At 48.8% G+C, this 144,179-nt stretch overlaps 2 protein-coding genes across 2 annotated transcripts in view; both read left to right on the forward strand.

The window, feature by feature from the left end:
- The first annotated feature begins 6,238 nt into the window (after positions 1 to 6,238).
- Positions 6,239 to 99,176, forward strand: TM9SF2 (transmembrane 9 superfamily member 2). The gene is made up of 17 exons (XM_075336696.1): positions 6,239 to 6,438; positions 17,742 to 17,809; positions 19,106 to 19,199; positions 20,634 to 20,761; positions 22,154 to 22,283; positions 30,463 to 30,587; positions 30,923 to 31,034; positions 60,333 to 60,412; positions 69,681 to 69,789; positions 74,811 to 74,943; positions 75,682 to 75,801; positions 83,079 to 83,136; positions 83,759 to 83,918; positions 94,043 to 94,194; positions 95,669 to 95,780; positions 96,210 to 96,381; positions 98,564 to 99,176. The coding sequence occupies exons 1-17, from the start codon at positions 6,313 to 6,315 to the stop codon at positions 98,629 to 98,631; spliced, it is 1,947 nt and encodes a 648-aa protein (XP_075192811.1). The 5' UTR covers positions 6,239 to 6,312; the 3' UTR covers positions 98,632 to 99,176.
- Positions 99,177 to 118,110: 18,934 nt separating this feature from the next.
- The window catches only part of CLYBL (citramalyl-CoA lyase), a 504,570-nt gene continuing 478,501 nt past the window's right edge, over positions 118,111 to 144,179 (forward strand). Inside the window, 1 exon segment of the mRNA XM_075334351.1 lies at positions 118,111 to 118,238. Within this exon segment, the coding sequence (XP_075190466.1) occupies positions 118,195 to 118,238 (44 nt within the window). The 5' untranslated portion in view covers positions 118,111 to 118,194.

Genomic DNA, 144,179 nt, shown 5'->3' on the forward strand with positions numbered 1-144,179 from the left:
GGGTTAAAATTTCCCCTCAAAACATAGCCTATGACGCTCTCGGGGTCCAGAAGTGTGAGTGTACAAAATTTTGTGGCTGTAGTTGCGACGGTGCAGATGCCAATCCCGGACATACACACACACACACATACACACACACATTCAGCTTTATATATTAGATAAAGGATTTTTCGGTGTGTGTTTTTTCACTTTACTTACGAGTTAATCATGAAAGCTGCCTCATAGACGCTGCCATGATTAAGCCTGGACTTAGTGGCGGCGATGCGCTGCCACTAACTCGTTATTACCTGGATTGCCACCGCATCATGGCAATCTGGAAGAGAAGGGGACACTCCGGGACTGCCGCATAATGGATGCGACAGTCCCGGGCAGGGCCGGATTATAGGCGGGGCAGACGGGGCTCCCGCCCAGGGGCCCCCACCACAAGAGCTTCTGAGGGGGCCCCCACCACCATCAGTGTGGGCGCCATTTTATTAACGCCGCAGTGTGCTTCAGGACCGCACTGTACCTTTAAAGAATTTCAATCCCGGCCGTCACTTTTCTGCAGACACGCCCACTGCACGCTGTGTGGGCTGCGTCTGCTAGGATGACGTCACCGCGCACCTGTTGCTGCTTCTAAGTTCCTGCCATAGAGGAGCTCGTGGGAGGACCGGAGGTCTCAGTGGATCCCGGTAAGTATGATGTTATTAATCATGGTGCCGGCCGGGCAGGAGACTGCAGTGAGGAGGGAGCAGGACGCCGCTGATAACTCCAGACCGGATTCCATAGTGTCAGCGGCAGCACTGCCCGATATCAGTGTGAGTTATTGCCGGAGTCTGAACTGCAGCAGATCAGGTCGGGCTGTCAGTACAGGTCGGGCTGTCAGTGCCGGGTCATCGGCTGCAGCCTCATCTCTCCCTTGGAATAACTCACACTGATCTTCAGCAGAGACATCACTACACAGAATCCTGCACTGATCACATCTGAGCCTGCAGCACACATTACACTATATGGCCCATATTACATATAGAATATGTGAGGTCCTGTAGGTCCAGGTGTGATCAGTGCAGGGGATTGTATATCTGTGTACATGGTATATCACATCCAGTGTACAGAGCAGTGTGATATACTGTGTACACACATCAGATGGTATATAATAATGTGTATATTCTATAACATCTGGTGTCTGTATCACAGTAAACCCGGTCAAATGCCGGGGGGGCCCACTCGCGGTGGCAGGAGTGGCGTAGCGCTAGTAAGGGGGGCCCGGTGCCCGCGCTGCCTCCCCCGCCGAGGATCGCGCTTTCAATTGTATCAGCATCGCAGCTGCCGATACAATTGAGAGCAATGATGAGATGGAGCGGCGCACTCTCTCTCATGATTCTCCTCACTGTGTCTGTCGGCATTCTGACAGCTCTGCAGCAGAGCGTGGTGACGTGATCACTGCGCGCCTGCTGAGAGGTCAGAGAAAGCGACAGCAGTGGACGCGCTGAGGAGACCGGAGCAGCGGGGGAACGAGGAGAAGTGAGTATGTACAATCACTGTGGCCAGACGACCATGGGGGTGCATTAAATGATATGGCGGCTGTATACTACATGAGGGTGCCTAATGCTATCTGGTTCTGCACTGTGCTATATATGGACTGTATACTACATGAAGGTGCCTAATGCTATCTGGTTCTGCACTGTGCTATATAGGGGCTGTACACTATATGAGGATGCCTAATGCTATCTGGGTCTGCTTTTTGCTATATACGGGCTGTATACTACGTGAGGATGCCTAATGCTATCTGGCTCTGCACTGTGCTATATAGGGGCTGTGTACTATGTGAAGGTGCTTAATATTATTTGGTCTGCTCTGTGCTATATAGGGGCTGTGTATTATGTGAGGATGCCTAATGCTATCTGGGTCTGCACTGTGCTATATAGGGGCTGTGTACTACATGAGGGTGCCTAATGCTATATGGGTGTGCATTGTACTATATGGGGGGCTGCATAGTGCCATATGGGGGCTGCATAGTGCCATATGGGGGCTGCATAGTGCCATATGGGGGCTGCATAGTGCCATATGGGGGCTGCATAATGCCATATGGGAGCTGCATAATGCCATATGGGGGCTGCATAATGCCATATGGGGGCTGCATAATGCCATATGGGGGCTGCATAGTGCTACATGGGGGCTGCATAATACTATATGGAGGACTATGGGAGCTTCATAACACTATATGGAGGAATATGGGGGCTGCATAATACTATACCCCCAGAGTTGTATGTCCTCTACACCCCAGAGCTGTATATCCCCAGAGCTGCATGTCATCCCCCCACCTCAGAGCTCTTTGTCCCCCCCACCTCAGAGCCACTGCCCCCCTCTAGAGCTGTATGCCCCCCATTGCTATGTACCCCTTTCCTCAGTAATATGGATGTCCCCAGTAATGTGTATGTCCCCAGCCTCTCTTGTGATGTATATACAGCAGTGTTAGTGTTCTCTATGTGCGGCCATGTCTGTTAGTGTCAGCCACCAATCAGCGTGGCACAGACACATGCCCAGGAGGAGTTGGATGGAGACAAGCGGGGAGGTGAATGAGGCTGTTGCCGGCTTCCCAATATTAAAAATTAGATAAAAATATAAAAATTTGTCTGTGTATGCATGTGTGATGCGTATCTATGTGTCATCTATGTATGTCGGTGTGTATGACTGTGTCTAGATTTATGTCTGTTTATATGTGTTTTTGTGAATTTGTCTTTAAATATATACTGTATGTGTACGTATGCCTGTATGTGTATGTACAGTATCTGTGCATGTCTATGTGTGGATGGGGCCCACTGAGACTCTTTCGCCCAGGACCTACAAAAACATGGAGCCGGCCCTGCGTGTACCAGTCATGTATTCTCCTGTACACTGTACAGGGGCGTACCTTTGGGGGGCATGCGGCATATCTGCCCCTGCACAGCAATCAGGGGGGCACCATTGGAAAATGTGAGGCAGCAGTATGGTGGGAGAAAATTGTAAGTGGACAGTATTGAGAAAGAAAAGTGTGAGGGGCATAGAATGGAGACTGGGTAGTGGGGGAGGGGGGATAAGCAGTATAGAGAAGGGGCAGTATGGTGGCCAGTGTGAGGGCACAGTATGGAGGGCACAGTATGCTGAGGAGGGGGAATGTAAGACTGAGGTGCAGTATGGTGACTGGATAGTGAAGGAGGTAGGCAGTATAGAGAAGGGGCAGCATGGTGGCCAGTGTGAGGGCACAGTATGGAGGGCACAGGATGCTGAGAAGGGGGAAAGTGAGACGGAGATACAGTATAGTGACTGGATAATGAAGGAGGTAGGCAGCATAGAGAAAGGGCAGCATGGTGGCCAGTGTGAGGGCACAGTATACTGAGGAGGGGGAATGTGAGACTGAGGTGCAGTATGGTGACTGGATAGTGAAGGAGGTAGGCAGTATAGAGAAGGGGCAGCATGGTGGCCAGTGTGAGGACACAGTATGGAGGTCACAGTATGCTGAGGAGGGGGAATGTGAGACTGAGGTGCAGTATGGTGACTGGATAGTGAAGGAGGTAGGCAGTATAGAGAAGGAGCAGCATGGTGGCCAGTGTGAGGGCACAGTATGGAGGACACAGTATGCTGAGGAGGGGGAATGTGAGACTGAGGTGCAGTATAGTGACTGGATAGTGAAGGAGGTAGGCAGTATAGAGAAGGTGCAGCATGGGGGCCAGTGTGAGGGCACAGTATGGAGGTCACAGTATGCTGAGGAGGGGGAATGTGAGACTGAGGTGCAGTATGGTGACTGGATAGTGAAGGAGGTAGGCAGTATAGAGAAGGAGCAGCATGGTGGCCAGTGTGAGGGCACAGTATGGAGGACACAGTATGCTGAGGAGGGGGAATGTGAGACTGAGGTGCAGTATGGTGACTGGATAGTGAAGGAGGTAGGCAGTATAGAGAAGGGGCAGCATGGTGGCCAGTGTGAGGACACAGTATGGAGGACACAGTATGCTGAGGAGGGGGAATGTGAGACTGAGGTACAGTATAGTGACTGGATAGTGAAGGAGGTAGGCAGTATAGAGAAGGGGCAGCATGGTGGCCAGTGTGAGGACACAGTATGGAGGTCACAGTATGCTGAGGAGGGGGAATGTGAGACTGAGGTGCAGTATGGTGACTGGATAGTGAAGGAGGTAGGCAGTATAGAGAAGGAGCAGCATGGTGGCCAGTGTGAGGGCACAGTATGGAGGACACAGTATGCTGAGGAGGGGGAATGTGAGACTGAGGTGCAGTATAGTGACTGGATAGTGAAGGAGGTAGGCAGTATAGAGAAGGGGCAGCATGGTGGCCAGTGTGAGGGCACAGTATGGAGGACACAGTATGCTGAGGAGGGGGAATGTGAGACTGAGGTGCAGTATGGTGACTGGATAGTGAAGGAGGTAGGCAGTATAGAGAAGGGGCAGCATGGTGGCCAGTGTGAGGACACAGTATGGAGGTCACAGTATGCTGAGGAGGGGGAATGTGAGACTGAGGTGCAGTATGGTGACTGGATAGTGAAGGAGGTAGGCAGTATAGAGAAGGGGCAGTATGGTGGCCAGTGTGAGGGCACAGTATGGAGGTCACAGTATGCTGAGGAGGGGGAATGTGAGACTGAGGTGCAGTATGGTGACTGGATAGTGAAGGAGGTAGGCAGTATAGAGAAGGAGCAGCATGGTGGCCAGTGTGAGGGCACAGTATGGAGGACACAGTATGCTGCGGAGGGGAATGCAAGACTAAGGTGCAGTATAGTGACTGGATAGTGAAGGAGGTAGGCAGTATAGAGAAGGGGCAGCATGGGGGCCAGTGTGAGGGCACAGTATGCTGAGGAGGGGGAATGTGAGACTGAGGTGCAGTATTTATATCTAAATGTTACAGTTCGTGCTCTACTGTTATGGTTAAAATGTTAACGTTATTGGGCCCCCACCAGATTTTCTGCCCAGGGGCCCCCACCAACCTTAATCCGGCCCTGGTCCCGGGGCAGCTGTGGGCTGACATTCTCGGCTGCGGGTGGAGGGGGGCAGTAGCCCTGTCCCTCGCCCTCCCGCAGCCTGAGAATACCGGGCTGCCCCTGTGTGTTTACCTCGGCTGGACGGTAAAAATACGGCGGAGCCCACGCTTTTTTTTTTTTTATATGTACGAACCACCCACTCCCGAATCCAAGACTTCTTCCGAGCTGCACCAAACCTCTGGAACGCTCTACCCCAAGAAGTTAGGACGAATCACAACTTACTCAGCTTCAGACGCACCCTAAAAACGCATCTTTTTAGGGCGGCCTATCACAATCCCTAGCCAAACTAATTTCACCTAATCCCTCCACAACTTCTCAGATAAGTACCCCACGTCAAACTCCATGGCACCCAAATGCATCTCAAGGTCTTGGCCAACTGATCCAGGAAGCCATTATCTATCCCCCATTTTCTTGAGATGGCTGGATTGTCATTGTAAATAAGCACTTGTACCTTGTCCCCCCCTCCCCCATCTCACTGTAGATTGTAAGCTCTTACGAGCAGGGTTGCCTTTTTTTCCCTTTAAATATTGTATTTTCGATAACTGTTATTTGTTTGTATATGATCATCCTGAATTGTAAGGCGCTGCGGAATATGTTGGCGCTATAGAAATAAAGATTATTATTTGATTTGTATGTGTATTCTATATGTCTGTGTCTGTGTGATGTGTGTGTGTTTACTCTTTGCTCCGCTTCCTCTTCTGTCATAATGACATCACTTCCCTGCAAACCGCAGGCAGTGATGAACATTGCCGCAGGTAAACAATGGCTATACCGAGGGTATACCGCACATCATTTGCTACCTGCGGTATACCCGCGGTATTTCGCGATTACATTACAGTGAATGGAGTGAAATACCGCAGGTACCTGCGGAAAAGAAGTGACTTGCACAAGAAATTTTCTCAAGAAATTCTGCAGAAAGAATTTTCTTGAGAAATAAATGCAGTGTGCGCACAGCTATTTTTTTTTACCATAGGTTTTGCTGGGAAATGTCTACAGAAAGGTTAAAAACATTTCTCAAGAAATTTCTGCAGCAAAACCGCGGGTAAAAAACAGTGTGCGCACAGGACCTAATGGCGGAGAAGACCCTGGTGGATCTATCTGCGCTCCACAAGCTCCGTCTCTGGAGCAGCTTCGTTTCCACAGAAACCGGCCTATTGAATAACTTGTCACTCCAACGGACAAGCGCGGTCACGTGACGCCGGACCCGGAAGTGAAGGCGGAGACGTGTGGCTGTAGGCAGTTGTGTGGGAGACGTCAGAGCGGGTGACGTGTCTGGGAAGCAGGAAGCGATTGTGCTGTGACCCTCAGTGATGGCGAGCTCCGCACTGCTGCTTCTCCTGCTGGCGGCCGTCCTCAGGCCCGGGGCTGCCTTCTACCTGCCCGGCCTGGCTCCCGTCAGCTTCTGTGAGCAGGACAAAGAGACGCCGGAGTGTAAGGTGAGCGGCCTCCCTGGTCATGTGACCCCCGGCGGTGCAGGAGCTTGTGCCCCTCTGCTGTATGCGCCGTCCGCCGGTGCCCCCCCTCTGCTGTATGCGCCGTCCGCCGGTGGCCCCCCTGCCGCTGTACGAGCCGTCTGCCGGTGCCCCCCTCTGCTGTATGCGCCGTCTGCCGGTGCCCCCCTCTGCTGTATGCGCCGTCTGCCGGTGCCCCCCTCTGCTGTATGCGCCGTCTGCCGGTGCCCCCCTCTGCTGTATGCGCCGTCTGCCGGTGGCCCCCTCTGCTGTATGCGCCGTCTGCCGGTGGCCCCCCTTCTGCTGTATGCGCTGTCCGCCGGTGGCCCCCCTTCCGCTGTACGAGCCGTCTGCCGGTGCCCCCCCCACCCCTTACGCTGTGTGCGCCGTCTGCCGGTGGTCCCCCCCTTGGGCTGTACGAGCCGTCCGCTGGTAGCCCCCCCCCATTCCGCTGTGTGCGCTGTCTGCCGGTGGCCACCCCCCCCTTCCGCTGTACGAGCCGTCCGCCGGTGCCCCCCCCCACTTCCGCTGTACGAGCCGTCCGCCGATGCCCCCCCCACTTCCGCTGTACGAGCCGTCCGCCGGTGCCCCCCCCCACTTCCGCTGTACGAGCCGTCCGCCGGTGCCCCCCCCCTTCCGCTGTACGCGCCGTCCGCCGGTGCCCCCCCCCCCTTCCGCTGTACGCGCCGTCCGCCGGTGCCCCCCCCCCCTTCCGCTGTACGCGCCGTCCGCCGGTGCCCTCCCCCCCCCCCTTCCGCTGTACGCGCCGTCCGCCGGTGCCCTCCCCCCCCCTTCCGCTGTACGCGCCGTCCGCCGGTGCCCTCCCTCCCCCCCCTTCCGCTGTACGCGCCGTCCGCCGGTGCCCTCCCTCCCCCCCCTTCCGCTGTACGCGCCGTCCGCCGGTGCCCTCCCTCCCCCCCCTTCCGCTGTACGCGCCGTCCGCCGGTGCCCTCCCTCCCCCCCTTCCGCTGTACGTGCCGTCCGCCGGTGCCCGCCCTCCCCCCCCCTTCCGCTGTACGCGCCGTCCGCCGGTGCCCTCCCTCCCCCCCCTTCCGCTGTACGCGCCGTCCGCCGGTGCCCTCCCTCCCCCCCCTTCCGCTGTACGCGCCGTCCGCCGGTGCCCTCCCTCCCCCCCCTTCCGCTGTACGCGCCGTCCGCCGGTGGCGCCCCCCCTTACGCTGTGTGCCGGTAGCCCCCGTACTCCTATTGAAGACCCTATTAATAGAGTGGCGACTGGTCATCTGAATGGCCACCAGTGCTGAGGAATGTCTGCTGGCCACAACTTGCCCTGTCTGAATCCTCCTCGTATATATGATTGCACATATGGCCAGGGCGGCTCGGGGTAGTACTGTAGCCTCAGCCCTGCGGTGATATCCCACTAAGAACATGATCTATAAGTTTTTATCCCCTTCCTGTGTATGCTGAGGTTCTGTCCCACTCCACAGAGGCGTACTAATGGGAGACAGCGGTGTCTGTAAAGCGCCGTGGAATAGGGTGGTGCTATAGAAGTAACATTAATGTCAGTGTGTAGAGGAGATGGCCTCACCTGTCTCCTAGAGTTAGGCTAAGTGCACACCTTGCTTTTTGTAATTGTCAAAAAAATGCACCCTCTGGGAGACTTCAACTGTAAATACTGCGTTTGAAAAAAAAAAATGCATCCAAAATGCATAAATTTTGGATGCATTTTGCATGCGTTTTGGATGCATTTTTGACAGTGCGGTCCCATGAGGATTCAGCCCTGCTACATGCCCGCTGACAGCACACAGAGCCACGCGATGAGAATGAACTCAGATAAACTGCACCTGACTTCATTGTCATCCCGCGGCTCTGTCTCTATGTGCTGTCATGAACTCAGATGAACCTCTGAGGTCAGTGCCAGGACACAGGGGTCCGCAGCAGTGACGTTAGAGCTTCACCCGAATTCACGGTCATCGCGCGGCTCTGTCTGTGTCGCAGCCACAAATCACCTGAGTGACTCGCGTGATCAGGGGTGCTGTCACTCAGGTTACTCGCGGCCACAGCTGAAGTCATCCACCTGAGAGCTGTGGCTGCGGGTAACCTGAGTGATGTCTCCGCTGATAGTGCGATTTACTTCAGTTGCTGCGTAGAGCTGACAGAGAGCGGTCGTGGTCTGTGGCCACTCCTGTCAGCTTCCGATGTAGAAAAGCTGAAAGTGTCGTGGGACCTCGTGTGAATTACGTCGGACCTGGAAGGGGATTTGGGGATTAATAAAGTGGTGAAAGAGGTTGGGTTTTTTTTTTGTCTTCCAAATAAAAGGATTTTTCGGGTTTGTGTTTTACTTTTACTTACAGGTTAATCATTGGGGGTGTCTCATAGACGCCTGCCATGATTAACTTAGGACTTAGTGGGAGCTATGGGCTGCCATTAACGCCTTACTACACCGATTGCCAACTCACCAGGGTAATCGGTATGAGCTGGGTAGAGTCCCGGACTCTAACTCATAGGACTGTCGCATCTAATGGATGCAGCAATTCCTGGCGGCTGCTGGCTGATATTTTTAGGCTGAGGGGCAGCCTTAATACCAGCCCACAGCAGTGTGGCTTTATCTTGGCTGGGTATCATTTGGGGGGGACCGCACGTCATTTTTTTAAATTATTTTACTGCACGATAATAGACCCGCCCACCGGCGGCTGTGATTGGTTGCATTCAGACAAGCCCCCACGCTGAGTGACAGCTGTCTCACTGAAACCAATCATAGGCGCTGGTGGGCGGGAGAAGCAGTGAATACGAGATGGGATAATGAGCGGCTGACATTTTCAAAAGCTGGAGAAGCCGCCAGAGCAGTATAACAGCCGTGCAGTGCCCTGTCACGCCGGTGGTCGGAGAGAGACACCGACCGAAAGACCTGTGTATTGTTTATCAAAAAAGCATGCAGAACGCGACAAAAATGCAGTGCAAGCACTCAGCTAAAGATTTTGGTTGCGTTTTGACACATCTCATTCATTTCAATGGGTGCAAAATGCAACCAAAACGCAAAGAAGTGACATGCTGCTCTTCTTTTTTTTTTTTTTTTTTTTTTTTTTAAGCATCAATTTTGTTAAATATTTGGCATCCAAAACACTGCCTAAAAAAAAAAGCAACGTGCGCATGGGATTTTGTGCTTCTCATAGACTTTGCTGGGGAAGCACAACGCATGCACTTTGACAATGACAGTGTAGTTTTAAACGCAGCCAAAACACAGGAAAAAAACGCAATGTGCGCACACAGCCTTATACCTTGGGTGAGCACCGCTCCAGACGTGGCATCTGTTACCTGTAGGGTCGGGGTGTGTGACAGTGAGTAGGTGCCTTTATTGTGCACTAAAATCTCTATTGTGCCAACCGAAGTGAAACGTGCACCGGGCGAGCTTTCCCTGTGACAATGGAGTCTGCAGTGTGAAGGTGCTGTATATAATCAGTGCAAAAAGTACAACTGTTATCTATGGCTTTTCACTGGCTGATCCGGGCTGTACAGAGAGCACTCACCAGGTGTATGTACGATGAATGACAATCATTTCCACAATTGGTCCATATATATATATATTTTTTTTTTTTTTTTTGCATGCAAAAAAAATCACTAGGTCCAGTGAGTGTTCTGCTCCTTCTTTGTCTGTATGTTGGCCTATATACTATCTGCTAGTTGGCCACAGGCATTCTTATGAAAACTTGTTCACCTGTGGGCTAGTATCCCTCATACGGTGTGTCCACGTGTGCACTTAATCTTGTAGTCCAGAGCTGAATTCCTAATACTGCAGTTGTGCAGTGCCCAGTATATATGAGACACTTTAGAATCCAAATCCTCAGAGAAGGCTCAGTCCTCACTTCCATCACTGAATTCTGCTAGAAATAACGATCATATCTGTTCAGAGGCTGGAGGAGTACAGTGTGACTGATGTTACTGAATTGATGTACATTTATTCAATAGGTAAAATGATGATCTATATACAGCGCATGAATGTATACATTTCCCATAATGGTCCTTACTCTATTAAGGCATCACAGAGCTATTCACACCCACTGGTGGTTGTGATGCCTCATTGTGTAAGTGACCTATCCTGGTAATTAAACCTGACAAACCTGTTAGTGACATGTCACCCTGTACTGGTTAAACAAGCGCCAAACTGTCTTGTTGTATTGAATCTGTTCTGCTTTCTTGTGACTGTGTATAATAGTCACCTATTGTGGAGACAGGTTCACCATCTTGTTAGCCAAATTGTCACTAAATAAATTAGCCAATTGGCACGATGTCAAGCTATAAAGGACTCAGAATCCTGAACCCTGTGTAGTCAGGTGAGCCTCTCCCTCCACACCTCTCACCGGTGATTGATATACTGTGTACAAGCAGACACATCAGTCCCTGTCGGGATAGTGTGGCGGAGTGCATACTAATGATGAGTGGGCACTACCATGCTCGGGTGCTTGGTACTCATAACGAGCAGTCAGACGCTCGGCGGGAGTGACTCATGTACCACGTATAATGTAAGTCAATGGAGAACTCAAGCGTTTAGCCGAATGATCTTCCTGAACAAATACTTGGTACATGAAATCAGCCCATCCAAGCATCCGCCTGCTCGTTAAGAGTCCTGAGAATGGTAGTGCCCACTCATCACTAGTCCTAAGCATGTGCCCTACATTACAAATACAGTTCAGTATATCGATCATATGCCCTAAGTCTGCCTCATTCACCTTAATGATACTCGGCTCTAATACCCAGCACATTTGGACTGGTCTGTTGCTGTTTCTTTAAAAACTTAAAAAAATAAAATTTTAACAATTCTAGCAAAGTACTACTAGGATATGTCTTCACCTTTTTAATTGGTGGAGACAGATTGTGGCTGCGGATCTGTCGTAGCATTATGCTACTTTCTAACATTTGGTACCCCACTAAACCTATAGAGATGCCATTGCTTGTGTTTTTGATGCTTTTCTGTTTTTCAGATAAGATACATTTACAATGTTTCACGTGTTAAAACACAAACGCATCGAGTAAATCCAATAAATGTATAATGGAATGACCTCTTGTTCCCTCTCTTCTTTGCCTTAGAATTACAAAATACTTATTATTTATTATTATAGCGCCATTTATTCCATGGCGCTTTACAAGTGAAAGAGGGTATACATACAGCAATCATTAACCGTACAAAACAGGCTGGTATAGGAGGAGAGAGGACCCTGCCCGCGAGGGCTCACAGTCTACAGGGAATGGGTGATGGTACAATAGGTGAGGACAGAGCTGGTTGCGCAGTGGTCTACTGGACTGAGGGTTATTGTAGGTTGTAGGCTTGTTGGAAGAGATGGGTCTTGAGGTTCCTCTTGAAGATTTCGACGGTAAGGGAGAGTCTGATATACTGAGGTAGAGCGTTCCAGAGTATGGGGGAGGCACGGGAGAAATCTTGTACGCGATTGTGGGAAGAGGAGATAAGAGAGGAGTAGAGAAGGAGATGCAGGTAGGTACCGGGAGACTAGGTCATAGATGTAAGGAGGAGACAGGTTGTGCATGGCTTTGCATGTCATGGTTAATGTTTTGAACTGGAGTCGTTGGGTGATGGGAAGCCAGTGAAGGGATTGGCAGAGTGGCGAGGCTGGGGAATAGCGAGGGGAGAGGTGGATTAAGCGGGCCGCAGAGTTTAGGATAGATTGGAGCGATGCAAGAGTGTTGGAAGGGAGGCCAGAGAGCAGGAGGTTGCAGTAGTCGAGGTGGGAGATGATGAGGGCATGCACTAATGTTTTTGCTGATTCTTGGTTAAGGAAAGCACGGATCCGGGAGATTTTTGAGTTGTAGTCTGCATGAGGTGAAGAGGGCTTGGATGTGTGGCTTGAAGGATAGAGCATAGTCAAGGGCTACTCCAAGGCAACGAGCTTGTGAGACTGGGAAGAGCGAGCAACCATCAAGTTTGATGGAAAGGCTTGTTGGAGGAGATGAGTGACGAGGAAGAAAGACAATGAACTCTGTTTTGTCCATGTTAAGCTTTAGGAATCGTGCAGAGAAGGATGAAATAGCAGACAGACATTGTGGAATTTTGGTTAGTAGAGAGGTAATGTCAGGTCCATAGAGATAGATCTGTGTGTTATCGGCATAGAGATGATACTGGAAGCCGTGGGACTCTATGAGCTTTCCCAGGGCGAAGGTGTAGATGGAGAACAGTAGGCATCCAAGAACTGAGTTTTGGGGGACACCGACAGATAGGGGGCGAGATGAGGAAGTGTTGTGAGAATGGGAGACGCTGAAAATTCGGTCGGTTAGGTATGAGGAGATCCAAGATAGGGCTAAGTCTGTGATGCCCAGAGACGAGAGGATCTGTAGTAGGAGGGAGTGGTCTACTGTGTCGAAGGCAGAGGACAGGTCCAGGAGGAGGAGGATAGAGTAGTATCGCTTGGCTTTGGTGGTTAGTAGGTCATTGGTGACTTTGTTGAATCTGAAGTGTTGTAGGGCAACCTATGCGTGGGCTGGAAATCCACAGTGCATTTTTGCACCTTATTTACAAGGTGCTATATTCATTATTTTTATTATCAGTTGTCAGATATTAGTGGTTGGTGAGAAATCTGTGAAGCCTCATATCTACTATTCACCGCAGGATATTTCTTTACGCCAATGTCCTTATCTTGGTTTCAAGTCATTGTGTTTAATAAAAGAACAAAAACCCGACCTGGTTTATGACCCGTGACATGTGGTGTTGGCTTCTCTATGGGGTCATGATCTCTGTAGTAAGGCAGCTGTTTTTTGTGTATTGTACATCAATGCTGATTTTATATGCGGATATCCGCTTAGCATGGCCGCAGCTAATTCATTCTTACACAGTGGGGGGGAGTTTCGGAGATTCTTGCAGGTTATGGACTGATCTATGTCTCAAGTCAGAGGATTTTCTGATGTGCAAATTAAAAACTGTCAGTCCGCACAGAACCAGGTGTAAGGCAATGTGCGCACATTGCGTAATTTCTAGGGATGATCGAATACCTAAAATATTCGGCTTTGCGAATTTCCGACGAATAGGTCGCCGCTATGTGAATATTCAATGCGCAATGTAAGTCTATGGAAGCTCGAATAGTTGTTGTTCCGGTTTCCCATAGACTAACATTGCGCATCGAATATTCGCGAATCGTCTAATAGCTGCGACCTATTCAGCAAATATTCGCAAAGCCGAATATTTGAGGTATTCGATCACCCCTAGTAATTTCATGTGTTTACGTTGCATATTGCACTGCAACGTAAACTCATGCGTCCTCGTCTCCAGCACAATCTATGAAGATTGTGCATAATCCATCCGCACGTTGCATTTGAGAGCGCAGCGATTTGCATGCTGAAATTTTGATCCAAATCGCTGCCTTAAAAAAAAGCAACATGTCACTTATTTCGTGCACTTTGGATGCTGCTCCCAATCTGTCTATGGGAGAGGCAGCATCCAGAGCGTATGAAATCGGCATCTATTCTGCAGACACACTGCATCCATTACGCAGTGTTTCTGCAGCGATTTGATGCGCACATGCACTGCCAAATCACTGCAGATTTTTCAGCATGGACACTACGCAATGTGCGCACATAGCCTAATAGTTCAAAGGGCCTTTCCAATAGATTTATTTTCTTGAACTTTAAACCGTGAACCTCCTCCAGTTAGTGCTGCTCCACTGATTCTGATAGTTGTTGTATTGTGTTTTTGTTTTCATTTTAATTTTCTGCCGGCTTTTACAAACCTTGCACTGGAGAATCCTCATCGTGCACAGTCAGTGCACTGATATAGCAGACTTTTGAATCCTATCCATTTCCGCTCCTCAGTGTCCCTCCTACTGCTGGGATCTATCCATCTCCGCTCGTCAGTGTCCCTCCTACTGCTGGGATCTATCCATCTCCGCTCCTCAGTGTCCCTCCTAATGCTGGGATCTATCCATCTCCGCTCGTCAGTGTCCCTCCTACTGCTGGGATCTATCCATCTCCGCTCCTCAGTGTCCCTCCTAATGCTGGGATCTATCCATCTCGGCTCCTCAGTGTCCCTCCTACTGCTGGGATCTATCCATCTCCGCTCCTCAGTGTCCCTCTTACTGCTGGGATCTATCCATCTCCGCTCCTCAGTGTCCCTCCTACTGCTGGGATCTATCCATCTCCGCTTGTCAGTGTCCCTCTTACTGCTGGGATCTATCCATCTCCGCTCCTCAGTGTCCCTCCTACTGCTGGGATCTATCCATCTCCGCTCCTCAGTGTCCCTCCTACTGCTGGGATCTATCCATCTCCGCTCCTCAGTGTCCCTCCTACTGCTGGGATCTATCCATCTCCGCTCCTCAGTGTCCCTCCTACTGCTGGGATCTATCCATCTCCGCTCCTCAGTGTCCCTCCTACTGCTGGGATCTATCCATCTCCGCTCCTCAGTGTCCCTCCTACTGCTGGGATCTATCCATCTCCGCTCCTCAGTGTCCCTCCTACTGCTGGGATCTATCCATCTCCGCTCCTCAGTGTCCCTCCTACTGCTGGGATCTATCCATCTCCGCTCCTCAGTGTCCCTCTTACTGCTGGGATCTATCCATCTCCGCTCCTCAGTGTCCCTCTTACTGCTGGGATCTATCCATCTCCGCTCCTCAGTGTCCCTCCTACTGCTGGGATCTATCCATCTCCGCTCCTCAGTGTCCCTCCTACTGCTGGGATCTCGTTCTTCTTGGTACAAGCTGCATCGTCAGTCTATCAGGCTTTGCGAGCAGCGACCAAATACACTTGAATACATGAGAAAGGGGCGGATGCCAATACATAACAGGTTTGGCGTGCTGCTGATCTATGGTCATGGATTATACAGCAAATAAGCTATGTGCGCACTAGGCGTTTTTTTCACGCTGCGTTTTTATGTGCGTTTTTGTCTAAAAAACGCACCCGCGGCTAAAAAAACGCGGCAAAAACGCATGCGTTTTTGCCGCGATTTGGTGCGTTTTTTGCTGCGTTTTTACTCACTGCGTTTTTAATCAGTGCACAATGCCATTAAAGATTGTTGATGAAAAAAAAAAAAAAAAGTCTGATGTCATTTCCTTCTTCAAAATGTTCATTGTATGCAGGAGAGCAGACAGCTGCAGAACTAGTGTATGCAGGAGAGCAGACAGCAGCTGCAGAACTACAAGTCTCAGCATCCTCCATTCACTAGTGTATGCAGGAGAGCAGACAGCAGCTGCAGAACTACAAGTCTCAGCATCCTCCATTCACTAGTGTATGCAGGAGAGCAGACAGCAGCTGCAGAACTACAAGTCTCAGCATCCTCCATTCACTAGTGTATGCAGGAGAGCAGACAGCAGCTGCAGAACTACAAGTCTCAGCATCCTCCATTCACTAGTGTATGCAGGAGAGCAGACAGAAGCTGCAGAACTACAAGTCTCAGCATCCTCCTTCCAGGACTGTATGCAGTTTTTTGCCCAAAAAGAAAAAAAAAATGACATGGGCTTCGCCATATTTTTGTATGCTAGCCGGGTACAGCAGGCAGGTACGGGCTGCCCCCAACCCCCAGCTGCCTATTTGTACCCGGCTGGGAGCCAAAAATATAGAGAAGCCCTTTTTTTTAATTATTTCATGAAATAATTAAAAAAAAAAAAAATGACGTGGGCTTCGCCTAATTTTTGAGTCCAGCCGGGTACAACTAGGCAGCTGGGGATTGGAATCCACAGTGCAGGGTGCCCATGCTTTCTGGGCACCCCCACTGCGAATTGCAGTCCGCAGCCACCCCAGAAAATGGCGCTTTCATAGAAGCGCCATCTTCTGGCGCTGTATCCAACTCTTCCAGCTGCCCTGAAGCCGGGTGGCTAGCCAGGTAATAATGGAGTTAGGGCTAGCTGTATATTATCAGCTGGCCCTAAGCCCGAAATTCATGGTGTCACGCCAATATTAGACATGGCCACCATGAATTTCTAGTACAGATAAAAAAAAACCATAACACACAGAAAAATATGTTTATTAGAAATAAAACACAACACAATTAGTGACTCCATCTTTATTGAAATAAACCCCCCTCCGCAGTAATCCTGGGTTAGGGTCCCGCGCCGCCCAATCCGGATCCAATATCATCTGATCGGTTTGCTGGAAGGCAAAGCGATCAGATGATGTGTCAGGATCAAGTGCCTGAATCCCATCACACATCAGCTGATTGTATAAAAGCCGATTATACAATCAGCTGATGCATCAGTGCAAAAAAAAAAATAATACTCACTTATGTGCTGTGGTGATTACCGGCAGCTCCTGGAGCGATCGATTGGACAGGAGTCTGATCCTATACGATCGCTGCCGGAGCTGCCGGTAATCAGCTGATGAAGTCCCCTGACGGCAGGATCAGCTGATACCGGCCGGGCGCGAAAAAGCCGGCGACACCGCGATCAGCTGATGCGTCAGGTGACTGCATCAGGTGATCCACCGCCAGGTCCTGCAAGCAAGGTCCTGCCCCGGGGAGACTGCACACAGCCAGAGCGGCGGGACCGGGAGGAGATGGGAGCGGGCATGGCACCGGGACCCTGCGGACAGGTGAGTATATGACATTTTTTTTTTTCTACTGTTCACTTTGGTTTTCGCCGCTGCCTCCACCTCCCGCCCAGACATGGCGCCGCACGGAGCTGACATGCACAGGACGGGAGGTGGAAGCAGCGGTGACGGTACCGGGAGGATTCCTGCTTCTGTGTTTACCAACAGAAGGAATCCTCTTCCTGTACACGTCACTGTAGTACCCACCCCTTGCGTTTATAGCTGCGTTTTTAGTCATAGAAACGCGGCTATATGCGTTATTCATTGCGTTTTTAACATCTCATTGAATTCAATGAGTGAAAAACGCAGTGGAAAACGCAGAAATAATTGACATGCTGCGTTTTTGTGGTCACCACAAAAACGCAGCTAAAAAAAAAACGCTGTGTGAGGACAGCACTTCTGAAAACCCATTGACATTGCTGGGGAAGCAATGTCACTGCGTTTTCAGCACAAAAACGCGGTAAAAAACGCCGCTAAAAACGCGGCAAAAACGCCTAGTGCGCACATAGCCTCATAGTGTACTGTCTGCACCTTGTCATTTGTATGTGACAATTTCTTTCATCATATTAATTGCAAAGTCTCCTTATTCCCTGTCTGAGCACAGAGTATGGCAGCAGCTCTAGGATATTAGTATAGTTGACGTTTTCATGCTTTCTTGTGATCCAGTTCTGCTATATGTGCTTCTGACTAGGGAAATGTAGTCACACAGCAAACATTACCTTGGTGCATCCTTTGCAGTGACTTTGCCATAAGATAAGATTTAATGTAAGTGTTTTTAGTACTGCGTACTAATCACAGCTTTCCATTTCTTCCAGGCCGACATTGAGCTGTTTGTGAACCGTCTTGACTCCGTAGAATCTGTGCTCCCTTATGAATATGCTGCGTAAGTCTGATCAGTATCTCTAACCTGGCATCAATGATGCGCTCCGTCTCATTATACACTAATTTGTTCCGTTTCTTTTATGTTTGTGTCTCACATCTTTCCGTTATTCTTTGCTTGTAGTTTTACATGTTTTTATATTTAATTGCTTGCTCTCTAAATACAGATTTGTACTTGGTTCCTGAGATTTTGAAATGTTTTCTCCCAAATTGGGGATTGAGGCGTGAAGACATACTGTATTAGCTGGGGATAAACTAGTGATCGCTTTAAGTACCACTTCTGATCACTGATCTAATGAAGTGATGGTCACCGATGTGCAGGGCCACGCAATTTTACGTCAATGAGGCCTCTGGAGTGGATAGGTGATTGTTTTTTCATGAAGCAGTGCCTTCAATTTAGGAGCGGTCCAGACACCCCAAAATTATAAGCACATTTTAAGGCCTAAGCCACACGGCGAGAAAATCTGTGCGAGTGGAGTGGGATAAAACATCGCATTCTCCACTCGGACCAATATTAGCCTGTGTCAGCACCCATGAGCGATTATTTTCTCAGTCCTAATCGGCCCGAGAAACCAATCGCAGCATGCTGCAACTGTAATGCGAAACTTTTCTCTCGTCCCCATTCAAGTGACTGGGGTGAGAGAAAAATCGACTTGCACTCGCGGTAAACCGGTCTACCACGAGTGCAAAGCGAGAATGGCAATAGCCGGCTACGGAGGAGAGAGGGAGATAAATCCCCACCCCCCACCCCCTCCTCCGCAGCGCAGGCCCGCCCCTCCTGAGAGCCGGCCCACCCCCCCGCAGCTGAGGTCTGCTCGCACAGTCGGACCTCAGTCGCAGGGATACTAGCATAACACTCTGCTCCTGCTGTGCTGCCAGCTCGAGCAGAGTGTCATGCGAGCTTCGCAGTAGTGCCCTGTGTGGCCCCGGCCTAACGGTAATGTCTGGATTAGATAAAACCATTTTGAAGCCAGACGGGATAGCAGCTACAAAAGTCCTGTGTCCCCATGTACTTATAGAACATGGGTTTAGTCTGGCACTGCAGGGTTAACTATATGTGCTATTGGCTTCCCGCACAGTTTACAGGAGGGAGGATCAGTCATAACGCACTTTGACTTATTTCAGGGACCGTCTCACTGAAAAGGCATTATGCCCTGAACTTGGGTTTTATTTGAGGTTATTGACAACGGTCTTGTGGGTTTTCCAAATAGTATTTTGCATTGCCTAGACTTTAATTTAAAAAAAAAAAAAAAAAGCTTTTTATCTTCCTGCTGTAATATTCCATGACTGTATTTTAAAGGTTTGATTTCTGTCAAGTGGAGAAAGAAAAAAGGCCGTCCGAAAATCTGGGCCAGGTTTTGTTTGGTGAAAGAATTGAGCCGTCTCCGTATAAGGTTGGTGTAGGCTGTGTTTCCGTACATATGAATGTAGATTTGTCTTGTGCTTTGTGCTCATTTATTGGAGTCTACGGATTGTAACTTGAGCATACTGTGAGCAGTAAACTTTGTACTCCTCTGTTCGTCATCTATTGTGCCTGTGTGAGCCATATTTTTTCTGTGGTAGATTGCCTTCTGAGCCTGCTCATTTACACTACACGCTCAGGCTGGTTTCAGACGTCCATGTTTCAGGTACGCGTGACATCCGTTTTTAACACGGATGCCACACGTATCTATGTTGTTCTATGCTGTTACTCAAGGTCATGTTTTCACATGAACCGTGTGACCCCTCGTGGCTCCGCACACACGGAAACATATCCGTTTTTTTTCTTCGGCAGCACAGGTGTCACAAGGATCGCACAGTAATGTGGTCCGTGTGACCTGTACCGGAGAAAACGCGAGTCTTTTAAATAAAAAGATTTTCTATATTTACCTGTATCCAGCAGTGTTTACTTCGGCTCTCCTGCCTCCAGCTTCTAACCGCCGCTCATTATACTCATTGATTATTCACTGCACTGAGGAGCTGTAAGCTGGAGCAGCGGTGGAGACTTCAGTGCCGGGGACCGCATCGCTGGGGATATGTGAGTGTGGACCTGGGAGCCAGAGCATTGCCAGGGACAGCATCGCCGGTGACAGGTGAGTATTCAGCAACCAGTGTGTATGCAGTGACGTCCAGGAGGTTATTGGAGTTCCCAATGAACTCTGATGAACCCGTGAAGTAACCGTGGTGACACCTGCTGTAGCGGGGGTGTCATCAGAGTTCATTAAGAACTGGGATGACATCCTGGACATCACTGCACACTGCTTGCTGAATACTCATCTGTCCCCGCGATGCTATCCTCGGCGGTGCTGTACCCAGCGCTGTCCCCGCAGTATTCTGGCTTTCAGCTCCTCAGTGCAGTGAATGATCAATTAATATAATGAGCGAGGGGTCAGAAGCGGGAGGCAGCAGAGCCGAAGAAAACAGCGCTGGATCCAGGTTAATATAGAAAATATTTTTATTTCAAAGACCCGTGTTTTTTTTTCTGGTATTTGTCCACACGTATGCAAACACAGATGACACACGTATGCACATAACCATGCGTGTGGCTTGTACCTGATTAAACACAGACGTCTGAAACCGGCCTTTCACTGTTCAGACTGCTATGGTATAGAGGTCAGGCTACTAGAATAGAAGTGTTGGGCTTACACGCTCTTTGCTATAACTTGTAAGTGCTGCTGTGAAGCTTGCCGCATCGCTGTGTCTGCACCGCTTCACTGCCCCTAGGAGAGGGCACAGTTCAGCCAGGGGTGCCCCTGCTGCTGATCCCAACTGTTACAGCTGTGCTCCTGGACAGCACATTGGGCAAACAGTAATACTAATATAAAGTATTATCTTTGTTTCTTATGTAGTTTAAATTTAAGGAAGAAAAAAAATGTGAAGATGTTTGTTCGAAATCCTACACAACTGTAGATGCTCAGAGTAAGCAGAAGCTGGAATTCTTAAAGAAGAGCATGCTGCTGAACTATCAGCACCATTGGTGAGTGCGTTGTATGAGCTTTTTGGATTTCTTCTCTTTAATTAGGAGGTTTTCTGAGTTGTCTAAAAAGTTAAAGACTTTATGTTGGATAACAGGATTAACCTGCGGGTCGATGAAGTTAAAAACGTACTTTGCTGTTAAACTGACAGCAAGGCCTTTAAGAAAGCATGAACGTTATTCTTCCCGGAAGCTGCTAACTTTTTTTTACAAGTGTGTCTCCGGTCACAGTGGCCCCTGTAGACAGTGCACGCCCCAGCACTTTGACAGCTCGCTCTGCACTGCTGCCCTGCAAAGCCAGCAGTCAGTCATAGTGCTGGGGCGTGCTTACAGTGCTTTGAGTGGTGACTGTAGGCACGCCTATGTCACTGAAAGCCAGCATTCACTGAAAGCCAGCAGCCCCTGGAAGGAATAAAGTTCAAAATCTCCCGATAGCCTTTCTCTCAGTATTGCTGCTAGACACCTGCACATGAACCTATGTCTGCGGCTAATAGTGTTATCCGATGTAACAGGTTCACTTATATTTTGGTCTAAACTAGTAAGGAGTCTACCTTTTTGTGCCTTACACTGTTGTAGAACATTACTGTTTTGCCACATACTGATTTCCTTTAAAGTGCACAGATCATTTGTATGACAATATAATCATATATTCTCGGTGTAAGCAAAAGCCACTTACCTTGGTAAATCAGCTATTTCGCAATATGAGACAACCCCTTCCTGACATGACACAGATTTGTCACATGTGAGTGCATGTGTATGGATTGGCATCAGGAGTTGAGCCCACTCAATACTTAGATGTAGGCTGAACTCACATGAACGTATGAAAAAATGGTCCCATTTTCGTTTGCGAGACTATATTTTTTTACTTTTCGTCAGTGTGCTGTCAGTGTGCTGTCAGTTTTTTTCCTCAGCAGCTGTTACTCATTTACAGTCATGTACAGGAGCATTTACAGTGTTCTGTGCTACATGATAGGATTGTATTTCGATCAGATGTCACTAGGATGGTCCGTGTGCCGTCTGTGTGACATCTGTTTTTTCCTCGCACCCATTGACTTGTATTGGCGAGTATCGGACGTATTCTGGATCAAATCGCAGCATGCTGCTGCTTTTCTCGCATCCAGAATCTGTATGAGAAAAAAGCTGACCAACTGCTCTGCCTCATTGCCTAACATTGGTCAGAGTGTAGTGCAAAAGTTTCTCGCATTGCACTCGTCTGATTTCAATGCTCGTGTGAGCGTACCCGTAGGCTGTATTCTCCACTTGACATTGACCTGTAACAGCCATGATTTGCACTAGCCATGGGTAAGGCTCAAATTTGAATGAGAAGGGATGTGTAAGCCATGGACCTCACACGGATTGATGCTGTTCATGGCTTTTTTATATTCATCACTTTAGGATCGTTGACAACATGCCGGTGACGTGGTGTTATGAGGTTGAGGATAAGAACAAATTTTGCAATCCTGGATTTCCTATTGGTTGCTACATAACAGAGGATGGCCACCCTAAGGACGCTTGTGTGATAAATGTAAGTATTTCCAGCACGGCCTTTCTATATCTTCCAGTTCCTTCTGGGGCGGCCCTACTAATTTAAATCTATTGTAATTGGGTCTACAGTTGGTTGAGAAAACAAAATCAATCATTATAAAATGTAAAAAAAAATGAAATACTGATAACTGAAAAAGCCAGAAAGCAATTTAAAGCAGTAAGCAGCTCTCTGTAAGGACTTCATGGTTCCTTGCAATATGGAGTGTATAGCACTCGCCGGGTATCGAAAGGGACTTTTCATCCTGATCAAGGTGGAGCGCACAGAGCAGTACAGAACATTGGCCTCCACTGCATTGTGCTAGTACACTGCCAGTGTAGGCACATTCAATGGGGGAACCTGTCAGAAGTTAAGCTGCAGATATGGGGTTAATTTGCAGGTTAATGGTCTATCACATCACTGGTTCTTTTTTACAGGGGTATTTTAAAACTTCACATGGGGATAATTTAGCACTATAATACTGTTTGTTGAATTTGTCATTAGAAAAAAAATGTCCCTATTGGTTAATCACTATTTAACACCTTCACGTCATTTGCCATATATACATCAAAAGTCGTTTTCCTGCCTTTGATGTGGGCCTACATGCCGAGTCTGCATTTTCTTCCGCTAGTGATGGCTGATTTAATCAGCCATCACAAGCCTCTTGTAGCCACAAGTGGTTCAGAAATCCACCCACTACTGTTATCCAGTTAAATCCCACTGTCAATTTTGAAAGCAGCATCTAACGTGCGACGGCAGAGGGACATTTCATTCCTCCTGCCCATCGGTATACCCATGACATGATCTTGGGGACGTCGATTTGATATCAGGACCGCCATGGGTCTGCTGATGACCCCTGCCTGTCATTGTTTCTCCTGTGAACGGCGGCCTTGGCAGATGTTCAGAATTTGACCTCTGCTATACAGAGCAGGGCTGATGCACTGCTCTGTACAGCACAGGCGATTAGACGATTATAGCCTCAAGTCCCCTAAGGGGATTATTTTAAATACTGTAAAAAGTTAATATGAAGAAGAAAAAGGTTCAAATCTCACCCTTTTCCTCCATACAAAAATGCATATTTGGCCTCACAGTTCAGAAATGTCAGATATATAAAATTAAACCGATTGTTAAAGTGAGCTTGCCATTCAATGCCCATTGCCTAGCGTCGTCTCTCGTACCGGTGTCTGTTGTCAATACATCGGACGCCGAGCAGTGCGCATGATCAGACGTACACCTGGCTTCATAGTGCATATGACTGGAAGTGCGGGGCATTCTTATGCGCACTACCTAGCTTCCGATGTGGTGACAACAGACACAGGTCACCGCTGAGGACGCTAAACAATGGGCGTTGAATTGCATGTTGGCACACCTGTGTCCCTTGGGACTAGTCCCCTCGGTCATTAGCATATCAAAGGATTTTTAGAAATACTTTTTCTAAAGATCTCTTTATCTATGCTAGTGTATACAGGGACGATCAGGCAGGGATTAGCAATATACACCCAGAGCTGCTCGTGGTACTGGCTGCATATTACACCTGACCGGTTCCTTTTAAACATCATAACGAGCAAAATGAGTGCCACAATTATGATGTGGGTTCATAAAAACATCAGCTCGAGGTGCAAAAAACCCCTTATGCCACAGATCCTGAAAATCTTATGCAGTCCGGGTCACAAAAAATGGCGACAAAACTTAATTATTATTTCTTTTTCGCTCCTAATTGGGAGACCCAGACAGTGGGTGTATAGCTACTGCCTCTGGAGGCCGCACAAAGAACTACACTTAAAAGTGTAAGGCCCCTCCCCTTCTGGCTATACACCCTCCCGTAGGAGTACAGATTCCTCAGTTTTAGCTTTGTGCGCAAGGAGGTCAGACACGCACGCATAGCTCCATTGTTTTTAGTCAGCAGCAGCTGCTGACTATGTCGGATGGAAGAAAAGAGGACACATATAGTGTCCCCAGCATGCTCCCTTCTCACCCCACTTATGTCGGAGGTGTTTGTAAGGTTGAGGTACCCATTGCGGGTACGGCGGCAGGAGCCCACATGCTGATTCCTTCCCCATCCCTTTTTACAGGGCTCTGGGTGAAGTGGGATTTACCGGTCTCCAGGCACAGAGACCGTGCTCCATCTACAGCCCCTGGAGAAGATGCTGGATGGAGCGGAGTACATCAGGGACATGGCCCTGCATCCTCAAGGTACTCTGTGTCCCCGTGTATCTGGCGCTCACACCGCAGCATGCTGGGTGTTGTAGTGCGCCGGGGGACATCAGCGCTGCGGCGCCTGTGCCATGGCCTCATTCAGCTTTGCTGAAGCAGGCACATTTATGGGAATAGGACGCGCCGGCCGCTGGGACTGCGGCGCGGCTGGCACTTGTAGTGCGCCGGGGACTTCAGCGCGGCCTGCGCTTTTACGGCGGCCGCGCTGATAACTACAGTCCCCGGCTTTTGCGGCCTGCTTCCTTTCGTTCCCGCCCCCACACCTGCCAGTCAGGAGAGGGGCGGGACGCTGCCCACGTCCAGAACTCGGTCGCGCCGGCCGCTCGAACAGCGGCGCGGCTGGCACTTGCGGTGCGCCGGGGACTTCAGCGCGGCCCGCGCTTTTACGGCGGCCGCGCTGATAACTCGAGTCCCCGGCTTTTGCGGCCTGCTTGCGTTCGTTCCCGCCCACAGACCTGCCAGTCAGGAGAGGGGCGGGACGCTGGCCAGGGCATCAGCGCTGAGGGCTGGAGTCGTTTTTACATACTCCAGCCCTCACAGTCAGCACAGAGGGGACACTGTTCCCGCACTTTTGTTTGGGAACTCCCACGGACCGCCCCTCTCCACAGTAGCCGGCAGCCATTCTTGCAGACACGCTGAGCTGCAGAGGGGAGCCGGGGAGACCCAGACAAGGCATTCAGCAGCCTCTTACCCGCTGTTCAGCGGGCGGTAAGCAGCCCTCAGGGCTCACCCCCTCTTGTGCTCGTAGTATTCTTAGTATTTTGTTGCTACAAATACTTGGTATTACATAGCGCTGGTCGCCCTTTGGCTATAGACTCTCTCATATGCAGAGAGCCAGCAGCATGTCGCCCGTAAAACGCAAGGGTGCCAAGGCACAGACATTGTATGCTTCCTGCACCGCATGTGGGACTTTTCTACCGGCAGGCTCCACGGACCCCCATTGTGTGCAGTGCTCGGCCCCTGCGGCGCTTGCACAGTCGGGACCTCTGCTGGACGTGTCCCAGGGTGTACCACCTGTGAATGCTGTCCAGGTGACAGGAACTGAGTTTGCAGCTTTTGCTGACAGAATGTCTCTCACTATGTCACAAATTCTTGACACATTGCGAGCTAGGCCTGTACTTCAGACCACGGACACTGTGCATGTATTGCCCCCTGGTCCCCCTCAGCTCCTAGCTCCGGGACGGGCATCTACACCTCAGGGTGAAGACTCTGACTCGGACGATGGCCCCGGGCAGCCTAAGCGGGCTCGTTATGACGGGCCTTCACATTCATCTCAATGGTCTGGATCCCAGCGGGATGAATCTATGGGTGATGAGGCGGACTTAACTGATCAGGATTCTGATCCTGGGACCGCTCTCAATCTAGATACACCAGATGGTGACGCAATAGTTAATGATCTTATATTTAACATCAATAAGATGTTGAATATTTCCCCACCAGCTCCTCCTGTAGAGGAGTCAGCTTCGCAGCACGAGAGAATCCATTTCAGATACCCTAAGCGTACATTAAGCACTTTTCTGGACCACGCTGACTTCAGAGACGCAATCCAGAAACCCCACGCTTATCCTGAAAGGCGTTTTCCTAAACGACTTAAAGATACACGCTACCCTTTTCCCTCTGAAGTGGTCAAGGGTTGGACCCAGTGTCCAAAAGTGGATCCTCCAATTTCCAGGCTTGCAGCCAGATCCTTGGTTGCTGTTGAAGATGGAGCGGCACTTAAAGATGCCACTGACAGGCAGATGGAGCTCTGGCTGAAATCCATCTATGAAGCGATTGGAGCGTCATTAGCGCCTTCTTTTGCGGCCGTATGGGCACTCCAAGCTATCACGGCCGGGCTTGCGCGAGTCGACTCTGTCACACGTGCATTTGCCCCGCAGGTAGCACCATTGACCTCGCAAATGGCGGCATTCGCGTCGTACGCGATTAATGCTGTTCTTGACGCTACAAGCCGCACAGCAGTGGCGTCAGCCAACTCAGTTGTTTTGCGTAGGGCTCTGTGGTTGAGACATTGGAAAGCAGATTCTCATTCCAAGAAGTGCTTAACCAATTTGCCTTTTTCTCGTGACCGATTGTTTGGAGAGCGTTTGGATGAAATCATCAAACACTCCAAGGGTAAGGACTCTTCCTTACCGCAACACAGACAAAACAAGCCCCAACAGAGGAGGGGTCAGTCTGGTTATCGGTCCTTTCGAGGACAGGGCAGGTCCCAATTCGCCTCGTCAAAAAAGACTCAAAAGGACCAGAGACGTTCAAATTCTTGGAGGTCTCAGTCACGCCCAAAAAGACCAGCCGGAGGAACCGTTGCCAAAACGACGTCCTCCTGACTTGCGGTCTCCGATGCCCACACCCGCGGTCGGTGGGAGGCTGTCCCACTTTGGCGACATTTGGCTAGCAAATGTCAAAGACCGTTGGGTGAGAGATATTCTATCTCACGGGTACAGGATAGAGTTCGGTTCTCGTCCGCCAACTCGTTTCTTCAGAACTTCTCCACCACCAGACCGAGCCGATGCTCTGTTGCAGGCGGTGGCCGCTCTAAAGGCGGAAGGAGTGGTGACCTCCGTCCCTCTTCAGGAACAGGGTCACGGTTTTTACTCCAATCTGTTTGTGGTCCCAAAAAAGGACGGATCGTATCGTCCCGTCCTGGATCTGAAGTTGCTCAACAGACACGTAAAAGTCAGGAGGTTCCGGATGGAATCCCTACGCTCCGTCATAGCCTCAATGTCTCAGGGAGATTTTCTAGCATCAATAGACATCAAAGATGCGTATCTCCACGTGCCGATTGCACCAGAGCATCAGCGTTTCCTACGTTTCGTCATACACGACGAGCACCTACAGTTCGTAGCGTTACCCTTCGGTCTGGCAACAGCCCCCCGGGTCTTCACCAAAGTCATGGCAGCAGTAGTAGCTGTTCTGCACTCGCAGGGTCACTCGGTCATCCCGTACCTAGACGACCTGCTTATAAAGGCATCCTCTCAAGAAGCATGCCAACACAGTCTGAAGGTGGCGCTAGACACTCTCCAGACTTTCGGGTGGATTATCAACTTTCCAAAGTCTCATCTAACCCCGACCCAATCTCTGACTTATCTTGGCATGGAGTTTCATACTCTATCAGCGATAGTGAGGCTTCCACTGGACAAGCAGTGCTCGCTACGGACCGGAGTGCAATCTCTCCTTCAGAGCCAGTCGCACTCACTGAGGCGCCTCATGCATTTCCTAGGAAAGATGGTAGCAGCAATGGAGGCAGTCCCGTTCGCGCAGTTTCATCTGCGCCCTCTACAATGGGACATTCTACGCCAATGGGATGGGAAATCGACGTCCCTCGACAGGACTGTCTCCCTCTCTCAGACTGCCAAGGATTCTCTACGTTGGTGGCTTCTCCCCAACTCATTGTCACAGGGAAAGTCGTTCCTTCCCCCGTCCTGGGCAGTGGTCACGACAGATGCGAGCCTATCAGGGTGGGGAGCGGTGTTTCTCCACCACAGGGCTCAGGGGACGTGGACTCAGGAAGAGTCCACCTTGCAGATCAATGTTCTGGAAATCAGAGCAATCTACCTTGCCCTGCGAGCCTTCCAACAATGGCTGGAAGGCAAGCAGATTCGGATTCAGTCGGACAATTCCACGGCGGTGGCGTACATCAACCACCAAGGGGGAACACGCAGTCGCCAAGCTTTTCAAGAAGTCCAGCGGATTTTGACGTGGGTGGAAAGCAGAGCGTCCACCATATCTGCAGTTCACATCCCAGGCGTGGAAAACTGGGAAGCAGACTTTCTCAGTCGCCAGGGCATGGACGCAGGAGAATGGTCCCTTCACCCGGACGTGTTTCAACAGATCTGTTGCCGCTGGGGGTCGCCGGACGTCGATCTGATGGCGTCACGGCACAACAACAAGGTCCCAGTTTTCATGGCACGGTCTCACGATCACAGAGCGGTGGCGGCAGACGCCTTGGTTCAGGATTGGTCGCAATTCCGACTCCCCTATGTGTTCCCACCTCTAGCATTGTTACCCAGAGTTCTCCGGAAAATCAAGTCCGACTGCCAGCGAGCCATACTCGTCGCTCCAAATTGGCCAAGAAGGTCGTGGTACCCGGATCTGTGGCATCTCACGGTAGGCCAACCGTGGGCACTACCAGACCGTCCAGATCTGCTGTCTCAAGGGCCGTTTTTCCATCTGAATTCTGCGGCCCTGAACCTGACTGTGTGGCCATTGAGTCCTGGATCCTAGCGGCCTCAGGTTTATCTCAGGGAGTTGTTGCCACAATGAGACAGGCTAGAAAACCATCCTCAGCTAAGATCTATCACAGGACGTGGAAGATATTCTTAGCGTGGTGCTTGGCTCAAGGGTTTTCTCCCTGGCCATTTGCATTGCCAATTTTTCTTTCCTTCCTGCAGTCTGGGTTGGAAAAAGGTTTGTCCCTTAGCTCGCTTAAGGGTCAAGTCTCCGCGTTATCCGTATTCTTTCAGAAGCGCTTGGCACAGCTTTCTAAAGTACGCACGTTTCTCCAAGGAGTTTGTCATATCGTTCCTCCTTACAGACGGCCATTGGAACCCTGGGATCTGAACAAGGTTCTCCTTGCTCTTCAAAAGCCGCCTTTCGAGCCTTTGAAAGAGGTTCCCCTTTCTCGGCTTTCACAAAAGGTAGTTTTTCTTGTAGCGGTCACGTCTCTTCGAAGAGTGTCCGAGCTGGCGGCGTTATCTTGCAAATCTCCCTTCCTGGTATTTCACCAAGACAAGGTGGTACTGCGTCCAATTCCAGAGTTTTCTCCCAAGGTGGTTTCTTCCTTTCATCTCAATCAGGATATCACTTTGCCATCTTTGTGTCCGCATCCAGTTCACCAATTTGAAAAAGGTTTACATCTGTTGGACCTGGTGAGAGCACTCAGGATTTACATTTCTCGCACGGCGCCTCTACGCCGTTCGGATGCGCTCTTTGTCCTAGTCGCTGGTCAGCATAAGGGATCGCAAGCTTCCAAATCCACCCTGGCGCGGTGGATCAAGGAACCAATTCTTCACACATACCGTTCTGCTGGGCTTCAGATTCCATCTGGACTGAAGGCCCATTCTACCAGAGCCGTTGGTGCGTCCTGGGCGTTGGGGCATCAGGCTACGGCTCAGCAAGTGTGCCAGGCGGCTACCTGGTCGAGTCTGCACACGTTTACCAAACACTATCAAGTGCATACCTACGCTTCGGCAGACGCCAGCCTAGGTAGACAGGTCCTTCAGGCGGCGGTGGCCCACCTGTAGGAAGAGGCTGTATGACAGCCCGTTCATGTGGTATCTTTTTACCCACCCAGGGACTGCTTTTGGACGTCCCACTGTCTGGGTCTCCCAATTAGGAGCGAAAAAGAAGAAGGGAATTTTGTTTACTTACCGTAAATTCCTTTTCTTCTAGCTCCAATTGGGAGACCCAGCACCCGCCCTATCTGTTTTTAGGGTTTCGTTTTTTCGGGTGCACATGTTGTTCACGTTGTTTCTTAAGTTCTCCGATCTAGTTATCGGATTGAATTTGTTTTTGAAACTGTTATTGGCTTTCCTCCTTCTTGCTTTGGTACTAAAACTGAGGAATCTGTACTCCTACGGGAGGGTGTATAGCCAGAAGGGGAGGGGCCTTACACTTTTAAGTGTAGTTCTTTGTGCGGCCTCCAGAGGCAGTAGCTATACACCCACTGTCTGGGTCTCCCAATTGGAGCTAGAAGAAAAGGAATTTACGGTAAGTAAACAAAATTCCCTTCTTTTTTTTTTTTTGTAACCACATTTGGTGTGGAATCTACATGCCCGCACTGACCTTACATTTCACCGCACTTAGAATTTCCTTCACGTTTCCCAGTACACTGTGGTAAACTGCTTCATTCAAACAAGCCTCATATGGCTAGTTTGATGGAAAAGTTAATTAACAAAAAAAAAAAATAAAATTGGTAAGGAGTGTAAAAGGTATTAATATTTTGTTTGTAATGAAAATATTTTCTTCACAGTCAGAATTTCATGAGAGGGACACATTCTATATCTTCAACCATGTGGACATTACAATTTATTACCATGTTGTAGAGAATGAAGGGCAAGGGTCAAGATTAGTAGCTGCCAAACTGGAACCCAAAAGGTAAGCGGAGTGCTGCGGTGTGTATTTGCGTGCATGCCTTGTTCTGTTTGAGCCTCTGGTTAGTGGATATCGGCATTTTTCAGTGTTCTGTAACTTATTCATTTTTTACATATAATTCTTCACTTTTTCAATGTTTCCTCTGGATTGTACAATAACTGCAGTCTTGCTTAATTAGTGATACTTGAAGGGAAAAAATAGTGACTGCTTGTACCATCTTTTTTATAGTTAATTTTAAATCTTCATTATTTCATTCTGCAACACTACTTTTTAACTCCTGCATGTTTTTAATTTTATTTTTTTTTTGTTTTTTTATTTCCTTCCTGTTTTTTCTACAGTTTTAAGCATACACATGAAGATAAACCCGATTGTTCTGGGCCTCCAATGGAACTAAAGAATACCTTTACTGGAGAAGTTAAAATCCGATACACATATTCTGTTTCATTTGTGGTCAGTACCATGAGATCTCCAAAACCATTTGTGTCATGTATCATACCACTATATCTTCCAGTACAGGCAGGTTTTAATGAGTAAACCTCACTATTTTAGAGATGGCAACACCTAAGCAGGATACAGCAGTGAAAACAGGTGGTAATGGCTCCCAATCTAGCCATCCTGCATAGTGACCTCTTCTAAAGCCTCAGAGCATGCTCAAAAATTGGATATACAGCCAGTTTAAAGGGAATCTGTCACCAGAATTTTGCCATCTAATCTGAGCAAGCATAATGTAGAGATACACTCATGTTACTTATTGAGCTGTTTGCTGTAATTTTAATAAAATCACTGTTTTCTGTGCTGCAGTTAATTGAATATGGATCTCTATAACCCCGCTCACACGACTGATTGGCAGCTTTCTACCAAAATACATTATGCACAGAAAGCTGCCAAGCATTGGTGGGGGTGGACTTATACAGAGCTCATGAATTTGCTGGACTACCTGGCAGCAGTCCTCTTAATGATGATATTCGCATGCTGTTTAAACTGTGTGTTTTTTGTTTGTTTTTTTAAAGGAAAAAAAAAACCCCTACACTAGTTGGCCCCGTAAGTGGTACATTGCTGGATTCTGGATCTCTGTCTTTTCATTATGCTGCTCTCCGATTAGATGTCAGAAACCTGGTGACCGATCAATTACCTTTAATGCTACTTGTACATTAAGAACATATCATCTGGCTGTTTTTTGGTGTTTTTATATTTATATATAAATATCTCTCTCTCATGTCCAACAGATGTCATAGGTAACATATAAGCTACTTCCTTATGTGAAGATCTAAAACATTATAAAATGTGTTGCTATGCATTAAAAGGGACAAACACATATAGTGAAGACACGCGATAAAGCACACAATAAAAGGATCTGTTTCCCCCCCTCTCCTATTTTCACACCTATATATCAGTAACCTACCTAACAGATGATTTCTTTATCGTTCCTTATGGGAGACCCAAACCATGGGTGTATAGCTACTGCCTCCGGAGGACACACAAAGTACTACACTCAAACGTGTAGCTCCTCCCTCCGGCTATATACACCCCCTGGATGACAATCTACCCAGTTCATTGCTTTGTGTTTCAGGAGGTCACACACACTTGCATTCTCTGATATTTTTCTTTTTTATTTTTAAAGATTTGGAAGAAAAGCGGGTCCAGTCTGGACTCCCGGCATGTCCCTTCACGCCCCACTCTGCGGGGTGCTGTTAAGGTTGATTTTAATAAGGCTGGAGCCTTCACATGCCGAGCTCCTTCGCATCCTCTGTCGAGGCTCTGTTTGAAGTGGGAGCCATCACGGTCCTCTCTGCTTGCAGGAGGCCGGCTTCATCCGCAGCCCTGTCTGGTCCCTGCTGGAAGGAGCGTTTACCCCCCTCTCCAGGGACATGGCCCTGCGTCTCAAGAGCTAAGTATTGAGACGTTTTTCAGGGGTCCCGGGTACTTTTATTTGGGGGACAGTATGTGTTGTAACTTTACTGTAAATTTCGGCCGGTTCTGGGAGTTTCCTCTGAGAACCGCGCCGAAGGTGCCTGCTGCTCGGCCGCGTTTTGAAATCTAGGCCCCGGCTTCAGTTTGGGCCTAGTTTCGTTTTCGGCTCCCTGCATGTTTTGCATACGGCGCCGCCCACCGCCCGGCCAGCAGAGGGGAGGACTCTCCTCTCTGGAGAGATGTGCCCTCCCCTGTACCTCGTCCTGTATCTCTCTGCCCTCCGTTTTTCCCACTCCTGGGCTTATACACGCCCCCCCTCCTCCTCCCAGCGCCATTTTCTCCGCGTTCTTACACTGGACGGCGCTGGGAGCTGCAGCTGTTGCTGTTTTGGGAAAGCTGTCGCTTCACTGGGACTTGGAGCTGTGGAATCCGGAGGGCACACAGAGTGGTGTGGTAAGCCACAACCTCTGGTTGTGGGCTTTTTATATACACTTTCAGGCATTCTACAGGAGTGTTTTATTGCTGCAGAGCCCCCCCATCAGCAGCATGTCTGTCACCCGGAGCATGGCTGCAAACATGTATGCTTTTTGCACTGCATGTAAGCGCATTCTGCCAGAGCCGAGCACATTCCCACATTGTGATGCCTGTGCTAATATGGTTGTGTCTCAGCCTAGAGCCTCCTCAGGGGTCCCCTCGGCTGCTCCGGCCCTGGTAGCTGAGCCCCCGGCTTGGGTAGCATCTTTTTCACAAGCTATTTCCCAGTCTTTTGCCGACTCCATGGGGCAGCTGTCTCGGACACTGCTGTCTATGCATCAGCCCCCCCCTCAGAGTGTCTCTGCTGCTCAGAGCTCTGCGGAGCCCTCAGAGCATGTTCTAGGTCCCAGTCCCCCTAAACGGAGACGTAGGGACCCTTCTCCTCCCTCGTCCCACGGCTCTGATTCACGTGCCGACGTGCAGGGCGAGGGGGATTCGTTTACTGTGGGCTCAGACGCTACTTCTATGTACCCCATTGATTTGTCTGAGGGTGATGCGGATGTTAGTGACTTGATTGCGTCCATTAACTCCGTTCTGAACCTCAACCCACCAGAGTCAGAGGAACAAACCTCTCTGGTAGAGGTACACCAGTTTACCTCACCTAAGAAAGCTAAAAGTATGTTTTTTAACCACTCCAGCTTTCAGACCACTGTTAACAAGCCCAGGGCCTGTCCTGACAAACGCTTTCTGAAGCGTAGTTCAGATGACCGTTTTCCTTTTCCACCAGAGGTGGTTAAGGAATGGGCCCAGTCCCCAAAGGTAGACCCTCCGGTGTCCAGAATCTCAGCCCGCACAGTCGTAGCTGTGGCTGATGGCACTTCTCTTAAAAATCCCACTGACCGCCAGGTTGACCTTCTGGCCAAGTCTGTATATGAGGCGGCAGGAGCCTCGTTCTCCCCGTCTTTTGCGGCAGTATGGGCTCTTAAGGCAGTCTCTGCCTCTCTGGCGGAGATGCATTCCCTCTCCAGGGACTCTATTCCTGAGACGGATGCCTTAACTTCTCAAGCTTCGGCTTTTGCATCCTACGCCATGTCTGCCATCCTGGAGGCTTCTCACCGCACTGCGGTGGCCTCCGCTAACTCCCTCGCGATCCGCAGGATCTTGTGGCTTCGAGAGTGGAAAGCAGACGCTTCCTCTAAGAAGTACCTTGCGAGTCTCCCTTTTGCTGGGTCCCGGCTGTTTGGAGAACAGCTGGATGACATAATTAAGGAAGCTACTGGCGGAAAGAGTACTTCCTTGCCGCAAACTAAGGCCAGGAAACCGGTCCAGAGCAGGAACCAATCGAATTTTCGTTCCTCTAACTGGTCAGCCTCTAAGCCCTCGACCTCGTCCACTACCGCAGCCAAGGATCGTAAACCCAACTGGCGCGCAAAGCCGCGTCCTCAAAAGGCCGGAGGAGCCGCTGCCACTAAGGCAGCCTCCTCTTGACTATCTGGCTACGCCAGCAACGTCCTTGGTCGGTGGCAGGCTCTCCCACTTTGGCGACGTGTGGTTTCAACACGTCTCCGATCAGTGGGTGCGGGATATCATCTCCCACGGCTACAGGATAGAATTTTCTTCCAGCCCGCCAAACAGATTTTTTCTGTCCACCCCCCCCCTGCTCCAAAGCCGCCGCCTTCTCTCAGGCCGTGGCATCCCTGCAGGCCAACGGTGTAATTGTTCCGGTTCCCGCCCGGGAACGGTTCAGCGGTTTCTACTCAAACCTCTTTCTAGTCCCCAAAAAGGACGGTTCCTTCCGGCCCATCCTGGATCTCAAGCTTCTCAACAAGCACGTTCAGGTGCGGCATTTTCGCATGGAATCTCTGAGATCGGTCATTGCCTCAATGACCCAAGGAGATTTTCTGGCATCCATCGACATCAGAGATGCCTATCTGCATGTTCCTATTGCGGTTTCGCACCAGCGTTGGCTACGCTTTGCAATCGGAGAGGAACATTTCCAATTCGTGGCTCTCCCCTTCGGCCTAGCCACGGCCCCTCGAGTATTCACCAAGGTCATGGCAGCAGTGGTTGCGGTCCTGCACCTCCAGGGGTTGGCAGTGATTCCTTACCTGGACGACCTTCTAGTCAAGGCCTCATCCAGTGCAGACTGCCAGCGGAGTGTCTCGCTCACTCTCGCCATTCTAGTCCAGTTCGGGTGGCTTGTCAATTTGCCCAAGTCCACTCTGATTCCAACCCAGAAACTCGAGTACCTAGGGATGCAATTCGAGACTCTGCCGGCACTTGTGAAGCTGCCCTTAGTCAAACAGCAGTCTCTTCGTCTGGCGGTACGCTCTCTGCTGAGGCACCGCCGTCATTCCATCAGACACCTCATGCGGGTGCTGGGTCAGATGGTGGCGTCAATGGAAGCGGTTCCCTTTGCTCAGTTCCATCTGCGTCCCCTGCAGCTGGACATCCTCCGCTGTTGGGACAAGCGGATCTCTTCCTTGCACAGGCTGGTGGCTCTGTCGCCACAAACCAGGAGCTCTCTTCAGCGGTGGCTTCGGCCCCTCTCTCTGTCACAGGGATGCTCCTTCCTGACTCCGTCCTGGGTAATCCTCACCACGGATGCCAGTCTCTCCGGTTGGGGAGCAGTATTTCTCCATCACCGAGCTCAGGGCACTTGGACTTCGTCCGAATCAGCTCTCTCAATCAATGTGCTGGAGATCAGAGCTGTGTTTCTAGCTCTCCTAGCCTTTCACCACCTGTTGGTGGGCAAGCACATCCGAGTCCAGTCAGACAACGCGACAGCGGTTGCCTACATCAATCACCAGGGCGGGACTCACAGCCGTCTGGCGATGCTGGAGGTTCAACGAATCCTCCAGTGGACGGAGGACTCGAAGTCCACCATATCTGCAGTCCACATCCCAGGCGTAGAAAACTGGGAGGCCGATTATCTCAGCCGTCAAACCGTAGACGGCGGCGAGTGGGCCCTGCATTCGTCAGTGTTCAAATCACTCTTCCGCAAGTGGGGCACTCCAGAGGTAGATCTAATGGCATCCCGGCACAACAACAAGGTTCCGGTTTACGTGGCTCGCTCCCACGATCCTCAAGCCTTCGCAGCAGACGCACTGGTTCAAGATTGGTCTCAGTTCCGCCTGGCCTATGTGTTTCCCCCTCTAGCGCTCTTGCCCAGGGTTCTGCGCAAGATCAGAATGGAGGGCCGTCGAGTCATGCTCATTGCTCCGGACTGGCCCAGGCGAGCGTGGTACCCAGACCTGCTCCGTCTGTCCGTAGAGGTGCCGTGGCGTCTCCCGGACCTTCTCTCTCAAGGTCCGTTCTTCCGCCAGAATTCTGCGGCTCTCAGATTGATGGCGTGGCTCTTGAGTCCTGGATCCTGACGGCTTCAGGCATTCCCTCTGAGGTCATCTCCACCATGACTCAGGCTCGGAAGTCTTCCTCGGCCAAGATTTACCACAGGACTTGGAAAATTTTCCTGTCCTGGTGTCGTTCGTCCGGCCATGCCCCTTGGCCGTTCTCCTTGCCGACCATCCTGTCTTTTCTACAGTCCGGTCTACAGCTAGGACTGTCCCTCAATTCCCTCAAGGGACAGGTGTCGGCTCTGTCGGTATTGTTCCAGCGGCGTATCGCCCGACTGGCTCAGGTGCGCACCTTCATGCAGGGCGCATCTCACATCATTCCTCCTTACCGGCGGCCCTTGGATCCCTGGGACCTTAATCTGGTCCTCACGGCCTTACAGAAACCCCCCTTTGAGCCTCTCAGGGAGGTTCCCTTGTCTAGACTTTCACAGAAAGCTGTTTTTCTAGTAGCCATAACTTCTCTCAGGAGAGTTTCGGATTTGGCTGCGCTCTCTTCGGAATCCCCCTTTTTGGTGTTTCACCAAGACAAGGTGGTTCTTCGTCCGACTCCGGACTTTCTCCCTAAGGTGGTGTCTCCTTTCCACCTTAACCAGGACATTTCATTGCCTTCTCTTTGTCCGGCCCCGGTGCATCGCTTTGAGAAGGCGTTGCACTCCTTAGATTTGGTGCGGGCGCTCCGAATCTATGTGTCACGCACCGCTGTTTTTAGGCTGTGCACATCTCTTTTTGTGCTAACCACTGGTCAGCGCAAGGGTCTCGCTGCTTCTAAACCGACTCTAGCTCGTTGGATCAGGTCGGCTATCTCCGATGCCTACCAGTGTTCTCAGGTGCCTCCCCCGCCGGGGATTAAGGCGCACTCGACCAGAGCTGTCGGTGCCTCCTGGGCTTTCAGGCACCAGGCTACGGCTCAGCAGGTTTGTCAGGCTGCCACATGGTCCAGTCTGCACACTTTTTCGAAGCACTACCAGGTGCATGCTCATGCTTCGGCAGATGCGAGCTTGGGCAGATGCATTCTTCAGGCGGCTGTCGCCCATTTGTGAAGTTAGGTTTTGCCTACTTCTCAGTTGGTTTATTTCCCGCCCATGGACTGCTTTGGAACGTCCCATGGTTTGGGTCTCCCATAAGGAACGATAAAGAAAAAGAGAATTTTGTTTACTTACCGTAAATTCTTTTTCTTATAGTTCCGACATGGGAGACCCAGCACCCTCCCTGTTGCCTGTTGGCAGTTTTTTGTTCCGTGTGTTTCACCGGCTGTTGTTAGTAGACAGAGTTCTGGTCTTTCCGAGTTTTACTCTTTCTCTACTTATGGGTGGATGTCCTCCTTCAGCTTTTGCACTGAACTGGGTAGATTGTCATCCAGGGGGTGTATATAGCCGGAGGGAGGAGCTACACGTTTGAGTGTAGTACTTTGTGTGTCCTCCGGAGGCAGTAGCTATACACCCATGGTTTGGGTCTCCCATGTCGGAACTATAAGAAAAAGAATTTACGGTAAGTAAACAAAATTCTCTTTTTTCACCTTAAAGGGAACCTGTCATCAGAAATGTTGCACTAAACCTAAAAGATTCCCCCTCTGCAGCTCCTGGGCTGCATTCTAGCAAGGTACCTGTTGTTCTTGTGCCCCCTTTCTGACCAAAATAAAGACTTTATAAAGTGGTACCTTTTTGTATTCAGATCTTGATAATGGTACACGGGGGCGGGCCGTCTGGTGTCCGTTAGTCTGCCTCCTGTCGCTTTAGGCCGTCCCCCATCGCGCAATTTCAAAGAGATGACGTGAGGTCATCTGGCCAGCGCTTGCGCAGAACGGTGGAGGTGGCGGTGAAAGCGCGAGCATGAGATTATGGGCGGGTACTTGCTGATGAAAATCACAGCACCGCCCATAATCTTAAGCCTGCGCAACACGTCACCAGCGATCACACTGTGCACAGTCCCGCGAGAGTGGCATGGTGCATACGTGAGATTATGGGCGCCGCTGTGATTTTCATCAGCAAGTACCCGCCCATAATCTCGTGCTCGCGCTTTCACCGCCGTCTCCACCGTTCTGCCCAAGCGCTGGCCATCTTACCTCACGTCACCTCTTTGAAATAGCGCGATGGGGGACGACGTAAAGCAACAGGAGGCAGACTAATGGACACCAGAGAGCCCGCCCCCGTGTACCATTATCAAGATCTGAATACAAAAAGGTACCACTTTATAAAGTCTTTATTTTGGTCAGAAAGGGGGCACAAGAACAACAGGAACCTTGCTAGAATGCAGCCCAGGAGCTGCAGAGGGGGAATCTTTTAGGTTTAGTGCAAAATTTCTGATGACAGGTTCCCTTTAAGTTTTTGTGGTGTCCCCGCTCCATGAAGGCTTGCCATGAAAGGCCCTAGTCCAGTCATGGCGAACCTTTTACAGGCCAAGTGCCCAAACTGTAGCCCTAAACCCAATTTTTTTTCTGAAGTGCCAACCAATCCTATTATATAAAGAATTGATTTTAATCTTACCTTTGCCGTCTTCTCAGCAGGGGGTATCACGCTCATGCTTACCACACATTGAAGCTGAGCCACTGCCCTTTCCAGACACAGCAGTTGGATTGATCTTTCTGGAAAAAAATTGCAGCATATTAGACAGATTTTAGCCTGGAAGGCAATCAGATTTCCCCCTGTAATCCACATCTACATTTCAAAGTCTGAACATCTCGAAATCCCATAAAGACGTACGAGTGGCTCCCCTCCCCTTTCATTGTGTAGTTCTGTCCCCCTTCCTCGGCCACTTCCTGGTAAACATGTCCCCCATCCTGATATAGATTTCCTACATTCTGGTATATTTGTCCCCATCACGGGCCCATCCTGGTAAATGTCCTCCATCCTGGTAAATGTTACCCATTCTGGCATGTTCCCCCATGCTGGTAAATGTACCCCATCCTGACATATTGCCCATCCTTGTAAATGTTCCCCCATCCCGGCATGTACCCCATTCCTGGTAAATGTTCCCAATCCTGGTTAATTTACCCCATCCAGGTAAATGTACCCCTTCCTGGTAAATGTACCCTATCGTGGCATGTTTCCTCCATCCTGGCATGCATGTTTTCCTCCATCCTGGCATGCATGTTTCCTCCATCCTGGCATGCATGTTTTCCTCCATCCTGGCATGCATGTTTTCCTCCATCCTGGCATGCATGTTTTCCTCCATCCTGGCATGCATGTTTTCCTCCATCCTGGCATGCATGTTTTCCTCCATCCTGGCATGCATGTTTTCCTCCATCCTGGCATGCATGTTTTCCTCCATCCTGGCATGCATGTTTTCCTCCATCCTGGCATGCATGTTTTCCTCCATCCTGGCATGCATGTTTTCCTCCATCCTGGCATGCATGTTTTCCTCCATCCTGGCATGCATGTTTTCCTCCATCCTGGCATGCATGTTTTCCTCCATCCTGGCATGCATGTTTTCCTCCATCCTGGCATGCATGTTTTCCTCCATCCTGGCATGCATGTTTTCCTCCATCCTGGCATGCATGTTTTCCTCCATCCTGGCATGCATGTTTTCCTCCATCCTGGCATGCATGTTTTCCTCCATCCTGGCATGCATGTTTTCCTCCATCCTGGCATGCATGTTTTCCTCCATCCTGCCATGCATGTTTTCCTCCATCCTGCCATGCATGTTTTCCTCCATCCTGCCATGCATGTTTTCCTCCATCCTGCCATGCATGTTTTCCTCCATCCTGCCATGCATGTTTTCCTCCATCCTGCCATGCATGTTTTCCTCCATCCTGCCATGCATGTTTTCCTCCATCCTGCCATGCATGTTTTCCTCCATCCTGCCATGCATGTTTTCCTCCATCCTGCCATGCATGTTTTCCTCCATCCTGCCATGCATGTTTTCCTCCATCCTGCCATGCATGTTTTCCTCCATCCTGCCATGCATGTTTTCCTCCATCCTGCCATGCATGTTTTCCTCCATCCTGCCATGCATGTTTTCCTCCATCCTGCCATGCATGTTTTCCTCCATCCTGCCATGCATGTTTTCCTCCATCCTGCCATGCGTGTCATCCCCCCCTCCTCCATCCTGCCATGCGTGTCATCCCCCCCTCCCCCATCCTGGCATGCGTGTCATCCCCCCCTCCCCCATCCTGGCATGCGTGTCATCCCCCCCCCCCCCCCCCATCCTGGCATGTGTGTCATCCCCCCCCCCCCCCCATCCTGGCATGTGTGTCATCCCCCCCCCCATGCTGGCATGCGTGTTCCACCCCACACCCCACGCTGGCATGTGCGTTCCCCCTGTCCCGCTCCACGCTGCCATGTGCGTTCCCCCTGTCCCGCCCCACGCTGCCATGTGCGTTCCCCCTGTCCCGCCCCACGCTGCCATGTGCGTTCCCCCTGTCCCGCCCCACGCTGCCATGTGCGGTCCCCCTGTCCCGCCCCACGCTGCCATGTGCGGTCCCCCTGTCCCGCCCCACGCTGCCATGTGCGGTCCCCCTGTCCCGCCCCACGCTGCCATGTGCGGTCCCCCTGTCCCGCCCCACGCTGCCATGTGCGGTCCCCCTGTCCCGCCCCACGCTGCCATGTGCGGTCCCCCTGTCCCGCCCCACGCTGCCATGTGCGGTCCCCCTGTCCCGCCCCACGCTGCCATGTGCGTTCCCCCTGTCCCGCCCCACGCTGCCATGTGCGTTCCCCCTGTCCCGCCCCACGCTGCCATGTGCGTTCCCCCTGTCCCGCCCCACGCTGCCATGTGCGTTCCCCCTGTCCCGCCCCACGCTGCCATGTGCGTTCCCCCTGTCCCGCCCCACGCTGCCATGTGCGTTCCCCCTGTCCCGCCCCACGCTGCCATGTGCGTTCCCCCTGTCCCGCCCCACGCTGCCATGTGCGTTCCCCCTGTCCCGCCCCACGCTGCCATGTGCGTTCCCCCTGTCCCGCCCCACGCTGCCATGTGCGTTCCCCCTGTCCCGCCCCACGCTGCCATGTGCGTTCCCCCTGTCCCGCCCCACGCTGCCATGTGCGTTCCCCCTGTCCCGCCCCACGCTGCCATGTGCGTTCCCCCTGTCCCGCCCCACGCTGCCATGTGCGTTCCCCCTGTCCCGCCCCACGCTGCCATGTGCGTTCCCCCTGTCCCGCCCCACGCTGCCATGTGCGTTCCCCCTGTCCCGCCCCACGCTGCCATGTGCGTTCCCCCTGTCCCGCCCCACGCTGCCATGTGCGTTCCCCCTGTCCCGCCCCACGCTGCCATGTGCGTTCCCCCTGTCCCGCCCCACGCTGCCATGTGCGTTCCCCCTGTCCCGCCCCACGCTGCCATGTGCGTTCCCCCTGTCCCGCCCCACGCTGCCATGTGCGTTCCCCCTGTCCCGCCCCACGCTGCCATGTGCGTTCCCCCTGTCCCGCCCCACGCTGCCATGTGCGTTCCCCCTGTCCCGCCCCACGCTGCCATGTGCGTTACCCCTGTCCCGCCCCACGCTGCCATGTGCGTTACCCCTGTCCCGCCCCACGCTGCCATGTGCGTTACCCCTGTCCCGCCCCACGCTGCCATGTGCGTTACCCCTTTCTTCGGCGCTCCATTGGGAGACCCAGACGATTGACGATTGGGTGTATAGCTACTGCCTCCGGAGGCCACACAAAGCACTACACTAAAAAGTGTAAGGCCCCTCCCCTTCTGGGTATACACCCCCCGTGGGATCACGGGCTGCTCAGTTTTATGCTTTGTGCGAAGGAGGTCAGACATCCACGCATAGCTCCACTGTTTAGTCAGCAGTAGCTGCTGACTATGTCGGATGGAAGAAAAGAGGGCCCATACTAGGGCCCCCAGCATGCTCCCTTCTCACCCCACTTTTGTCGGCGGTGTTTGTTAAGGTTGAGGTACCCATTGCGGGTACGGAGGCTGGAGCCCACATGCTGTTTTCCTTCCCCATCCCCCTGAAGGGCTCTGGTGAAGTGGGATCTTACCGGCCTCCAGACTCTGAGGCCGCGCTCCATCCACAGACCCGGAGATCCTGCTGGATACGGAGCTGGGTACCGTCAGGGACAAGGCCCTGCAACATTCAGGTACTCTGTGTCCCCGTACAGACAGGCACAGACACACTCCAGCGTTGCTGGGTGTTCTAGTGCGCCGGGGACAGTAGCGCTGCGCGCTTGGGTTATACTCACTGCAGCTTTGCTGAGTGAGTTTATGTGTGGGGAACTACCGCGCCGGCCGCCATGGTGACTGCGGCGCGGCTGAGACTTGTGGTGCGCCGGGGACTTCGCGCCGACCGTGCTTTTACGACGGCAGCGCTTATAAATCTAGTCCCCGGCTTCTGCGGCCTAGTTACGCTTCGTTCCCGCCCCCAGCCCTGTCAGTCAGGGAAGGGGAGAGACGCTGTAGAATAGTCAGCGCCGAGGGCTGGAGTCTTATTTACATACTCCAGCCCTCTCACTGGGCACAGTGGGACGCCAGTTTCCCGCTCTTTGTCTGCAGCACGCCCACGGCCCGCCCCTCTTCACAGGACGCCGGCAGCCATTCCTGCACGCAGTCTGAGCTGGAGAACGGACATAGCCCTGGGAGACCCAGACAAGGGATTCTGGCGACCACACACCCGCTGTTAAGCGGGCGGTAAGCAGCACCTAGGTGCTGACCCCACTAGTGCCCCAGTGTTGTTTAGTGTACTTTTGTCTGTACCTATATATTGCACTGTACGGTCGCTTCTTGGCTTATACCCCTATATTGCTCTGAGGAGACAACAGCATGTCATCCGCAAAAAGCAAGGGTGCCAAGGCACGGGCTTCATATGCTGCCTGTACCGCATGTGGGGCTGATCTACCGGCAGGTTCCCCTGACCCCCATTGTGTGCAATGTTCGGTCCCTGTGCCACTTCGTCAGCCGGAGTCTATGCTAGTAGTGGCCCAGGCAGAGACGCCTGTGAACCCTGCCCCGGTGATGGGGACAGAGTTTGCAGTTTTTGCTGATAAGATGTCGGTGACTATGACAAAAATTCTAGAAACTTTGCAGTCCAGGCCGGTCACTCAGACCATGGGTACTGCTGATTCAATGTTCCCCGGTCCCCCTCAGTTGGAACTAATCCGTGCTCCAAGGGGGTCCCAGACATCACAGGCTGAAGGCTCTGACTCGGACGACAGTCCCAGGCAGCCTAAGCGAGCTCGCTGGGAGAGACCCTCGGCGTCATCACGCTGGTCAGGGTCTCAGCGAGAGGATTCTCTGTATGATGAGACAGAGCTAGGTGATCAGGAGTCTAATCCTGAGACTGCTCTCAACCTGGATACCCCTGATGGTGACGCCATGGTGAATGATCTTATAGCGGCCATCAATAGACTGCTGGATATTTCTCCTCCAGCGGAGGAGGCAGCAGCACAGCAGGAGAAATTCCATTTCAGGTATCCCAAACGTAAATTGAGTACTTTCCTGGACCACGCTGACTTCAGAGAAGCAGTCCAGAAACACCATGCTTATCCAGATAAGCGTTTCTCCAAACGTCTTAAGGATACACGTTATCCCTTTCCCCCTGACGTGGTCAAACGCTGGACCCAGTGTCCAAAGGTGGACCCCCCAATCTCCAGGCTTGCGGCTAGATCCATAGTTGAAGATGGGGCTTCACTTAAAGATGCCAATGACAGACAGATGGACCTTTGGTTGAAATCTGTCTATGAAGCTATCGGCGCGTCGTTTGCTCCAGCATTCGCAGCCGTGTGGGCACTCCAAGCTATTTCAGCTGGTCTGGCGCAGGTGGACTCTGTCATATGTCCATCAGTGCCGCAAGTGGCGTCCTTGACCTCGCAAATGTCTGCGTTTGCGACTTACGCTATCAATGCGGTCTTGGACTCTACCAACCGTACGTCAATGGCGTCCGCCAACTCTGTGGTTTTACGCAGAGCCTTATGGTTAAAGGAATGGAAAGCAGATTCTGCTTCCAAAAAATGCTTAACCAGTTTGCCATTATCTCAAGACAGACTGTTTGGTGAGCAATTGGCGGAAATCATTAAACAGTCCAAGGGTAAGGACTCTTCCTTACCCCAGCCCAGATCAAGCAAACCTCAACAGTGGAAGGGACAGTCGAGGTTTCGGTCCTTTCGAGGTTCGGGCAGGGCCCAATTCTCCTCGTCCAAAAGGACTCAGAAGGAGCAGAGGAGCTCAGATTCCTGGCGGACTCACTCACGCCCAAAGAAAGCAGCCGGAGGAACCACTTCCAAGCCGGCTGCTTCATGACTTTCGGCCTCCTCTCTCCGCATCCTCGGTCGGTTGCAGGCTCTCCCGCTTTTGCGGCATTTGGCTGACACAGGTCAAAGACCGGTGGGTAACAGACATTTTGTCTCACGGGTACCGGATAGAGTTCAGTTCTCGTCCTCCGCCTCGGTTCTTCAGAACTTCCCCACATCCCGACCGAGCCGATGCTCTTCTGCAGGCGGTGTGCTCTCTAAGGGCAGAAGGAGTGGTGATCCCTGTTCCTCTTCAGGAACGAGGTCAAGGTTTTTACTCCAATCTGTTTGTGGTGCCAAAAAAGGACTGCTCTTTCCTTCCTGTTCTGGACCTAAAACTGCTCAACAAGCACGTGAAAACCAGGCGGTTCCGAATGGAATCTCTCCGCTCCGTCATTGCCTCGATGTCTCAAGGAGATTTCCTAGCATCAATAGACATCAAAGATGCTTATCTCCACGTGCCGATTGCTCCAGAGCACCAGCGTTTTCTACGCTTCGTTATAGGAGACGAACACCTTCAGTTCGTAGCCCTGCCATTTGGTCTGGCGACAGCCCCACGGGTTTTCACCAAGGTCATGGCAGCAGTGGTAGCAGTCTTGCACTCTCAGGGACACTCGGTGATCCCTTACTTGGACGATCTACTTGTCAAGGCACCCTCTCAAGAGGCATGCCAACACAGCCTGAACGTGGCGCTGGAGACTCTCCAGACTTTCGGGTGGATCATCAACTTTTCAAAGTCAAATCTGTCACCGACCCAATCACTAACATATCTTGGCATGGAGTTTCATACTCTCTCAGCGATAGTGAAGCTTCCGATGGACAAGCAGCGTTCACTACAGACAGGGGTGCACTCTCTCCTTCAAGGCCAGTCGCACCCCTTAAGACGCCTCATGCACTTCCTGGGGAAGATGGTGGCAGCAATGGAGGCAGTCCCGTTTGCGCAGTTTCATCTGCGCCCACTTCAATGGGACATTCTCCGCCAATGGGACGGGAAGTCGACGTCCTTAGACAGGAAAGTCTCCCTTTCCCAGACGGCCAAGGACTCTCTTCAATGGTGGCTTCTTCCCACCTCATTATCACAGGGAAGGTCCTTCCTACCCCCATCCTGGGCGGTGGTCACGACAGACGCGAGTCTGTCAGGGTGGGGAGCAGTTTTTCTCCACCACAGGGCTCAGGGTACGTGGACTCAGCAGGAGTCCACCCTTCAGATCAATGTTCTGGAAATCAGGGCAGTGTATCTTGCCCTACAAGCCTTCCAGCAGTGGCTGGAAGGAAAGCAGATCCGAATTCAGTCGGACAACTCCACAGCGGTGGCATACATCAACCACCAAGGCGGGACACGCAGTCGGCAAGCCTTCCAGGAAGTCCGGTGGATTCTGATGTGGGTGGAAGCCACGGCCTCCACCATATCCGCAGTTCACATCCCCGGCGTAGAAAACTGGGAAGCGGACTTCCTCAGTCGCCAGGGTATGGACGCAGGGGAATGGTCCCTTCACCCGGACGTGTTTCAGGAAATCTGTCGCCGCTGGGGAAGGCCGGATGTCGACCTAATGGCGTCCCGGCACAACAAGGTCCCAATTTTCATGGCACGGTCTCGCGATCACAGAGCTCTGGCGGCAGACGCCTTAGTGCAAGATTGGTCGCAGTTCCAGCTGCCCTATGTGTTTCCCCCTCTGGCACTCTTGCCCAGAGTGCTACGCAAGATCAGGTCCGAGTGCCGCCGCGTCCTGCTCGTCGCCCCAGACTGGCCGAGAAGGTCGTGGTATCCGGATCTGTGGCATCTCACGGTCGGCCAACCGTGGGCGCTACCAGACCGGCCAGACTTACTGTCACAAGGGCCGTTTTTCCATCTGAATTCTACGGCCCTGAACCTGACTGTGTGGCCATTGAGTCCTGGATACTAGCATCTTCAGGATTATCCCAAGGGGTCGTGGCCACCATGAGACAGGCTAGGAAGTCCACGTCTGCTAAGATCTACCACAGAACGTGGAAGATTTTCTTATCCTGGTGCTCGGCACAGGGAGTGTCCCCCTGGCCATTTGCATTGCCTACTTTTCTTTCCTTCCTGCAATCTGGTTTGGAAAAAGGCTTATCACTCGGCTCCCTTAAAGGGCAAGTCTCAGCGCTATCGGTATTTTTTCAAAAGCGTCTAGCACGACTTCCTCAGGTACGCACGTTCCTGCAGGGGGTTGTCACATCGTCCCTCCGTACAAACGGCCGTTAGATCCATGGGATCTGAACAGGGTACTAGTTGCTCTCCAGAAGCCGCCCTTCGAGCCTCTGAGGGATGTTTCACTTTCTCGACTCTCACAGAAAGTGGCCTTTCTGGTAGCGGTCACGTCTCTTCGGAGGGTATCCGAGCTGGCAGCGCTGTCATCCAAAGCTCCCTTCCTGGTTTTTCACCAGGACAAGGTAGTGCTGCGCCCCATTCAGGAGTTTCTCCCTAAGGTGGTATCCTCTTTTCATCTCAATCAGGATATCTCCTTACCTTCCTTTTGTCCTCATCCAGTTCATCGGTTTGAAAAGGATTTGCATTTGTTGGATCTCGTGAGAGCACTCAGAATCTACATTTCTTCGGCGCTCCATTGGGAGACCCAGACGATTGGGTGTATAGTACTGCCTCCGGAGGCCACACAAAGCATTACACTAAAAAGTGTAAGGCCCCTCCCCTTCTGGCTATACACCCCCAGTGGGATCACTGGCTCACCAGTTTTCTGCTTTGTGCGAAGGAGGTCAGACATCCACGCATAGCTCCACTGTTTAGTCAGCAGCAGCTGCTGACTATGTCGGATGTAAGAAAAGAGGGCCCATACTAGGGCCCCCAGCATGCTCCCTTCTCACCCCACTTTTGTCGGGTGTTTGTTAAGGTTGAGGTACCCATTGCGGGTACGGAGGCTGGAGCCCACATGCTGTTTTCCTTCCCCATCCCCCCTCAGGGCTCTGGGTGAAGTGGGATCTTACAGGTCTCCAGGCACTGAGACCGGGCTCCATCCACAGACCCAGAGAACCTGCTGGATATGGAGCTGAGTATCGTCAGGGACAGGCCCTGCTACATTAAGGTACTCTGTGTCCCCGGGCAAGCGCGCACACACACACCAGCATTGCTGGGAGTGTTAGTGCGCCGGGGGCAACAGCGCGGAGCGCTCGTGCTATTATTCACTACAGCTTTGCTGAGTGACTTTATGTATTGGGAACTGCCGCGCCGGCCGCTGCTGGGTGTTTTTTACATTGTGGCGCGGCTGGGACTTGTGGTGCGCCGGGGACTTCCGCGCTGGCCGTGCACATGGACGGCCGCGCTTATTACTCGAGTCCCCGGCTTTGCGGCCTAGTTTTCGTTTCGTTCCCGCCTCCAGCCCTGCCAGTCAGGGGTGAGGCGGGACGCTGTACAGACAGTCAGCGCCGAGGGCTGGAGTCTGCTTTGCATTCTCCAGCCCCCTTCACTGGACACAGTGGGACGCCAGTTTCCCGCTCTTGTCTGGGGCACGCCCACGGCCCGCCCCTCGTCACACGAGCTGGAGAAGGACGCCGGCAGCCATTCCTGCACGCAGTCCGAGCTGGGGAACGGAGACATGCTCTGGGCAACCACTCACAGGGCTCTGGCGACCACACACCCGCGTTATAGGCGGGCGGTAAGCAGCACCTGAAGTGCTGACCCCACTAAATACCGAAGTGTCCATTTGTATTTTATGCTTGTATGCTATACACTGCACTGTACGGTCGCTATCTTTGGCTATATGCCCTCCTAGATGGCGAGATAACAGCAGCAAAAAAGCAAGGGTGCTAAGGCACAGTTTTTCTAGGCTGCTTGTATTGCATGTGCTGAAGTGTTCATTTGTACTTATGCTTGTATGCTATACATTGCACTGTACGGTCGCTACTCTTGGCTATATTCTCCTAGAGGGCTGGACAACAGCAGCAAAAAAGCATGGGTGCCAAGGCACAGGCTTTATAGGCTGCTTGTATTGCATGTGCTGAAGTGTTCATTTGTACTTATGCTTGTATGCTATACATTGCACTGTACGGTCGCTACTCTTGGCTATATTCTCCTAGATGGCTGGACAACAGCAGCAAAAAAGCAAGGGTGCCAAGGCACAGGCTTTCTTTGCTGCTTGTATTGCATGTGCTGAAGTGTTTATGCTTGTATGCTATACATTGCATAGATGGCTAGAATACAGCAGCAAAAAAGCAACACAGGCTTTTCTATGCTGCTTTTCCTGCATGTGATACTGTTCCACCGGCAGGTTCCACTGACCCCCATTGTGTGCAATGCACCCCTGTAGCACTTGGTCAGCCGGGGTCTCTACTAGAGGTGGCCAAAGGAACCACCTGTGAACCCTGTCCAGGGACAGGGACGGAGTTGCAGTTTCGGCTGATAGATTGTCATGGGATAGAGACTTTGCAGTCCAGACAGGCCATGGGCAATCTTGATTAATGCTCCCTGGCCACCCTCATTTGGAACATAATCAGTGCTCCGGGGGGGTCCCAGAAGGCTCTGACACGGACGGCAGTCCCAGACAGCCTAAGCTAGCTCGCTGGGTGCGGCACTCGGCTTCATCACTGGTCAAGGTCCCAGCGGGAGGACTCTCTGTATGATGAGGCAGACGTAGCTGATCAGGGCTTTGGTCCTGACACCGCTCTCAATCCGGATACACCGGATGGTGACGCCATAGTGAATGATCTTATAGCGTCCATCAATGGAATGTTGGAGATTGCTCCCTCAGCTCCCCCAGTGGAGGAGTCAGCTTTACAGCAGGAGAAATCCTTTTTCAGTATCTCATGCGTATATTGAGTACTTTTCTGGCCACGCTGACTTCAGAGAAGCAGTTCAGAAACACCACGCTTACCAGATAAGCGTTTTCTCCAAACGTATTAAGGATACACGTTATCCCTTCCCCCTGACGTGGTAAAGCGCTGGACCCAGGGTCCAAAGGTGGATCCCCCAATCTCCAGGCTTGCGGCTAGATCCATAGTTGCAGTGGAGATGGGACGTCACTTAAAGATGCCACTGACAGACAGATGGACCTCTGGTTGAAATCTGTCTGTGAAGCTATCAGCGTGTCGGTTGCTCCGGCATTCGCAGCCGTATGGGCACTCTAAGCTATTTCAGCTGGTCTTGCGCAGCTGGTCTTGAGCACATGTACATCTGTGCCGCAGGTGGTGTCCTTAACCTCGCAATGTCTGCATTGCGACTTACCCTAGTAATGCTGTCCTGGGGGGACAGTCGAGGTTTCGGTCCCTCCCAGGCTCGGGCAGGTCCCAATTGTCCTCGTCCAAAAGGGCTCAAAAGGCTCAGAGGGGCTCAAATTCCGGCCGGGCTCAATTACGCCCAAGGAAGGCTGCAGGAGGAACCGCTACCGAGGCGGTCTCCTCATGACTTCAGCTCCCTCCCTCCGCATCCGCGGTTGGTGGTAGACTCTCCCGCTTGGCGACATTTAGCTGCCGCAGGTCACAGACCGGTGGGTGAGAGACATTATGTCTCACGTGTACAGGATAGAGCTCTGTTCTCGTCCTCCGGCTCGATTCTTCAGAACTCCCCCCCCCCCCCCCCCCCCCCCCCACCGAGCCGATGCTCTTCTGCAGGCAGAAGGAGTGGTAATCCCTGTTCCTCTTCAGGAACAAGACACGGTTTTTTCCTCCAATCTGATTGGGGTACCAAAAAAGGGTGGCTCTTTCCGTTCCGTTCTGGACCTAAAACTGCTCACCAAGCACGTGAAGGCCAGGCGGTTCCGGATGTAACCCTCCGCTCCGTCATTGCCTCAATGTCTCAAGGAGATTTCCTAGCATCAATAGATATCAGGATGCTTATCTCCACGTGCCGATTGCTCCAGAGCACCAGCGTTTGCTACGTTTCGTTATTGAAGACGAGCATCTTCAGTGCGTAGCCCTGCCCTTCGGTCTGGCGACAGCCCTACGGGTTTTCACCAAGTTCAGGGCAGCAGTGGGAGCAGTCCTGCACTCTCAGGGTCACCCTGTGATCCTTACTGGGACGATCCACTTGTCAAGGCACCCTCTCAAGAGGCATGCCAACACGGCCTGAACGGGGCGCTGGAGACTCTCCAGAGTTTCGGGTGGATCATCAACTTTTCAAGGTTACATCGGGCACCGACCCAATCGCTGACATATCTGGGCATGGAGTTTCACACTCCCTCAGCGATAGTGAAGCTTCCGCTGGACAAGCAGCGTTCACTACAGACGGGGGTGCAGTCTCTCCTTCAAGGCCAGTCACACCCCTTAAGACGCCTCATGCAGAGGCAGTCACTTTCGCGCAGTTTCATCTGCGTCCACTTCAATGGGACATGCTTTGCCAATGGGTTGGGGAGTCGACGTCCCTAGACAGGAACGTTTCCCTTCTCAGACGGTCAAGGACTCTCTTCAGAGGAGTCCATCCTTCAGATCAATGTTCTGGAAATCTGGGCAGTGTATCTTGCCCTGCAAGCCTTCCAGCAGTGGCTGGAAGGAAAACGGATCCGAATTCAGTCGGACAATTCCACAGCGGTGGCAGACATCGCCCACCAAGGCGGAACACGCATCGCCAAGCCTACTAGGCAATCCGGCGGATTCTGACGTGGGTGGGGGACAGAGCATCCACCATATCCGCAGTTCACATCCCGGGCGTAGAACATTGGGAAGCAGACTTCCTCAGTCGCCTGGGCATGGACGCAGGGGAATGGCCTCTGCACCCAGAATGGTGTCAGGAAATCTGTAGCAGCTGGGGGATGCCGGACGTCGACCTAATGGCGTCTCGGCACAACAACAAGGTCCCGATTTTCATGGCGCGGTCTTACGAGCAGAGAGCTCTGGCGGCAGGCGCCCTAGTTCAGGATTGGTCGCAGTTCCAGCTACCCTATGTGTTTCCACCTCTGGCACTGTTGCCCAGAGTGCTACGCAAGCTCAGCTCCGCTTGCCGCCGCGCCATCCTCGTCGTCCCAGACTGGCCGAGGAGGTCGTGGTTCCCGGATCTGTGGCATCTCACGGTCGGCCAACCGTGGGCACTCTCAGACCGGCCAGACTTACTGTCCCAAGGGCCGTTTTTTCCACTGAATTCTACGGCCCTGATCCTGACTGTATGGCCATCTAGTCCGAGATCCTAGCGTCTTCAGGATTATCTCAAGACGTCATTGCCACCAGGAGACGGGCTAGGAAGCCGACGTCTGCCAAGATCTACCACAAGACGTGGAAGTTATTCTTATCTTGGTGCTCTGCTTCGGGAGTGTCTCCCTGGCCATTTGCATTGTCTCCTTTTTCCTCCCTTCCTGCATCTGGATTGGGAAAAGGTTTGTCGCTCGGCTCCCTTAAAGGACAAGTCGCAGCGCTGTCGGTATTCTTTCAGAAGCACCTAGTACGACTTCCTCAGGTACGCACGTTCCTGCAGGGGGGTTATCACATTGTCCCTCCGTACAAGAGGCCGTTAGACCCGTGGGATCTGCACAGGGTATTAATTGCTCTCCAGGAGCCGCCCTTCGAGCCTCTGAGGGATGTTTTCACTTTCTCGACTTTCACAGAAAGTGGCCTTTCTGGTAGCGGTCAAGTCTCTTCGGAGAGTGTCCGAACTAGCAGCGCGGTCATCCAAAGCTCCCTTCCTGGTGTTCACCAAGATAAGGTAGTGCTGCGTCCGATCCCAGAGTTTCTCCCTAAGGTGGTATCCCCTTTTTTATCACAATCAGGAGATCTCCTTACCTTCCTTTTATCCATTTCATCGATATGTAATGGCTTTGCATTGTTGGATCTGGTGTAGAGCACCCAGAATCTACATTCCCGCACGGCGCCCCTGCGCCGCTCGGATGCACTCTTTGTCCTTGTCACTGGTCAGCGCAAGGGATCGCAGGCTGCAAAATCCACCCTGGCTCGATGGATCAAGGAACCAATTCTTGAAGCCTACCGTTCTGCGGGGCTTCCGGTTCCATCAGGGCTGAAGGCCCATTCTACCAGAGCCGTGGGTGCGTCCTGGGCATGACGACACCAGGCTACGGCTCAACAGGTGTGCCAGGCAGCTACCTGGTCGAGTCTGCACACTTTCACCAAACATTGTCAGGTGCATACCTATGCTTCGGCGGACGCCAGCCTAGGTAGAAGGGTCCTGCAGGCGGCAGTTGCCTCCCCGTAGAAGAGGGCTGTCTTTGCAGCTCTAACATGAGGTATTTCTTTACCCACCCAGGGACAGCTTTTGGACGTCCCAATCGTCTGGGTCTCCCAATGGAGCGCCGAAGAAGAAGGGAATTTTGTTACTTACCGTAAATTCCTTTTCTTCTAGCTCCTATTGGGAGACCCAGCACCCGCCCTGTTGTCCTTCGGGATTGTTGGTTTTTTCGGGTACACATGTTGTTCATGTGGAATGGTTTTCAGTTCTCCGATGTTACTTCGGAGTGAATTTGTTTAAACCAGTTATTGGCTTTCCTCCTTCTTGCTTTTGCACTAAAACTGGTGAGCCAGTGATCCCACTGGGGGTGTATAGCCAGAAGGGGAGGGGCCTTACACTTTTTAGTGTAATGCTTTGTGTGGCCTCCGGAGGCAGTACTATACACCCAATCGTCTGGGTCTCCCAATAGGAGCTAGAAGAAAAGGAATTTACGGTAAGTAACAAAATTCCCTTCTTCCCGCACGGCGCCCCTGCGCCGCTCGGATGCACTCTTTGTCCTTGTCGCTGGTAAGCGCAAAGGATCGCAGGCTTCCAAATCCACCCTTGCTCGATGGATCAAGGAACCAATTCTTGAAGCCTACCGTTCTGCTGGGCTGCCGGTTCCATCAGGGCTGAAGGCCCATTCTACCAGAGCCGTGGGTGCGTCCTGGGCATTACGACACCAGGCTACGGCTCAACAGGTGTGCCAGGCAGCTACCTGGTCGAGTCTGCACACTTTCACCAAACATTATCAGGTGCATACCTACGCTTCGGCGGACGCCAGCCTAGGTAGAAGAGTCCTGCAGGCGGCGGTTGCCTCCTCGTAGGGGAGAGCTGTTTTGCAGCTCAAACTTGAGGTATTAATTTACCCACCCAGGGACTGCTTTTGGACGTCCCAATCGTCTGGGTCTCCCAATGGAGCGCCGAAGAAGAAGGGAATTTTGTTACTTACCGTAAATTCCTTTTCTTCTAGCTCCAATTGGGAGACCCAGCACCCGCCCTGTTTCCTTCGGGATTTTTGTTTTTTTCGGGTACACATGTTGTTCATGTTGAACGGTTTCAGTTCTCCGATGTTACTTCGGATTGAATTTGTTTAAACCAGTTATTGGCTTTCCTCCTTCTTGCTTTAGCACTAAAACTGAGCAGCCCGTGATCCCACAGGGGGTGTATAGCCAGAAGGGGAGGGGCCTTACACTTTTTAGTGTAGTGCTTTGTGTGGCCTCCGGAGGCAGTAGCTATACACCCAATCGTCAATCGTCTGGGTCTCCCAATTGGAGCTAGAAGAAAAGGAATTTACGGTAAGTAACAAAATTCCCTTCGTCCCGCCCCACGCTGCCATGTGCGTTACCCCTGTCCCGCCCCACGCTGCCATGTGCGTTACCCCTGTCCCGCCCCACGCTGCCATGTGCGTTACCCCTGTCCCGCCCCACGCTGCCATGTGCGTTACCCCTGTCCCGCCCCACGCTGCCATGTGCGTTACCCCTGTCCCGCCCCACGCTGCCATGTGCGTTACCCCTGTCCCGCCCCACGCTGCCATGTGCGTTACCCCTGTCCCGCCCCACGCTGCCATGTGCGTTACCCCTGTCCCGCCCCACGCTGCCATGTGCGTTACCCCTGTCCCGCCCCACGCTGCCATGTGCGTTACCCCTGTCCCGCCCCACGCTGCCATGTGCGTTACCCCTGTCCCGCCCCACGCTGCCATGTGCGTTACCCCTGTCCCGCCCCACGCTGCCATGTGCGTTACCCCTGTCCCGCCCCACGCTGCCATGTGCGTTACCCCTGTCCCGCCCCACGCTGCCATGTGCGTTACCCCTGTCCCGCCCCACGCTGCCATGTGCGTTACCCCTGTCCCGCCCCACGCTGCCATGTGCGTTACCCCTGTCCCGCCCCACGCTGCCATGTGCGTTACCCCTGTCCCGCCCCACGCTGCCATGTGCGTTACCCCTGTCCCGCCCCACGCTGCCATGTGCGTTACCCCTGTCCCGCCCCACGCTGCCATGTGCGTTACCCCTGTCCCGCCCCACGCTGCCATGTGCGTTACCCCTGTCCCGCCCCACGCTGCCATGTGCGTTACCCCTGTCCCGCCCCACGCTGCCATGTGCGTTACCCCTGTCCCGCCCCACGCTGCCATGTGCGTTACCCCTGTCCCGCCCCACGCTGCCATGTGCGTTACCCCTGTCCCGCCCCACGCTGCCATGTGCGTTACCCCTGTCCCGCCCCACGCTGCCATGTGCGTTACCCCTGTCCCGCCCCACGCTGCCATGTGCGTTACCCCTGTCCCGCCCCACGCTGCCATGTGCGTTACCCCTGTCCCGCCCCACGCTGCCATGTGCGTTACCCCTGTCCCGCCCCACGCTGCCATGTGCGTTACCCCTGTCCCGCCCCACGCTGCCATGTGCGTTACCCCTGTCCCGCCCCACGCTGCCATGTGCGTTACCCCTGTCCCGCCCCACGCTGCCATGTGCGTTACCCCTGTCCCGCCCCACGCTGCCATGTGCGTTACCCCTGTCCCGCCCCACGCTGCCATGTGCGTTACCCCTGTCCCGCCCCACGCTGCCATGTGCGTTACCCCTGTCCCGCCCCACGCTGCCATGTGCGTTACCCCTGTCACGCCCCACGCTGCCATGTGCGTTACCCCTGTCACGCCCCACGCTGCCATGTGCGTTACCCCTGTCCCGCCCCACGCTGCCATGTGCGTTACCCCTGTCCCGCCCCACGCTGCCATGTGCCGCACACGAGTTATAAAAAAAAAAAAAAAGCAACACACATCTTACCTGCACACGCTCCCCCGCTGCGTGCCGCTGGGTCCTCAGTTCCCACGCAGCCAGCAGACGGCGCTGGCGCTGCTCTCTGACGCTCCTCCGTCTCCTAGGCAACCCACTGCAGCCTGGGGAGGAGGAGTGTCAGAGCGGAGGAGAAATGTCTCCTCCGCTCCAACACAGATTTGATCTGCCGGCGCGACTGCACTAGCAGACCAAAACTGCAGGATCGGGCGACAGCACGCGTGCCATAGGTTCGCCATCACTGCCCTAGAGTAACCCTGTGTACAAATCTAACACAATGATAATTCAAATATACATTTATTTAGGGTACTTATGAGGAGGTAGTCAAACACTATAGACCGATTACTCCGACAGTATTCTGACACAGACTCTCTCCCTATTGTAATACCTATATATCAGTACACTACCTGACAGCGGAGGATTTTCATCTTGGGTTCTTGTGGTGCCTGGCACCACAAAGGCTGGCCCTGGGAGGGCCTAGTTCAGCCCTGTGGAAATAGTCATAAATCAGTTATAGTAAATGGTAGAGTACTTATCGGGAGGTTGAGTCAGATACTGTAGACTGCTTGATAGTTCATGAAATATTCTGCCTCAACGCGTTATCCCCATTGGGTTCATCAGGAGGCTGAGATATCTGATGAAGGAACTGATACAGTCCTTATACTTCCCACCCTCAAAATCCTGTTTCCAAAAATGTCAGGCAAAGCGTTAGGCCCTTCAACGTGGGCGATCAGACAGTGCTGTAATGGATGTCAGAGGTTACAGCATTGTTTGATCACCCACCGCCCGATGGTATAAAATTGTGACACACCTGAAGCATCAATATAGTCGCTGCACCCCTAGGTGAATTGATGGGTGCAGTTTTCATTTTCATGGCTCAGTTATAAATTTTTTTTGAAGCAAGGTGCTCTCCAAATATCTAGATAAATTAATTGAGGCGTCTAGCTTTGAAAATGGGATCACTTATGGGTAGTTTCTACTGTTTAGCAACATCAGCGGCTCTCCACACGCGACATGGCATCTGCTATCTATTCCACACAATTTTACGCTCTAAATTTCAAATGTCGCTCCTTCGCTTCCGAACCCTGCCGTGTGCCCAAACAGTAGATTTCCACCACACATTGGGTATATGTGTACTCGAGAGAAATTGCACAACAAATGTATGGTGCATTTTCTCTTGTTACCCTTGTAAAAATGCAAAACTTTATTGCTAAAGTATAGTTTTTGTGAGGAAAAGTTAACCCCCCCCACATTGCTTTAACCCCTTATCGACCATGGGCAGTAATTTTACGTCCTAGCAGTCAGTGTTAATCCCCACATGCTGCTGCAGGCGGTGATCCACGCACATGTCAGCTGATTTGTACAGCTGACGTGTGCCGCGCATTTGAGTGGAATCACCCACACCTGTTAACCCCTTAAATGGCACTATCAAGATGTGGCAGCGGAATTTTAATGGTGATCGCGGTAACCGCATACTCACAGGCCGCCACCAGAAGGCATGTGACGTGATCACGTGTATCTGATGGTTGTCATGGTAAGCACAGGGTCATGTGATGACTCCTGTAGCTAACATGACTCACTTCCTGTTTCACCCGACAACAGCTGTGTGAGATAGATGAGCACATTTGGTGTTCACAGCTGTGTAGCGGTGATCAGCAGATATGGAAGAGCGATCAGACTGCTGATTCTTGGCCTCCTGCTGGGACTAGTAAAATAAAAAAGTTTTGAAAAATACCCCCCCTAAAGTTCAAATCACCCCCTATTTGCCACATTGAAAACTAAAGGGTTAAAAACCCCCCCCACACATTTAGTATCGCTGTGTTCAGAAATGCCCGATTTATCAAAATATATAATTTGATTAGTAAACGGCGTAGCGGCAAATTCCAAATGGCAAAATAACTTGTTTGATCGCCACAAGTTATGCGCAAAATGCAATAACAGGTGATCAAAACGTAGCATCGGCGCAAAAATGGTACTGTTGAAAACGTCAGTCCGAGGTGCAAATATAGCAGTCACTGAGCCTTAGATCCCAAAAAATGAGAACGCTACGGTTCTAGGAAAATAGCGCAAAACGTACGCCACTTTTTTTTTAAACAAAAGTCTGATTATTTTTTTTTTTAACCCTTTAGATAAAAGTAAGCCTATACATGTTTGGTGTCTACGAACTTGCCCGTACCTCAGGCATCACAGCGGCACATCAATTTTACCATATAGTGAACAGTGAATAAAATATCCTAAAAACAATTGCACTTCTTCTTTTTTTTTTTTTTTTTTTTTTTTTTTTTTGCCATTTTGCAGTACACTATATGGTAAAACGCATGGTTTCATTTAAAACAGGGGTGGGGAACCTTTTTACTGCCGGGGGCCATTTGGAATTTCCTACTAACCTTTGGGGGCCGCACAACATTATCAACCTGAAAAATAACCCTGCTATATTTGGTCAAACGATTAATTAACTCACCCCTATTGTGGTGGCCGGAGCTGCTTCTCTTTGGTGCGATTGTGATGTTCGGTGATATTGATCATCTTGTTTCTCACAGCTGCTTTTCCAGGTTTCTCTGTCTGGAGATGCTGGGGGCATACACATCACAGGAGGGGCCAGGGCGCATAAATTACAGGAGACACTGGGAGTACACATCACAAGAGGGGCTGGGGCATATACATCACAGGAGGGGCTGGGGCATATACATCACAGGAGGGGCTGGGGCATATACATCACAGGAGGGGCTGGGGCATATACATCACAGGAGGGGCTGGGGCATATACATTACAGGAGGGGCTGGGGCATATACATCACAGGAGGGGCTGGGGCATATACATCACAGGAGGGGCTGGGGCATATACATCACAGGAGGGGCTGGGGCATATACATCACAGGAGGGGCTGGGGCATATACATCACAGGAGGGGCTGGGGCATATACATCACAGGAGGGGCTGGGGCATATACATCACAGGAGGGGCTGGGGCATATACATCACAGGAGGGGCTGGGGCATATACATCAGTAGGGGGCATGGACAGCCCTGGCGGTGGCACAGACATGACTGGGGACACGCACAGCACTGGGTGGCAGCACGCACAGCACTGGGTGGCAGCACGCACAGCACTGGGTGGCAGCACGCACAGCACTGGGTGGCAGCACGCACTGCACTTGGTGGCAGCACGCACTGCACTGGGTGGCAGCACGCACTGCACTGGGTGGCAGCATTAGGGAGACAGACAGGTCTGGGGGAACATAGACATCAACAGGAGAGCACGGACTGGGGAGCATAGAAAGCAGTGGGAGGGTACAGACAGCAGTAGCGAGTTAAGAGCACTGAGGGGTGGCACACAGCACTGGGGAGCATGGACAGCATAAGGGGGGCACAGGTAGCACTCACCGTGGCATGGACAGCACTGGTGGCAGCATGGACAGCATTAGGTGATGCGGACAGCACTGGTGGGGGGGCATAGACATCACCCAGGGGGTACAGACAGCACTAGGGGGGGCACGGACAGCAGTGAGGGGTTACACAGCGCTGAGGGTGTACACAGCACTGGGGTGTACACAGCACTGGGGTGTACACAGCACTGGGGTGTACACAGCACTGGGGTGTACACAGCACTGGGGTGTACACAGCACTGGGGTGTACACAGCATTAGGGGGTACACACAGCACTAGGGGGTACACACAGCACCTGGGGGGTACACTGTACTAGGAGGTACACAGCACTGGGGGGTACACACAGCACTGGGGGGTACACACAGCACTGGGGGTTACACACAGCACTGGGGGGTACACACAGCACTGGGGGTTACACACAGCACTGGGGGTTACACACAGCACTGGGGGTTACACACAGCACTGGGGGTTACACACAGCACTGGGGGTTACACACAGCACTGGGGGTTACACACAGCACTGGGGGTTACACACAGCACTGGGGGTTACACACAGCACTGGGGGTTACACACAGCACTGGGGGTTACACACAGCACTGGGGGTTACACACAGCACTGGGGGGGTACACACAGCACTGGGGGGTACAGCGATGGGTTGAGTACTCGCAGTGAGGGGGAGGGAGAGTCACACACACACAGCAGGTCCGGGAGGCTGGTAAACCTGCTGCAGCTCTTCTGTGTGACTTTATCGCAGCGTGCTGCTTACCCGCCCACCAGAGCACACAGGCCGGGGATAAGCCTAGAATGTATGGGCTGCAGTCAGGTCCTGGAAGTCAGGATCTGGAGAGAGCCCGTAGATTCTAGCATCTACCCACAGGGCATAAGGCAGTGGGATTTAAAGGGCCGGCAGCCGGGAAAAGCGCGGCTGCCACTAAAGCACAATGGTCCCCGGGAATGTGCCCGGGGGCCGCATAAAAAGTCGTCACGGGCCGTATACGGCCCGCGGGCCGGAGGTTCCCCACCCCTGATTTAAAAGTACAACTCGTACTGCAAAAAATAAGCCTCGTATGGCAAGATTTGCAAGATTGACTGAAAAATAAAAAAGTTACTGCTTTTGGAAGAAGGAAGGCGAAAAAAAGTGCAAAATCTGTCATGAAGGGGTTAATTTCTGTGCAGCACCTGAAGGGATAACCTTCTTGGATGTGGTTTTCAGCCGTTTTAGGGGTGCAGTCTTTAGAATGGTGCCACTTTTGGATATTTCCTGTCCCAAATCTGTCGCTTCAAATGCGACGTGATCACTTTAAAAAAAAAAAAAAAAATTGATGTAAAGTAGATATGTGCGGAATGTTATTTATTCACTATTTTGTGTGACCTAACGCTGGTTTAAAAGTATTAAAAAATCAGGGGGTTGATATTTGAATTTTGTGGGGAATTTAATTTCCTTTTCTTTTTGTCCTTTGCTTTTAATTTTCAATCACAATCGTGTGTCAGCAGATGCGTTAGAAAGGAAGTATTGCTCAGCAATTATTTTTTATTTTCTTCTAACACTTTTAATGTTTGCTATTATTCAGGAACAGCCAGACCTGAGATGGGCCTCCAGGTGGGATTACATCCTAGAATCCATGCCGCATACGCACATTCAGTGGTTTAGGTAAGTACGTGCACGCATGTTACTTCTAACTATTTAGTTGAACAGACATCTGCTTAGATAGAACTGTCTGGATCGTATTTCTTAACTAAGAAAACTGAAAATGTATTATATTGGACGGTTAATGTACTTTGCACTTGGGAAAAGCTTATTGCTTGAAGGCAGACGTGAGAACACCTTAACGGAGCACACAGCTGTAATGTAGTTGTAATGATGTTACTCTTATCCTTGCTGCTTGTTTTCAACTAATGAGCAAGTTGTACATGTTGCTCCACCAGAATTTTTAACCAGCTCCTCAAGGCCATGTGCGCACTCGAAAATTCCGGACCGTCTGAAAGATTCCCGCAGCAGAAACCGCACGCAAATTCCGCATGCGGTTTCACCGCAGGATGTTATCGAATTGATGCAGAATTTCTGCGTTTTTTTTTTTTTTTTTTTTTCCTCCTCCCACCTCCAGATTGGTCCCTGCGGTTTTTTTTTTTACCAATAATTGTCAAAACAGCAGGGACCTGCGGAAGATAAGACATGCACATTAATTCTGCAGCGGAAATTCCGTGGGTAAATCCGCAGGGGCAAAAAAGCCGCAGTGTGCGCTCAGCATTTTTTTTTTTCTTTTATCCCCGTAGATTTTGCTGGAGAACGACTGCAGAAATGTTATAAACACTTTCTGCAGCGAAATCCGTGGCAATTCCGCAGCGTGCGCACAGGGCCTTACTCGGGCTGCACTGGGTTTCAGTGTGATGTGCAGTGGGCAGTTTGTCTGTGTGATTGACTTGAGATTGCAGAGGCCCAATGAAACGGGAGATTCACCTGCTCCTTTGTTGAAACAAACAAGCAAGGAAAAACGAAGCTGCACAAAGAAGCTCCTAGACGAAACCCTTCCAATAGCATCGATATAGTGGTCACTTACACCTCCCCATACCAGAAGCTGTGTGCTTGACCATCCCACAATCGATCCCACTATATTGTCCGCCAGGGCTTGATCACACAACACATTTTTCATGGCTAAAAAAAATCCTGCCGTTTAAAGTACCAAGAAAATGTGTAAGATTTCCGAAATCTCATGCACGTGCTGCTTATTCTTTTCTTAAAGATTTTAACAATCAGTGCATTTTTTTTTTCAAGACTGCAGCATGTCAATTCTGTCAGTCATTTTCTCCCATTCAAATAAAAGGGGAAAATACATGTAAAAAAAAGTATTGTATTTCCAATTTTCACTGCCTACACTAGGTTTTTGGTGTAGAAAAATTCACTGGAAATAAATGTACACACCATTGGTATTTGCTGTGAACCTTTTCTGCACTAAGAAACTTCTCTTGACAGGGAAACGTAACATGTAATATGCATGGTTTTCAGTGTTTTTTTATTTTTTTTTTTTTTAAATATATACAATGGGTACGGAAAGTATTCAGACCCCTTTACATTTTTCACTTTGTTTCATTGCAGCCATTTGGCAAATTCAAAGAAGTTTAATTTTTTTTTTTTTTGTCAATGTAAACTCTGCACTCCATCTTGACGGAACAAAAACAGAACTGTAGAAATTTTTACAAATTTTATTAAACAAGAAAACTTGAAATATCCCATGGTCATAAGTATTCAGACCCTTTGCTCAGTATTGAGTAGAAGCACCTTTTGAGCTAGTACTGCCATAAGTCTTCTTGGGAATGATGCAACAAGTTTTTCACACCTGTATTTGGGGATTCTCTGCTGTTCTTCCTTGCAGATTCTCTCCAGTTCCGTCAGGTTGGATGGTGAACTTTGGTGGACAGCCATTACCATATCTATCCAGAGATGCTCAGTTGGGTTTAGGTCAGGGCTCTGGCTAGGCCAGTCAAGAATGGTCACAGCCACTATGAAGCAACTCTTTTTGTTATTTTAGCTGTGTGCTTAGGGTCATTGTCTTGTTGGAAGGTGAACCAAGTCTGAGGACCAGAGCACTCTGGAAGAGGTTTTCTTTCAGGATATCTCTGTACTTGGCCGCATTCATCTTTCCTTCAATTGCAACCAGTAGTCCTGTCCCTGCAGCGGAAAAACACCTCCATGGCATGATGCTGCCACCACCATGTTTCACTGTTGGGTTTGTATTGGGCAGGTGATGAGCAGTGCCTGGTTTTCACCATACATACCGCTTAGAATTCTCACCAAAAAGTTCTATCTTCATCTCACCAGACCAGAGGATATTATTTCTCATAGTCTGGGAGTCCTTCATGTGTTTTTAATTTTTCAAACTCTATGCAGGCTTTCATATGTCTTGCACTGAGGAGAGGTTTCCATTGGACCTTTTTCCCATAAAGGCCCGACTGGTGGAGGACTGCAGTGATAGTTGACTTTGTGGAATTTCTCCCGTCTCCCTTACTGCATCGCTAAAGCTCAGCCACAGTGATTTTGGGGTTCTTCTTTACCTCTCTCACCAAGGTTCTTCTCCCACGATTGCTCAGTTTTTGGCTGGACGGCCAGGTCTAGGAGTTCTGATGGTCCCAAACTTAATCCATTTAAGGATTATGGAGGCCACTGTGCTCCTAGGTACCTTGAGTACTGCAGAAATTCTATTGTAACCTTGGCCAGATCTGTGCCTTGCCAGAATTCAGTCTCTGAGCTCCTTGGGCAGTTCCTTTTGACCTCATGATTCTCATTTGGTGACATGCACTGTGACCTGTGAGGTCTTATATAGACAGGTGTGTGCCTTTCCAAGTCAAGTCCTATCAGTTTAATTAAACATAGCTGGACTCCAGTGAATGAGTAAAACCATCTCAAGAAGAATCACAAGGAAATGGTCAGCATGTGACTTAAATATGAGTGAGCAAAGGGTCTGAATACTTATGACCATGTGATATTGCAGTTTTTCTTTAATAAATTTGCAAAAATTTCTATATTTGTTTTGATTTTTTCTTTATCGTTCCTTATGGGAGACCCAAACCATGGGTGTATAGCTACTGCCTCCGGAGGACACACAAAGTACTACACTCAAACGTGTAGCTCCTCCCTCCGGGCTATATACACCCCCTGGATGACAATCTACCCAGTTCAATGCTTTGTGTTTCAGGAGGATCACACACTTGCATTCTCTGATATTTTTTTATTTTAATTTTAAAGATTTGGAAGAAAAGCGGGTCCAGTCTGGACTCCCGGCATGTCCCTTCACACCCCACTCTGTCGGGTGCTGTTAAGGTTGACTTTAATAAGGCTGGAGCCTTCACATGCCGAGCTCCTTCGCATCCTCTGTCGAGGCTCTGTTTGAAGTGGGAGCCATCACGGTCCTCTCTGCTTGCAGGAGGCCGGTCTCCATCCGCAGCCCTGTCTGGTCCCTGCTGGAAGGAGCGTTAACCCCCACTCAGGGACATGGCCCTGCGTCTCAAAAGCTAAGTATTGAGACGTTTTTTCAGGGGTCCCGGGTACTTTTATTGGGGGGACAGTATGTGCTTTAGCGTTACTGTTAATTCCGGCCGGTTCTGGGGGTTTCCCCTGAGAACCGCGCCGAAGGTGCCTGCTCGTCGGCCGCATTTTAAAATCTAGGCCCCGGCTTCAGTTTGGGCCTAGTTTCGGTTTTGGCTTCTCTGCATGTTTTGCATACGGCGCCGCCCTCCGCCCGACCAGCAGAGGGGAGGGCACTCCTCTCTGGGGAGATGTTCCCTCCCCTGTATTTCTTCCTGTATCTCTCTGCCCTCCGTGTTTTCCCGCTCTTGGGGCTTATACACGCCCCCCCTCTTCTCCCAGCGCCATTTTTTCAGCGTTCTTGCACTGTAAGACGCTGGCTGCTGCAGCTGCATACTGTTAGAAGGCTGACGCTTCTCAAGAGGAGTGGTGGAATCCGGAGGGCACACAGAGAGCAAGGGCTGGTAAGCCACAACCTCTGGTTGTGGACTTTTATTACACTCTCAGACATTCTACAGGAGTGTATTCTGGCTGCAGAGCTTCCACCTCAGCAGCATGTCTGTTACTAGGAGCAAGGCTGCAAACATGTACGCTATATGCACTGCATGTAAGCTCATTCTGCCAGAGCCAAGCACATAACCACATTGTGATGCCTGTGCTAACATGTTTGTGTCTCAGCCTGGAGCCGCCTCAGGGGTCCCTCTGGCTGCTCCGGCCCAGGTGGCTGAACCCCCGGCTTGGGTAGCTTCCTTTTCACAAGCTATTTCCCAGTCTTTTGCCGACTCCATGGGGCAGCTGTCCCGGACACTGCTGTCCATGCATCAGCCCCCCTCTCAGGGTGTCTCTGCGGCTCCTAGCTCGGCAGAGCCCTCAGAGCATGTCCTAGGACCCCGTCCCCCTAAACGGAGACGCAGGGAACCTTCTCCTTCCTCGTCCCACGGCTCTGATTCACAGGCCGAGGTGCAGGGCGAGGAAGATTCGTTTACTGTGGGCTCAGACGCTGCCTCTATGTACCCCATTGACTTGTCTGAGGGTGATGCGGATGTTAGTGACTTGATTGCGTCCATTAACTCCGTACTGAACCTCAACCCACCAGGTACACCAGTTTACCTCTCCTAAGAAACCTAGGAGTATGTTTTTTTAACCACTCCAGCTTTCAGACCACTGTTAACAAGCCCAGGGCCTGTCCTGACAAACGTTTTCCGAAGCGTAGTTCAGATGACCGTTTTCCTTTTCCACCAGAGGTGGTTAAGGAATGGGCACAGTCCCCAAAGGTAGACCCTCCGGTGTCCAGAATCTCAGCCCGCACAGTCGTAGCTGTGGCTGATGGCACTTCTCTTAAGGATCCCACTGACCGCCAGGTTGACCTTCTGGCCAAGTCTGTATATGAGGCGGCAGGAGCCTCGTTCTCCCCGTCTTTTGCGGCAGTGTGGGCTCTTAAGGCAGTCTCTGCTTCTCTGGCAGAGATTCATTCCCTCTCCAGGGACTCTATTCCTGAGACGGATGCCTTAACTTCTCAAGCTTCGGCTTTTGCATCCTACGCCATGTCTGCCATCCTGGAGGCTTCTCACCGCACTGCGGTGGCCTCCGCTAACTCCCTCGCGATCCGCAGGATCTTGTGGCTTCGAGAGTGGAAAGCAGACGCTTCCTCTAAGAAGTACCTTGCGGGTCTCCCTTTTACTGGGTCCCGGCTGTTTGGGGAACAGCTGGATGACATAATTAAGGAAGCTACTGGCGGGAAGAGTACTTCCCTGCCACAAGCTAAACCCAAGAAACCTGTCCAGGGCAGGAACCAATCGAGGTTTCGTTCCTTTCGTTCCTCTAACTGGTCGTCCTCTAAGCCCTCGACCTCGTCCACTACCGCAGCCAAGGATCGTAAATCCAACTGGCGCGCAAAGCCGCGTCCTCAAAAGACCGGAGGAGCCGCTGCCACTAAGGCAGCCTCCTCGTGACTATCTAGCCGCGCCAGCAACGTCCTTGGTCGGCGGCAGGCTCTCCCACTTTGGCGACGTGTGGTTGCAACACGTCTCCGATCAGTGGGTGCGGGATATCATCTCCCACGGCTACAGGATAGAATTTTCTTCAAGCCCGCCAAACAGATTTTTTCTGTCCACCCCCCCCCCCTGCTCCAAAGCCGCCGCCTTCTCTCAGGCCGTGGCATCCCTGCAGGCCAACGGTGTAATTGTTCCGGTTCCCGCCCGGGAACGGTTCAGCGGTTTCTACTCAAACCTCTTTCTAGTCCCCAAAAAGGACTGTTCCTTCCGACCCATCCTGGACCTCAAGCTTCTCAACAAGCATGTTCAGGTGCGGCACTTTCGCATGGAATCTCTGAGATCGGTCATTGCATCAATGACCCAAGGAGATTTTCTGGCATCCATCGACATCAGAGATGCCTATCTGCATGTGCCTATTGCGGTTTCACACCAGCGTTGGCTACGCTTTGCGATCGGAGAGGAACATTTTCAATTCGTGGCTCTCCCCTTCGGCTTAGCCACAGCCCCTCGAGTATTCACCAAGGTCATGGCAGCAGTGGTTGCGGTCCTGCACCTCCCAGGGGTTGGCAGTGATTCCTTACCTGGACGACCTTCTAGTCAAGGCCTCATCCAGTGCAGACTGCCAGCGGAGTGTCTCTCTCACTCTCGCCACGCTAGTTCAGTTCGGGTGGCTTGTCAACCTGCCCAAGTCCACTCTGATCCCGACCCAGGTGCTTTTGTACCTAGGGATGCAATTCGAGACTCTGCCGGCACTTGTCAAGTTGCCCTTAGTCAAACAGCAGTCCCTTCGTCTGGCGGTGCGCTCTCTGCTGAGGCACCGCCGTCATTCCATCAGACACCTCATGCAGGTGCTGGGTCAGATGGTGGCGTCCATGGAAGCGGTTCCCTTTGCTCAGTTCCATCTGCGTCCCCTGCAGCTGGACATTCTCCGCTGTTGGGACAAGCGGATCTCTTCCTTGCACAGGCAGGTGGCTCTGTCGTCACAGACCACGAGCTCCTTTCAGTGGTGGCTTCGGCCTCTCTCTCTGTCCCAGGGCCGCTCCTTCCTGACTCCGTCCTGGGTGATCCTCACCACGGATGCCAGCCTCTCCGGTTGGGGAGCAGTATTTCTCCATCACCGAGCTCAGGGCACTTGGACTCCGTCCGAATCAGCCCTCTCGATCAATGTGCTGGAGATCAGAGCTGTGTTTCTAGCTCTCCTAGCCTTTCACCACCTGTTGGCGGGCAAGCACATTCGAGTTCAGTCGGACAACGCGACAGCTGTTGCCTACATCAATCACCAGGGCGGGACTCACAGCCGTCTGGCGATGTTGGAGGTTCAACGAATCCTCCAGTGGACGGAGGACTCGAAGTCCACCATGTCTGCAGTCCACATCCCAGGCGTGGAAAACTGGGAGGCCGATTATCTCAGCCGTCAAACCGTGGACAGCGGCGAGTGGGCCCTGCACCCGTCAGTGTTCAGATCAATCTGCCGCAAGTGGGGCACTCCGGAAGTGGACCTAATGGCATCCCGGCACAACAACAAGGTTCCGGTTTACGTGGCTCGCTCCCACGATCCTCAAGCCTTCGCAGCAGACGCACTGGTTCAAGATTGGTCTCAGTTCCGTCTGGCCTATGTGTTTCCCCCTCTAGCGCTCTTGCCCAGGGTTCTGCGCAAGATCAGAATGGAGGGCCGTCGAGTCATGCTCATTGCTCCGGACTGGCCCAGGCGAGCTTGGTACCCAGACCTGCTCCGTCTGTCCGTAGAGGTGCCGTGGCATCTCCCGGACCGCCCAGACCTTCTCTCTCAAGGTCCGTTCTTCCGCCAGAATTCTGCGGCTCTCAGATTGACGGCGTGGCTCTTGAGTCCTGGATCCTAACGGCTTCAGGCATTCCCTCTGAGGTCATCTCCACCATGACTCAGGCTCGGAAGTCTTCCTCGGCCAAGATTTACCACAGGACTTGGAGGATTTTCCTGTCCTGGTGTCGCTCTTCCGACCATGCCCCTTGGCCGTTCTCCTTGCCGACCATCCTGTCTTTTCTACAGTCCGGTCTACAGCTAGGACTGTCCCTCAATTCCCTCAAGGGACAGGTGTCGGCTCTGTCGGTATTGTTCCAGCGGCGTATCGCCCGACTGGCTCAGGTGCGCACTTTCATGCAGGGCGCATCTCACATCATTCCTCCTTACCGGAGGCCCTTGGATCCCTGGGACCTTAATCTGGTCCTCACGGCCTTACAAAAACCCCCCTTTGAACCGCTCAGGGAGGTTCCCTTGTTTCGACTTTCACAGAAAGTTGTTTTTCTAGTAGCCATAACTTCTCTCAGGAGAGTCTCTGATTTGGCTGCGCTCTCTTCGGAGTCACCTTTTTTTGGTGTTTCACCAAGACAAGGTGGTTCTTCGTCCGTCTCCGGACTTTCTCCCTAAGGTGGTGTCTCCTTTCCACCTTAACCAGGACATTTCATTGCCTTCTCTTTGTCCGGCCCCTGTGCATCGCTTTGAAAAGGCGTTGCATACCTTGGATTTGGTGCGGGCGCTCCGAATCTATGTGTCACGCACTGCCGTTTTTAGGCGGTGCACCTCACTTTTTGTGCTAACCACTGGTCAGCGCAAGGGTCTCGCTGCTTCTAAACCGACCCTAGCTCGTTGGATCAGGTCGGCTATCTCCGATGCCTACCAGTGTTCTCAGGCGCCTCCCCCGCCAGGGATTAAGGCGCACTCGACCAGAGCTGTCGGTGCCTCCTGGGCTTTCAGGCACCAGGCTACGGCTCAGCAGGTTTGTCAGGCTGCCACGTGGTCCAGTCTGCACACTTTTTCGAAGCACTACCAAGTGCATGCTCATGCTTCGGCAGATGCGAGCTTGGGCAGACTCATTCTTCAGGCGGCTGTCGCCCATTTGTGAAGTTAGGTTTTGCCTACTTCTCAGTTGGTTTATTCCCACCCATGGACTGCTTTGGAACGTCCCATGGTTTGGGTCTCCCATAAGGAACGATAAAGAAAAAGAGAATTTTGTTTACTTACCGTAAATTCTTTTTCTTATAGTTCCGACATGGGAGACCCAGCACCCTCCCTGTTGCCTGTTGGCAGTTTTTTTGTTCCGTGTGTTTCACCGGCTGTTGTTAGTAGTCAGAGTTACGGTTATTCCGAGTTTTACTCTATCTCTACTTATGGGTGGATGTCCTCCTTCAGCTTTTGCACTGAACTGGGTAGATTGTCATCCAGGGGGTGTATATAGCCCGGAGGGAGGAGCTACACGTTTGAGTGTAGTACTTTGTGTCCTCCGGAGGCAGTAGCTATACACCCATGGTTTGGGTCTCCCATGTCGGAACTATAAGAAAAAGAATTTACGGTAAGTAAACAAAATTCTTTTTTTCTGTCAAGATGGGGTGTATAGTGTACATTAATGAGAACAAAATAAGGTTTTTTGAATTTATTACATTGCAGCAATGACAGAGTGAAAAATTTAAAGGGGTCTGAATACTTTCCGTACCCACTACATATTAATGCATTCTCTGAATGTTGAGCTGCGTATAACACAGCTGACACAATTGGCCGCTTGCTATCTTGGCATCTTTGTACAGTGTATGCTGTGCAAATCGGTGGCGGGGCAGAGTTCTACAGAGCTATATATGAATATGGAGAACTACATAACATCAGGGTTACTAGTCCTCTAATGATGACTTCCTGCTGATAAAACAGTGATTTTTATCAAAACTACACTATGCAGACTAGTAATTGGCACATGACTGCAGTCAGGGTCTCTGTCTCTACATTGTTACACTCAGATTAGGTGGCAAAAACATGAGGACACATTCCCTTTTATTGACCTATTTTCTGGCTGGTTGTATTTCTTGGGCTAAAATAACACTCCATATTATGAGGTTACACTGATCACTGTCTTAATAACGTTTCCTTTTTCTTTCTTTAGTATAATGAATTCTTTAGTGATTGTTCTCTTCTTGTCTGGTATGGTTGCCATGATTATGCTGAGAACGCTGCACAAAGATATTGCAAGATACAACCAGATAGACTCTACAGTAAGTATCTGCAAATCCAAGTCATTAGCTATTCTGTTTAGAAAGAATATAGAAAAAGTAGTGCTGCATTAGACATTTTTTTTTTAAAGATGCATAATTGAGTTACTGTAACTGTAATTTTTTTATATATAAATTATGGGCTTAGAAACAGTTTAAAGAGAACCATTGATTCGATGGTGCTGTACAAGAGGAAGGGTTACATGCAAAATACAGCTGTCAGTTAAAGTAAACAAACTTACAATGACAGACAGGTACAGATGTCTTAGGGTACTTTCACACTTGCGTTCAGCGATGTCCGTCACTATGGAGAATAGAGCATTCAGTTAACGCACTGCGCTATTCTCCGTATGGACGACGCACTGTAACGCAAGTGTCAGCGTTGCATCCACTGGACGACGCAGCGTCGTTATTTTGATGCTGCGTCAGGCGGAATGAACGCAGCTTGTAACCTTTTTTTTTTTGAGTGGCGGAAATCTTTATTTTTCACTGCGCATGCTCATTTTATTTATTTTTTTTTAAATCACAGAAACTTTTTGTTTCTCTGTGGCTGAACGTTAAGCTGAGCGCCGCCGGCACGTGAGCGCTCTCGTCAGCTGAGGGCCGCCGGCACGTGAGCGCTCTCGTCAGCTGAGGGCCGCCGGCACGTGAGCGCTCTCGTCAGCTGAGGGCCGCCGGCACGTGAGCGCTCTCGTCAGCTGAGGGCCGCCGGCACGTGAGCGCTCTCGTCAGCTGAGCGCCGCCGGCACGTGAGAGCTCTCATCAGCTGAGCGCCGCCGGCACGTGAGAGCTTTCATCAGCTGAGCGCCGCCGGCACGTGAGAGCTCTCATCAGCTGAGCGCCGCCGGCACGTGAGAGCTCTCATCAGCTGAGCGCCGCCGGCACGTGAGAGCTCTCATCAGCTGAGCGCCGCCGGCACGTGAGAGCTCTCATCAGCTGAGCGCCGCCGGCACGTGAGAGCTCTCATCAGCTGAGCGCCGCCGACCGTCAGGTGATCAGCTGATCGTTCACAATAGTCTGCTGCCAGTAAAACTGTAAAGAAGAAAAAAAAATTAATTTAAAAAAAAAGCTTTCCGTTTTGTACAATCCGTTGCATCAGTCACACAACGCAATGCAGCGGATGCCGTTCAACGCAAGTGTGAAAGTAGCCTTACATTTTATAGGATGATGGGGGGAGACAGTAGGTTGGGGGTGGGGCGAGCAGCAGATCTGGTGGTGGTGGTTAGGTGGCTGTTGGTCATTTCAGGCTGTAAGCTTTCTTGACGAGATGAGTTTTCAAGTTCTTTCTGAATGATTAGAATGTGGCAGATAGTTGGACGTATTGGGGTACAGAATTCCAGAGGATCGGGGATACTCGGGAGGAGTATTGGAGGTGATTGAGTGAGGAAGGAATAAGTGTGGAGGAGAGAACTAGGTCTTAAGAAAAACGGATATTACTTGATTGTAGATATTGGGAGACGTACACAGTAAAAAAAACATGTAAACATGTTTGATTTTACTTGTGTGTTTTTTTTTTTTTTTTGTTTTACTGTGTACGTCGCTCAGATCCTCCCCGCGTCTCCTCGTAACCTGTGGTGGCCTGCTCCGCTCCTCCCATCTATTTCCTGCTGCTGGGTAAGATGGGAAAGAGGTGACGTCGGGTCATCTGGCCAGCGCTTGCACAGAACACTGGAGGCAGTGGGGGAAAGCGCGGCCACGAGATTATGGGCGGGCACTTGCGATGCAATCACAGCACCGCCCATAATCTCGTGCCTGCGACCATGTCACCAGCGGTCCTCGCGTTCACGGGACCTCGGGCGCAGTTCGCGGCGTCCTGATGTATGAAATGGAGCATTGGGGGACGGTGTAAATCGGCAGGAGGGACAGTAACGGACACCACACGGCCCGCCCCCATGGATAATTTACAAGAATTGAAGACAAAAAGGTACAACTTTATAAAGTATTTAATTTGGTTTAAAAGGGGGCACAAAAAGTACAGGAACCTTCCTAGAATGCAGCCCAGGAGCTGCAGAGGGGGAAACTTTTAGGTTTAAAGCTCAATTTCTGCTGACAGGTTCCCTTTAACAGGGAGCCACAGAGGATGATGTTGCGGGAGATGATGAGGGCATGCACTAGCTTTTTTTTTTTTTTTTTTTTAGTAGATTCAGGGCTGAGGAAGGGACAACTTCAGGAAATATCTTTGAGTTGGAGGCAGTAACAAGATCTTGTATGTGCGGTTTTAAAAATGGGGTAGAATCAAGGGTTACTTCAACGGTGCGGTCTTCTGGTACAGGGGGGAGTGTGATGTAATTTATTGTTATACATTGGGTTGATGAGTTAGATGAGAAGGAGGAAGGATAAGTTCAGCTTTAGGAAGTGAGAAGGACTATATGGTCAATACACAATCCGGGATTCTGGACAGCAGATTGGTGATATCTGAACCAAAGAGGTAGATCTGAGTTTCATCACCGTATAGATACTGGAAGCCATGGGACTCTGAGTTGTCCCAGACCAAATTTAAATATGGAGAAGAGAGTAGGGGTCCCCGGACAGAGCCTTGCAGGATACAGACAGGGTGGGATGAGTCTCTGAATGTGTGGTTGGAAAGGTACAATTAAATGCAGGAGAAGGCAAGTGCTTTGATACCTAGGTATGAGAAGGTTTGTAGTAGGAGGGAGTGCTCAACTATGTTAAAGGCAGAGATCCGCTCCAGGAGTATAGAGAATTGTTATCTTTGGTGGTAAGTATGTCATTAGTAACTTTGGTCAGGGAGTTTGTGGCATGGTATTGATGGAAACCAGATTGTAGGTTGAGTGAATTTGATGAAAGGTGGGAGAAACGTTTAGCATGGACATGCAGTTCGCGGAATTTGGAAGCGAACGGGAGAATCTATATGGAGCGATTTAGCTAGAAGTAGAGGTAGTCGAGGGATGACATTTTGATGATAGGCGTAATCATGGCATGTTTTAAAAGCAGAAGGGAAAGTATCAGAAGTTAGAGATGGGATGAAGAGATGAGTTAGGGCTGGGATAAGCGCGGTGGTGAGGTTGAGGAGATGGAATGGGGGCAAGTGCACAAGTGGTGAGGTGTGATTTGTAGAGGAGAATGTTTGTAGTGATGTTTGGGAGGAAAGTTAATGGGGAAGAGTAATTTTCTGATATACAAGGGGGTTGAGGATGAACAATAAAGACCTGCCTTGTTTGGTTGATAGTATTTTAGTGTATGTGGCAACGTCTTCAGCAGAGATGAGGAAGGTTGGGAAGGGGGCAGTTGTGGGCAGTGGAGAGTTAAGTGTGGAACAACTGTTTAGGGTTGCGGAAAAAAAGTAAAAGGGTTGTGAAGTAAATCTGTTTAGCAGAGGTGGGGGCTGAGTTGAATGTGAAAGTTGCTTTTTTGAATGTGGGAAGTTGTCTTGCAAGTTTTTCTTTTTTTTTCATTTTTTTTCTTCTCCTAACGCTTCTCCACAACACGAGACACGTGCCGAAGCTATTTATTGTGCCAGGGTTGTCTGATTTGTTAATCTGCCTTGCTCAAGAGGGCTGACAGTGTGGCATTGTGGGAAACGGTGGCTGTGTCGTGGAATGAAAATATGGAGGACAGCAGTAGGATAGTGTTAGTGTGTGAATGTCAAGAGGTGCAAGGTTTCTGGGGGGAGAGCGTTGCTAATTGCTGGATCTGAGTGGCAGTTAAGGATGACGGGTGACAAAGTTAATTGTGGTCAAATAGGGGAAGACATGAGGTTGGATAGTGAGCAGAGGCGGGTGAAAATAAGGTCTAATGTATGGGCCACTGAGTAAGACCAAAAGCTGAAGCAAGTGACAGGAGTTTAGAGGCTGCCTACTAGCGGGTGTTGGTAGGGATGTTGAAGTAACCAATGTAAGGGAAATGTCATGAGAGAGAAAGTGTAGAAGCTAGGTGGAGAATTGGTCAATAAGGGCAGCGGCCGGGCCCTGGGCTTGTTATGACAGCCACTTGGAGGTTGGAAGGAGAGTAGATAGGGTGGGATTGGGTTGAAGGTGCATTTAGTAGAAAGAAGACCCACTCCTCCACCATGTCTGTTTTCATGGTGAGGAGTGTGGGTGAAGTGAAGGCCGCCGTAACACAGCTCAGCGGAGAGGCAGTGTTGAAGGTTGTCAGCCATATTTCGTTGTGGCCAAGGATGGAAAGATTGTAAGAGGTAAAGAGGTTGTAAATGACATGGAGCTTATTGCAGATGGAACAGGCCCTCCAGAGAGGGAAAGCAGAGGTGGCGGTGTCGAGGGAATGGGTTTTGTGTGGGAGAGATTGCGGTATTTTCTTATAGGTCGGGAGCAATAAGAGGGAGCGTTAATTGGGAGTATCAGCTTTGGGGGAGGGGATTGGAAGATATCGCCAGCAGAGAGGAGAAGCGGAGGAAGGTGGCCGGCATGTTGTGTTTTTAGTAGGAGAGATCTGAGGTTTAGGAAGTAGAAACAGATTAGAGAAGTTGAGATTTGTTTGGAGAGTGCTGGGGTTTAAGGATAGCAAAGAGGAGCAAGCATTTGTGGATTTAAAAAAAAAAAAAAAAGTAAGGGCAAATTTGAGCATGATTAAAGTGTATTGTTAAAAGATAACCGTTAATAAACAATGGTAACTCTGACCACCTTTTCACTTCTTGGACATTTCTGGAATATTGCAATGTATGTAAGTCTGTACCTAATATGCGATTCTTGCGCTGCTCTTTAGATTCACCAGGAACCGTAGCTAAACGTGGATCACCCCAGTCTGATCCCTGGTTCACCTGCAGCTGTCTCTTCAGATTGTCTGCGGTGTTTAAACCCAAGCTTACCATGAAGTCAGTACATAGAGAGATGGTCTCTATTACAGCATTAATATTTAGAATATATATAAGTATAGGTAACCAAACCACAGTTTAACTTGTTAGCATGTGTGACAATTACAGGATACTAAAACCAGTAGCATATAAGCAAGCCCTAGTCTGGAGCTTTACTGCAAACATATTCCTATGAATCCTAGAACAGAGTTGTCGTCATGTGTTTCACACAATTTGTATGATTCTTGTGCAGGAAGATGCTCAGGAGGAGTTTGGTTGGAAGCTGGTACATGGCGACATTTTCAGGCCCCCCAGGAAGGGCATGCTGCTTTCTGTTTTTCTTGGTTCTGGTGCTCAAATCTTAATAATGACCTTTATCACATTGTGTAAGTATGAGTTCTTTGGATTCATTGTTAGAGGTTGTCCGCTGCTTTACTTGATTGTATTGATTTATCCATGTTGGTATTAACATAAAAAAATTGCTTATTGGACCCTTGCCACTTCCTAGTAATATTGCAAGTTTACAGGTCTCCTCTTACAACTGAGGGCATCAGACTTGAGTGGTCCCATTTTGACCCATTCTCTTAAAGTGAATCAGTCAGCAGGTTTTTTCTACCTCCTCTGAGAGCACCATAATGTAGGCAAAGAGACATTGAATCCAACATTGTAACACATTACTGATACAGCCGTTCTGATAGAACCAAAGGTTTTAAATTTGGCAAAGCAGAAGAGCGGAGAGTTGTCCCCACCCACCCTCGTCTCTCAATAGAGATGGCACATTGACAGTGAGGTGTCGGAGGAGGAGGGCGCACTGGACTGCCGTGCCTGTGTCGGCTAGACCTAGCAACGATCACTTTAGTTTAAGTAAACATCAAACAGTCTAATGAGGCATAGATTTTTATTTTTTTAACCCCTATAGCATGGTGCCCTCAGATAACATGGCAAAAACCTGCTGACAGATTCCCTTTTAAGTTGCTTTTCTGGTTTGGACCACACGTGACTTCAGCATAATGACGGAGACCAGTGATTGGCTACAAAGGTAGACTGAATGTAACCCCTTTAAACTTGTGGACAGAGAGCAGCGGGAAGGTTTTGAAAACTAAAATGTAATTTTCTATTTCCAGTTTTTGCGTGCCTGGGATTTTTGTCTCCAGCTAACAGAGGTGCTCTGATGACATGTGCTGTCGTCCTGTGGGTGTTGCTTGGTACTCCAGCTGGTTATGTAGCTTCCCGATTCTACAAATGTAAGTGCAAAAATACAATCCGTTTTTTTTTTTTCTAGTGTCATGGAATATGTAGCAATGATTTGAAGACAAATCTCCACTGCAAAAATGCATATGTGTAACCAAGTCATATCGCAGGAGGATCTACATTCAGGGATTAAATGTATATCTCATCCTTCCTAATTGTAGATCTTCCTTCCTTGTGTCTTGATTTAGAATTTGCATTTTCGCTGTGGAGTTTTGTCATGACTTAAAAACTCCATTTTGATTTGTAATACAGTGGAACTTCGCTTAACAAGTAACCCAGTTAACGAGAATTTCGCTTAACAAGCAAAGCTTGCTGTAAATTTGTAACTCTGTTTATGAGAAAGCTTTGCTGTACGAGCAAAATACTCACTGCACACACTTCCGGTTCCGTACATCCACCGCGCTCTAACCCGCTCTTGCAGTCTACACAAAAACACACAAGCACGCACAAAACACACACACAAACAAACAAAAACAAGCACGCACACATACAGTATTATGCTCACCTTACTTTCCGTTCCATCGCCGGCCTCATTGGTCCTGTAGTTCGCCGGTATAGGATGTGTATCTGCAAGCATTGCGACGAGACAGGAACTTCCTCTGTCAGCTGCTACTCAAAGGCAGCGCGCTGACCAATCAGAGGCAAGCGGCTCCTGCCTTTGACAAAGGACGTTCCTCCCTCGTCGTGATGGTTACCCGATACACAGCCTGTACTAGTGAACAGCAAGTCCCTGCAGGCTGGTGATGGAACGGAAGGTAAGGTGAGTGAGTGAGTGAGAGTGTGATGGCACAATAGGGGACCAGGATGGGACATTTAACAAGTTGTTGAACGAATTGTCAGCATTGCAATGATTTCCTATGGGAAATCTTGCTTTGCTGAACGAGTAACTTGGTTAACAAGCACACTGCCAGAACAGATTGTTCTCGATAACCAGGGTTCCACTGTACCCTTATACTATTCCTACAGCTCGTAATGGCCAACTGCAGAAACCTGTTTAAAAGTTAACAATTTTTATTAAATGACATAAATACAAACAGGACTACATATATTATACAAAAATTTCATCTGTAAGAAACATAATACATTTTATTAATGATTTTAATGAAGTGAATGAAAGTTTTAAGGACAAAGATAGAAAATGCCCTAAAGGACATCCAAGGTCACTTTTGGGATGAGTCAGAAAAGGAGCCCTGAATAGATCAGGGAAGTCAAGGATAGAGTCAACTAAAGGTATAACCTAGGAGTAGAACTGATTGTAATAGGCGGCGCTCAGCAGAGAAGTGTTTGTGAAGGACCTGTGGAATAATTACAATGCAGGGCGTTAGCAAGTTCAAAAAAGAATTCTGGCTGAACTTGACTGACAGTGACTGATCCCTGCAAAAGTGCCGCTCCTATGACAGGTATTACCTGAATTCACCCAAACATATAAACTCTTAAGATAAATGCATGGACTTAATAATATAAACAATATTAGTGATGCACATTCCATCATGTTAGACACATTGGGGGCAGTTTAATATAAAAATGACATGACCGGTTCCCTTTAATTTACATGAAGGATTAGATGCGGGGAGGTCAGGAGCTGTGATCAGTCCAGGTCTCAGTGCTTAAGGCTATGTGTGCACTGGGAAATGGAATTTTCTTGAGAAAATTCCGCATGCTCTCAAAGATTACCGCACCCGCGGTAAAAAAACGCGGGAAACCGCACCTGAAAACCGCATGCGGTTTGCCGCGGTATTATTCGCGGTATTGCCGCGGTTTTGCCGCGTGCGGGTTGGGATGTGCTTTATTGCATTCAATGCAATAAAGCACATTGAAAAAAAAAAAAAAAAAGTCATTTAATTCTGAGATAGTAGATAGACAGAAGAATAGATAGAGGGATAGATAGATGACAGATCGCTGCATTTCCCACGGTCGGCAGTGAGTTCACATTACCGGCCGTGGGAAATGACCGGTAATTACCTCTGCTGTCTGCTGCTTTCATTCAGCGCTGTGTCTGTGACAGTCGCGGCTGGATGTAAGCAGCGCAAGACCTGTGGATTACGCCGGAGCGGTGGATTACGCCGGAGCTTTGGTGCGGGAGGGGTTAATAAAATGGTGAACGAGGCTTGTTTGTTTTATTTAAAATAAAGGATTTTTCGGTGTCTGTGTTTTTTTCACTTTACTTATGGGTTGATCATGTCAGCTGTCACATAGACGCTGCCATGATCAAGCCTGGAGTTAATGGCGGTGGTCCCCCACCATCATTAACCCCTTGTATTACCTTGCTGCCACTGCTACACGGCGGCAAGAAGAGCCGGGGACACGCCGGTATTGCCGCATAATGCATGCGACAGTCCCGGGGCAGCTGCGGCTGATATTCTCGGCTGCGGGAGGGGGAGTGAGGCGGGGGACATTACCCCTGCCCCTCTCCCTCCCCAGCCTGAGAATACCGGGCCGCCGCTGTGTGCTTACCTCGGTTGGACGGTAAATATGCAGCGGAGCCCACGTTCTTTATTTTCTATATTTCCGTTTTCATTCTATGTGTGTTCTATGTGTCTATGTGTTCTATGTCTGTGATGTGTGTATGTCTGTGATGTGTTTGTGTTTACTCTCTCTGATCCGCTTCCTCTTCCTGTAATGACATCACTTCCCTGCAAAACCGCAGACAAGCGATGTACATTACCGGAGGTAAACCGCGAAATACCGCAGGGAATAACGCAGGAAAACGCAGTGAACCGCACAGAATTTGCTGCCTGCGTTATTCCCTGCGGGATTTCATGATTAACATTGGAGTCAATGGAGTGAAATCCCGCAGCGATGTGCGGAAAAGAAGTGACATGCACTTGTTTTTGCTGCGGGATTCCCGCAGCAAAAGATGCAGCTGTCAAATTCCGCCCAGTGCGCACAGGATTTTTTTTCTCCATAAGATTTGCTGGTGATTCACTGCAGAGATGTTATGAACATTTTCTGCAGCAAATCCGTGGAAAATCCGCGGCAAAATCCGGTAAGTGCGCACAGGGCCTAAGGCTGTAATATTTTAAGATCAGTTTTAGTGCTAAAGTCTTCCTACAAATAGATGTACAATTGTATTGGATTTGTGATCTTTATTCTGTAGCTCGTGCAATTCCTCAGTTTTTCTTAGATATTGACAGATATACCAGTATATTAGTTAAAAATAAAACAATTCCTAAAATGGAGGTATTGCTTTTAATGCATTATCCAAAGACTGCATCATTTTACGGGTCATTCCAGTCTTTGTAAGTGATGGTGTATCACAAGGCTATGCCTCTGCCATCACTTGATGATCACTGGGGCTCTGACCTCTGTGGCGTCCTGTTACTGAAGTGGACATAGTGCTATATTCACTACATCTTTTTACTCTACACCGAGGATCCCAGCTATGAATTTGCATGGCTGCAGAGTCTGGTGACTAGGAGCCACCGATCTTGGTACTGCAGTACTACTGTTCTTGCTTTGTTGGGGGTTCTAGTGGTCTCATGCCCAGCCATTAAAGGGTATATCCAGGACTAGGTCTCAAAGCACTAACAAACAGGTAGTTGCAACCACAGACCGTTCCTGCTGGTGATACAGCAGCTTCATCAACAAAGTGGAGGCTCTATTTCTGCTCGTGCTCTGTAGATGGGTCAGGACAGCCTAACTAGGGAGCTGGCCGTCAATCGGCATTACGTCCGCTGTCTCGAGAGCGGATCAGAAGCCGCCACTCTATTTTCGCGACGTCGTCAGAAGCTGATGAATCACCAGCAGGAACAGTCTGTGACCGCTCTGTGCCGACGAAGAAAATCGCTGCACGCAACAGGCAGGTCGGTAGCAAATATCTGCCAGTTTAGTGCTTGGGCATTTTTTTTCTTTTTTCTCTCTGATATCCCCTTTTCGTGATGGCATATCTTAAAGATTTCACTTCCTAAGATTGAGATAAACAATTAACACTCAAGACCATGGTTCTCACATTCCTGAAAGTCCACAGTATAATTTCACTTTTTATATATTCCAATCGTGAATGGCTATTATATTGTAATTAAAACTATAAGAACACATATGGCGTTTCAATGTGGTTCCAAAGCAGAACCATTTGAATTTTTCATATTTTATTTAATATATATTTGTGCATCTGAGGGTGGCCTAAATAAGACACCCTAATTGTAAAATCCTAGTTTAAAGTTTCTGCCTGAGCCAAGCTAGGAGTGTAGCCTGTGCTGTGCATATGCGGTGGAATCCTTCATATTCTTGAACCGCCTACGCATACTTACACACTATAAATTGACTACTTATTTTTCTTGTTAATGCTCGAAGATTATATATATGTATATATGTATACGTGTATGTATATGTATGTGTATATATATATATATATATATATATATATATATATATATATATATATATATATATATATATATATATATATATATATATATATATATATATATATATATATATATATATATATATATATATATATATATATATATATATATATATATATATATATATATATATATATATATATATATATATGCATGCATGCATGCATGCATGCATGCATGCATGCATGCATGCATGCATGCATGCATGCATGCATGCATGCATGCATGCATGCATGCATGCATGCATGCATGCATGCATGCATGCATGCATGCATACATGCATGCATGCATGCATACATGCATGCATACATGCATACATGCATGCATACATACATACATACATACATACATACATACATACATACATACATGCATGCATGCATGCATACATACATACATACATACATACATACATACATACATACATACATACATACATACATACATACATACATACATACATACATACATACATACATACATACATACATACATACATACATACATGCACGCACGCATGCACACATGCACGCATACATACATACATGCACGCATACATACATGCACGCATACATACATACACACAGATAGATATATAATATGTATGTACCTTGCGGAAGGGCACTGTTGTTGTGGCACTACTGTGAAGCTTGGGTATAGGCTGAGTTTCATTAGAACGTGACTTACACTAAATACTGCAGTGTACAGCATAAGGGCTCAGGGTGCGGACATATGTGTGCACTTTGTAGTCAGACAGACCCAAGATGTAAGGGCCCCCACTACCACCTCCAAAGCAGATGGAATTGAGTTGTATGATGAGCTATTGGACTGCAAAGGGCCTATATATTGTTGCATAGGGCCCACCTATTGTGTCCTCCCTGTTAAAGGGATAACATGATTGCAAGTTAAAGTCTACCAAGGGGGTAGATTAGAAAACAAAATCTACTTTTTAAAATATATGAAAATTAATAACTAACTCCCTTTTTATTTTGATTAAAAATAATGAAATCTTGTATCTCCACATCCACAAGTCTGGTAAAATGAAGTAAACTATGCAGAAATCACCATAAAGAGGAGAAAAAAAATCGATACCGAAGACATTATTTCGCTTGTGCGGTGGGTGGGGGCGGGGCGGGCCATATCTGACATACTATATAAGGAGACCTCAGTCTTTCAGGTCTCCCCTTCTTATCCAGACATCATGCTATCCTGATAACAATTGGCAGGTTCTCTATCAAGCCTCCTGATGATCCGTTGCTGGAGAAACGCGTCGAGGCATTTCTGAGGCATCCTTGGGACGCACATGTGACTTTTTGCACGATAAGTGTTTGACTAATTCATTTTTTTTTATCAATTAGTTTGCCCATAACTCTGTTGCACTCTATTACGCATTTGCACTTTGTTGTGCATTGACACTTTATTATAAGTCTGGTTTCCTGAAGCGTGTAAGCTGTCTGACCAATTGCACTCCATTTGCTCTGGAAGCTAGGCCTTGAATGTATTTTTTTGCACACATTATTGCACTCTGCACTTTAAATTGATGACTATTTGCACTGTATCGAATATTAAGCTGTCATCTAAGCATTATTTTTGTGCACCTTGTCATTTTTGATATCCCTCGTCTTTAAATATTCCAGGATATATCAGGGCTACTTGAGGTTAGTCTGAGTCTGGTGTCACCAATCTTTTTCTGGGATATTGTCCCTTAGGGACAAGACGAGTTGTATGCAGTTTAGGACTCCCTCCCATAAATAGCAGTATCTGTGTGCACCCATTTTTTAATCTGGTTATGTATCAGACCATGTTACATGTGCTTGTCCTAAATATCCTGTCCACTGGTTTGAATGTGCCCTACCCTTTTATCTATTGCCCTATTTTTCACGACTGTCTTGAGGGCCTACTAGGGAATCCATAGGGACAGCCACCGTTGAGTGGGGGTGCCATTTCCGTAAGCATCAGGGTGCCAACCCCTGCGGTAGGTAGTGGACAGGAGGGAGGTATATCGGATAGGGTGAGAACTTTACCTTCCTCCCTTTTTTTTTCTTCTATAATTGCACAGGGTTTGTGGATATTTTTAAATAGAAACCAATAAATTTGTATAATTTTGTTGTGCAACACTCCCCTTTGACATAAATTGTATTTTTGTTTCACCCCATTTTTTTTTTAATTTATTTATTTATTTTTTTTTAATAGAAATAAAACAAAGTTAAAACGGTAAATCTACCCCAAAATGGTATCAATAAGTCCTCTAACCACACAAAGAAATGCCTCTTTTGACAGAAAAAATGTTTTCGGTCTTGAAAAATTACTGGAACTATATTTTTTTTTTATTTTTTATATATATATATATATATATATATATATATATATATAATAAACTACCGATTTTTTTTAATTTTTTTTCCATTACTTCATAATAAAAAAAAATGCATGTTTGATATTATAAATGACATGACCTGAAGAATCCTGATTCCAGGTCATCTTTATACAGTGTAGGGAACCTTAACCCTGTAGCAGAATTGTGTGGATTATTTTATTTTTTTTTAAAATCTATATCTCATTTCATCCCACCTGAAATTCTTCTATCCTGTTTTCAGTAATTGTATGGCAAAATGAGTGGTGCGATTCAAAAACTAAAACGCGTCTCGCAATAAAACCAGACCTCATGGCTGTCAGTGTTGGTGATATGCCTCATTTAGGCCCCCAGCAGTTCAATAAAGCTGTAACATCCCCTGATCTCTGCTGAGCATCTCCTGGTCTGTACAGCAAAGTTGGGGAAAAAATAGGACTAAGAAAAAAAACAGAAAAATTTCCTCTGACCTCACGAGTGGCCATTGTGTAAGCGGCAGTATTTGTGTGTATTATATTTATCTAACAAGTCTTTCTCTGTTCCTTCAACTTAGCATTTGGTGGAGAAAAATGGAAGACCAACGTCCTGCTCACCTCTTTCCTCTGTCCTGGGTAAATCATTTTTTAAAGCAATTGTGATGTGATATAAAGGATGTATAGAAGCATTTTGTCTATATCTGTGTATACAGAACATGCATAAAGCCCGATGCATGAGTACTGTCACTCTTCACACCAGTCTTGATGAGGAGGCATGCTGGAGTCAATGGGCTTAATTTATGAGTTGTTGTACACCTCTCCATGGCTCTGGATCGCCTGGCACGTGGCTTGCGATTCTCCAGATCTCTCTAGTCCTGTACTGGAGTGAGATTTTTGGCTTCCGGAACGTCACAGCTCATCATGACCTAGACGAGTTGTGGTGTCTGAGTTGTGCCCATCTTGTTGGAACTAGTGTGAAAACGGCATAAGTCGCAAAATTTAAACACAACTGAGTGACTTTTCAAGGCTTTTAACACAGAAGTCTGGCTTTAAAGCTTTGATGAATTAGGCCTATAGCCTTCAACAGACGCAAAGTGACTAAACTGCATATGTTAGTAATAAGGAGAATGTAGAACCATTTGTGTCATTGTAACTCTCACTGCTGATGTGATTTGTTCTGTCACTAGCTGATCTATAGTCCAGATAAGAATGCTTACTTTCACATGTCCGATCTGGTGAAATGTTTGTTTACCCTTAGGATTGTCTTTGCGGATTTCTTCTTGATGAACTTAATTCTCTGGGGAGAAGGATCCTCTGCAGCAATTCCTTTCGGCACCCTTGTAGCTATCCTGGCATTGTGGTTTTGCATTTCTGTTCCCCTCACTTTCATTGGAGCTTATTTTGGATTTAAAAAGAATGTAAGTATTACTCCCTGCCAGTTAATGGGAATCTGTCAGCAGGTTTTTGCTACCTCATCTGAGAGCAGCATATTGTAGGTAAAGAGACTCTGAATCCAGCAATGTATCACTTAGTTTACTGAGTGCAGCAGTTATGATGTACCCTATTTTTTGCTTTATAAGACGCATCGGATTATAAGACACACCCCAAATTTAGAGAGAAAAAAAGGTAAAAAAATAAAAATGGGGTCTGTCTTATACTCTGGTGTTGTCTTACCGGAGGGGGCAGCAGTGGTGGTGAAGCAAGGTCACAGGAGGCAGAGGCTGTGCTAGCAGGTCCGGCGACGTTCGTGGCGGCGGGTGAGTGGTGCAGCAGGCCGGTGCGGTGAGTGTCCCAGTGTCCGTGGTCCCGGTTCAAATGATGGCGCCTGGAGCGGTGCACGTGCAGATGGAGCTCTCATCCAAGGGCTCAATCTGCGCATGCGCTGACTCCCGGCGCCATCATTTGAGACTGGGACCGCGAACACACTGGGAAACCTGCTGTACAGCCGCCCGCACGCATGCACAGAGGCAGTCACAGGCTGCCGCCCGCGGCCACCCGGTGGCTGCCGCCTGCGGCCACGGGCACCCGGCGGCTGCCACCCGCCTGCAGCTGATTGCCGCACACAGGCCCCCCCAGGTAAAGCTATATTCAGATTTTAAGATGCACCCCTCATTTTTCTCCCAAATTTTTGGGAGGAAAAGTGCATCTTATAATCCGAAAAATATGGTAGTTTTTAGACTTGGCATGCAGCAGAAGTCAAAGAGCTGCCTCACACACACCAGGCTCTCTATAGACTGTGGATTGACAGTAATCTGCTAATCACATCAGGTGTCACTGCAGTGCAAGAGGCAATGTAGTTCCACAATGATAAGCTACTGGTGCTAAAGCAAACATTGTAAGTAAACACTGGATCTTGACATGACATTGGCATGCTGTTCTCAAATTACTTGGCATAAACCTTGTGACAGATTCCCTTTTTAAGTGTGTCATTTATGTCCACCTTATTGTGGTAAACAAAGGGGTTTACACACTTGCACGTTACTAAAATGAATTAGTCAGTTTAGATCTGGGTTATTTTGGTCTTTCACGGCCACTTTACTCCCACTTTTCATCCATGTGTTTTAGCATCACTTCTGTACATGAGGTAAACTCGTATTGTATGTCGTAGACCTAGCCTGAATCTGGCCTATTTGTGCATTGTTGCAGTATGTGGCATCTTTAGAGCCTTTCCTGAAGCTGTGTGCCATTGCTTGGTTGGCTCGTTTTAGGGTAATTATTTTGAATGAAAATGTGATGTTTTAAGTCCTGCCACAGCCCTTCAATAATGAGACGCATAGTGCATAAAGCACATAATAAATGTGACATGAGGCAGGTCCTACTGTAAATAAAGCTGGTGCTTGCATCTAGCTTACTATAAATATTCCGGGTTTTGTTTACCTAAAATCTTGATGTTTGCGATGTTCACGTTTTGCCTTTCGTATGACTAATTGATCTGTTTTTACAATCAGACAAACTGTCAAAAACTGACCTGTTGCAAATAAAAGCAATGGGGTCCGTCTGAGTACCATTAGGCGTTTGGTTTTTAGAACTACCGCGTTCTGCATGATGTACTTCTCTCTTCCATAGTCCCTGGGAAGCCTTTTTTTTAGCTTGCACCAGTTATGCAGCAAATCCATTTTCTTTATCGCACCTAATTGGGAGACCCAGACAATTGGGTGTATAGCTACTGCCTCCGGAGGCCACACAAAGTATTACACATAAAAGTGTAAGGCCCCTCCCCTTCTGCCTATACACCCTCCCGTGAGATCACGGGCTCCTCAGTTTTCATGCTTTGTGCGAAGGAGGCACACATACACGCATAGCTCCACTGTTTAGTCAGCAGCAGCTGCTGACTATGTCGGATGGAAGAAAAGAGGGCCCATATGGGGCCCCCAGCATGCTCCCTTCTCACCCCACTTTTGTCGGCGGTGTTTGTTAAGGTTGAGGTACCCATTGCGGGTACAGAGGCTGGAGCCCACATGCTGCATCCTTCCCCATCCCCCTTAGGGCTCTGGGTGAAGTGGGATTTACCGGTCTCCAGGCACAGAGACCGTGCTCCGTCCACAGCCCCTGGGGAATATGCTGGATATGGAGCGGAGTATCGTCAGGGACAGGGCCCTGCTACGCCAAGGTACTCTGTGTCCCCGTACAGTCCGCGCGCACACTGCAGCTTGCTGGGTGTGTTAGTGCGCCGGGGACAACAGCGCTGCGCGCTGGTGCCATTCCTATCTACAGCTTGCTGAGAGGGGACATGTATGTGAAACTGCCGCGCGGCCGCTGTTGTCAGTTTTTGCTGCGGCGCGGCTGGGACTTGTGGTGCGCCGGGGACTTCCGCGCTGGCCGTGCATAGATCACGGCCGCGCTTATTACTAGAGTCCCCGGCTTTTGCGGCCTAGTTTCACTTCGTTCCCGCCCCCAGGCCTGCCAGTCAGGGGAAGGGCGGGACGCTGTACAGATTGTCAGCGCAGAGGGCTGGAGTCTGCTTTGCATACTCCAGCCCTCACACTGGGCACAGTGGGACGCCAGTTTCCCGCACTTTTGTTTGAGGCACGCCCACGATCCACCTCTCTTCTCAGGACGCCGGCAGCCATTCCTGTGTGCAGTCTGAGCTGGAGAGAGGAGGCTGGGAGACCCAGACATGGGATTCTGGTGCCCACACACCCGCTTTTCAGCGGGCGGTAAGCTGCCCTCAAGGGCTGACCCCCACTGGTGCCGAAGTGTATATTGTATTTTATGCTTACAGCTTTACATTGCACTGTACGGTTGCTAGGGATCCTCTGCTATATACTCTCCTAGATTCTCAGAGGACACAACAGCATGTCGACCGCAAAAAGCAAAGGTGCCAAGGCACAGGCTTTCTATGCTGCTTGTACCGCTTGTGGGGCTGTTCTACCGGCAGGTTCCACTGACCCCCATTGTGTGCAGTGCTCAGCTCCTGTGGCACTTGCTCGGCCGGGGCCTCTGCTGGAGGTGACCCAGGCAGAACCTCCTGTAAATACTGTCCAGGTGACAGGGACGGAGTTTGCAGTCTTTGCTGACAGATTGTCTGTGACTATGACTAAAATTCTAGAAACATTGCAGTCTAGACCAGTACCTCAGGCCATGGACACTGTTAACTCATTGCTCCCTGGTCCCCCTCAGTCGGAACAGCTCCGGGATCCGGGGGTGTCTCTTGCATCCCAGGGTGATGGCTCTGACACGGACGACAGTCCCAGACAGCCTAAACGAGCTCGCTATGAGCGACCCTCGACTTCATCACACTGGTCAGGGTCTCAGCAGGATCAATAAAATGTTGGACATTTCTCCCCCTGCTCTTCCTGTGGAGGAGACAGCTTCACAGCAGGAGAAATTCCATTTCAGGTATCCCAAGCGTAAATTAAGTGTATTTCTGGACCACTCTGACTTTAGAGAGGCAATCCAGAAACACCACGCTTATCCGGATAAGCGTTTTTCCAAGCGGCTTAAGGATACACGTTATCCTTTTCCCCCAGACGTGGTCAAGGGCTGAACCCAGTGTCCCAAGGTGGACCCTCCAATCTCCAGGCTTGCAGCTAGATCCTTAGTTGCAGTGGAAGATGGGGCGGCACTTAAAGATGCCACTGACAGGCAGATGGAGCTCTGGTTGAAATCCATCTATGAAGCTATCGGCGCGTCGTTTGCTCCAGCATTCGCAGCCGTATGGGCACTCCAAGCTATTTCAGCTGGTCTTGCACAGGTTGACACGGTCACTCGTGCATCTGCTCCGCAGGTGGCACCCTTAACCTCTCAAATGTCTGCATTTGCGTCTTACGCGATTAATGCTGTCCTAGACTCTACGAGCCGTACGGCAGTGGCGTCCGCCAACTCCGTAGTTTTACGCAGAGCCTTGTGGTTAAGAGAATGGAAGGCAGATTCTGCTTCCAAAAAGTGTTTAACCAGTTTGCCATTTTCTAGTGACCGACTGTTTGGGGAGCGCTTAGATGAGATCATTAAACACTCCAAGGGTAAAGATTCATCTTTACCTCAGCCCAGACAAAATAAACCCCAACAGAGGAGAGGACAGTCGGGGTTTCGGTCCTTTCGAGGCTCAGGCAGGTCCCAATTCTCCTCGTCCAAAAGGTCTCAAAAGGATCAGAGGAGCTCAGATTCTTGGCGAACTCAGTCACGCCCAAAAAAGACAGCCGGAAGACCCGCTACCAAGGCGGCTTCCTCATGACTTTCGGCCTCCTCTCTCCGCATCCTCGGTCGGTGGCAGGCTCTCCCGCTTTGGCGACATTTGGCTGCCACAGGTCCAAGACCGTTGGGTGAGAGACATTCTGTCTCACGGGTACAGGATAGAGTTCAGTTCTCGTCCTCCAACTCGCTTCTTCAGAACTTCTCCACCTCCCGACCGAGCCGATGCTCTGCGGCTAGCGGTGGCCACTCTAAGAGCGGAAGGAGTGGTGACCCCCGTTCCTCTTCTGGAACAAGGTCACGGTTTTTACTCCAATTTGTTTGTGGTGCCAAAAAAGGACGGGTCTTTCCGTCCTGTTCTGGACCTAAAACTGCTCAACAAGCATGTGAAGACCAGGCGGTTCCGGATGGAATCCCTCCGCTCCGTCATCGCCTCAATGTCTCAAGGAGATTTCCTAGCATCAATAGACATCAAAGATGCTTATCTCCACGTGCCGATTGCTCCAGAGCACCAGCGTTTTCTACGCTTCGTTATAGGAGACGAACACCTTCAGTTCGTAGCCCTGCCTTTTCGGTTTGGCGACAGCTCCAAGGGTCTTCACCAAGGTCATGGCAGCAGTAGTTGCAGTCCTGCACTCTCAGGGTCACTCTGTGATCCCTTACCTGGACGATCTACTTGTCAAGGCACCCTCTCAAGAGGCATGCCAAAACAGCCTGAACGTTGCACTGGAGACTCTCCAGAGTTTCGGGTGGATCATCAACTTTTCAAAGTCAAATCTCACCCCGACCCAATCGATAACATACCTTGGCATGGAGTTTCATACTCTCTCAGCGATAGTGAAGCTTCCGCTGGACAAACAGCGTTCACTACAGACAGGGGTGCAATCTCTCCTTCAAGGCCAGTCACACCCCTTGAGACGCCTCATGCACTTCCTAGGGAAGATGGTAGCAGCAATGGAGGCAGTCCCTTTCGCGCAGTTTCATCTGCGTCCACTACAATGGGACATTCTCCGTCAATGGGACGGGAAGTCGACGTCCCTCGACAGGAACGTCTCCCTTTCTCAGGCGGCCAAGGAATCCCTTCAGTGGTGGCTTCTTCCCACCTCATTGTCAAAGGGAAAGTCCTTCCTACCCCCATCCTGGGCGGTGGTCACGACGGACGCGAGCCTGTCAGGGTGGGGAGCGGTTTTTCTCCACCACAGGGCTCAGGGTACGTGGACTCAGCAAGAGTCCACCCTTCAGATCAATGTTCTAGAAATCAGAGCAGTGTATCTTGCCCTACAAGCCTTCCAACAATGGCTGGAAGGCAAGCAGATCCGAATTCAGTCGGACAACTCCACAGCGGTAGCATACATCAACCACCAAGGTGGCACGCGCAGTCGGCAAGCCTTCCAGGAAGTCCGACGGATTCTAACGTGGGTGGAAGACACGGCTTCCACCATTTCCGCAGTTCACATCCCAGGCGTGGAAAACTGGGAAGCAGACTTCCTCAGTCGCCACGGTATGGACGCAGGGGAATGGTCCCTTCACCCGGACGTGTTTCAGGAGATCTGTCGCCGCTGGGGGGTGCCGGACGTCGACCTGATGGCGTCACGGTACAACAACAAGGTCCCGGCTTTCATGGCACGGTCTCACGATCACCGAGCTCTGGCGGCAGACGCCTTAGTTCAAGATTGGTCGCAATTCCGGCTCCCTTATGTGTTCCCACCTCTGGCATTGTTACCCAGAGTGCTGCGCAAGATCAGGGCCGACTGCCGTCGCGCCATCCTCGTCGCTCCAGACTGGCCGAGGAGATCGTGGTACCCAGATCTGTGGCACCTCACGGTAGGCCAACCATGGGCACTACCAGAACGACCAGACTTTCTATCTCAAGGGCCGTTTTTCCACCTGAATTCTGCGGCCCTGAACCTGACTGTGTGGCCATTGAGTCCTGGATCCTAGCGTCTTCAGGATTATCTCGAAATGTTATTACCACCAGGAGGCAGGCTAGAAAACCATCCTCCGCCAAGATCTACCACAGGACGTGGAAGATATTCTTATCTTGGTGCGCGGCTCAGGGAGTTCCTCCCTGGCCTTTTGCATTGCCTACTTTTCTTTCCTTCCTGCAATCCGGGTTGGAAAAAGGTTTGTCGCTCAGCTCCCTTAAAGGACAAGTCTCAGCGCTATCTGTATTTTTTCAGAAGCGACTAGCACGACTTCCTCAGGTACGCACGTTCCTGCAAGGGATTTGTCATATCGTCCCTCCTTACAAGCGGCCGTTAGAGCCCTGGGATCTGAACAAGGTTCTAATTGCTCTCCAGAAGCCGCCTTTCGAGCCTATGAAGGATGTTTCCCTTTCTCGTCTTTCACAGAAAGTGGCTTTTCTAGTAGCGGTCACGTCTCTTCGGAGAGTGTCCGAGCTAGCGGCGCTCTCATGCAAATCTCCCTTCCTGGTGTTTCACCAGGACAAGGTGGTTCTACGTCCGGTCCCTGAGTTTCTCCCTAAGGTGGTATCTCCCTTTCATCTCAATCAGGATGTCACATTACCTTCCTTGTGTCCTCATCCAGTTCATCAATTTGAGAAAGGTTTGCATTTGTTGGATCTGGTCAGAGCACTCAGGATCTACATTTCCCGCACGGCGCCCATACGCCGCTCGGATGCACTCTTTGTCCTTGTCGCTGGTCAGCGTAAAGTGTCGCAAGCTTCCAAATCCACCCTAGCTCGGTGGATCAAGGAACCAATTCTTGAAACCTACCGTTCTGCGGGGCTTCCGGTTCCTTCAGGGCTGAAGGCCCATTCTACCAGAGCCGTGGGTGCGTCCTGGGCTTTACGGCACCAGGCTACGGCTCAGCAGGTGTGCCAGGCGGCTACCTGGTCGAGTCTGCACACCTTTACCAAGCATTATCAGGTGCATACCTACGCTTCGGCGGACGCCAGCCTAGGTAGACAAGTCCTTCAGGCGGCGGTTGCCCACCTGTAGGACAGGGCTGTTTGACGGCCCTATCACGAGGTATTCTTTTATCCACCCAGGGACTGCTTTTGGACGTCCCAATTGTCTGGGTCTCCCAATTAGGAGCGATAAAGAAGAAGGGAATTTTGTTTACTTACCGTAAATTCCTTTTCTTCTAGCTCCAATTGGGAGACCCAGCACCCGCCCTGTTTTCTTAGGGATTTTTGGTTTTTTCGAGTACACATGTTGTTCATGTTGAATGGTTTCAGTTCTCCGATGTTTCTTCGGATTGAATTTGTCTTTAAACCTGTTATTGGCTTTCCTCCTTCTTGCTTTTGCACTAAAACTGAGGAGCCCGTGATCTCACGGGAGGGTGTATAGCCAGAAGGGGAGGGGCCTTACACTTTTATGTGTAATACTTTGTGTGGCCTCCGGAGGCAGTAGCTATACACCCAATTGTCTGGGTCTCCCAATTGGAGCTAGAAGAAAAGGAATTTACGGTAAGTAAACAAAATTCCCTTCTTTGACATTTACTTCAAATTTTCTTAAAACTTAGGGGACTTGAAGCTGCTATCATATCATCATCACTTTTGCGATAGAGTAGTGCATCAACATAGCTGTGAATGCCAGCTTGCAGCCGGTGTTCACAGGAAGAGCGCCATGACAGACACGCAGGTAGTCACCTGACCTCTGGCTGTCATGACAACTCATCGGCGCCCTGTGATCTTGTCACGAAGCTGCCAAATGGCGGTGAGGCCATTTGGCAAATGGCTCCCTGCAGGAGAACGTTAAATACCGCTGTCCAAAAGGGACAGTGGGATTTAACTAGTTAACAGGCGCAGGTGGGTCGCCTTTTCGCTGCACATGTTGGCTGATCTGAACAGCAGACATGTGCAGGGAAAAATGCAGGCTCTGCATTAAAGGGACAGATACGGCCTCGGACATATAGGTATGATCAAGGTCGTGAAGGGGTTAAGACTTTTGTGTGTACACCTCTGCAGAATATTGACTCTTCACTTATCTGACAACTCCTTCACTGATCACTCTCACCAATAGGCCTAAGACACACGACATGAAAATCGGAGCGAGTGGAGTAGGATAAAACATCGCATTCCACTCGGACCAATATTGGCTTACGTCCCAGCACCCATGAGCGATTACTTACTCAGCCCTAACCGGACCGAGAAAAACAATCGCAGCATGCTGCGGGTGCAATGCGATCCTTGTTTCTCTCGCACCCATTCAAGTATATGGGGCGAGAGAAAAATTGCACTGCACTCGTAGTACACTGGTGTACTGGGAGTGCAGGGTGAGAATGGCAATAGCCTGCAACAGAGGAGAGAGGGAGATAAATCCCTCCCCCGCAGCTGTGATCTGATCGCATGATCGGGCCTCAGTCGTAGTGACGCTCGCATGACACTCTGCTCTTGCTGTGCTGTGAGCGTGAGCCGAGTGTCATGCGAGGAACGCAGTAGTCCCCCGTGTGGCCCCGGCCATAAAATCCATCTTCAGAGACCTACAGATGAAAGTGCATTATCAACTCACTGAGGGATCAGGTTACAGCTAGAGTGAGTATCTAACTATTCATACTCGCTATACTCCTAACAAGTACTGTCGAGTACTCGCGTATCCGAATAGCGTGTGCAATGCAAGTCACTGGAGAGTACTCGCAATGTAACGAGTAACCCTGATTGCCGTACTATTCATGCAAGTAGCGAACAGTCCGGAATTCGGGTTACTTGTTACTTTGCAAGTTTTCCCCATTGACTTGCATTACACATGTTATTCAGAGTGAATACGCGAGTAGTAGACCGTACTCGTTATGAGTATAGCGAAGACGGATAGATACTCGCTCAACTCTAGTTACAGCTGCTTCTCAGACGGTTATTGAGAGGGCAAGGTGAATGGGAGGGCACAGCTGCAGAATCGGAGACGACCGTGTCCAGTACGCTGGAGTCACAGCTACAGTCTCACCTGTGTTGCTCTGAGCATACAGGGGCGCAGGATCACCACACCTGTGTGCAGTGTACAACACCAGCCAGACTTCACCTGCTCTGCAAAACCGCTAACTTCAGAATACAATTCATATAGCATTCAGAAAGGTTGTTCTTCACGGACACACAAGGGCTGATTCTGAAAAGACCCTTGAAATGACAATTACCTTTTTAATATTTCATTATATAGATCCGCAAGTCTTGTATTCTGGATTATCATACATGATGCGTGATAATGCTACCAATGAATTAAGTATAGTATCTCAATGGCACGCCTTTATAGGACACTTAGGCATTAAACCTCTGCACAGGGCATTTGGCATCTCGAGTCCGCGCACATGCTCGGCATCCACAAGCTGGGAATCTGTTTTCCATAATCAAGGAGGATTAGCTTTTCTGCCCTTGCTGCCAGCAGGATGCCTCTGATTGTGTGGTCTCCATGATTGAGGAGCAAATTACTGCAGAATTGTTCCTGTTCCACCACCAAGACCCACAGATTTGATCACGTCTCATCGGAAAGCGGAGCTCGCGTTCATTTTCAGTTATTTTCATAAGTGTTTTATCATCATAACTAGAAAAGGAAGTGATATGTAGTAACTGTAATGTATTTGTGGCAGTAATGCACACCACTAAACACAAACCTCCTTATCAGCTTGTTCTGGAGGCAGACAATGTCCTGTCTGCGGCACATCGGCTTTAACCCTTAAAGTGGTAGTAAGATATTAATTTTAATGCAGTCCTTTGTAACCAGCATGGGAGGAAGGTCTGCCACCTTAGTGCAGATAGATTTTTAACTACAGGCTTTGATGGGTGCAGTTTTTCTGTCCCTTTGCACATTGGGATTGCTATTTGATGTCTACAGTTGTTATTTGCCACCATTAGAGTCAGCATGAACGCCGGAGGAAAAAGCTTGCAAATTGGATGGCGGTGAGAAACTGCGATTTAAATGGCTCTGTAATAATGCATTTGCTTTTTTCTTTCCTTCAGGCTATTGAACACCCAGTCCGCACCAATCAGATCCCTCGCCAGATTCCGGAGCAGTCATTTTACACAAAGCCATTACCTGGCATCATTATGGGGGGAATTTTGCCCTTCGGGTGCATCTTCATCCAACTTTTCTTCATTCTTAATAGTATTTGGTGAGCTTATATATATTTTTTGGTCCTCAACAGTCATCACCGGTCCTCTCTGCTCTTCCCTCACATATGACTGGAATAGAAATGTGCACGTGGGAGTACTGGGTGATTGCATTGGGCGATGATCTGATTAAGATGTTAGACTTGTCTTTTACATAGATGTTACATTGAAACCATGAATTAAGTGTGGCAAGGTCCTTTAACTCTGTCAATCGGCTTATGCTGAAATTTTCACCTGGTTTGTCCCTTATAAGCAGCGGCCACCACCAGTCAGCCCTTACATACTGCATGCTAGAATACAGTATATGAGCCCAGGCAGCTCTATATAATGTAAAAAAAAAGCCATTTATTATACTCATCTAGGGGGTGGTCTGTTCCAATGGGTGTCACTGCTCTTGGTCTGGCACCGCCTCCATCTTGTGCTGTCGCCGCACTCCTTCCCACCATCATGTGGATGACACGTCCGGTGCTTTTCGCTCTCCCATGATGAGAGCAAAGTACTATAATGCACAGGCGCAAGGAAATGTCAAAGATCGCCCATGCATGCGCACTACAATACTTTGATCTGCTCTCCACAGGGCAGATCCAATGCGCATGCGGGGCTGGATCCAACTGCCCCCTAGGTGAGTATGTGTCTTTTACATTCTACAGAGCGGCCTGGGCACTTATATACAGCACTCTAGAATGCTGTATTTATGTGGGCTCCCTGGTGGTAGGGAAAAACCTGGTGACAGATTTCCTTTAACAATCAAGACATGCAACTCATGGAAATGTAGTATTCTCCCTTTTAGTATAATGTGTGAGGTGTACAACTAAATAGAGCTTCTTAGTCTAATAGAGAAGAAATGAGTAGATATCAGAAAGGACCCTCAAATGACTGTTTTATTTTATATTTGGCCATATTGCCGGTTATAGTGGGTTTTTTGTTTTTTTGTTTGTTTTTTTTTAAAACGAGAGTGCTTTGGCTGTGCTGCAGATTTTTGCTGTAGGCTTTTACACTTGACATCTGCAGTAAAACGCATGTAAATGAGCTTGCAAATGTCATCCACCTGGTGCAGGCACTTCCATGTAGCGTGCCGCAGTGGTGTCCCCCCCCCCCCCCCCCCCCGCCCGGTCGCATGCCGCAGTGGTGTCGTCCCCCCGCCCGGTCGCGTGCCGCAGTGGTGTCTTTCCCCCCGCCCGGTCGTGTGCCGCAGTGGTGTCTGACCCCCCCCCCCCCTCTCTCCGCCCAGTCGCGTGCCGCAGTGGTGTCCCCCCGCCCAGTCGCGTGCCGCAGTGGTTTCCCCCCGCCCAGTCGCGTGCAGCTCTGCAGTAAGATCTGCAACAAAAGACTTCACTGCACCCAGACTTGCTCTTATAACTGAAATTCCAGCATAATGTATGAAGACGTTAGGCAAGGTGTATAGAGTCTGAGGCAGGTTTTGTTCCATAATTGTACTTTTGCTGTTTTTTTATCCATATTTTATTTCTTTTTTAGGTCTCATCAGATGTATTACATGTTTGGATTCTTGTTTCTCGTATTCATTATTTTAGTTATTACATGCTCAGAAGCAACAATATTGCTCTGCTATTTTCATCTGTGTGCGGAGGTAAGTTAAAATATTAAATAGTATATACTTGACACATTCTCTTATATTGAGGGGTATAGTCACAGGAATAATTAACTATTAGAGGGTTTTTTTTAAGCGCAGTCCAGCTCCAGAAACGCCACAATTCACTGTTATTACCAGGGATAGCAGCTATCATTATGATTTATTTTTAATACGAAAGGGGAAATCACAATGTATTTTATGTCTGGCAAAAGTGTGCCACACTGAGAGCCACGCTTTGTGGTAGTGGGTGCCTGAGCAGAGAAACCAGGCTGTGATGGCCTAGAACATTTGTAGGACCCTGTACATTCAGTAATGGGCTATACAGATACTCCCAGAGGTGGTGATGTCAGTGGATTGTTGCTATTGGCCTGCTGTAAATGGTAAATTATTTTACAAGTTTTTGTGTTTTTTCTTTCTCTCACCTAGGACTACCATTGGCAGTGGCGTTCATTCCTCACAAGTGGCTTTACTGCAGTTTATTTTCTTATATATGCAATACATTACTTTTACTCCAAATTACAAATCACAGGGACAGCTAGCACTATTTTGTATTTTGGCTACACTATGATCATGGTGCTTATCTTCTTCCTTTTCACCGGTAAGTTTTTGTTATACAGTTTATTATACAGTATACAGAGCTACTGTTTTCTGGTCAGTCACTGAGCATTGCTGTCATAGAGTTGAGTGTGGGATTCGTGCTCAGATGCAGCCTACAATATGTAGGTATCAGGAGGTGTGCAACAATGAAATACTGTGTTATATAGGAGAATCCACCTGCCATTTTATTTTTTTTAAATTGAGACCTCTTGATCTTTGGCATTGAGATGGCAATATTTAAGTAGAGCCAACCCTTCAGTCTCTCTGTAGACAATAGCAGCAGTCATTAATGAGCTCCTCGGTGTCTGCGTATGTAGATAGGTGTTCTCTGCATGGGTTAGTGCTTGATGTGATCCTCTTGTTCGAAGTGTGGACCTGTCCCCTTCCTGTGATGTCTTCACCTCAGCCCGCATAGTCTGATCACATATCTACAGAAAAGTTATTGTCCATTCTCTCTTGTAGTAGTATTGGGAGAGACCTCCAGGGGGTCTCTCTCAGGGTCTCTGAGGAGGATTCCAGATCAGAACCGCGCAGATGTATATGAATCAGGAAAAATTACCACACAGACGTATCTCTATATGGGAGAAGCACAGTGCTCTTCTAACGCTTGAATTCAAGGCATAACATTCTTATACAGTTATTCTGCATTGTCTCTTAACCAACCAATTAGCTTGGGTCTAGCTCATTCCCTTATTTGAGCAACATTCCTTAGTAAAGCATTTCAGGTGTGTCTAGGCATAGACGAGAGTTTATGGATCGAACAATGTCACTTATTTGAAACTACAGATGAGTATCTCTTCTATTCAAGAATGTCAGTTACTTATTCATGAACTAAAACTTATTCTACTTAGCCCTAAGCATAATTTGTTTTGGTTATACATTCCGTTAATATTTCAATTAGGTATATGTGGAGAAGCAATACATAAAGCATTCAAAGGACAGATTATCTTATTATATTACACTGGACAAACGATTCATAGCCTAGGCCTTCACAGTAGATGTGTTGGCGACGATTTGTGGCCCTTCTATATTTGTAGCACTCGCTATCCTCCTGCACTTGGAGAGTTATAAGACTGGAAAACAATATGGTGCATATAGGGTCTTATCCTGGTTTAGGGGATAGGAATGACTGTGTAATTGCTCGTCTGATGATGAAATTGTGAAAATGGTCACTCCCACTTTGTAAGCATATCGAAAATGCTGCCGTAGTGCCCAATGTGCAATATAATTGGAGAAAGAAGGGTTAAACCGCACTACCATGGAGGGAACTGTCAAAACCTGGATGGTGATTGTTCTCTGAAACGTGTAGAAATCGGTCTCCTTCAGGAAGATCAATGTATGTCCTATTAAGGTTGTGATTTTCCTGAAGGAGACTGTTCTCTGAAACACGTAAAATTAAATCACCGTCCAGGCCATCCACGTTTTGACTGTTTCCTCCTCAGCAGCGCTGTGCTGTAACCCTTCCTTCTCCAGTTTATATCCTCAGCAGCGCTGTGATGTAATCTGTCCTTTTCCAGTTTATATCCTCAGAAGCGCTGTGATGTAACCCGTCCTTCTCCAGTTTATATCCTCAGCAGCGCTGTGATGTAACCCGTCCTTCTCCAGTTTATATCCTCAGCAGCGCTGTGCTGTAACCCTTCCTTCTCCAGTTTATATCCTTAGCAGCGCTGTGCTGTAACCCTTCCTTCTCCAGTTTATATCCTCAGCAGTGCTGTGCTGTAACGTATCCCTTCCTTCTCCAGTTTATATCCTCCTGCAGTTGTTAGTGCAGCCTTCCTCTCTGACCACACATCGCTCCGGTCTACAGAACTGCAGCATATCGAGAATCGTGACCAGACCTGTACCTCAACCTCCTCTCCAATCAAATAATGACTTTCCCAGTGTCTTCCATTTGGAGGAGACCGGTCTGGTCACATGCACCTCCATTAGCAGCCATTTTTGGGACAGGAGTGCGGTTTTCTGTGAAGATGGCTTTACCAACAAGGGCAGGAGAACCTGGAATACTTGTGATTTTTTTTGTTACGTATTTGTTAACCTAAAAGTAGCCCACCCCTTTAATCCCTGTGCAGAGACCGTGCCCGCCATCCGTGCCCGCCATCCGTGCCTGCCATCCGACTACATTTAAAAGTGGAGATTGCAGTTCTGAAGTTTAGGTTTATAACATATTCATTTTTTAATTTCAGGAACAATCGGCTTCTTTGCCTGCTTCTGGTTTGTGACAAAGATTTACAGCGTAGTGAAAGTGGACTGAAAAGACAGGAGCCTCCGTGAAGAATGTGCTGATAGCCGGAATGAAGACCTCTCTACTGTCCAGTATTGTCACTATGTGTGGGAGGCAGACTCCAGTCCACTAACGCATTCTCTCTCAATCTTTCTTATTTTCCTGAAGCTTTCCATTGCAATGTTCCACATGAAGAAGATGCAGACACATGTATGCTTATGTAAATATAATTATACTGTATGGAGATTGACACTGCTAAGGTCCGCAGAGGGGGGCTGTATGTGCTCCACCAATATCCCGACTATTAATAAAAGATGCCTGTAAATACTACTTTGCTTTTAGACTCTAGGTGGGATGACTTATTCTTGAACACGAGAAGAGAAAATGTGAGCTGTTTTCTATAACGTATTCCTTTTAATTCTGGTTGAATATTATTTTTTATACTGGGTGAAATGTCCTGACATCAGTTTCTTTTGATGTTTATATTCCCTTTAGTGATTGAAGACTATAAAACTATGTGCCTCCGAGTCTCTGGATTTTTAAATTTATAATCTTAATAAACGGATTAAAAATTCCGATGTTTTGCCCTTCTTTGTGGTATCTTCGCAGTAAGCGGTTTAGGATATAGACTATAAATTGTCCATGTGTTGGTGTGAACATGGCCCAGATAGCGCCACTGAATTGTAAAGTGGTGGCACCACTGAGGATAATGAATAACACGGTAAGGGGATGTGCACCACATGAAGTTATGAAGTTTCTTGAGGGTTTTTTTCTCCCATTTGGCTCACTCACTTCAGAATTTGGCATTGATTTGAGCTTTTAAATGACTTTGACAAAGGATGTGGCACAGTTTCTACCTTTATTTCTATAAGTTTGGGCCCAGATTCATCAGAACTCTGACGTAAAACTAAAATGTCGCATGTTTTCTTTAACTTTAACATTTTTACACCATCTCTGTTGAATTTTCAAGTGGGTGGGCTAGGCTAAAGGGGGCCTGGTTGAGTGTATCCCAAAATATTAAAAGGGAATCTGTCACCAGGTTTTTGCCACCTAATCTGAGAGCAGCATAATGTAGAGATCCTGATTCCAGCAATGTGTCACTTACTAACCTGTGTAGTGTAGTTTTGATAAAATCACTGTTTAATCAGCAGCAATTATCATTAGAGGACTACTTGGTGTGCTGCCAGGTAGTCCAGCATATTAATCAGCTCTGACTGCTACATCTGCAGCAGGAGAAGACATTGATTTTATCAGAATGACCGCAAACAGCTCAGTAAGTGACACATCACTGGAATCAGGGTCTCTGCCTCTACACTATGCTGATCTCAGATGGGGGAGCAGAAACCTGGTGACAGATTCCCTTTAAGACCCATGCATTATTAATTTGGTGTATCTCACTGCACTCTCTGGATTACGACTGGTGTACAAAATACCCTACTGTCAAGGGATTCTATAATGCTTGTCTAGTTCTTTAGCTGTAATATGTTGAGGCTGAAATTAGTGTAACCTATTTTGTTTGAAATATTTTATTGTTTTTAACAGTAAAAAAGCTTTAACATAGCAAAATAGAGGAGGGTCTCTTTCCTATTATGTCTTCTTTCTGGGGACCCCCTGGCAATCCTGGTTTGATGTTTTGCACCATTGAGTGTGATGAAATAATAATAATTTTTCCTGGCTGGACAAACCCATTCTAAGGATTTTTGACAAACAGTAAAGCAGCTATTCCCCCAATTGTGTTGAAATACTACTTGTTGATTGTGGGTTTTAATTTTGGGTTCTGCCATTCAGCAGTGGATCCTGCGACATCAACTTCACCAGCTTAATTCGCAAACTCTTAGAGCACTGTTGGCTTGTTGAGCTTTTCTGTTTGTATGAATTTTCCCCTAATTATGGTAGCTCATGTGCCATACTTGCTGACATGATCATACTTTTATGAAAGTTTTATAGTGAAATCTCATTCAGCCAGTTCTGTAATAGGATAATACGTGGTCACAAACGCTGATGGTTGGATTATAGTCGGGGATATGAATCGCCAATTATACCAAAGGAGATGATCAGTTTCATATGTTGGTTGAAACACTAAGGCTATGTGCGCATGTTGCGTTTTTTTCTCCGCGTTAACGCAGCGTTTCAGTGCCATATTGCATGCGTTCTGCTGCCCAGCAAAGTCTATGAGAAGTCCAAAAATTCAGTGTGCACGCTGCGTTTTTAAATGCAGCGTATTGGATGTCAAAAATCGCTGCGGAAAAAAAAGCATGTCACTACTTTTGTGCGTTGTAGCTGCGTTCTCCACCCATTGACATCTATGATGTGGGTCAAAACGCAACAGTCTCTCCGTCTCTCTCTCGTCGGTCGGTCTCTCCGTCTCTCTCTCGTCGGTCGGTCTCTCCGTCTCTCTCTCGTCGGTCGGTCTCTCCGTCTCTCTCTCGTCGGTCGGTCTCTCCGTCTCTCTCTCGTCGGTCGGTCTCTCCGTCTCTCTCTCGTCGGTCGGTCTCTCCGTCTCTCTCTCGTCGGCCGGTCTCTCCGTCTCTCTCTCGTCGGCCGGTCTCTCCGTCTCTCTCTCGTCGGCCGGTCTCTCCGTCTCTCTCTCGTCGGCCGGTCTCTCCGTCTCTCTCTCGTCGGCCGGTCTCTCCGTCTCTCTCTCGTCGGCCGGTCTCTCCGTCTCTCTCTCGTCGGCCGGTCTCTCCGTCTCTCTCTCGTCGGCCGGTCTCTCCGTCTCTCTCTCGTCGGCCGGTCTCTCAGTCTCTCTCTCGTCGGCCGGTCTCTCAGTCTCTCTCTCGTCGGCCGGTCTCTCCGTCTCTCTCTCTCGTCGGTCGGTCTCTCCGTCTCTCTCTCTCGTCGGTCGGTCTCTCAGTCTCTCTCTCTCGTCGGTCGGTCTCTCCGTCTCTCTCTCTCTCGTCGGTCGGTCTCTCCGTCTCTCTCTCTCTCGTCGGTCGGTCTCTCCGTCTCTCTCTCTCTCGTCGGTCGGTCTCTCCGTCTCTCTCTCTCTCGTCGGTCGGTCTCTCCGTCTCTCTCTCTCTCTCTCTCGTCGGTCGGTCTCTCCGTCTCTCTCTCTCTCGTCGGTCGGTCTCTCCGTCTCTCTCTCTCTCGTCGGTCGGTCTCTCCGTCTCTCTCTCTCTCGTCGGTCGGTCTCTCCGTCTCTCTCTCTCTCGTCGGTCGGTCTCTCCGTCTCTCTCTCTCTCGTCGGTCGGTCTCACCGATCGCTGTCACAAAGCTCCAGCGGACTGCAACCAATCACAGCCGCCAGTGGGCGGGTCTATATCGTGCATTAAAATTTTTTTTTAAAAAAAACTGCGTGCGGTCCCCCCCAATTTTGATATCAGCCAGCAGCCGCCTGGAATTGCCGCATCCATTAGATGCAACAGACCCAGGACTCTACCCGGCTCATCCAGAATTGCCCTGGTGTGGTGGCAATCGGGGTAATAAGGAGTTAATGGCAAGCCATAGTTGCCACTAAGTCGTAGGTTAATCATGGGAGGCATCTCCCTGAGATACCTTCCATGATTAACCTGTAAGTTGAAGAAAATAAACACACCCGAAAAAATCCTTTTTATTTGGAATAAAAGACAAAAAAAATACCCTCTTTCACCACTTTATTAATCCGCAAATACCCCTCCAGGTCTGGCGTAATCCACACGAGGTCCCGCGACGCATCCAGCTCTGCTATATGAAGCTGACAGGAGCGGCCACAGACCACGACCGCTCTGTCAGCTCCACGCAGCAACTAAAGTGAGCTGCACGATCAGCGATGACGTCACTTGGGTTACCCGCAGCCACCGCTGGATCCTCCAACTGTGACAGCAAGTCACCCGAGTGACTGAAGTGATCAGTGGTGCTGTCACTCAGGTTACCCGCGGCTACCGCTTTCACGTGGAGGACTCCACCTGAGTGATGGCACCACTGATTGCGCTGATCACTTCAGTCACTCAGGGGATTAGCGGTCACTGGTGAGTCCTTCACTGGTGACCGCTAATCATGAGGCGACAGACAGAGCCGGGGGATGACAATGAAGTCGGGTGAAGTTCATCAGAGTTCATTCTCATCGTGCGAATCTGTCTGTCTGCTGTCAGTGGGCATGTAGCAGATCTGAATTGCCGGGGGAACGCACTGCTTTACATGCGTTTTTGGATGCATTTTTAATGCATCCAAAATGCATGCTGTCATGAACAGCCGAGGGAGTCACTCAGATATCCCGCAGCTGTTCGCTGATTTATGGGCGGCACAGTGGCTCAGTGGTTAGCACTGCAGTCTTGCAGCGCTGGGTTCAAATCCCACCAAGGACACCATCTGCAAGGAGTTTGTATGTTCTCCCCGTGTTTGCGTGGGTTTCCTCCGGGTTCTCCGGTTTCCTCCCACACTCCAAAGACATACAGACAGGGACTCTAGATTGTGAAACCCAATGGGGACAGTGTTACCAATGTATGTAAAGCGTTGTGGAATTAATAGCACTATATAAATGAATACAATTATTATTATTATTTGTCACAAACACGACTACCGTCTAGTGCTCCCCTTGTCTGCAGGCCACTTTTGGTACCGCAAGACAATGCATAAGATGAGGCTGCTGAGCTGATAATGCCAAAAAAGAGAATTTTGTTACTTACCGTAAATTCTTTTTCTTATAGTTCCGTATTGGGAGACCCAGACCATGGGTGTTTAGCTTCTGCCTCCGGAGGACACACAAAGTACTACACTTAAAAGTGTAGCTCCTCCCTCTGAGCTTATACACCCCCTGGTAGCCAGTCCTAGCCAGTTTAGTGCAAAAGCTGAAGGAGAATAGCCACCCACAAGTAGAACCGAGTAAGAACCGGAACAACCGGAGACTCTGTCCACGACAACAGCCGGTGATAACACACGGAACAAGAAAATTGCCAACAGGCAACAGGGAGGGAGCTGGGTCTCCCAATACGGAACTATAAGAAAAAGAATTTACGGTAAGTAACAAAATTCTCTTTTTCTTTATCGTTTCTTTGGGAGACCCAGACCATGGGACGTTCCAAAGCTGTCCCTGGGTGGGAATAAACAGAAAAAACTAAGTAGGCGGAGCCTAACTTCACAAGTGGGCGACAGCCGCCTGAAGGATGCGTCTGCCCAAGCTCGCATCTGCCGAAGCATGAGCATGCACTTGGTAGTGCTTCAAAAAGGTATGCAGGCTAGTCCAAGTGGCAGCCTGACAGACTTGTTGAGCCGTAGCCTGGTGCCTAAAAGCCCAAGAGGCACCGACAGCTCTGGTCGAGTGTGCTTTGATTCCCGGCGGGGGAGGCACCTGAGTACTCTGGTAGGCGTCCGAAATGGTCGATCTAATCCAACGGGCCAAGGTCGGCTTAGAAGCAGAGAGACCCTTGCGCCGCCCTGTGGTAAGCACAAAAAGAGAGGTGCACCGCCTAAGCGCAGCGGTGCGAGACACAAATCCGGAGAGCACGCACCAGATCTAGAGTATGCAGCGCTTTCTCAAAGCGATGAAGGGGCCGGACAGAAGGAAGGCAAGGAAATATCCTGGTTAATGTGGAAGGGAGAGACCACCTTAGGAAGAAAGTCCGGGGTCGGACTGAGAACTACCTTGTCTTGGTGAAAAACCAAAAAAGGTGAATCCGAGGAAAGCGAAGCCAAATCAGAGACTCTCCTGAGAGAAGTTATGGCAACTAGAAAGGCCACCTTTTGAGAAAGACGATACAAATAAACCTCCCTAAGGGGCTCGAAAGGGGGTTTCTGCAATACCGTGAGGACCAAGTTAAGGTCCCAGGGATCCAAGGGCCGCCGATAAGGCGGAATGATGTGAGACGCACCTTGCATGAAGCTGCAGACCTGAGCCAGCCGGGCGAGACGCCGCTGGAACAGCACTGATAGAGCTGAGACTTGTCCCTTGAGAGAGTTGAGGGACAGTCCTAGCTGCAGACCGGACTGTAAAAAAGACAGAAGGGTCGGCAACGAGAATGGCCGGAAGAGCGACACCAGGACAGGAAAATTTTCCAAGTCCTGTGATAGATCTTGACGGACGAAGACTTACGGGCCCGAGTCATAGTGGAGATGACTTCAGGAGGAATACCAGAAGCCGTCAAAATCCAGGACTCAAGAGCCACGCCGTCAAATTGAGTGCCGCAGAATTCGGGCGGAAAAACGGACCTTGCGAGAGCAGGTCTGGACGGTCCGGAAGATGCCACGGCATCTCCACGGACAGTTGGAGCAGGTCCGGATACCAAGCTCGCCTGGGCCAGTCCGGTGCAATGAGGATGACTCGACGGCCCTCCATTCTGATTTTGCGCAGGACTCTGGGCAAGAGAGCTAGAGGGAGAAACACGAAGGACAGACGAAACTGGGACCAGTCTTGAACCAGAGCGTCCGCGGCGAAGGCCTGAGGATCGTGGGAGCGAGCCACGTAAACCGGAACCTTGTTGTTGTGACGGGATGCCATTAGGTCCACGTCCGGAGTGCCCCACTTGCGGCAGATTGACTGAAACACTGCCGGGTGCAGGGACCACTCGCCACCGTCCACGGATTGACGGCTGAGATAATCTGCCTCCCAGTTTTCTACGCCAGGGATGTGGACTGCGGATATGGTGGACTTTGAGTCCTCCGCCCATTGAAGAATGCATTGGACCTCCAACATTGCCAGGCGGCTGCGTGTCCCGCCTTGGTGATTGATGTAGGCAACCGCTGTCGCGTTGTCTGACTGGACTCTAATGTGCCTGCCCGCCAACAGGTGGTGAAAGGCTAGGAGAGCTAGAAGCACAGCTCTGGTTTCCAGCACATTGATTGAAAGGGCTGACTCGGACGGAGTCCAAGTGCCCTGTGCTCTGTGGTGGAGATGTACCGCTCCCCAGCCGGAAAGGCTGGCATCCGTGGTGAGAATCACCCAGGACGGAGTCAGGAAGGAGCGCCCTTGGGACAGGGAGAGGGGTCGAAGCCACCACTGAAGAGAGCTCCTGGTCCGTGGCGACAGAGCCACTAACCTCTGTAAGGAGGAAGGCCGCTTGTCCCAACAGCGGAGAATGTCCAGCTGCAGAGGACGCAGATGGAACTGGGCAAAGGGAACCGCCTCCATGGAGGCCACCATTTGACCCAGCACCTGCATCAGGCGCCTGAGGGAATAACGGCGGGGCCTCAGGAGAGAGCGCACCGCTAGCCGGAGAGACTGCTGTTTGATTAAGAGCAACTTCACAAGTGCCGGCAAAGTCTCGAACTGCATCCCTAGGTACGTGAGCCTCTGGGTCGGAGTCAGAGTGGATTTGGGAAGATTGACAATCCACCCGAATTGGGCTAGGGTGGCGAGAGTGAGCGAAACACTCCGCTGACAGTCTGCGCTGGATGTACCCTTGACCAGAAGGTCGTCCAGATAAGGAAGCACTGCTAACCCCTGGAGGTGCAGGACCGCAATCACTGCCGCCATCACCCTGGTGAATACCCGAGGGGCCGTGGCTAACCCGAAGGGGAGAGCCACGAATTGGAAATGATCCTCTCCTATCGCAAAACGTAACCAACGCTGATGTGACACTGCGATTGGCACATCTAGATAGGCATCTCTGATGTCGATGGACGCCAGGAACTCCCCTTGGGTCATAGGAGGCAATGACTGATCGCAGAGACTCCATGCGAAAATGCCGCACCCGGACCTGCTTGTTGAGAAGCTTGAGATCCAGGATGGGCCGGAAGGTACCGTCCTTTTTTTGGAACTAGGAAGAGATTTGAGTAAAAACCTCTGAACCGTTCCTGAGCGGGAACTGGGACAATCACTCCGTTTGCCTGCAAGGATGCCACGGCCTGTGAGAAGGCAGCGGCCTTGGAGCAGGGGGGAGTTGAGAGAAAAAAATCTGTTTGGAGGGCTGGAAGAGAATTCTATCCTGTAGCCGTGAGATATGATGTCTCTCACCCACTGATCGGAGACTTGCTTTAACCAAACGTCGCCAAAGTGGGAGAGCCTGCCACCGACTAAGGACGTGGTTGGAGCGGGCCGAGAGTCATGAGGAAGCTGCCTTAGTGGCAGAACCTCCTGCGGTCTTCTGCGGACGCGCTTTTGGGCGCCAGTTGGATTTCTGATCCTTGGCTGAGTTAGCGGACGAGGCGGAAGGCTTAGAGGATGACCAGTTGGAGGAACGAAAGGAACGAAACCTCGATTGATTCCTACCCTGGGCGGGTTTCCTGGTCTTGGTTTGTGGCATGGAAGTACTCTTCCTGTCAGTAGCTTCTTTAATGATTTCATCCAGCTGTTCACCAAACAGCTGTGAACCAGCAAAAGGGAGCCCAGCAAGAAACTTCTTGGAAGAAGCATCTGCCTTCCACTCTCGAAGCCACAAAATCCTTCGGATAACAAGAGAATTGGCTGAAGCCACCGCAGTGCGGTGAGCAGCCTCTAGCATGGCAGACATGGCATAAGATGAAAAAGCTGAAGCCTGAGCAGTTAAGGTAACCATCTCAGGCATAGATTCCTTGGTGAGGGAATGCATCTCCTCCAGAGAAGCAGAGATGGCTTTGAGAGCCCACACTGCTGCAAAAGTCGGGGAAAACGCGGCCCCCGCAGCTTCATACACAGATTTGGCCAGAAGGTCAATCTAACGGTCAGTGGAATCCTTAAGTGAGGTGCCGTCAGCCACCGACACAACGGTCCGGGCTGATAGCCTAGACACCGGAGGGTCTACCTTTGGGGAGTGAGACCACTCCTTGACCACCTCAGGTGGAAATGGAAACCGGTCATCAGAACCACGCTTTGGAAAGCGTTTGTCAGGGCAGGCCCTGGGCTTGGTCACAGCGGTCTGAAAACTGGAGTGGTTAAAGAACACACTCTTCACTCTCTTAGGCGAGGTAAACTGATGTTTTTCTGCCAAAGAGAGTTGCTCCTCTGACACTGGCGGATTGAGATCCAGCATAGAATTAATAGAAGCAATCAAATCACTAAGATCTGAGTCACCCTCAGAGAAATCGATGGGATACATAGCCTCTGAGCCCCCAGTGAGGGCATCCTCCTCATCTTGAGAGTCAGCTCTTGAGACAGAGCCGTGGGATGGGGAGGGGGAGGAAACCCTGCGCCTTCTCTTAGAAGGACGGGGTCTGGGATCAGATGATGAATCCTCCGTGAGCTCCGATGGACGGAGGTCAGAGGATAGGAGTCCTCTGTCAAGAGTATTAGAGGCACCCTGTGAGGGAGGCTGATGCATATTCATCAAAGTCCTGGACAAAAGTCCCATGGACTCAGCAAATGACTGGGATATGGACCTAGAAAAGGACTCTACCCAGGCCAGGGGTTCAGTCACAGGTGCAGCAGCAGCCTGAGAGACCACTGGGGGTGAGACTCCAGGCTGTGGCACCGCCAAGTTAGAGCAACCATCACAGTGTGGATAAATGCTCGGCTCAGGCAGCAGGAGTCTACATGCAGTGCATGCAGAAAAAAACTTTGGAGCCTTGCTCCTTGTGTGAGACATGCTGCTGGAGTGGGGGCTTTGCAGAGAATGAACCCCAGGGAGAATATACAGAGGTCCACAACCGGAGACCGGCTGTGGCTTACCAGACCGCTGAGCGCGGTGTTGTGTGTCCTCCAGATCCCGAAGCCCGGTCCCCCAGTGCGCAGCACCTCAGCAGAGATGCAGAATGTCCCAGAGCAGAGTGAACTCTGCCTGAGAAACTAGGGGGCGTTCCTATAAAAGAGCGGGAACTGGAGGGCTATAGAGACCTGCAGGGAAGGAGGGATGCCCCAGCAGTGGGGAGTGTCCCCTCCCCTGTGTAGAACGGCCGCCGGGAGGAGCCGAACCTGTCCCTCTGCATGAGTGACATGCGAGGGCAGGAAAATGAAACTAGGCCTCCGGCGAAGCCGGGGCCTAAATTTAAGCGGCGAGGCCGACAAGCAGGCACCATCGGTGCGGTTCTCAGGCAAAAGCTAGAGAACCCGCCGGAAAAGTTAAAACAATCACATACAGCATACTCTCCCCTTACAATAAAGAACCGGGACCCCCAACATAAACGTCTCAGGTACTTAGCTGCTGAGACGCAGGGCCATGTCCCTGGGGATGAGTGCTCCGGTCCAGCAGAATCCTCAAGGGGCTGTGGATGGAGACCGGGCTCCTGCCAGACATGGAGACCGTGCTGGCTCCCACTTCAAGCCAGAGCCCAGAAGGGATGGTGAAGGAGCGCGGCATGTAAGGCTGCAGCCTTGTAAATCAACCTTAACAACACCGCCGACACAGTGGGGTGAGAAGGGACATGCCGGGAGTCCAGACATGGACCCGCTTTTCTTCAAACTCTTTCCAAAAGTCAAATAAATCAGATGAGAATGCATGTGTGGATGTATGCCTCCTGACACAAAGCGATAAACTGGCTAGGACTGGCTACCAGGGGGAGTATAAGCTCAGAGGGAGGAGATACACTTTTAAGTGTAGTACTTTGTGTGTCCTCCGGAGGCAAAAGCTAAACACCCATGGTCTGGGTCTCCCAAAGGAACGATAAAGAAATAATGGAGGTCTCACAGCAAGGGGAAATGTATATATCACCCATTCCCGCTAATGGAATATATATATACCTCGGTACCCTTAATGATAGCACTCCAATAATTCTATGTAAAAACAATTACGCTGCCACCACCCAGCTTTTCCGGGATAGCTGGGGACCCGTTTCAGATAGCATAAGGCCCTTTGGGTTTTTGGATTCATATATAAAGCATGAGGAAAGAAACTATTGAATTTTATATATTTAATCCGAAAATAGGCAGTGTTTAAAAAATATACAAGAATTAAGAAAAGGAAACCATACACATACAGTATAGACAGTTACATTAAAAAAAAGGTATAAAAAGTGAAACTTACTAAGCTCCTGCCATAGAAGTGATGTCTGAGTTTACGGAGGGAGGGGCTCCAAGAGAAGATGTTGTAATCGGCCAGCATCACCCTTACTGATGCCCTCCAACGCTGACTGCCCCCCCCTCTCAAGGAGCTAGTAGCTTTTATCCTTTAGCCCTTTAGTCCCCCTTCTCTGTGACCTCATTTTACAGTCTCTTGTGGGCGGTGCTGAGATGGTTACACAGTTCCTTAATTCTAGGTTTTTTCATATCTTTGCCACACAGGTGACCGATATTAGCGTCATATTTTATATCTCGATTTTACATTTACATAGATACCAAACACGACGCCTCTAGTACGATTTTACTGGCCAATACTAATTTGTCATGATACCGGCGAACTTCCCGTCAAGCGAAACGGTGCGCTGGGTTCAGCACGGCACAGGGATTCTGGCAATATATTTTTCATTTTTCTAGCATTAAAATAGCGCTTAAAAACTGCTTTGGAAGTTTTCCCTCCAACAGCACAAAGGATTGTCTTTCTCTGCATTTTTTTTTCTGTAGTTCTACCATCACCCTAGTCATAAATACCTAAGATTTCAGGCCGATCAGATAATCGTCATGACGATCTGTGGCTGATGGCAAAAAGGAGGGGGGGGTGAAGACCCTTCAGCAGTTTTACATGACACATGCATTTGGATGCATTTTTTTTTTTTAACAAACGCAGTGTTCACATTTGTCCAGTCTGCCAGAGGGTGCATTCTTTTCTAGACAGAACACAACGTGTGCATATACCCTTACTGAGACAGAAACAGTGCTTAAAACAAGAGGCTTAAAACTGGGTGTTGAGCAAACTGCTACAAAGGTGATGTTGTGGAAGATAGGTTCAGGCTGGAGTCACACTTGCGTGGGGCTCTTCTAACCTGGGCGCCTCAGCTTCATGTATTTCTATGGAGCTAACATGCTCCTGGCAGGAGAACCGCCAGCAGTCCAGTCAAGACACCAAGGTAGTTATACTGTATCAGCAAGGTCTATCCCAGGCCAACCTTTCAAAGAGATGGGTTTAAAGATAAGCTGATCAAACTGCTTTAAAGAAGCATCAAGCAATGGTCAATGTTGAGGATCGTAAATGCAGTGGTCGGCCAAGGAGGCTTAGGGTACCTTCACACTTAGCGATGCAGCAGCGATCCGACCAGCGATCTGACCTGGTCAGGATCGCTGCTGCATCGCTACATGGTCGCTGGTGAGCTGTCAAACAGGCAGATCTCACCAGCGACCAGTGAACAGCCCCCAGCCAGCAGCGACGTGCAAGCGACGCTGCGCTTGCACGGAGCCGCCGTCTGGAAGCTGCGGAGACTGGTAACTAAGGTAAACATCGGGTATGGTTACCCGATGTTTACATTAGTTACCAGTGGGAGCAGGGAGCAGGGAGCCGCGCACACTGAGCGCTGGCTCCTTGCTCTCCTAGCTACAGTACACATCGGGTTAATTAACCCGATGTGTAATGCAGCTACATGTGCAGAGAGCAGGGAGCCGCGCACACTGCTTAGCGCTGGCTCCTTGCTCTCCTAGCTGCTGTACACATCGGGTTAATTAACCCGATGTGTACAGCAGCTACATGTGCAGAGAGCCGGAGCCGGCAGCACAGGCAGCGTGAGAGCTGCAGAGGCTGGTAACTAAGGTAAATATCGGGTAACCACCTTGGTTACCCGATGTTTATCTTGGATACAGCTTACCTCAGCTGTCAGACGCCGGCTCCTGCTCCCTGCTCGCTTCATTTGTCGCTCTCTTGCTGTCACACACAGCGATCTGTGTGTCACAGCAGGAGAGCGGCTTTGAAGAAAACGAACCAGGGCTGTGTGTAACGAGCAGCGATCTCGCAGCAGGGGCCAGATCGCTGCTCATTGTCACACACAGCGAGATCGCTAATGAGGTCACTGCTGCGTCACAAAAAGCGTGACTCAGCAGCGATCTCGGCAGTGAGCTCGCTGTGTGTGAAGCACCCCTTAGTGTATCAGCAAAAGACAGATCCAGCCTAATTAATAATTTCCCTACTACCTGCATTTAATGTGTTTTTTGTTTCTTTTTCCTCTTTTGCTAGTGCCATATTAATCTATCCATTTGTGCGGTTATTGGAAGTCTCTTTGGTGTTTGCCTGTTTACCTAATGCATCATTTACCACTTCTCAAAAACTACTTGCCTACCTCAACTCATTTTAAGGCTATGTGCGCACTTTGCTTTTTTACCTGCTTTTCCACTGCTTTTTCAACTGCAGCGTTTTCATGCCAAAATGCTTGCGTTATGCTTTTCAATGAAAGTCAATGGGACATTGAGCTTTCTTGTGCGCACCATGCTGTTCAAAACGCTGCGTTTAATTTGCATAAATTTGGGCAAAAACTTAGCGTTTAAAGAAGCAACATGTCAATTGTTTTTGCCATTTTGGCTGCGTTTCCCATCCATTCAATTTAATATAAAACTGCAGCGTTTCCAAAAGCACCGGAAAAGCACTAAAATCTCATGAAAACCGCAAGGTGCGTATAGGCTACTTTCTTTTCGTGTTACATGCATTTTTAAAGCCAAAAGCATTGTCCTTTCTGCCAGAGGATGCTTTTTGAACTGCGACTACCTCGATGCAAAGTGCGCACATAGCCTAAGTATACCAGATATTTTGTTGCAGTTTTTAGCACAATTTTGCAAAATGTAACTTTTTGCTTTAAAAAGGTTTAGGACAAAAAAAAAATAATTTGACTGCACAAAAATTCATGGACTTAATGTGCTATTTTAAAGAATTTGGCTCAAACGGTAATGAATACTATATGGCAAAAAAGAAAGACTTTAAAATCTGAAAAAATTACATCAATCTGTGGCAATCATACTTGCTTCTCTTCAAAATCGGAAGATGTCCAGCAGTGCCATCAGCTCAGGACCGGCAGCAACGTGTGGCCCAACTATACACCCATCTACTGTTTGGAAACATCCGGCCAGAAGTTGTTTTTTTGGCTGTAATTCTTCCATGAAGACAAGCCTTCAGCTATACATGAAACCAGGAACGGGAAGAAAAATGGCACCAGGTCCTGTGGACTGATGAATCAAAATGGGAAATATTTGGCTATAAAGAGAAGTCAGTTTGTTTGCCGAAGGTCTGGAGAGCGGTGAAATGACTGGTGGATGTTCCATGCATATTTCTTGGGATGTTTGGTCAGGATTGAAGGAAATCTGTCACCAGGTTTTTGCTTCCCCATCTGAGAGACAGAGACCCTGATTCCAGCGATGTGTCACTTACTGAGCTGTTTGCTGTAATTTTGATAAAATCAATGGTTTCTCTGCTGTCGATCTAGCAGTTATACAGAGCTCATGAATATGCTGGACTACCTGGCAGCACGCCAAGTAGCCATCTAATGATAATCTATGGCTAATTAAACTGATTTTTAGAAAAACTACACAAAGCAGTCCAATAGGACACTTTGCTGGAATCGGGGTCTCTTCCTCCATCATGCTGGTTTCAGGTTAGGAGGCAAAACCTAGTGAGAGTCCCTTTTAATAGTTTCCTCCACATTCAGATACTGATATCGCAGTAGCATCAGAGAGGTGTCTGATTGGATGAAGATTTATGTTTGTTAACAATAGAAGTCCCAGAGAGGGGGTCATTTAACATTTCTACCTTTGGAACCCAGAGACGGGTCGAATGACCTGAAGGATTTTAGCTAACATCCTATAATCACCGTCTTTTGTTTTGTAATTAAGGCCATTACTGTCGCACCATAGGAGGTTGTTGTTTTCCATTGAGTTTAGCCATTTAGTTTCTAGTTAGTTCTATTCAGTTTATTGTATGTCATTTGACCCTCTTTCGGGACTTCAGGGGGGGAGCTCGAAATGTCTGGGACTTCTAGTGTTAAAGGTAACCGGTCAGCTGCAATATGCACCTAGAACCACGAGCAGTTCTGGGTGCATATTTCTAATCCCTGCCTAACCATCCCAGTCTATAGTAGCATACATAAAGAGATCTTTAGAAAAAGTATTTCTAAATATCCTTTATGATATGCTAATGAGTGCAGGAACTAGTCGCAAGAGCGTTAGTTCCCACGACTGGTCCGCCCTCTAGCATGCCCACAGGGGTGTGCTAACATGCTATTCATTACCGGTGACGTGCATACCTGTGTCCATTGTCGGTGCGCTTTGATCAGAAGTCCCGGCACTTCTGCTCATTTAGACCTCTCTGAAGCAGAGACACATGCACCCAGCTTGATGGTGCGCATGACATGAAGTGCGGTAACTTCTGGTCATGCGCACTGACTCTAAACCTGGCGTTCTGAAGCCGTGACAACTGACAGTTATGCGTGCCACCGCTGATGTCGCTGGGCAATGGGCATAGAACAGCACGTTAGCGTTCCCCTGTGGCTGTGCAAACTTGCTAAGAGGGCGGACTAGTCCCTGTGCTCATTAGAATATCAAAGGATCTTTAGAAATACTTTATCATGGCTAAGTGTCAAAATTGGGGGGGGGACTGCACACTTTTTTTTTTATTTTTTTAAAGAAAAATGATTTAAATAATTTGGAAAAAAAAGCTGCATGTGGTTCTTCTTATTTTGATACACAGCCAAGATAAGCTCCCGTCTGTGGGCTGGAACCTGTAGCCGTGGGCTTTATATGTGCTGGACCCTATGGCAATTTATTTTTACACCAATATGGGGAAACGCAGAGCACCTCTGATTGAAAGCAGTCATGTTGTCACACAGGGTGGGGGCGCGTCGGACTGCAACCACGCAGGAGAATGTGAAGTAGAACGTGCCGGCTCCAATCCCCCTATCCCTGCCACCACCATTTTAAACTGCTGGTTTCTGGTCCCCTTAAACCTATATGGGGACCGGCGTCTGGCGAGATATCCGTGATGAGTCCCAGGGCAGAACCGGCTTGTTTGTGGATGTGTGGGGTTCCCCCCCCCTTATCTCTGTTGGGCCTGCTGATCCCGAGTATTTGCAAGTCTACCCATCAAGCTCTGATTTTCCATTACTGTATTCTGAGCTATAGCTTGTTTTTCTTGATGGAGCTGTGCAGCGCCTTGTGTTTTTGCTGGAGATTACATTTTCAGCGGTGACATTTCTATTTCCATTTGTCTTGTTGATCGCTGTTTATTCCACTCTTATTTCGGAGGTATGATGAAGCCTCGTTTGTTGCCATATTTCTTCTTTTTATGGTGTTCACTGTAGGAATTAAACTGTGTGGCAATATTATAGATCATCTTGTGGACGCGGTGATATAAAATGTGCACTTTGTTAGTTTATTTTAGTTTTTACATAATATTTATTGGTGTAATATTTTAGTTTTTTTATTTTTAATAAGTTTTGCTATTTTTTATTTCTCAAATATATTTTTTACTTGTTACCTTTGAGACTTTAACTTTTGATCACTGGTCTCATGCATTGCAATTAACATATATAGCTATTCATGAGACCTGTCGGATAAAACTGACAGAATGCCTGTTAGGCTCAGCCATAGGCCGGTTTCAGACGTCCGTGTTTAATCAGGTACCAGTCACACGCATGGTTATGGTCATACGTGTGATACGTGTGTCACACGTGTGTCATCCGTGTTTGCATACGTGTGACAGGTACCTGAAAAAACACATGTCTGTGAAATAAAGATTTTCCATATTTACCTGCTGTCTTCGGCTCTGCTGCCTCCCGCTCCTGACCGCCGCTCATTATATTCATCGATTATTCACCGCACTCAGGACCTTGAAGCCAGAGCAGCGCTGGGGACAACGCAGGGTACGGCACCGCCGAGGACAGCATTGCGGGGACAGGTGAGTATTCTGCAAGCACAGTGACATCCAGGAGGTTATTGGAGTTCCCAATGATCTCTGATGACCCCCCGCGATACCCACGCTACATCTTCACTGGTTCATCAGGAGTTCATTGGGAACTGTGATGAGTCCCCAATGCTGTCCCCGCGATACTCTGGCTTCCAGGTTCTCACCACTCACACTCACTCTGCTGTATACTCACCCAGCGATGTGGTCCCCAGCACTGTGATGAGTCCCTGATGCTGTCCCCGCGATACTCTGGCTTCCACGTTCTCACCACTCACACTCACTCTGCTGTATACTCACCCAGCGATGCGGTCCCCAGCACTGTGATGAGTCCCTGATTCTGTCCCCGCGATACTCTGGCTTCCAGGTTCTCACCCCTCACACTCACTCTCACTCTGCTGTATACTCACTCAGCGATGCGGTCCCCGGCACTGTGATGAGTCCCCGATGCTGTCCCCGCGATACTCTGGCTTCCAGGTTCTCACCACGCACACTCACTCTGCTGTATACTCACTCAGCGATGCGGTCCCCGGCACTGTGATGAGTCCCCGATGCTGTCCCCAGCTCCGGCTTACAGCTCCTCACTGCAATGAATATTTAGTGAGTATTCAGTGAGTTTAATGAGCGGGGGTCAGGAGCGGGAGGCAGCAGAGCCAGAGACAGCACCACTGAAGAGAGGTAAATATAGAAAATCTTTTTATTAAAAAGACCCGTGTTTTCTCCAGTATGTGTCACACGGACGCGCTCCGTAAGACACCCATGCTGCCGGAGAAAAAAATTGACGTGTGCATGCGGTGCCACCTGTGTGAAAACACCACCGTGTGAGTAAAGCGTAGAATAACATGGGTACGTGTGACATCCGTTTTTAAAAACTGAGGTCACACGTACCTAAAACACAGATTTCTGAAACCAGCCATAGGCAGGGTCTACCAGGCTAACATACCTAGCACACCACAAGGTCTGTTTGACCTCCGGGTGCTATGACACCCATCTGTTCCCTGTGATTTTGTCACATGGGTGCTGATGGGGGTGAGAGCGGGAGCCCCCTCCCTCCTGTGATCTGAACGAAGCTTCTGCAGTGCTCGTGCGGGGAAGTGCGGATATGTCACAGCAATCAGAGAGCGGGGACTGATGTGATTGGTCCGTGGATCTCTTCCCACGCCGGTCACCTGTCACTGTGGGTTTCAAATCCACGTATGTGTTTAAACACAGATATGTGAATGAGGCTCTTTGTCCTAATCACCCCACATCTAACCTATGTGTGGTAATGCCTGGGCACATTGTACGTTCAGCCATCGGGACAGCGTGGTATGGAGGAGGGGAAGCAGAATGATAGAAGGCTGTGTCCACGTTGCTTTTTACCTGCTTTTTTGCGGCTTTTTCAACTGCAGCGTTTAATGCCAAAATGGTTGTGTTCTGCTTTTCAAGCAAAGTCTATGGGAATTTGGGTTTCTTGTCCGCACTATGCAGTTCAAAAATGCGCCTTTTTGTGGCAGAAATTTGGGCAAAAACTCAGCTTTGCAGTGCAAAACCCAAATGGCAAAAACAACTGCCATGTGACTTGTTAGGGTTTGTGGGAAGTGACTCGGTATAAGGCCTCATTCACACGTTACTGCTCTCAGATCTCACTCACACCTATGGGTTTATGGGGCTCTTCACAAGTCAATGGTTTTCCTCAGACCTAACATCTAAATGGGGCAGCTTGCATGTAACTTATTGCAATCCCTGGTGTTTGTGTGCACAGGAGTCCAGTGGGCGGTGCTACTAGTGATTGACAGCTGTGTGTGCAGCCATTCCATTACTGCGTTATATAATCCTACCATTTTCAACATGACAGGCTTTCTTTAAGAATTTTTGTTCATGGAAACACTTTTTTCTGCATGTTTTACCCCAGGTGTCCACACCAAAGTATATAATAGCAATCTGTGTTTTGTGGGTTTTTTCCCAGTACTACCAACATTAGAGGCTTCCCCTTGAAATCTATGGACCCCCCCAAACAAAACGCCCAGTTTCCCCTGGTCTTAATGCACAGTAGGCTTTGTTCTTTCGCTGTGTGATGGTCCCAGTAGCCATCAGTGCATCCGCACTCCCCGTGTCCCCATTGTGGGGACTGTGCACTGACACTAACCTGAGATATTAATGATGGAGCTTTTATCCTGCAGGATTTTTCCGAATTTTCGAGTTATCAAAAAGGAAAAATCCCAGTTGTTCGCTCGACCTCCTTAAAGGGGAAGTCTGTGACTGGGCTATAGGATGTCCTCAACGTGCTGAATAATATAAGGAAACAATGCATACAGCCTCCGAGCCTGGCGCAGTCCCCGGGTGATGGCATGACACTATTGTGTGAGCGCTGCAGCCGATCACAGCACATAACCGCTGCAACCAATCACTAGTGTTTGACCATTCACACTTTTTGACTGGGTTGTTCTTTTTTAGGGTCAGACATGGAATACTGTCCACCACGGATCCGCTGTAAATCCATGGAAACAGAAGCAGCGGGGCCTATTGATCCCTATGGGCTCTGTCGTGTCCGCTTTAGAAAGGAAGAAGCAAATTGTGCAGAATTTTTTTTTCTTTCGTGACAAAAATAGACACATAATAGAAGCCAGACAGACCCCAGAATACCCCCTGCGGCCCCTCCGGTTTTCTTTTCGTCACTTACACAACAGATCAGTGTTTTATATTCCATCTGTTTATATATCCAGAATAGACAGAAGCGCCAGGTGTGAATATGGCTTTATATAACCATGAGCGGGGGAGGGGCACTGGGGAGAGCGGTCATCACTCTCTGTATAGGAAAACACTGGGCCTTATACACAACACTGCAGTATCCCATAGCAACTGATTACCTGCCCAGCAATCTGGCGTCACGTGACCTGCCAGCTTTTTCCCAGCGCTGTCATGTGACCAGGCTGCCCTCTACAGCACTGACACTACAACTCCCAGAATACTTTGCTCCAAGTTGCGATCCCGGCACAGCGGCAGCTCCTGACACCGACACCTGACCGACCGCACCGGGGACGACATGGCGGCTCTGCACGGACTGGCGCTCAGCTGCGGGGCCACACTGTGAGTCACACTGACAGGCGTGCGTGACGGCCCACTCGTGTCACAGCGTGGGCGGAAGACACGTGTGCAGTGGGAGGGGTCACCTGCATTAGCGGCTGTCTGAGGGCCGTGTACACACCGAGCACTCACCTGCTGGTTAACTGCTCACTATGCGTGCTCTGTTGTTCTCTGCTGTCAGCCACATGAGGCTATAATAATGTCACCTACACTGTGACCAGAGTCCCCCATAACTAGTGACCGCACAGCACTGTACCCAGCCTGGAATATAGGGTCATCCAGACTATTAATATCAGAGTGCCCCCATAACTAGTGACCACACAGCAATGTACCCAGCCTGGAATATAGGGTCATCCAGACTATTAATATCAGAGTGCCCCCATAACTAGTGACCACACAGCAATGTACCCAGCCTGGAATATAGGGTCATCCAGACTAATAATATCAGAGTGCCCCCATAACTAGTGACCGCACAGCAATGTACCCAGCCTGGAATATAGGGTCATCCAGACTAATAATATCAGAGTGCCCCCATAACTAGTGACCACACAGCAATGTACCCAGCCTGGAGTATAGGGTCATCCAGACTATTAATATCAGAGTGCCCCCATAACTAGTGACCCCACAGCAATGTACCCAGCCTGGAATATAGGGTCATCCAGACTATTAATATCAGAGTGCCCCCATAACTAGTGACCACACAGCACTGTACCCAGCCTGGAGTATAGGGTCATCCAGACTATTAATATCAGAGTGCCCCCATAACTAGTGACCGCACAGCACTGTACCCAGCCTGGAATATAGGGTCATCCAGACTAATAATATCAGAGTGCCCCCATAACTAGTGACCACACAGCAATGTACCCAGCCTGGAATATAGGGTCATCTAGACTATTAATATCAGAGTGCCCCCATAACTAGTGACCGCACGGCAATGTACCCAGCCTGGAATATAGGGTCATCCAGACTATTAATATCAGAGTGCCCCCATAACTAGTGACCACACAGCAATGTACCCAGCCTGGAATATAGGGTCATCCAGACTATTAATATCAGAGTGCCCCCATAACTAGTGACCACACAGCAATGTACCCAGCCTGGAATATAGGGTCATCCAGACTAATAATATCAGAGTGCCCCCATAACTAGTGACCACACAGCAATGTACCCAGCCTGGAATATAGGGTCATCCAGACTATTAATATCAGAGTGCCCCCATAACTAGTGACCACACAGCAATGTACCCAGCCTGGAGTATAGGGTCATCCAGACTATTAATATCAGAGTGCCCCCATAACTAGTGACCCCACAGCAATGTACCCAGCCTGGAATATAGGGTCATCCAGACTATTAATATCAGAGTGCCCCCATAACTAGTGACCACACAGCACTGTACCCAGCCTGGAGTATAGGGTCATCCAGACTATTAATATCAGAGTGCCCCCATAACTAGTGACCACACAGCAATGTACCCAGCCTGGAATATAGGGTCATCCAGACTATTAATATCAGAGTGCCCCCATAACTAGTGACCACACAGCAATGTACCCAGCCTGGAATATAGGGTCATCCAGACTATTAATATCAGAGTGCCCCCATAACTAGTGACCACACAGCAATGTACCCAGCCCGGGATATAGGGTCATCCAGACTATTAATATCAGAGTGCCCCCATAACTAGTGACCACACAGCAATGTACCCAGCCTGGAATATAGGGTCATCCAGACTATTAATATCAGAGTGCCCCCATAACTAGTGACCACACAGCACTGTACCCAGCCTGGAATATAGGGTCATCCAGACTATTAATATCAGAGTGCCCCCATAACTAGTGACCGCACAGCACTGTACCCAGCCTGGAATATAGGGTCATCCAGACTATTAATATCAGAGTGCCCCCATAACTAGTGACCACACAGCAATGTACCCAGCCTGGAATATAGGGTCATCCAGACTATTAATATCAGAGTGCCCCCATAACTAGTGACCACACAGCAATGTACCCAGCCTGGAATATAGGGTCATCCAGACTATTAATATCAGAGTGCCCCCATAACTAGTGACCACACAGCAATGTACCCAGCCTGGAATATAGGGTCATCCAGACTATTAATATCAGAGTGCCCCCATAACTAGTGACCGCACAGCACTGTACCCAGCCTGGAATATAGGGTCATCCAGACTATTAATATCAGAGTGCCCCCATAACTAGTGACCACACAGCAATGTACCCAGCCTGGAATATAGGGTCATCCAGACTATTAATATCAGAGTGCCCCCATAACTAGTGACCGCACAGCACTGTACCCAGCCTGGAATATAGGGTCATCCAGACTAATAATATCAGAGTGCCCCCATAACTAGTGACCGCACAGCACTGTACCCAGCCTGGAATATAGGGTCATCCAGACTATTAATATCAGAGTCCCCCCATAACTAGTGACCACACAGCAATGTACCCAGCCTGGAATATAGGGTCATCCAGACTATTAATATCAGAGTCCCCCATAACTAGTGACCGCACAGCACTGTACCCAGCCTGGAATATAGGGTCATCCAGACTATTAATATCAGAGTCCCCCCATAACTAGTGACCGCACAGCACTGTACCCAGCCTGGAATATAGGGTCATCCAGACTATTAATATCAGAGTGCCCCCATAACTAGTGACCGCACAGCACTGTACCCAGCCTGGAATATAGGGTCATCCAGACTATTAATATCAGAGTGCCCCCATAACTAGTGACCGCACAGCACTGTACCCAGCCTGGAATATAGGGTCATCCAGACTATTAATATCAGAGTCCCCCCATAACTAGTGACCACACAGCAATGTGCCCAGCCTGGAATATAGGGTCATCCAGACTATTAATATCAGAGTGCCCCCATAACTAGTGACCGCACAGCACTGTACCCAGCCTGGAATATAGGGTCATCCAGACTATTAATATCAGAGTCCCCCCATAACTAGTGACCGCACAGCACTGTACCCAGCCTGGAATATAGGGTCATCCAGACTATTAATATCAGAGTCCCCCCATAACTAGTGACCGCACAGCACTGTACCCAGCCTGGAATATAGGGTCATCCAGACTATTAATATCAGAGTGTCCCCATAACTAGTGACCACACAGCACTGTACCCAGCCTGGAATATAGGGTCATCCAGACTATTAATATCAGAGTGCCCCCATAACTAGTGACCGCACAGCACTGTACCCAGCCTGGAATATAGGGTCATCCAGACTATTAATATCAGAGTGCCCCCATAACTAGTGACCGCACAGCAATGTACCCAGCCTGGAATATAGGGTCATCCAGACTATTAATATCAGAGTCCCCCCATAACTAGTGACCACACAGCAATGTACCCAGCCTGGAATATAGGGTCATCCAGACTATTAATATCAGAGTGTCCCCATAACTAGTGACCGCACAGCAATGTACCCAGCCTGGAATATAGGGTCATCCAGACTATTAATATCAGAGTGCCCCCATAACTAGTGACCACACAGCAATGTGCCCAGCCTGGAATATAGGGTCATCCAGACTATTAATATCAGAGTGCCCCCATAACTAGTGACCGCACAGCACTGTACCCAGCCTGGAATATAGGGTCATCCAGACTATTAATATCAGAGTGCCCCCATAACTAGTGACCGCACAGCACTGTACCCAGCCTGGAATATAGGGTCATCTAGACTATTAATATCAGAGTGCCCCCATAACTAGTGACCGCACAGCACTGTACCCAGCCTGGAATATAGGGTCATCCAGACTAATAATATCAGAGTGCCCCCATAACTAGTGACCACACAGCAATGTACCCAGCCTGGAATATAGGGTCATCCAGACTATTAATATCAGAGTGCCCCCATAACTAGTGACCGCACAGCACTGTACCCAGCCTGGAATATAGGGTCATCCAGACTAATAATATCAGAGTGCCCCCATAACTAGTGACCACACAGCACTGTACCCAGCCTGGAATATAGGGTCATCCAGACTATTAATATCAGAGTGCCCCCATAACTAGTGACCACACAGCAATGTACCCAGCCTGGAATATAGGGTCATCCAGACTATTAATATCAGAGTGCCCCCATAACTAGTGACCGCACAGCACTGTACCCAGCCTGGAATATAGGGTCATCCAGACTATTAATATCAGAGTCCCCCATAACTAGTGACCGCACAGCACTGTACCCAGCCTGGAATATAGGGTCATCCAGACTAATAATATCAGCGTGCCCCCATAACTAGTGACCGCACAGCACTGTACCCAGCCTGGAATATAGGGTCATCCAGACTATTAATATCAGAGTGCCCCCATAACTAGTGACCGCACAGCACTGTACCCAGCCTGGAATATAGGGTCATCCAGACTATTAATATCAGAGTCCCCCATAACTAGTGACCGCACAGCACTGTACCCAGCCTGGAATATAGGGTCATCCAGACTATTAATATCAGAGTGCCCCCATAACTAGTGACCGCACAGCACTGTACCCAGCCTGGAATATAGGGTCATCCAGACTATTAATATCAGAGTCCCCCCATAACTAGTGACCGCACAGCACTGTACCCAGCCTGGAATATAGGGTCATCCAGACTATTAATATCAGAGTGCCCCCATAACTAGTGACCACACAGCAATGTACCCAGCCTGGAATATAGGGTCATCTAGACTATTAATATCAGAGTGCCCCCATAACTAGTGACCACACAGCAATGTACCCAGCCCGGGATATAGGGTCATCCAGACTATTAATATCAGAGTGCCCCCATAACTAGTGACCACACAGCAATGTACCCAGCCTGGAATATAGGGTCATCTAGACTATTAATATCAGAGTGCCCCCATAACTAGTGACCACACAGCAATGTACCCAGCCCGGGATATAGGGTCATCCAGACTATTAATATCAGAGTCCCCCATAACTAGTGACCACACAGCAATGTACCCAGCCTGGAATATAGGGTCATCCAGACTATTAATATCAGAGTGCCCCCATAACTAGTGACCACACAGCAATGTACCCAGCCTGGAATATAGGGTCATCCAGACTATTAATATCAGCGTGCCCCCATAACTAGTGACCACACAGCAATGTACCCAGCCTGGAATATAGGGTCATCCAGACTATTAATATCAGCGTGCCCCCATAACTAGTGACCACACAGCAATGTACCCAGCCTGGAATATAGGGTCATCCAGACTATTAATATCAGAGTGCCCCCATAACTAGTGACCACACAGCAATGTACCCAGCCCGGGATATAGGGTCATCCAGACTATTAATATCAGAGTGCCCCCATAACTAGTGACCGCACAGCACTGTACCCAGCCTGGAATATAGGGTCATCCAGACTAATAATATCAGAGTGCCCCCATAACTAGTGACCACACAGCAATGTACCCAGCCTGGAATATAGGGTCATCCAGACTATTAATATCAGAGTGCCCCCATAACTAGTGACCACACAGCAATGTACCCAGCCTGGAATATAGGGTCATCCAGACTATTAATATCAGAGTGCCCCCATAACTAGTGACCGCACAGCACTGTACCCAGCCTGGAATATAGGGTCATCCAGACTATTAATATCAGAGTCCCCCATAACTAGTGACCGCACAGCACTGTACCCAGCCTGGAATATAGGGTCATCCAGACTAATAATATCAGCGTGCCCCCATAACTAGTGACCGCACAGCACTGTACCCAGCCTGGAATATAGGGTCATCCAGACTATTAATATCAGAGTGCCCCCATAACTAGTGACCGCACAGCACTGTACCCAGCCTGGAATATAGGGTCATCCAGACTATTAATATCAGAGTCCCCCATAACTAGTGACCGCACAGCACTGTACCCAGCCTGGAATATAGGGTCATCCAGACTATTAATATCAGAGTGCCCCCATAACTAGTGACCGCACAGCACTGTACCCAGCCTGGAATATAGGGTCATCCAGACTATTAATATCAGAGTCCCCCCATAACTAGTGACCGCACAGCACTGTACCCAGCCTGGAATATAGGGTCATCCAGACTATTAATATCAGAGTGCCCCCATAACTAGTGACCACACAGCAATGTACCCAGCCTGGAATATAGGGTCATCTAGACTATTAATATCAGAGTGCCCCCATAACTAGTGACCACACAGCAATGTACCCAGCCCGGGATATAGGGTCATCCAGACTATTAATATCAGAGTGCCCCCATAACTAGTGACCACACAGCAATGTACCCAGCCTGGAATATAGGGTCATCTAGACTATTAATATCAGAGTGCCCCCATAACTAGTGACCACACAGCAATGTACCCAGCCCGGGATATAGGGTCATCCAGACTATTAATATCAGAGTCCCCCATAACTAGTGACCACACAGCAATGTACCCAGCCTGGAATATAGGGTCATCCAGACTATTAATATCAGAGTGCCCCCATAACTAGTGACCACACAGCAATGTACCCAGCCTGGAATATAGGGTCATCCAGACTATTAATATCAGAGTGCCCCCATAACTAGTGACCACACAGCAATGTACCCAGCCTGGAATATAGGGTCATCCAGACTATTAATATCAGAGTGCCCCCATAACTAGTGACCGCACAGCACTGTACCCAGCCTGGAATATAGGGTCATCCAGACTATTAATATCAGAGTGCCCCCATAACTAGTGACCACACAGCAATGTACCCAGCCTGGAATATAGGGTCATCCAGACTATTAATATCAGAGTGCCCCCATAACTAGTGACCACACAGCAATGTACCCAGCCTGGAATATAGGGTCATCCAGACTATTAATATCAGAGTCCCCCCATAACTAGTGACCACACAGCAATGTACCCAGCCTGGAATATAGGGTCATCCAGACTATTAATATCAGAGTTCCCCCATAACTAGTGACCACACAGCAATGTACCCAGCCTGGAATATAGGGTCATCCAGACTATTAATATCAGAGTCCCCCCATAACTAGTGACCACACAGCAATGTACCCAGCCTGGAATATAGGGTCATCTGGACTATTAATATCAGAGTGCCCCCATAACTAGTGACCACACAGCAATGTACCCAGCCTGGAATATAGGGTCATCCGGACTATTAATATCAGAGTGCCCCCATAACTAGTGACCGCACAGCACTGTACCCAGCCTGGAATATAGGGTCATCCAGACTATTAATATCAGAGTGCCCCCATAACTAGTGACCGCACAGCACTGTACCCAGCCTGGAATATAGGGTCATCCAGACTATTAATATCAGAGTGCCTCCATAACTAGTGACCACACAGCAATGTACCCAGCCCGGGATATAGGGTCATCCAGACTAATAATATCAGAGTGCCCCCATAACTAGTGACCACACAGCAATGTACCCAGCCCGGGATATAGGGTCATCCAGACTATTAATATCAGAGTGCCCCCATAACTAGTGACCGCACAGCACTGTACCCAGCCCGGGATATAGGGTCATCCAGACTATTAATATCAGAGTGCCCCCATAACTAGTGACCGCACAGCACTGTACCCAGCCTGGAATATAGGGTCATCCAGACTATTAATATCAGCGTGCCCCCATAACTAGTGACCACACAGCAATGTACCCAGCCTGGAATATAGGGTCATCCAGACTATTAATATCAGAGTGCCCCCATAACTAGTGACCGCACACAATGTACCCAGCCCGGGATATAGGGTCATCCAGACTATTAATATCAGAGTGCCCCCATAACTAGTGACCGCACAGCACTGTACCCAGCCTGGAATATAGGGTCATCCAGACTATTAATATCAGAGTGCCCCCATAACTAGTGACCACACAGCACTGTACCCAGCCTGGAATATAGGGTCATCTAGACTATTAATATCAGAGTGCCCCCATAACTAGTGACCGCACAGCAATGTACCCAGCCTGGAATATAGGGTCATCCAGACTATTAATATCAGAGTGCCCCCATAACTAGTGACCGCACAGCAATGTACCCAGCCTGGAATATAGGGTCATCCAGACTATTAATATCAGAGTGCCCCCGTAACTAGTGACCACACAGCAATGTACCCAGCCCGGAATATAGGGTCATCTAGACTATTAATATCAGAGTGCCCCCATAACTAGTGACCACACAGCAATGTACCCAGCCTGGAATATAGGGTCATCTAGACTATTAATATCAGAGTGCCCCCATAACTAGTGACCACACAGCAATGTACCCAGCCTGGAATATAGGGTCATCTAGACTATTAATATCAGAGTGCCCCCATAACTAGTGACCGCACAGCAATGTACCCAGCCTGGAATATAGGGTCATCCAGACTATTAATATCAGAGTGCCCCCGTAACTAGTGACCACACAGCAATGTACCCAGCCCGGAATATAGGGTCATCTAGACTATTAATATCAGAGTGCCCCCATAACTAGTGACCACACAGCAATGTACCCAGCCTGGAATATAGGGTCATCTAGACTATTAATATCAGAGTGCCCCCATAACTAGTGACCACACAGCAATGTACCCAGCCTGGAATATAGGGTCATCTAGACTATTAATATCAGAGTGCCCCCATAACTAGTGACCGCACAGCAACGTACCCAGCCTGGAATATAGGGACACTATGGGGAGATAAGGTATGCACACCAGTGACTATGTAAGGGGAATACATGGAATAGCAGAAACTGCTGTGTGAATACTGACATGAAAAATTCAATAGCTATATGTAAGAATGAAATGTAAAAAATGGAACCTGCATTACTGCCATGAATATATGAATAAAGAGAAATTTAGCTAATTTTTCACATTTCATTCTTACATATAGCTATTGAATTTTTCATGTCAGTATTCACACAGCAGTTTCTGCTATTCCATGTATTCCCCTTACATAGTCACTGGTGTGCATACCTTCTCTCCCCATAGTGATGTTTTTTTAGGTTTTTGCACCCAGTTCAGACATAGAATGGAGTTCCAAACGTTATTTCTTATTTGGAATATAGGGTCATCCAGACTATTAATATCAGAGTGCCCCCATAACTAGTGACCACACAGCAATGTACCCAGCCTGCAATATAGGGTCATCCAGACTATTAATATCAGAGTGCCCCCCATAACTAGTGACCGCACAGCAATGTACCCAGCCCGGGATATAGGGCCATGTAGGCTGTTGCGGTCAGTGTACAGTAGGTGTTGTAGCGGAATATCCCCACCATTTTCAGAAGCTCTGCCGGTCGCCGTCTCTACATTACTGGAATGATGCAGTCGTCCCCTCCGCTCCCTGCACACAGGAGGCGCCTGCACAGGTAACTCAAGCCATTGTACCATCGTTGCCTTTATTAAAGGGGTTGTCCAGACCAAAGAGAGAATTGTGTAGTCACTGTATGTATGTGAAGACTGCTGAATGCCCCGGTATATCCCCGTGTGGAGGGCGGTCACGATAGCACATCTATGCAGATTGCACACTTGTGCTCATCTGGCTTCTCTCATATCTGTTTTATTGAGTGAAGCCGGATGAGACTAGTCTAGTTGGCGTGTGACTCCCTCCCTCACATGGAGTATAGGGCATCCTGACAGTGAGTGTGTTGCGCACTGTCACTTTGACTGTAGACCTCTCTTTTCAGACCGGAAACCCCTCTAATTCTAGTATGTTAGTACGTTGTAAATCTTTTTATTGTAAACACATCAGAATGCAGATTTCTAGCTGAACAATCGCTTACATTTCGCTGTGTGCCATGCAAGTATCCATTTTCAGTTTTTTATGTTTGCTGTGGAAATTGTTATGTTATAGAGTGCCTGTAAGGTGCCTGTATGGTCACTGGGGCTTGTGGAGCTCTCCGTGCCAACATCAGCAGGGTTTTGTGTTAATACCGTAACCTGCCATTAGATTCATGCTCTCCGCAGCTTTGCACCTGCTGCAGTGTTTCAGAGAAAGCAGTCGTAAAGCCGGGCAGGGACTATAGGTAGGGACCTGACTAGTCCGATCACGTCCTTGGCTCACTACTGCACACGCCACTCCATTTGATTGACAGGTGTCTCAGGTGTGTCCATAGCATGAGACCTGTCAGTCACCTGCAGTGGGGCAGGGAGAGCTGTCCATGGCCATTATAGAGCGTTTCAGAGTAAAGCCCACCTGGCTGCGGTCGCACGGCCCGGCTTTGATTCATGCTGCCCATGGGTTGGATCCAATGACAGGTCCCCTTTAATATTTTTGATTGTATCATTTAAAGGATGGTTGTTATGGTAACTGGATGGCATCATTTAATATTTTACAGTTACGTATATACATCTGGCTCTTGGTTATGTGAATTCTTAAAGGGGTAGTTCACTTTCTGAAAAGTGGCTCCCAAAGTATATAAAATGCCTAAAATAACAGACTTGGGTGGATTTCACCCTCTTTGGGGCCGGCTCCCCGCTGCTGCTCCAGTTTTGGGGGTTTCACCGCAGCATCAACGACACAGGTTGAAAGTGGATAACCCCTTTAAACAATATTGTGGAGGCTGCCTCAGGAAGGGGAAGGATCGCCTTTTCTACTCTTGTGGGGTACAGAGCCGATGGTGCACCCCATATTACACAATACAGTTAGCTCTGTGTACTCTCCTGCCTGGGGCAGACAGGGGCTTCACTGAGTACAATCCCTGCACTAACCTTTCTGTTTTATATTCTCCTCTTATACTTGTTTATTCTTTGATTCCTTATTTTTGTAACTATGCAGCACTGTACCTTTGTATATTTTAGGGGGTATGTCAGCCTAACATAATTGTTCACACAAGGGCGTTCGGTGCACCCTTGGCATGAGCAAACAGTTCATACCTTATTATTTGGACTATGCAACGCATCGAACCATAAAGTGCACATAGGTGTTAGAGGAGAAAGTAGGAAAAAACAATTTAAAGTAATTAATGTGGTCATGACACTGTTATGGAGGCAATGTCCCCCAATTCTGTATCAGTGTCCCTCATCCTGATGTGTATGTCCCCCATATTTTTGTAACACCCCCAGATCTTGGCATTGTCTTCTGATGCTGGTGACTGACCTCAGCATACCGTCACAGCCGTGCGCCCCAGTCACAGGAGCACCGATGTCTGCTGCCGGTTAATTCAAAATGAATATTCGCTGCTCCCCAAACCCATGATTCCGCCACATTTCAGCATCGGCATCCATGATGGAAACAAAAACATCTGTAATTTACTATTACTGACCTGGGTGCCGAGAGGTGGTTGTGATTATTGGCTTGGGGAGCAATGAATATTCATTTCTTTAATGACGGACACAAGTGATCGCCCCACTCCTGCTACCACCGGCTTCCTGCAGCATTGGACTATAAGACGCACCCCCAATTTCCTCCCAAATTTTGGGTGAAAAAAGTGAGTCTTAAGGGTACTTTGCAAGCTGCGACATCGCTAGCCGATGATAGCGATGCCGAGCGCGATAATCCCCGCCCCCGTCGCACATGAGATATCTTGTGATAGCTGCCGTAGTGAACATTATCACTACGGCAGCTGCACACGCACATACCTGCTCTGCGACGTCGCTCTGACCGGCGACCCGCCTCCTTCCTAAGGGGTCGGGTCGTGCGGCGTCACAGCGATGTCACACGGCAGGCGGCCAATAGAAGCGGAGGGGCGGAGATGAGCGGTACGTAAACATCCCGCCCACCTCCTTCCTTCCGCATAGCCGGTGGAGGCAGGTAAGGAGATGTTCCTCGCTCCTGCAGCTTCACACACAGCGATGTGAGGTGCCGCAGGAACGAGGAACTACATCGTACCGACATTATGGAAATGACCGACGCTACACAGATCGCTGATTTATGATCCTTTTGCGATCGTTTATCGGCGCATCTAGGCTTTACACGTTGCGACGTCGTTACTGGCGCCGGATGTGCGTCACTTTCGATTTGACCCCGACGATATCGCAGTAGCGATGTCGCAACGTGCAAAGTACCCCTTATAGTTTGAACAATATGGTAATTGTTTTTCATTGTTTACCATATAACGAACCCCCTTTCCTTCTTGATTGAATGTTGGAAAAAATCATTAAGTGGGAAGATGCAATGCCCTTCTCACCCATGCTAACCGTGCTCTCTGTGCCTGTGCTTGGTTTGAACAGTCATTTTGTCCTGACAGACGCCCTTAATTCTCAAAACCTCCTGAAGAACCGTAAAGTATCTCAGTATAGTATAAGTTGTAGCTTCTGTTACCGGTGACTGATGTGTGCGGGGCTAGGACTTGCTGCCCGTACTGCATAGGTGGTGGCATCAGTAGTGGTCATAGTTGGGGTACGTCTTGTGCTCAATTTGTAGTGAAGGGGTGAGATGGCATTGTGGAATATTGCTTACCGTACATCCCATAGTTACACCTCGGTGATAGTGGCCCAGATCAGTTCTGGGAAAGTGTTATATGTGGGACCTGTGCATATACAATACCTACTGGGAGGTCTCTGTATAATGAAAACCTAATCATTAGACTCTAACGTATCCCATTTTCTAGTTTTATTTCTGCTTTCTGCTGAGGATTACAATTCTAAAAGTCAGGTAGGATCCTCCTCGTTAGCGGTATGTGATCAGTGCTCAGAATTCCAGACTGGGTGAAGACTCACTGACAAGTACCCTATCAATCTAATACTGTAGTGCGGCCAGAACCGAATGGAGCTGAACTCTCAGCATTTAAAATGAGGAAATCTGCCTGGCATAGCTCCTCTGTTTCCGTTACTCGGGAGCCTCTAAATCCAGCTGGTCTCTGCACCCAGGTCCTAATATTCCCTAGTTCTGTTTTTGGCTGTGTCTCTGGTCTCTGTGTCTTTGATTCCAGCTCCTGGCATCCCTCCTGGGATTTGTTTTCCTGCTGCCAGTACTTGGCCATTGCCCTACGCTCTGTGTTTCAGGTTTGAGCTCTTGGACACATTCCTCCACTGGTTATTTTTGGTATCAGAACTACAGAGCTTGGCATAAAAATTGGCCAATTCATGACAGCCCATCAACCACGGCAAGGCATCCTTCTTTGATGGGATCCTAACCTAATGTTATGTTTTTTGTGGGCTATAAGCCTACAAATTTAAAGGCATGTAGGATGTAGAATTTAATCAAAAATAGCCTTAGACTGATGTCAAGAGTGCTACTGTTATATAGTCTACTATTGGAGGTATTCGCCTGCCTCATTTTCTGACTGAGGACTCCTCCCATCAGCCTAAGCCCATTATTGATTAATTAATTAATGCTGGATCCTACCCGGCCATAAACGTGTAGGGTTATAGCCCGAGAGAGACATAATATTAGGTTAGGCTCTCGTCATAGAAGGACGCCTTGCCGCGGTTGATGGGCTCTCATAAATTGGCTAATTTATGCGCTAAGTACCTTCATTTTCATAAATATATTTCACATAGCAGTAATGCAGTTCAAATTTCATATGTTCAGTGTTCGCATACATCTTGACGCTTACAGGGGGCTGCTGTATTCTTCTGTTTGTCCAGTCATGTAGGGGGATGGTAATGCAGGTAAAATTAATACCAAATTGTATCAAAAACCAGTGAGTGGAAATTCCCTTTTACATGCAGCGAGTCTACATCCCGCTCATGTAATTAAAATTATCCCCGTGGGCGAATATGTAAGGGCTAAAAGAGGGTGCTCACGAAGTATGGATTATGGTCAGGAGAGTGCAAATATTACAAATAGTGTAAAAAATCGGGCTATAATAATGCGCTACTTAGCAGAGCTCGGGATATCGTTGCTTCTAGAGACCGACATGATTTAGTTTATGGGGATAGTAATAGATCCAAGTGTAGAAATGATAGGAATAAGGATTCTGTTACTTTTGTTACTACTTTTACAAGTGATTTTCCCACTATTCGGAACATTGTTCGGAAACATTTACCTGTGTTGCATCAAGACCATATTGTATCAGATATTTTATCTAAGGGTGAACGATTCTCCCCTAGGAAAGCTACTAGTATAGGTAACCTGCTTTCTCCAAGCCTGTTTATAGAGAGTGATACTAATGCTCCAACCCGGCTAGCCACAGGTGGAAGTTATAAATGTGGCTCCCATCGATGTGGTCTGTATACACTTATAGTGAATATTTAAAGATTTTTTTTTATCCCTAATTAATCTAGGCTATATGAGATTAAGACCCTCATTAATTGTAATTCTACACACATAGTGTATCTTGCTGGATGTGTAGATTGTGATCTAATTTACATGGGATCTACTATCCGTAAGTTAAAGGTACGTTTTTCGCATGACATTAGAGATGCGGGGCCAAAAATAAAGCAAATATCAAGATCAGTGTCTGGTTTATGTAGACACTCCCATGATGTGCATGGAGGTAATGTTGAGACATTAATGGTGCATGGCATTGAGAGGGTTAATTTGCCCCTGAAAGGGGGTGACTGGACGTATTTGATTAGGAAGTGTGAGGCTAAATGGATACTTTAGATGCATTGTCGCATACCTGCTGGATTAAACCATAAAAATGATTTGGCATAATTACATTAAGGAAAATGTATGTATTAAATGTAAAGAGGTCTGTGCCTATTTTTTTTTCTGATTGCAGGTGGTGAAGATTTAATGATGTGCCTGTGAGCAACTTCGAGTTAATGATATTGAACGTCTACATGTGTGTTCTTCACTGACTCCGCCTATTGTTTTTTCCTTGTATATAATGTTTTTCATTTTCAATGTGATCTTGTCATGATTAAGGGCCAACTTTTTGGGGCCTGAAACGCGTAGACATAGTCTACTTTTTAAAATATGACTTTTTATATGCATGGTTTTTGCAATAAAGAAGGTTTTTTGGATCTCCTGAGCAGGTTCTGTTTTTTGCCCACTCCTTTCTGCATGGCAGCTTGCACCTGTTCACACTTGCTTTATTCTTTTCGGAGGTGCTGGTTTCTGCAGTCATACAGCCATGATCTGACTCCTGCCCATTATTTGGGTGTTATTAGGTATCCCACACCCGGACTGTCTTTACTGTAGAAAGGAGTCTTTTCTGCTCTTACCAACAGCATCCAGCCCTTTACATATTCACATTTGGCCTACAATGCTGCATTTTTCTGGCTGCCATACTACACTTGTTTCATGCTCTGAATTCTTATTTTATTCATCACCGTAATTCTGGGCAAATAATTTCTATCTGAGCAAAGCTGTGGAATTAAGATTTAGACCTGTTGTTAAAGACCTACTCTGTTATTATACCAGGAAAGATACTGCAGTGGGTAGAATAGGAAAACCTAGAAAATAACCAAGATGGCAAGAATTTAATATGTGATCTCCGTCAATGCACATACATATGCGTAAACTATCTGTGCAGCTCCCAGCGTGATGCGGATCAGCACTAAGCTGCCTAAATGCATCTACATGGCAGTGTGGAGTTTAGTGCGAGCGCACAATAGTGCTGCAGAAGGGAAGAGCCACGACTGGTAATAGGGCGAGATTATAGCTTCTAATGGGGCCGGAATTGTTCTCAACTGCCTGCAATCTCCTCATAATTGTGTGACACTGGAGGTGAGGAAAATTGATCAGATTGTAAGAGAAATATTAGGCCAAGGGTAAACACATCAAGCTGTGCGGCAGTGCCCAATGCAATGCATTTGTACTTTTATTAGCCTTTACAGTTGATTGATCTTTATTTTACTCTTATCTTTTTCTTCCAAGAAAATTGTTAAAATTGATTCTGTTCAGATTTCCTGTAATTTTTTTCCAACTTTTTTTACCGCATCGATGTACAATAAACGTTGTTTATGTTTCCATATACGTTCAGTAAAATAAAACTAATAGGTAAAGAAATAGTGCGATGGAGCCAGAGCAACCAGGCAGCCGCTTTCTTTCTCCATTCCGCAACAGAATACTTATATCGTTTAGTGCTTTAATATTTTTTTTCCTTCCTTCTTTCCAGTGTCATAGATATTTTTATATATATATATATATATATATATATATATATATATATAGATAGATAGATAGATAGATAGATAGATAGATAGATATCTCACTAAACGATATAAGTATTCTATTATGGAATGAAAGAAGAAAGTGACTGCCTGGTTGCTCTGGCTCCATCGCATTATTTCTTTATCTATAACTAGCTGTACTACCCAGCTTCCCCCGGATTAATAACTGGTGTTTACAAAATAGAATGTATTAACAAAAATGTATTCTGCACACAAAAACCACAAAAAAATAGATATAAATGTAATTATAATGTCTGTGTCCCCCTCTGTATATATCTCTCTGTCTGTCTCTCTCTCTCCCTCTTTGTCTGTCTGTCTCTTTCCCTGTCTGTCTCTGACTGTCTCTTTCTCCGTCTGTCTCAATCTCTTTCCCTGTCTATCTATCTCTTTCCCTGTCTGTCTATCTCTGTCACTTTCCCTGTCTGTCTCTTTCCCTCTCTTTCCCTGTCTGTCTCTTTCCCTTTCTGTCTCTTTCCCTCTTTCCCTGTCTGTCTCTTTCCCTGTGTCTGTCTCTTTTTATGTCTCTTTACCTGTCTGTGTCTGTCTCTTAACCTGTCTCTCTCTCTTTCCCTCTCTTTCCCTATCAGTCAGTCTCTTTGTCTGTGTCTGTCTCTTTGTGTCTGTCTCTTACCCTGTCTATGTCTGCCTCTTTCCCTGTCTGTCTCTTTCCCTGGCTGCATTGTGACACGCCAACATTCCATATAAGGGCATGGCTGCGCATTCTTCTGAAGTTCTAGCTGCACTGTGGCTCCCAGCTCCATTCGCTTTAATGGAGGCAGGTTTTTTGGTGAATAACTGTAAAGCGTGGGGTTAAAATTTCCCCTCAAAACATAGCCTATGACGCTCTCGGGGGCCAGAAGTGTGAGTGTGCAAAATTTTGTGGCTGTAGTTGCGACGGTGAGGATGCCAATCCCGGACATACATATATATATATATACACACACATTCAGCTTTATATATTTAGATGTAAAAAGGACCAAGTAAGTTGATTCTTTAGGTCAGAAGGATTAATGAAATAGCAAATTTATATATAAATGTTATTTTATTTATCTTTTATTGCTTCTAATTAATTTAGAACTTTTGTGAAAGAAATTTAGTTTGTATCAAAATTGTCTAAATTATTCTTTGTGTTGATGAAGCCGTATGAGGGTTTGTTTCTTTGTGGCGAGAAGACATTTTTATTGGTACTGGTTTGGGGTGCATCTGACTTTTTTCTTTTCTTGGGGAGGCTAGGCGACAGAAAAAACTGTGGCATTTTTTTTTTTTTTTATTACAAAGTGTACCCTAGGGGATAACTATCATATTTTTTGTTTTATAAGATGCACCCTAACGTTAAAGAAAAAAAGGGTAAAAAGAAAAAAAAAAGGGGGTCCGTCTTGTAATCTGGTGGTGTCTTATGCAGGGGGCTGCGGCAGCAGTAGTGGAGTGGGGTGACAGGAGGCAGGGGCTGTGTTGGAGTACGGCAATACTGTGGGCGGTGCGGTGGGTCCTCCAAATGCTCACTGCAGGCACTGTGGAGCAGGGAAGAGAACATCCAAAAACTGTTGGCGGTGCCGGTTTCAAAGAAATGGCAACCGGAGTCTGCGCCGGCACAGGTTGAGCTATCGGCTCGATGACAAGCCGAGATCTCATCTGTGCACATGCCGACTCTGTGTGCCGATTATTTGAAGCCCACACCACCGATATTTTCAGTTTGGCAGCAAGCACCAGCTCAGAACCCCCCTGCCTCCTGTGACCATTCTCCAACACATCCCGGTAAGGTACATTCGATTATAAGACGCACCCCTCACTTTCCTCACAAATTTTTGGGAGGAAAAGTGCGTCTAAGGCTATATGCGTACGTGTGCGCTCTGCACCGCACCGAAAATGTGTGCTTCAGAGCGCAGCTGAAAAGCTCCGTTCTGAAGCGCATGGTGCCGGCAGATTCGTGCGCTCTGCATGCTGCCTCTCCCTATAGACAGCATGCAGAACGCACGGAAGAAGTGACATGTCACTTCTTAGAACGCAGCAATTCGGCAAGCAGCCGAATCGCTGCGTTCTAACATGCCACGTGCGCACGGCTCCTGCACAATCTCCATAGATTGTGCAGGGGACGCAGGACGCATGCAGTTACGCTGCGGTGCAGAACCCAGCGTAACTGCATGTAATACGCACACGTGCGCACATACCCTTATAATCCGAAAAATACAGTACATTTTATATATGCAAAGAATACCATTTTAACAAACACCAGTTATGCCTAATTAAGTTAACTTTTGGATTAGGAAAAAAAGTGGTTATTATTATTATTATTATTTATTATTATTATAGCGCCATTTAGTCCATGGCGCTTTACATGTGAAAGGGGTGTACATAATAGGGACAACTACAATAATCATAAACAATACAAGACACAGACAGGTACAGGAGGATAGAGGATAGAACCTTTAGGGTTTCATTGGAGATGAGCGGACCTGTGGAAGTTCGGTGGGTTCAGCCAGACTTCAGATAAAGCTCTGTTCTGGACCGGGACTTGACCTGAACTTCATTTGAAGTCACTAATTGGGCAGTTCGGGTCTTTGCCCACATGCAGCCAGCCATACACAGATCACTTCGGGGGGGTAGGTGGAGGTTTCTTTTTTTTTATAATATATAATGCTGTTGTTACCCCCAGTGCGAGCAATTCACACACTGCAAGTGGCTCGCAGAGGACACCCGGGCACAGCCATGCTCACATGAGTGCTGTGCATACGAAAGGCACCTGAACTCCGAAGTCTTTTGGCAAAGTCTGTGTTCAGTACGGACACCGAACTTCGGGTTCGCTCTTCTCTAGTTTTAACCCTTTCACAACCTTGCGATTTCCCATATTTGAACGTTTCCTCCTCTTCTCCCATGAGCCATAACTTTTTTTTATTTTTCAATCTATATAGCCATATGAGGGCTTTTTTTGCAGAACGAGTTGTACTTTTGAATTACACCATTCATTCTACCATCAAGTGTACTAAAAACGGGGAAAAACGTTTGGTGAAATTGCAAAAAAAAAAAAGTCCAGACATAAATCCCATTTGAGAATCTGTGGTAACACGTGAAAATTGCTGGTCACAGACGCTCTCCTTCCAATCTCGCTGACCTAGAGCTATTTTACAAAGAATGCGTAAAAATGTCAGCCTGTGTGTCTGGGAGAAATTGCAGAATGGTTTGTCATCCATGTTCATCAATTTTCTACTGTGAAAATGAAAAATCTGGGTCTAAAACAACATTTTAATTTTTTTTTTTTATTTTTTTTTTTTAGTTTAATTTCATGATCTAGAGATTGTGAAACCCCTGTGGTACCAACATGCTCACTACCCCTCTAAATGGTCTCATTGACGAGTGTGATTTTTACAATGCCACGTTCAGGAAAAATTGTGCAACAAATTGTCTGGTCCATTTTATCTTATATTTCCTTGTGAAAATGAAGAAATTGAGGCTAAAGTTAAATTTTAGTGAACAAAAATATGTACGGTAATCTTTCGTTTTCATGGCCCAAAGATATTACTGTTTGTGAAGCAACCTTGGGTTCAGAATGTTCACCGCACTCCTAGATTAATTCACTGAGGGGCGCAGTTTATAAAATGGGGGCACTTATTGGGAGATTCTACTTTTTTGGCATCTCATGAGTTCAACAAATGTACATCGTGTTTGCTAAATATTCAATCTAAATTTATGCTCCAAAAGGTAAATGGCGCTCCGATCCCTTCCGAGCCTGGCCGTGTGTACAAGCAGTACTTACTGACCACATATGTGGTATTGCCGTGTTTGGGGGTAATGGTGTAAGGCCTAAGCCACACGGCGAGAAAATCGGTGCGAGTGGAGTGCGATAAAACATCACATTCTCCACTCGGACCAATATTAGCCTGTGTCAGCACCCATGAGCGATTATTTTCTCAGCCCTTATCGGACCTAGAAAACAATCACAGCATGCTGCGACTGTAATGCGAGACTCTTTCTCTCGCACCCATTCAAGAATATGGGGCGAGAGAAAAATCGCACTGCACTCGCGGTAAACCGGTGTACCACGAATGCAGGGCGAGAATGGCAATAGCCGGCTACGTAGGAGAGAGGGAGATAAATCGCTCCCTCCCCTCTTCCGTGCCGGCCCACCCCTCCGCAGCGCTGGCCCACTTCTCCTCAGTGCCGGCCCACCCCCCGCAGCTGAGGTCCGCTCGCACGGTCGGACCTCAGTCGCAGTGACACTCGCATGACACTTGGCTCTTCTGTACTGCGAGCGTGAGCCGAGTGTCATGCGAAGGGATCGCAGTAGTGCCCCGTGTGGCCCCGTCCTACCAAATACTGGGGTTTGTTTTATCAATTTACTGCTTATAAACATGAATAAATGAAGGCTAAAGCAACACGTTAATGAAAAAAATGTAGTTTTTAAATTTCTCATTCTTCTTGTTAATGCCTGTGAAGCTAATCTTTTGGGTAGTTGTACATTGTTTGAGGGATGCGGTTTTTAAAATGGGTCTTGTTTGTGACATTAAAAGGGAAGCTGTCCCTTAAAAAAAGGAAAATTTGCTGCAAAATTTTTAAGCCTAATATAATATCTTAACAAAAGTGGTGCTGACGTAAGCTAAACATATGGTGAATGTTATAGGCATTTTGTTTGGTTTCTGTCTAAGGCCTCATTCCAACATTAATATTTCATATACCTATCTTTCCTTATCTGTTATGGATAGGGATGAGCGGAGCCATGCACGTTCGGGTTCACTGGCTTCAGCCAGACTTTAGTGAAAAATGTGTTTTGTGACCCAGATGTCGTGCGGTGTGCTGCTATGTACGCACCAGATGTCATGGCAATTTCTGACTCTGTTCACAGTGCAGAGTTTGACATGCCGCTTACTGCTTCTGGGTTGCTTAGTCAGAGCCAGGCGTCACCGTATACTGAATACCTATCACATCCACCTCCACCCTTTAAAAGTTGGTGGATCCTGCTTCTCCATGCCAAATATACCGAAAGCTATAATGGACTTGCAGCATGGTGATTCAGCTGCTGCAGCAGACTGTTGTATGCTATCGTTATGTATTTCCTTCCTTTCCTTTTATTTTCTCCCTGTGCACATATTGTCTTTACCTCCATGAGTGACTGCTGAGTGTGAGTTTTAGTCTGTCTATTTTTGTGGGAATTTATCACTCCAGTCCCAGCCCCCTCCCAGGGTGGGGGCGAGGGGGTATAAGATCAGGGCGTTTCAGGAGTTAGGGTTAAGCTGAAGGTCCAGACCTCGCAACCATCAGGCGTACCTCTGTGATGAGGGACAGTTAGGGGCTCCCCTAGCCTGAGGGTCAACTTAGAAGTCCTGATTCCCAGTCATTACGATACTACCATGACTCAGACTTGACCTGAACGTGTTACCAGATCCCAAATACCATATAAGTTAATGGGGACCTGAACATACAGGCTCAATTTGAGTAATGAGTCCAATGGAGGTCAGTAATTGAGCAGTTTTGCTCTCTGCCCACATACGTACAGCCAGCCATAAACAGCATTTCTAGGGGAGGGAGGGTGTTCTGTTTTTTTTTTTTGTTTTGTTTTTTCACACAGCATCGGATAATGTTGTTTTTGCCCCAAGTGAGAGATTTCAAGCAGCTCTCACTGGGCCGAGCGCCGAGTGTACTCGAGCACCCCAATGTTCGATCAAGTGGTCAGCACCCAAAATCATGGACTGACTCTTTTTTTTTTAAAAAGGCCATGTTCCAGTTCGAGCCTTAGACACTTAGGGGCACTTTTGCATACTATGACATCGCAGCTGCGATGTCGGTGGGGTCAAATCGAAAGTGACGCACTTCCGGCGTCGCAGTCGATATCGTAGTGTGTAAATCCTTTTTGATACTATTATGGAGCACAAAAACGTCCAAATCGTATCATCAGTGTAGCGTCGGTCATTTCCATAATTTCGGATGGACCGATGTTACGATGTTGTTCCTCGTTCCTGCGGCAGCACACATCGCTGTGTGTGAAGCCGCAGGAGCGAGGAACTTCACCTTACCTGCGTCCTGCGGCTCACGCCGGCTATGCGGATGGACGGAGGTGGGCGGGATGTTTACGTCCCGCTCAGCTCCGCCCCTCCGCTTCTATTGGCCGCCTGCCGTGTGACATCGCTATGACGCCGCACGACCCGCCCCCTTAATAAGGAGGCGGTTCGCCGGCCAGAGCGACGTCACAGGGCAGGTAAGTGCATGTGAAGCTGCCGTAGCGATAATTGTTATGATCCGGAACCATGGAAGACCACCACAAATCATTGGTAAAAGGTGACAAGAGCATTGGCAACTAATCTGGCCGCCATCCCCTTACTAACCATCACAACTAGAAGTAGCCGAGGGGTGAACTAACATCCTGTGCACCGCGAACCCAGCCGGAGAACTAACTATCCTAAAGGAAGGAAAGATGAATAACTCTCTGCCTCAGAAAATAGACAAGAATAGCAAGCCCCCACATTCAAAGACTGCTGTGATATAGGAAAAACACAATACACAGATAGATGACAGGATTAGCAAAAGGTGAGGCCCCCACTGACTAAAATAGGAAAGGACAGGAAAGGGACTGATGGTGGCCAGAGAAAAACCCTGCAAAAATCCAAATTCCTCATAGTACAAAAAGGCCCTCAGATCGCACGATCTGAACTCCGTCCTATACCAGGTGCTTTTGTCATACCAATGAACAGAAAACAAGAATCACAACAAATTCAACAAGCCACAAACACATGGACCCAAAGGAGCTATACTCCAAACAGAACTGCAGGGAGTTCCCAAGCCAAGTAACTGAGGTGGAAAATCCCTGCATGCATATAAACTGAAAACAACCACAGCAAGTGACAAACTCAGAAAAGAGCAAAAGAACCAAACAATAAAGAACAAGCACTTATCTGGGGTAGATGTGGTGTGGAGCAGAATGAAACAGGCTGGTGATACAAAGAACAACTGACATCCGGCATAGCCTGCTATCAAACCAGGATTTAAATAAGCAGAGAGTTAGCAAAGGAAACGCCCATTGCACAACACACCTGGTCCAAGTCCAAACCATTCCTGGCCACCAGAGAGAGCCTCCCAGCAGCCAAAACATAACTAACATTCACAACATATAATGTTCGCTACGGCAGCTATCGCCATAATATCGCAGCTGCGACGGGGGCGGGGACTATCGCGCTCGGCATCGCAAGCATTGTCTTGCGATGTAGTAGTCTGCAAAGTGCCCCTTAGTGTTCAGTACGAACCTTGAACTTTACAGGATGTATTCACTCATCTCTAATTATGGATACAACATGTATCCATCATCTATGGTGCTATTCACATGTCAGTTATTTTCCGGCATCAGGAATGAAAAGTCTATAGGTATGTGAAAAACTCGGGATAGCACATGGACAGCATCATTCAGTATTGCCAAGGATAGGAGAAGCTTTCTAATATATTTTATCCATGCTTAAAAATCGCTGACAGCACACTGATCCAAATGACACCAGGACAATTTTGTCATGTATCGGTACATATGCTGAAACATAAGTAACTGAGGTCTTGATGCCATAAAAGTTAAAATTTGAAAAAAATGCACATTTTTCCAAATTTTCATAAAATTTCAAATATTTTAATAAGTTAACACAAATCATATCTGCTTAAATTTACCACAAAAAAATAAAGTTTGATATATCACAAACAAAATCTCCAAATTACAAGGATATGTAGACACATTTTAATGTTATTAAGGCTAGGTTCACATTTCCGTTGTTTTGCATCAGTCACATGCATTGCTTGACGCTTGTGACTGATGCGTTGTACAACGGGTGACAAGAATAAGAATTCATTGTCAGATTCCGTTGTAAAACGTGAGAGAGAGAACGATCAGCTGATCGCTCTCATTAGCCAGCCGCCGGGAGATCATCTGTTCACTCTCAAAAGCTGGCGGCCGGCTATTTTGAACGATCAGCTGATTGCTCTCATTAGCCGGCCGCCGGGTGATCAGCTGATCGTTCGTCCGCCGAGAGAGAGCATGCGCAGCGAAATCAAAAGAATTCCGCTGCTCAAAAAACGCTACATGCTGCGTTCCTGCCGCCCGACGGTCAGTCGTTCGACGACTGATCAGTCGGGCAGCGGATGCAACGCAGCGTCATCAGTCACAATCCGCCTCTCATACAAGTCTATGGGAACAACGGAATCCGCCAAACGGATTGCGTTGTTTATCAGAGCGGCAGGTTGCGACTGATCATAAACAACGGAAATATGGACCTAGCCTAAAGCAGAGAATGACGTGTCTGATTTGAAAAATCTGGTCGGAAAGGTGACAATTGGCAGCAGTGCGAAGTGGTCAAAGGTAACTGCTCACTGTTCTTCATATTTTGATATATCATTGAGATGGTGTTGGAGAATACCATCAACCTTAAAGGATTTGTACCAAGATAGGTTATTATTGCTCCAGAAGCTAGGACATACCTTACAGATCACTCTGAAACTTACACAGATCCCGAGAACAAGGCTCTCGAGACTTCCAGAGATAGCAGTGTTTAGTGCTCCAGTCCCATAGTTATTGAATAAGCGGTGGTGCACTGACTCTATCACTGAATTCAGGTGGAGTTCTGCGTTCTCAGAACCTGTGTGGATGCCATTGATCAGCCAGTGGATAGGCGATAACGCTTATAAGTTGCTGCAAACCTTGAAATGTATCATGTATGTGTAAACCTCCATGTGCCACAAGTGGGCAAATAATAGACGTGTGTGTGTGTGTGTGTGTGTGTGTGTGTGTGTGTGTATGTATATATATATATATATATATATATATATATATATATATATATATATATATATATATATATATTATATATAAATATATATATACAGTGCCTACAAGTAGTATTCAACCCCCTGCAGATTTAGCAGGTTTACACATTCGGAATTAACTTGGCATTGTGACATTTGGACTGTAGATCAGCCTGGAAGTGTGAAATGCACTGCAGCAAAAAAGAATGTTATTTCTTTTTTTATTTTTTTTTTTAAATTGTGAAAACTTTATTCAGAGGGTCATTTATTATTCAACCCCTCAAACCACAAGAATTCTGTTTGGTTCCCCTAAAGTATTAAGAAGTATTTCAGGCACAAAGAACAATGAGCTTCACATGTTTGGATTAATTATCTCTTTTTCCAGCCTTTTCTGACTAATTAAGACCCTCCCCAAACTTGTGAACAGCACTCATACTTGGCCAACATGGGAAAGACAAAGGAGCATTCCAAGGCCATCAGAGACAAGATCGTGGAGGGTCAAAAGGCTGGCAAGGGGTACAAAACCCTTTCCAAGGAGTTGGGCCTACCTGTCTCCACTGTTGGGAGTATCATCCGGAAGTGGAAGGCTTATGGAACTACTGTTAGCCTTCCACGGCCTGGACAGCCTTTGAAAGTTTCCACCCGTGCAGAGGCCAGGCTTGTCCGAAGAGTCAAGGCTAACCCAAGGAAAACAAGGAAGAAGCTCCGGGAAGATCTCATGGCAGTGGGGACATTGGTTTCAGTCAATACCATAAGTAACGTACTCCACCGCAATGGTCTCCGTTCCAGACGAGCCCGTAAGGTACCTTTACTTTCAAAGCGTCCTGTCAAGGCTCGTCTACAGTTTGCTCATGATCACTTGGAGGACTCTGAGACAGACTGGTTCAAGGTTCTCTGGTCTGATGAGACCAAGATCGAGATCTTTGGTGCCAACCACACACGTGACGTTTGGAGACTGGATGGCACTGCATACGACCCCAAGAATACCATCCCTACAGTCAAGCATGGTGGTGGCAGCATCATGCTGTGGGGCTGTTTCTCAGCCAAGGGGCCTGGCCATCTGGTCCGCATCCATGGGAAGATGGATAGCACGGCCTACCTGGAGATTTTGGCCAAGAACCTCCGCTCCTCCATCAAGGATCTTAAGATGGGTCGTCATTTCATCTTCCAACAAGACAACGACCCAAAGCACACAGCCAAGAAAACCAAGGCTTGGTTCAAGAGGGAAAAAATC

The sequence above is a fragment of the Anomaloglossus baeobatrachus genome, chromosome 2, assembly GCF_048569485.1.
Source record: "Anomaloglossus baeobatrachus isolate aAnoBae1 chromosome 2, aAnoBae1.hap1, whole genome shotgun sequence".
Lineage (NCBI taxonomy): Eukaryota > Metazoa > Chordata > Amphibia > Anura > Aromobatidae > Anomaloglossus > Anomaloglossus baeobatrachus.

Excerpts from the sequence above, each read along its gene's own strand:
- TM9SF2 (XM_075336696.1), top strand. The coding sequence starts at position 6,313 with ATGGCGAGCTCCGCACTGCTGCTTCTCCTGCTGGCGGCCGTCCTCAGG. Across the intron at positions 69,790-74,810 it reads ACAACCAGATAGACTCTACA|GAAGATGCTCAGGAGGAGTT; the intron begins GTAAGTATCTGC and ends ATTCTTGTGCAG. Across the intron at positions 83,919-94,042 it reads ATTTTGGATTTAAAAAGAAT|GCTATTGAACACCCAGTCCG; the intron begins GTAAGTATTACT and ends TCTTTCCTTCAG.